This window comes from Diceros bicornis, chromosome 26 (genome assembly GCF_020826845.1).
Source record: "Diceros bicornis minor isolate mBicDic1 chromosome 26, mDicBic1.mat.cur, whole genome shotgun sequence".
Taxonomy (NCBI): domain Eukaryota; kingdom Metazoa; phylum Chordata; class Mammalia; order Perissodactyla; family Rhinocerotidae; genus Diceros; species Diceros bicornis.
The window spans coordinates 20,856,381-20,978,276 of NC_080765.1; the positions used below are offsets into that span (position 1 = coordinate 20,856,381).

General features: G+C 52.1%; 11 protein-coding genes across 28 annotated transcripts in view; 6 read left to right on the top strand and 5 right to left on the bottom strand.

Annotated features, from left to right (window-relative positions):
• TRIM72 (tripartite motif containing 72) overlaps positions 1–7,119 on the bottom strand; it is a 7,399-nt gene extending 280 nt beyond the window's left edge. The window contains exons 1-7 of one of the 4 annotated variants that reach the window (XM_058569545.1): positions 6,907–7,119; positions 6,083–6,479; positions 3,186–3,281; positions 2,867–3,097; positions 2,391–2,413; positions 1,237–1,355; positions 1–314 (exon numbers count right to left, since the gene is read on the bottom strand). The exon at positions 1–314 is cut by the window's left edge and continues 280 nt beyond it. In XM_058569545.1, the coding sequence (XP_058425528.1) occupies positions 1–314; positions 1,237–1,355; positions 2,391–2,413; positions 2,867–3,097; positions 3,186–3,281; positions 6,083–6,472 (1,173 nt within the window). In that variant the 5' untranslated portion in view covers positions 6,473–6,479; positions 6,907–7,119. Of the gene's footprint in view, positions 315–1,236; positions 1,356–2,390; positions 2,414–2,866; positions 3,098–3,185; positions 3,282–4,015; positions 4,616–6,082; positions 6,520–6,906 lie in introns of those variants that run through there. The other 3 variants (XM_058569546.1, XM_058569544.1, XM_058569543.1) reach the window with 3 other exon arrangements.
• Positions 7,120–15,818: 8,699 nt separating this feature from the next.
• LOC131422373 (apoptosis-associated speck-like protein containing a CARD) lies at positions 15,819–17,220 on the top strand. Of its 3 annotated transcripts, none has more exons than XM_058569548.1 (3): positions 15,819–16,143; positions 16,425–16,481; positions 16,841–17,220. In XM_058569548.1, the coding sequence occupies exons 1-3, from the start codon at positions 15,885–15,887 to the stop codon at positions 17,095–17,097; spliced, it is 573 nt and encodes a 190-aa protein (XP_058425531.1). In that variant the 5' UTR covers positions 15,819–15,884; the 3' UTR covers positions 17,098–17,220. The 3 variants fall into 3 exon arrangements, with proteins under 3 accessions (XP_058425531.1, XP_058425532.1, XP_058425530.1); XM_058569547.1 differs by having other exon boundaries at positions 15,820–16,155; XM_058569549.1 differs by lacking the exon at positions 16,425–16,481 and having other exon boundaries at positions 15,819–16,155.
• Positions 17,221–23,775: 6,555 nt separating this feature from the next.
• On the bottom strand, positions 23,776–34,737 carry FUS (FUS RNA binding protein). Of its 4 annotated transcripts, none has more exons than XM_058569553.1 (15): positions 34,658–34,737; positions 33,015–33,039; positions 32,771–32,925; positions 31,873–32,014; positions 31,489–31,676; positions 30,803–31,019; positions 29,160–29,194; positions 27,623–27,655; positions 26,669–26,772; positions 25,826–25,955; positions 25,461–25,562; positions 25,204–25,327; positions 24,741–24,841; positions 24,470–24,617; positions 23,776–24,137 (listed from the first exon to the last, which is right to left on the bottom strand). In XM_058569553.1, the coding sequence occupies exons 1-15, from the start codon at positions 34,668–34,670 to the stop codon at positions 24,098–24,100; spliced, it is 1,557 nt and encodes a 518-aa protein (XP_058425536.1). In that variant the 5' UTR covers positions 34,671–34,737; the 3' UTR covers positions 23,776–24,097. The 4 variants fall into 4 exon arrangements, with proteins under 4 accessions (XP_058425536.1, XP_058425534.1, XP_058425535.1 ...); XM_058569551.1 differs by having other exon boundaries at positions 31,456–31,676; XM_058569552.1 differs by having other exon boundaries at positions 31,873–32,017.
• Positions 34,738–54,122: 19,385 nt separating this feature from the next.
• PRSS36 (serine protease 36) lies at positions 54,123–63,582 on the top strand. Its single transcript, XM_058570546.1, has 12 exons — positions 54,123–54,243; positions 54,400–54,948; positions 57,126–57,292; positions 59,112–59,361; positions 59,470–59,599; positions 59,925–60,181; positions 60,268–60,434; positions 60,797–61,034; positions 61,143–61,284; positions 61,545–61,810; positions 61,888–62,009; positions 62,274–63,582. The coding sequence occupies exons 1-12, from the start codon at positions 54,123–54,125 to the stop codon at positions 62,547–62,549; spliced, it is 2,685 nt and encodes an 894-aa protein (XP_058426529.1). The 3' UTR covers positions 62,550–63,582.
• A 1,377-nt stretch (positions 63,583–64,959) lies between these two features.
• Positions 64,960–69,113, top strand: PRSS8 (serine protease 8). The gene is made up of 6 exons (XM_058569557.1): positions 64,960–65,283; positions 65,544–65,561; positions 67,039–67,201; positions 67,472–67,743; positions 67,830–67,996; positions 68,129–69,113. The coding sequence occupies exons 1-6, from the start codon at positions 65,199–65,201 to the stop codon at positions 68,450–68,452; spliced, it is 1,029 nt and encodes a 342-aa protein (XP_058425540.1). The 5' UTR covers positions 64,960–65,198; the 3' UTR covers positions 68,453–69,113.
• Positions 69,114–69,427: 314 nt separating this feature from the next.
• On the bottom strand, positions 69,428–80,090 carry KAT8 (lysine acetyltransferase 8). Of its 2 annotated transcripts, none has more exons than XM_058569555.1 (11): positions 78,849–80,090; positions 77,437–77,511; positions 77,184–77,359; positions 73,668–73,721; positions 73,402–73,566; positions 72,541–72,630; positions 70,644–70,784; positions 70,453–70,546; positions 70,208–70,358; positions 69,856–70,010; positions 69,428–69,596 (listed from the first exon to the last, which is right to left on the bottom strand). In XM_058569555.1, exons 1-11 carry the CDS (start codon positions 79,057–79,059, stop codon positions 69,532–69,534), a joined length of 1,377 nt encoding a protein of 458 aa, XP_058425538.1. In that variant the 5' UTR covers positions 79,060–80,090; the 3' UTR covers positions 69,428–69,531. The 2 variants fall into 2 exon arrangements, with proteins under 2 accessions (XP_058425538.1, XP_058425539.1); XM_058569556.1 differs by lacking the exon at positions 78,849–80,090 and adding an exon at positions 77,627–78,760.
• Positions 80,091–81,624: 1,534 nt separating this feature from the next.
• On the bottom strand, positions 81,625–86,110 carry BCKDK (branched chain keto acid dehydrogenase kinase). Its single transcript, XM_058569554.1, has 12 exons — positions 86,005–86,110; positions 85,070–85,437; positions 84,878–84,946; positions 84,672–84,782; positions 84,309–84,356; positions 84,109–84,228; positions 83,926–84,024; positions 83,659–83,732; positions 83,195–83,323; positions 83,013–83,102; positions 82,173–82,331; positions 81,625–82,080 (listed from the first exon to the last, which is right to left on the bottom strand). The coding sequence occupies exons 2-12, from the start codon at positions 85,262–85,264 to the stop codon at positions 81,936–81,938; spliced, it is 1,239 nt and encodes a 412-aa protein (XP_058425537.1). The 5' UTR covers positions 85,265–85,437; positions 86,005–86,110; the 3' UTR covers positions 81,625–81,935.
• Positions 86,111–92,522: 6,412 nt separating this feature from the next.
• On the top strand, positions 92,523–94,911 carry VKORC1 (vitamin K epoxide reductase complex subunit 1). Of its 2 annotated transcripts, XM_058569568.1 has the most exons (3): positions 92,621–92,857; positions 93,623–93,732; positions 94,442–94,911. In XM_058569568.1, exons 1-3 carry the CDS (start codon positions 92,685–92,687, stop codon positions 94,648–94,650), a joined length of 492 nt encoding a protein of 163 aa, XP_058425551.1. In that variant the 5' UTR covers positions 92,621–92,684; the 3' UTR covers positions 94,651–94,911. The 2 variants fall into 2 exon arrangements, with proteins under 2 accessions (XP_058425552.1, XP_058425551.1); XM_058569569.1 differs by lacking the exon at positions 93,623–93,732 and having other exon boundaries at positions 92,523–92,857; positions 94,442–94,547.
• A 1,424-nt stretch (positions 94,912–96,335) lies between these two features.
• Positions 96,336–101,101, top strand: PRSS53 (serine protease 53). Its single transcript, XM_058569570.1, has 10 exons — positions 96,336–96,393; positions 97,316–97,336; positions 97,443–97,605; positions 97,901–98,166; positions 98,310–98,464; positions 98,625–98,844; positions 99,621–99,771; positions 99,857–100,098; positions 100,180–100,325; positions 100,562–101,101. The coding sequence occupies exons 1-10, from the start codon at positions 96,336–96,338 to the stop codon at positions 100,856–100,858; spliced, it is 1,719 nt and encodes a 572-aa protein (XP_058425553.1). The 3' UTR covers positions 100,859–101,101.
• Positions 96,370–110,855, bottom strand: ZNF646 (zinc finger protein 646). 7 transcript variants are annotated; one of them, XM_058569565.1, is made up of 3 exons: positions 109,888–110,467; positions 103,321–108,734; positions 96,370–97,386 (listed from the first exon to the last, which is right to left on the bottom strand). In XM_058569565.1, exons 2-3 carry the CDS (start codon positions 108,650–108,652, stop codon positions 97,292–97,294), a joined length of 5,427 nt encoding a protein of 1,808 aa, XP_058425548.1. In that variant the 5' UTR covers positions 108,653–108,734; positions 109,888–110,467; the 3' UTR covers positions 96,370–97,291. The 7 variants fall into 7 exon arrangements, with proteins under 7 accessions (XP_058425548.1, XP_058425544.1, XP_058425545.1 ...); XM_058569561.1 differs by lacking the exons at positions 96,370–97,386; positions 109,888–110,467 and adding exons at positions 101,390–101,988; positions 110,772–110,855; XM_058569562.1 differs by lacking the exons at positions 96,370–97,386; positions 109,888–110,467 and adding exons at positions 101,390–101,988; positions 110,721–110,791.
• Positions 110,406–119,193, top strand: ZNF668 (zinc finger protein 668). 2 transcript variants are annotated; one of them, XM_058569566.1, is made up of 3 exons: positions 110,406–111,043; positions 116,535–117,203; positions 117,763–119,193. In XM_058569566.1, the coding sequence occupies exons 2-3, from the start codon at positions 116,557–116,559 to the stop codon at positions 118,973–118,975; spliced, it is 1,860 nt and encodes a 619-aa protein (XP_058425549.1). In that variant the 5' UTR covers positions 110,406–111,043; positions 116,535–116,556; the 3' UTR covers positions 118,976–119,193. The 2 variants fall into 2 exon arrangements, with proteins under 2 accessions (XP_058425549.1, XP_058425550.1); XM_058569567.1 differs by lacking the exon at positions 110,406–111,043 and adding an exon at positions 111,202–111,953.
• Positions 119,194–121,896: the final 2,703 nt, after the last annotated feature.

The window sequence follows — 121,896 nt, forward strand, 5'->3', positions numbered from 1 at the left end:
CAGGATCTTGCCGTCGCGCAGCCCGAGCAGCCAGAGGCCCTGCGAGGGCACTGCGTGCAGCCGGCCGCGGCGGCTGGCCTGGGCCGCGATCACGCCCAGGGCCCAGCGCGGCTTGTCGCCCACCTCCACCTCCCAGTAGTGCTCCCCGTCCGAGAGCAGCTGGCGCGTCACCACCGCCACGGCCTTGTCGAACTGGCACGGGTCCTCTCCGGCCGGCGGCGCCTTCTGCTCAGAGCACTCCACGCGGCGGCCCGAGGGAGACACCACCAGGCTCGGGTGGGCCGAGCACGGGTCAAAGGTCAGCTCCTTCAGCGCTGCCGGATGGGAGACCCGTCAGGCCCTGGCGTGTTTGCCTCCTGCCAGCCTGCTCCCAACCAATTATGGGCCAACCTTGTGTCCTCTAATTCTCCCAACATGTCTGGGAGTGAGCCCCTCTCTGCTTGCTGGCTTGGGCTGAAGACTAGCTCTCTGAGCTTCAGTCTGCTCAGCTGTAAAAAGAGGCCATAATTGCCTCCTTCCAGCGTTGTGGAGAGGACTAAGTTGCTATAAGTCATGCAATTCATCATCCGAGGCCCAGAAAAGGCCCCAGGTCACAGAGCAGGAGACAGTCAGGAAGCCTGGTTCTACGCCAGCCTCCACCTCACCTGGCTGCGTGACCTCTCTCAGTCTTGACCCAGTCTCTGGGCCTCAGCCTTCTCTTGAATAAAACAGAGGTCCCTCCATTCCCACCATGTGTAGCCCTGTGAACCTGTAGCACCCAATGAGCTCTAGTTCTTAAAGAAGGGAGGCTGAGCCCTTGGGCCTCCCCAGCCACAGGCCACCAGAGTCGGTGTCTGACCCAGGCCAGTCCCCAGAGTTCCAGCTCTGCAGATCCTCAGCCCCCAGTGAGCAGGGATTATCATCTCCACTGTCCAGAAGGGGCAGGGACTGGCCAAGGGTCACACGGGGAGTCAGCGGCTAGAACTCAGGCCTCAGCCTCCCCTGCCGGCAGCAGGAGCACCCTGTCAGTAAGCAGTGTCCTCTCCATGTCAGTCACCCACCTGTAAACCCCATGCCCTCAAAGGTCCTTCTCCTCTGAGCCCAGGTTACAAGGGTACAGGGGGAACCCCAGAGGAAAAGGGGCAATGGGCACCTTCTCCAATGACCTCTCCAGTTGGGAGGACTCTCTGTGTGTGGCTGGAGCCTCCCATCAACCACAGTTACAAACACAAACCTGGAGTCGGCCCCTCCCAGTACCTGGCATCAGAGCCCGGAACATCTTCTTCCACACCTGGAATTTGAAGTCATCTGAGATGACCGGAAGCTGGATGTCCAGACGGGCAGGGGGTGGTGACTCTGCCAGGATCTTCTGCAGCCTGCGAGTGGGGATGTGGGGAAGGTGTCTGTGAAGGGACTTCCTGGAGGAAGCATGGGGTGGGAGGAGGGCAAGAGGAAGTACCAGAGGAGAGGAGGACAGTTCCAGGATCTCCCCCACATCACACCCTAGCTAAAACTCTTCTGCTGGAATTTTAGTTTGGAAAGATGAAAAAGTTGTGGAGAGGGTTGGTGGTGATGGGTGCACAACAACGTGAATGTACTTAATGCCACTGAACTTAAAATGTACACTAAAACAATGGTTAAAATGGTAAATTTTGTTATGTATATTTTATCACAATTAAAAAAAAAAAACCTTCTTTTGGATAAGGTCCAAGTCATCAGCCCTCCACTATTTGCTCGCACCTGCCACCACAGTTTCATCTTCTCTCCTCTTACCAGTCTTTGCACTTGCTGTTCCCTCTGCCTACAATGCTCTTCCCCCAACTCTTTATCTAGCCAACTCCTGTTCATTCCTCCAGCATCCAACTCAAATGTGCACTCCTCTGGGAAACCTGCCCTGGCCACCGCCTTCCCTCCACAGCAGCACTGAGCACACAGTGACGCCCGTGTCCCTGCCCAAGTCTGTCCTCAGCGCCAGTTTGGGAGGCCCCTGAGGAGAAGGACCAGGTCAGGTTCATTTCTTTTTTTTTTTTTTTCTGAGGAAGATCAGCCCTGAGCTAACATCTGCCAGTCCTCCTCTTTTTGCTGAGGAAGACTGGCCCTGCGCTAACATCCTTGCCCATCTTCCTCTGGTTTATGTGGGATGCCGCCACAGCATGGCCTGACAAGCGGTGCGTCAGTGCACGCCTGGGATCCGAACCCAGGCCGCCAGCAGCGGAGCACGCGCACTTAACCGCTACGCCACAGGGCAGGCCCAAAGGTCAGGTTCATTTCTGTGTTCAACACCAAGCGCAGGGCAGTCGCAGTGGACTGAACAGGAGTCCTCAGGCAGATTGTGAGTAGAGGGTGAGCCAGCCAGTGCCCCTGGAAGACTAGGGAAAGTTAGGGAAAGGGCGGGGCCAAGTCGATCTCACCTGCTGGTCACCAGGCAGTATTTCTGCAGAGAGAGCGAGAAAGAGAACAGAGGTGAGGCAGGCGGGGCATGAGGTGGACCACCAGGAAAGCTGAGTGTGGGGTCAGGAAGAATCAGAAAAGCCAAAAGAGATCCAGAACTCAAGGCCACCCACAGCCCTTTACCTCTGTGTGAATTAGAAAAAGGTACCCCCTTCCTCAAAAAACTAATTCTGCCTGCTAGAAGAGTGTCCTAATAAATATACAAAACTACAACGTCTATGATATGAATGGTGCCCACTTAGCTATAGTGTCCTTGTGCAGTGCCCGACCTAAACAACCATAACAGCAGTCCTGGGGCCCATCCCTGCTCGATGTGTGACCCTGGCTTGTCCCTGCCCCTCTCTTGGCATCAGGGTCCCTGTTTGACAATGAGATGAGGTCTCTGGAGCTTGAACCCTGGCTGAGGGCCAGAGAGGAAAGTTCATCCCCTGCTCACCATGAGGAACTCAGTCTGCGGCTTGTCTGCCACCTCCTCCAGCACCTTCTCCATCTGCCGCAGCTGCTCCAGGTAAGAGTTCAGGCTCCCCAGCTCCCGCCGCAAGGCAATCCCTGCCTCACCCCGCACACGCTCTGCCTCACGGTCCAAGGAGCCCTCCAAGGCAGCCAAGAACAACCGCATCTTGCCCAGCTGCTCCCCCACGGCCCCCCGGAACTGACGCACCGTCTCCTGTGGGGCCAGACAGGCAAAAGCACTTGGCTGGGGACCCCCAGCCTGGACATCCAGTCCCCAGGCTCTGCCATGCTGAGCCCCTCACCTCCACCTCCACCAGCTGATGCTCCAGCACAGCCACGCTTTTCTCCTTGCGCATACAGGCCTCCTGCAGCTGTATCTTCTGCTGTGGGAGCTGTGTCTGGGGGTGGGACATAAAGAAGTGATGATGCTGCCCCTCAACCCACCCCTCCCACCCCTAAACCTGCCGTTTCCAGCTCGGCCTCAATGCCAGCTCCTCCTCCAGCCACCTGGCATCTCACCGTTCCTCAAACCCACTCGCATGTCTCCAGGCCCTTGCAACTACTGGTCCTGCCGTCTTCGATGCCTTGCCCTCTCATCGTCTATTTTGGTAATTCCTCCCTAGCCTTGTCTTCCCTGATGCCACTCACTCTGCAGTCAGCCCCCAGCACAGGTCTTTGTAAGGCTGACAAACACAAATATGGATTGGTCTCCACAGACAGGTACAGGGCTTGGCACACAGCAGCCTTCAGGGGGTGGGTGTACGATGTGTGAAGAAGAAATGCAAACTCCTCCTATTCCTGGGCTTCACCCCATATTTAAAAGCAGAACATTAGCAAAACACCCCAATCAGCCTCCCTGCACACCCATGGGCTCTAAGGGCAGGCAATTTAATAAAAGTGTCCAGTGCATTGAGCAACCAAACACAACCAAACACATCTGTGGGTGGGATCCCACCCTAGGCCTGTCAGCTTGTGACTCCTGCAACACAGGTTTAGGGGAGCTCCTAACACCTCCTGCCAAGTCACTCTTTGCTGGGAGGTGCATGGTCCTGTAATCAGACGGTTCCAGTCCTGCCTCCTTCCAACCTCAGTTTCCTCTCCAGAAGAATGGGAACATCCATCCCCACCTCACCCGTGGTTGTGACAAATTGGCGCCCCCCACCCCCATTCCTCCTTCGGGAAACTGGGAGACCCTCCAGGCGCAGTTTGCCAGCGAGTCCCCGCCCGGCAGGAGCCACAGGATTGGACCACGGCCTCTCCTGGCCAGCTGCCAGGTCAGTCTCCTCCCCAGGACGTCCTCTGGGGCAATGGCCCTGCCTGCTGCAGACCGACGGGGCCGTCGGAGGTTCAGAAGCGGCAGCGCTGAGCCATGGGGAAGATTCGAGACGCCATCCTGGAGGCTCTGGAAAACCTGACAGCAGATGAGCTCAAGAAGTTCAAGCTGAAGCTGGGGGCGGCGCAGCTGCGCGAAGGCTTTCGCAACATCCCGCGGGGGGCGCTCGGGCCGCTCGACGCAGTGGACCTCACCGACAGGCTGGTCTCCTTCTACTGCGAAGAGTACGGCGCCGAGCTCACGGCAGGCGTGCTGCGCGACATGGGCATGCAGGAAGAGGCAACACGGCTTCAGGGGGTCCGCGGTGGGTCCCCAAGGCCGGGCGGATCCCATTCATCCTTGAGTCTGGCGCATGGTCTCTGGACCCAGCCCCCTTCCTCGCCAAGGACCCAGTCCCGCCCCAGCCTTCCTGTCCCCCTCCTCCTTCAGGCTCCTTCCTGGAGCCCCTCCTTCAGACCTCTGGCCAGCCCCTCCCTGCAGCTTAGGGCTGGGAGGATGAGGAGCCTAGCAGACTGTATCCCGCCCCACCTGCCCCCTTGAGGCTCCTGGGCAGCCTGGGTTCCTGTCCCATTTCACGGACTCTGTTCTTTCTTCGCAGATGCAGTTGGGCGAGGTTAGGAGTTCTGGGTTATCAGCAGAGGTGAGCCTGGGTTGGGAGGGCTCCTGGGAGGAGGAAGCTCCTGCACTGGGCTAGGAGACCACCAGCCAGCACTTGGCTGGAATGGGCAAGACAGGGGCGGGAGGGACGGTGAGGCTGGCCCCAGGGGGTGTCTGGGGACCTCAAATAGCCTGAGAACCAGGGTCTATTCCCTCTAGGAGTCTAGGGGCCAAGGAGCAGCGCAACGCTGATGTTTGTGGGCAAAGATAACCTGCAGAAGCTCACCCCGAGAACCGGTCGCGAGAAGACGGCGGCAGCTTCTTCACCGCGGGGACCGAGGACCGCTCCATGCCTCCAGACCCCGCCTCCTCCCGCCCCTGCACCTGTCGTTTATTCTTCCACAGCCCAATAAATGCTTCATGACAGACCTTCCTGGGCCTGTGTGGACACATACCCTCTCGCAGCTACATGCGTGTGATTTGCCACACCTAGGACACGTGCGAGCCAGTGTGTGCCTGCATTTCCATTTACCAATGTCTGGGTATCTTTGCTGGGCACCCGTGAGGATCGCAAACCTTGGGGGACACACAGCTGTGTGTGGGCTCTGGAAGTGTTCAGGACTTCCAGCTCCAACCAGAAAAACAGCCTGGACTTGGGTCTCGGTGCCAACCTGGGCCTGCGCACAGAGGTGCGTGCCCAGGCGTGCCTTGCCCTCCCCGTCTCCCCTTCGGTTAGGCCCAATCTCCTGACGGTCAGGCCAGCACAAGTGTTACAGCTCCAGGGGCGCGTGGGCCACTCCCGAGCAGCTGTGCGGCGCCGCCCAGCCACGCCCCAAGCCCCGCGTCTCTAGTCTTCCCGGAACCTACGCCCCGCAGCCGCGCCAGCGCCGGTGGGCCGGAGGCACCGACTTAGCCTTCCGCTCCGCCCCCAGCTTATCAGACTTTACTCTGTGGCTGCGCCCCCGGCATCTCCGGGCGCGCTCCAGCGCGAGCCCGGGAAATCTAGATTTATGCCGCGTCCGTCCCGCCAGAACCCGCCCCAGCGCGCCTCTTCAAGGGTCCCCTCTCTGCCCGGCTCCGCCTTCAGCTCGTCAGCCCCGGATTCCTTAGCCGCCTCACCCCACCCATGTCCCCCGCAACTCTGGGTGCCTTGGGCCCTGAAGCTCAGAGTCCAAGTCAATGCAGCCACCTCCTGATCGGCCAGGCCCCACCCCGTCCAACAGTCCCATCTGACTCCGCCCCCGGCGGGAGGCCGCCGGGGTCCCACACCTTGAGGCGCGCGTGGGCTTCTGCGGCGGGCAGCAGGCGGTGGCCGCGGTGCGAACCGAGCGAGGCGCACACGCCGCACACGAGTGCGCGGTCCTGCTCGCAGTAGATGCTGAGCGGGTCTAGGTGCTCCTCGCAGTGGCCCTGGGGCACCTGAGCCAGCCCCTCCACCAGGCGCGCCAGCTGCAGGTTGGTGCTGAGCGCCTGCGGCCGCGTGGGTGCCTGGCAGCACGGGCAGAGCACCGTGCCGTCCTCCGCGGGCTCCCCTGCCACGCGGCTCAAGCAGGCGCGGCAGTAGCTGTGGCCGCACTCGGCGGTCACGGGCGCGTCGAACAGCTGCAGGCACAGCGGGCAGGACAGCTCCTGGTGCAAGAGGCCGGGCGCAGCCGACATGGCGGACCTGGGTAGAGGAGGAGTCAGTTAGGGAGGCTCAGCCGGGCCGCAAACCCGGCCTAACCTCAGCCCCCAGCCCAGTCTGCAGCCCCACAGGGAGGAGCCTCAGCCTATAAAGATCTCACATCCCATACAAAAAGGAACTCTGGTCCCCGCCAAGGGGGAAGAGGGACTAGGTCTCAGCTGCTGTTCTCAGCCCCAACCCTGAGAATAGCCCCTATCAGAGACCTTATCTCAATCCCAGTTCCTAAACATGATCCTGGGTTGCAAACACAGTCTTACCTACTGTCCTTCCCCTTTGTTAGCCCCAGGCCTCAGCCCCAGCTCCAAATTCTCCAGAACCCCCACCCCCTACCTTCCTCTCACTCAGCCCTCCAGGATCCCCAGCCCTCCTCTCCCTCATATCTCCAGGCCAAGTGGACCCAAGGACTCACAGGTCTGGTTGGAGATCTTGGGCAAAAAGAGACTCCCAGGAGGCCCAGTCAAGGTCAGGCCTAACCTTAGGGGGTTCAGAGCTGTGTTGGAAGACAGGCAAGGGGCAAGCACCAAGCTCAGAGCAAGGGCAGGGGACTCACAGGGGCAGCTAGCAGTGGACACCACGGGTGATGGGCATGCAGTGAAGAGCAGACAGACCCTCCCAGACTGAGCCCTGGCCCCAGGACTATATTTAGCTTCCCTGCCCACCCCCTCCGCCACTTCTGGAAACCGTTCTAAAAGTAAGGACTGAGTAGTCAGCGGACAAGCATCACATGTCAAGCCACCTGTCCTGGCCCATCCCACTGTCTCCTTTCTGCCCAGCCTGGAGCCAGAGCTCAGTGCCAGCAGGGAGACAGGGCCTCTCATACCACAGAAAAGACAGAAACATGGTTGGGGGTAGTCTCCCCTTTCTCCTTGACCCCCACCTCCACACTCTCCAGCCTCCGGCTTCCCTACCTGTGGCCCCTCCCCAGCTTGTCACCCACGTAGTCCCCAAGCTTATGGCTCTCCAAGGTCACTGACAGTATTATCTCCACCTGCAGGAGGCCAGGACCTCACCCCACCCTGAAAGGGTTTCTTCCTCCAGAACTGAGGGCAGAGTCTTTTCCCTGTACCCAGCACAAGCCCTGGGGCAAAGTGGCCCTCCCTAAATGCTTGGAAAGTGAATGAGAGAAGGACAGTTGAACAAATGAATGAACTGAATCCAGAGCATGCAGCCCACAAGTGGATTCTGTCTGCCCTGGGAACCTCAGGCCTTCCTATATGCTTATCCTGCAAATCTCAAATTTAAACTTCATTCAGAATAAAAGCCACAGTCCTCACTGTGGCCTACAAGTCCCTACCAATTCGACCCCATTCATCTCTCACCCTTCCCCCTCTGCTTACTCCAGCCTCAGCCTTTGCACTTGCCATCCCCTCTGCCTAGAACACTCTTTCAAACCCAGTATTCCACGGTTTCCTTCCTCAGACCTTTCCCAATGTCCTCTTTTCTCTGATGCTTTTCCTAACTCCCTGATTTTAAATCTCACATCTCCCTTCCCTGCTTTCGTTTTCTCCATAACACATTTATCACCATCCGACATGCAATATATTTTACTTGGTTTTTCATCTGTCTCCTCCTACTAGAATATAAATTTCGTTCACTGCTTGTCTCCAACTTAGAATAAAGTGTGTGGCACACAGCAGGTGCTCAATAAATACTCCACGAACGAATAAACACACAAATTCACTCGATCCTTCTCTTTTGGCCTCTCAGTCACTTTCTCTCATCTTTACCTGGATTTACTCATTTCTCCCTCGACCGTTCTCGTCTCTCTTAGTCTGAGTTTCGGTTTCTATTTTGGTGTCTTAATCTCTTCTTTGGACTTTCACTTTGCTGCTCTCTTGGTTTTTTTTTTTTTTTTTTTTTTTTTTTTTTTTGGTGAGGAGATCAGCCCTGAGCTAACATCCGCCAATCCTCCTCTTTTTTTTTTTTTTTTTTGCTGAGGAAGACGGCCCTGGGCTAACATCGGTGCCCATCTTCCTCCACTTTATATGGGACGCCGCCACAGCATGGCTTACCAAGCAGTGCGTCGGTGCGCGCCCGGGATCCAAACCAGCGAACCCCGGGCCGCCGCAGCGGAGCGCGCGCACTTAACCGCTTGCGCCACCGGGCCGGCCCCTGCTCTCTTGGTTTTTAATGTTCATTTTTATTAATTTTATCCCAGATGTGCACATGAGGTGTTCTGGATCAGAGACAGATTTCTTATTAAATACCTCACAGTAAATAGTAAATGTTTTGGGCCCCCTTGTGCCTTATGATGATGTGATGAGAGCCAGGTCAATCGTTCTGAGAGTAGCCAGACACCGCATAGGTGAGCGACAAGGAAGAGTTATTTTTCCTGCTTATAAAGGGGAAGGAGGCAGCTGTCCCGCTCCCCTCCTTAAAGGTCTTCTTACTCCAACTCTTTGGCAGGTAAATGAATCTCCCCTGGAGCCCGATCGCTCCTTGCACGTCTCCGCTTTTATGACAAGTCTTTGGACTTGTCTCCAAGTTCTGGGGCTCATTCCTTCTTGAACGCTTGAAGCTCCTGTATGTTGCATGCTGACCCTCTTAGGAAGCTACTCCGGGCTTCCTGGCCCCTTGGAGGTTTAACCTAGGAACCTTGTTCAGGCTCTAATCATTTGGGCCTCTCAGGAAGCGATAAGAGAAATTTTATTATTCTTTTGGATCAGAGCAATTAACTATACAAATGACTACAGATTTTTTTGTGTGTGTGTGTGAGGAGGATCGGCCCTGAGCTAACATCTGCCGATCCTCCTCTTTTTTGCTGAGGAAGACTGGCCCTGGGCTAACATCCATGTCCATCCTCCACCACCTTACATGGGATGCCGCCACAGCATGGCTTGCCAAGTGGTGCATTGGTGCGCACCCGGGAGCCGAACTGGCGAACCCTGGGCAGCCGCAGCGGAGCACGCGCACCCCACCGCTTGTGCCACTGGGCCGGCCCCATGACTACGGATTTAATTCTCACAGTACGTAAGGAAGCTCGGGCTTTTTAACCCTGAGAAATCCAGGGAAGTTCAATTTCCCCATTCTCTTTACCTCTAAGTCTCTGATTTCCTCTCAGCCATTTTGATGGCTCACACTTGGCCTTGGGTTATCAAACAGGAGGGGTGGGGGGATGACAGCATATCTGGAGCCGGTCTCTGAAGCTACAAGCCACTTCACTTCAGCGCAGAATGCCACTATCCCAAACGTAGCTCTAACCTGGAGTTTCCATCACTGCCAGGCTGGGGCTGAAGGTTTTGGTCAATAGGAAAGGGTGCCCAGGACAGGGCGGTGACAGTCAACTAAATCCATCTCAGTAAATGGGGTCAGGTCTGACCTCTGACCCGTGGAAGAGACACTGATTATCTACAGCAGATTGGAGGACAAGATGGGGCTAGAAACTATGTCCAAGGGAGGAGGAGGTAAGGACTAGTGTTGCCCACCCTAAGATGGAACTCGGTGAGGTCCTTGGGGCCCACAGAGATCAAAGGGGTCAAATTTCAGCTTGTCCTAAGGGAGAGCTTCCCAACAGCTAGAGTGATCAATGCCATGGGAGATGAGAGCTCCTTGTATTGGATAAATGTAGAAAGGAACCAGAAATCTCCCAATCAGGGCCACTGCAGAAGCGGGTCCTGAATGCTGGCATCACAAGCTCATGCTGAGTGCCCGCAGGAAGATCACCTACCTTTCTGGACTTCAGCATCTGCAGCTACAATATAAGAATAGGTAGGATAATAATACCATGCCTATAGGGTTGTTGTGAGGATTAAACTAGATAACATTCTAAATGAACACAGGGATGGTGTGCTGGCGCCTGAGGGTTTAGGAAGTGGTGACAGCCACTCCTAGGTTCAAGTCTTAACTCCACTCTTTCCTCGTTGTCTGGGCAAGTCACTTAACCTGATTTTCTCATCGGTAAAATGAGGATCATTTAAGGATTATCATCAAGACTATTGGATTTGTTATGAAAATTCAACAAACTAATTCATGTAAAGCTCTTAGCATAATGCCAGGCCCATAGAAAATGTTCAATAAATGTCGGCTATTGTTATTATTACAATTATTATTACTAATTGTTCTAATGAATCTTCCCTACAACCCTATAAGGTCAATAATATCATCGCCACTTTCAGACTGGGAAAACGAGACTCAGAGACTTTAACATGACAAAAGCACCTAGTATGTGCCAGGCCTGTTCCAAGCACTTCACAATTCTTTTTTTTGGGGGGGGAGGGGTGGTGAGGAAGATCAGCCCTGAGCTAACATCTGCCAGCCCTCTTCTTTTTGCTGAGGAAGACTGGCCCTGGGCTAACATCCGTGCCCATCTTCCTCAACTTTATGTGGGACACCGCCACAGCGTGGCCTGACAAGAGGTGCGTCAGTGCGCTCCTGGGATCCGAACCCGGGCCGCCAGCAGCAGAGCGCGCGCACTTAACCACTACACCACGGGACCAGCCCCAGCACTTCACAATTCTTAATCCATTTATAGCTTCATAACCTCATTTATAACCTCACAACAACCCTATCATTGTTCCTATCTTACAGGGAGGCCATGAGGCACAAAGAGATTAAATGACTTGACTCATGTCCTGGCAGTCTATGGTCCTTTTGGCCCCAGGAGGAGCAATCTGGCTCCAGCAATCAAAGGGAAGACCTGGAGGTTCTTCCATACCAGGGGTCAAAGCTCAGAGCTCTGAGCACTTTTCCCAGAAAAGGGGGGTCAAGGGAGAAGGGATTACCAGGCCTTCCCAGAGAGCTGCCCAAGGCTCCCATTCCCCACCTCCCCAGGTGGAAACCACCCTGGCAGTCTCCAGGAATGAGCAGGCTCTGCCTCTACCTCACTGGGGAACTCTGGGCAAGTCACTGCCCTTCTCAGAGCACTCATTCCCTACAGGCTGGTGAAGCGAGCGCATTAATGAGAAAGGATGCAGACCCCAGAGAGGGGCTATGACCTCCCTAAGTCACACAGCTAAGAGGTAGAGGGTCTGGGAATCAAATCTGAGTGGGTCTGACACCCCTCATCTCCTATTTTTCCCACTATTCCACAATCTTCTGAATGTGCTTTGTAAGTTCTAGAGCATTCTGCAAAAAGGAGGCAGTTAATGGTGTCATTAATATTATTGCAACATCTGCCCTCCCAAAGGTATTTGGGAACGGTCTGGAGGAGGTGTAAATTTCCATATACATAATCTCTCTAAGCAATTTGTCAATTTTTGAGGACAGAGAGTGGGACTTTTAGGATATTGGTTGGAATTTGGGCCTAGGGGTCACATGGATATGGGTTCAGTGTTTCCTCATTTACTACCAGTGTAGGCTTCCAGAGGAACTTCTTTTTTTTTTTTTTTATAATTTTATTTATTTATTTATTTTTCCCCCCAAAGCCCCAGTAGATAGTTGTATGTCAGAGTTGCACATCCTTCTAGTTGCTGTATGTGGGACGCGGCCTCAGCACAGCCGGAGAAGCGGTAGGTCAGTGCACGCCCGGGATCCGAACCCGGGCCACCAGCAGCGGAGCGCACACACTTAACTGCTAAGCCACCGGGCCGGCCCCCAGAGGAACTTCTGAGAGCCTGAGTTTTCTCCTCTGTAAGGTGGGATAAATACACATACCTCATGGGGTTGTTGGGAGAACTGAATGAGAAGATGCATGTTACATATTCAGCACATGTCTGGAACACAGTAAATTCAAAAACTGGGATCTGTTGTGACTACTAGGACTGTCTTGCACCAGCATTTATCACAGGGTTGGGCATCTAGTAGATCCTTAATACATCTTTTTAGAATAAGATAAACTCTCCAAAAACTTTGTTCTCTTCTGAATTCAGAATCTACAAGGTGCCAAAAGGTGCCACTCGTTCTCACTGAGCTCCAGCCTGAAACCACTGCAGGAGCAAGGCTTCCAGTTCAATGGGAGGATGGCTGTATTTCCCCAGCCCCACATCCCTTGCCTCCCCGCGATATCACACCACAGGTGTGATCTGAGGCCGTGTCAGATGAAAGTCACAGCCAAGATCTTCCGTGCCTCAGTCTGAATGTGTATGAGCAGGAATGCGACTGGGGTCAGATGCCAAGAGCAAGCTGGGCCCAAAAGGAAGGGTCCAGGGTGGTGATATGCAGGAATAAAGGAAGTTCAAACAACACCATGACACATGTCCTCAGCTCCCTCACCCCAGGAAGCCAGTTTTGAGGAGAAGCCCACCTTCTCCTCCTGGTCATGACACACCCTCCCCAGGTGCAATTTCCTGCAGCCCCAAAGGTTCAGCTGAAATGTGTTACATCGGGGGCCGGCCCCGTGGCTTGGCGGATAAGTGCGCGAGCTCCGCTGCTGGCAGCCCGGGTTCGGATCCCGGGCGCACACGGACGCACCGCTTCTCCGGCCATGCTGGGGCCGCGTCCCACATACAGTAACTGGAAGGATGTGCAGCTATGACATACAATTATCTACTGGGGCTTTGGGGGGAAAAGTAAATAAAATCTTTAAAAAAAAAAAAAAAAGAAATGTGTTACATCGGTTCTACTTAGAGCGAAGGCCACTCCATTCAAACAAGGGTTCAAGAGATGCTGTCAGATGGCCACGTGGCCAAAGGGATCCCTGCTGTGTGTGGGGGTTGAATCAGGCAATTGTTTTTTAAATTCCGTGGCTCAAACACCCAAAGCTTCTAAGATCTGCCAAATGTGAAAAGAGCAGGTTTCTATGATTCTAGATTCTAGGATTCTTTTGTCATTCCAGAAAGGCTTATCAAGGCTGGATCTGCACCAAGCCCTGTGCTGGGCACTGTGGACCAGAGAAGGTCCTCAAGGAGCTGTCAGTGTGGTGAGGAAAACAGAGCAGACAGACACATTGTATGATAAACACTGTGGTAGAGGCATCAAAGGGACATCCTGTGGACATGGACAAGGAATAATTCATTTTGCACAGACAGGACAGAAAAGTCAACAGAGAAGAGTAGACAGAGGACATACTCAGAAGCTAAACAGACAAGTTATACGATCTCCTCAGCTATCTGACCTTGGGCAAGCCTTCAACCTCTCTCTGCCTCAGTCTTCTCATTTTTAAAAGGAGGCTACCATTCCCTATCCCATGTGGATTGTTATAAGGCTTAGAAATAATGCATGTGAAGGATCATAGCCTAAAAAGGGGCTCAAATTTTCATTATTTCTTAGAAAAAGTGACACCCAATGAATGTTGGAGGTCAGGCAGGAACTCACTAAACACACCAGAAGGGAAAAGAGGCCAAGCAGAGAGCAGGTGCCACATGTGCAGAGGTCCAGAGGCCAACAGGGTAGAAGGTATTGCTGAGGAGGTTGGCAAGGGCCTTGAAGGCCAAGCCAAGGAGCTTGGACTTGATTCTGAGGGCCCTGGGGAGTCATGGGAGGCTTCTGAGCAGGGGAGGGACAGGATCAATGTGTAGGCTAGGAAGATGTTGACTTCTGGCCACAGCGCACAAAATGAGTTGGAGATTCTGAAAGGACAAAGACCAGTGAAGAGGCACAATAATAAATAGCCATGAGCCAGGAAACACTGGCTGTTGGACCACAAGTGCCACCCATGGTGAGGATGTTGGCACACAGCACTACCCAGCCCACGTAGGGCAACAAGCGTGAGGACAGGGAGCAGGGCCCTGCTACCCTGCCTCAAGTTCTTGAATACAACATGCTGCAAGTAACACAGCCTCACTCATTCCTTCATTCAGCAAATCTTCATTGAGCACCTACTATGTACCAGGCACTCTCTTGATGGGATTCAGCAATGAACAAGATAGACAAGGTCCCTGCCCTCATGAAGCTCACATTCTGGTGGGGAGATGGATGCCCGATAAACGAATAAGCATATAATATGTCAGGATCACATCACTAGAAGGAATGGTGATTGTTACCACCCAGCTGAAAGGAAAAAATGAAGGATTCCCAATACCCACCTAGGAAGGAGAGCCAGCATTCAAACCAGGGACTGTATGGCTTCAAGTCCGTGGTCTTCAGCTCCTGGAAGCCACCTCTCTTTGAAGAGCTTATCTGTAAGGCACCCCTTCCAGTACTGATACCCTCCCAATTGAGCCACAAGGCCTGTTCCTTCATTACTGATTCCACAAAGGGCTACTGAGCACCTACTATAGGTCAAGCACTGCTCTGGCTGCTGTGGACAGAACAATGAGCCAGACAGACGTGATTTACAGACTGGTGGGGAAGACTAAATCCAAACAAATACACAGAGTTAGTTACAATTGAGTCACAATTGCTATGAGAGCCACAAGTAAGTAGCAGGTGTTATGAACTAGTCTGGGAGAGATTCTAAACCTGGTCTCCAGAAGGAAGTGACATTTAACTTCAGACCTAAACTCTCAAGAGTTTGTCAGGCAGAGTGAGGGAAGAGATTTCCAAGGTGAGGGAAGAACATGTGCAAAGGCTTGGAGAAGCAAAGGAGCCTGGCACATTTGAAGAACTGAGAGGTCCTTGTGGTTGGAACTTGGAGATGAAGAGAGAGCAGGGTGTGGTGCAAGACAAGGCTGGTGAGGTCCACAGGGGCCAGACCAGCAGGGCCTTCCCAGCCATATTAAGGGCAAGTTAAGGATTCTGGGCACAGCTTGGGCTCCAATGCTGACCTGCACCACCTTTCACCTGCTTTTCTGGGTCAAGTCCCCTTGGCCCAAAGTGGCTCTCCACCCATGACTTTCCCTCCAGTCAAGAATTTTCTCAACCATTACGAGTGTCTCTTGTCATCACTTTCCAAGAAATTCAGCATCTAGAACCAAATCCTGGCTCTGCCAGGAAGCATTTGGCAAGGTTTCAGGAGCCATCAGGTAGCCCATGTTATGCTGGAATATTTACTAAGTGGATGAGTATTATTCTCCCCATTTTACAGATAAGGAACCTGAGGCTCAAAGAGAAAGCACAGCTATTCTCTACCCTTTTTTTACACCTCATTTCTCCCCAGTATGCGGAATTTGGGAAGCTACATGGTTCCAGTTGTTAGAATTCTATGATTCTATGATTCTGAGACATGTGAGAGAGAATGCTAAGGTTCAGGGAAACCTGGAGATTTCAGGGTTCTAGAATTCCAAGATTCTAAGCCATGGAGCTCCAATAAACCAAGTTCCTGGTCTGTGCTAGCTAACGCAAGCCTGGACACCCAGGCGCCACCCATAAGCCCGTCTCCGCTGGGTCTCCCAGCGCGCGGACCAGCCGGAGGACGAGATGCTGGCGCCCTCCGATGGTCAGGGGACCGAGTCCACAGACCTCGGTGGGTGGGTACCAACAAGGTAGGCGGGAGTACCCTACGCTCGAGGGCAATATGGGCTGGAGCAGAGACGGCAGAAGGCGGGGAGTTCCAGGTCCCGCCCCGGAGCGGACTTCCTGGTCGACGGACACCCCGAGTGAGCGGCAGCGGCGGCAGCGGACCCCGGAGCCATGGGGCGCACGCGCGACGCCATCCTGGAGGCGCTGGAAAACCTGACTGCCGACGAGCTCAAAAAGTTCAAGCTGAAGCTGCTTTCAGTGCCGCTGCGCGACGGCTACGGGCGCATCCCACGGGGAACGCTGCTGCCCATGGATGCCATGGACCTCACTGACAAGCTCGTCAGCTTCTATCTGGAGGCGTACGGCGCCGAGCTCACGGCGTCCGTGCTGCGCGACATAGGCATGCAGGAGACGGCGGAGCAGCTGCAGAGTACGTGCAAAGGTGAGCACGCCCCCTCCACGCCCGACAGGTGCCCAGACCCCCGGGCCTCCTCCCGTATCCCCTCATCCACACACCCCCATCTGAACGTTTGCCCCTTGGGCTCTTTCGCTTCCTGTTTCTCCTACCCTCTAATAAAAGCTCCTCTTGCGGGTAAGGGAAGCTTCCTACTCTTGGTCCTGACTTTGGCTTCCGGACGAAAGGGCCCCTGACCCCAGAGAGACTGGAGATATGCTAGGAAGAAGGGGACCACTTGACTTATTTCCGTACAGATCCTGGAGCCAGGCCAGCCCTGATGAAGGCCCCTCCCCAGATGGCAGCCAAGCCAGGTGAGACCTTCACACCCAAGCCCACCTGCCTGGACACCTCTCCAGCCCCACCCCACCACCCCCCCCCGCGCAGCCTGTTATCCGAAGCCAAAAGCACTGGGAGAGAGCAGACTGGGCCAACCCTTCCCACTCACCTACTCACACACCTCCTTAGGGCGAGCCTGGTTGGGGGAAGAAAGGGAGACAAAGTTATACTCATCTCACTATATCCCAAGTCCTGGTGGGCTGCCACCTTGAGCCCCACCCCTTAGGGTTGCATTCAGAGCAATTTCTGAAGAAAGCAAAGTGTTCAGCAAGGACAGGCCCCAGCACCCACTCTGGGCACCCAGCTCATCTGCTCTCCTCCCTTCTGCCCCTAGCACCGCACTTTATGGATCAGCACCGGGCAGCCCTCATCACACGGGTAACAGACGTGGATGGGGTACTAGATGCCCTGTATGGGAGTGTCCTGACAGAGGAACAGTACCAGGCAGTGCGGGCGGAGACCACCAATCCAAGGAAGATGAGGAAGCTCTTCAGCTTTGTTCCAGCCTGGAACCTGACCTGCAAGGATCTGTTCCTTCAGGCCCTGAAGGAAACCCAGCCCTTCCTGGTGGCCGACCTGGAGCAGAGCTGAGGCAATTTCCCCAGCAGCAGCCCCACACATAACCGCTGGCAGTTCCAGCCAACTCATCCTGATTCTGATGTTTATACACAATATATGTGAAAAAACAGCTTGTACTTGTGTGTGTGTTCTCTACTTCCAGCCTGAAAGCACATGCAGGATACATATACAAATGCCACAGAAGCTCAGGTGAAGCTCCACTTCACTTCCTAGGGCAGCAGGCTCCCCTAACACTTCATCCTTTCTGCCTCAGTCACCATGGAATATTCCCTCATTCACCATTTGGTGGTTCCTCCAGTGCTACCTAGAGGGTCTGCCCTTGAGACTATAGGTAGCCCTGTGGCCAAGGTCTACAAGTTAAAAGTACAGGTACGTACAAAGTGTCTGTAACTTTAGGGGGCCAGATTTGTCAGAGGCATTTAGAAACAAACTACATAGCTTCTCTTTTTTATTCCCTAGGGAAAAAAAAAAGTAATTGTAAAATTAGAGCAATTTTCAGAGGGAGAGACAGAGTACCATCTAAATGTAGGACAGAAGAGCACAAGCCAAGTATAATTCTAGGATTCCTTCTGGCACTGGCACTGACACCAGCAGGCTTAATTGCTCCCTCTGCTCCCTCCCACCTCCTGGAAGAAGGGGTTATAAGTTACACTTTGCTCAGAAAACATGCAGCCACAAAAACATTTAGGAAATGAGTCCTAGTAGCTGTTTCTTCTCTTCATGGAATTTTTGCCTACAACAGGAAATATGAGTATTTCTCTCCAGGAAACAGCACTTAAGGAGCCTTTTTGTGTGTGTGTGTGAGGAAGATCGGCCCTGAGCTAACATCTACCAATCCTCTTTTTTGCTGAGGACTGGCCCTGAGCTAACATCCATGCCCATCTTCCTCCACTTTATATGGGACGCTGCCACAGCACGGCTTGACAAGGGTGCCTCGGTGCGCGCCCAGGATCCGAACCGACGAACCCCGGGCCGCCGCAGTGGAGCGCGCGCACTTAACCTCTCGCACCACTGGGCCGGCCCCATTAAGGAGCCCTTCAGGAGGCTGCTAGGGAACCAGGATCCTAGGGCTACATCCTGAGTATACCTTGTACCCAAATTTTGGCCTGGGGGAAAGGGAATATGCAAAGCAACAGGCAGGGCCCAAGGAAGCCCAGTATCCTTAGCAGTTAGATCATCAGATACGGTGGGGGGGGGGGGATTGGAGGGGATCCAGGTGTGAGGGTACAAGGGTGAGGGTACACGGGTGACTGGTTCTCTGTGTCATTCACAATGATACACCAGCCCACAATGAACAGAGCTGTGTGAAGACTTCACTTTGAATACTCTCACCTAGATGACACAAGAATTAGCAAATGCAGTGTGTTTATTCCCCCCCACATACACTCCTTCAAGGGTATATGTACAATCTCATTCTGACAGTCTGTGTAACACTTCCCTATTCTGATCTACTGGATCACCAAAACAACAGGAGAAAACAAGTGGTTTGCTACAGGAGGAGGCTACCAAGAAGCTAAGCTGTGGCTACTGTCAAGGCTACACGGTCACATGAGCCTGCTCCTAACGCTACTCCGGACTCCAGGAGGAAAGCTGAGCTTCCCCGAAAGAGGGAATCAGCCCTAACACTCAGTACCCTGTGGCCTCATCTTTCTTTAGCCAGCCATCCCATAAAATAAATGCTGATGCTTCCCATTCCATCCTCAACCCTCTTCTACCAAGTCTTCTTGAGTCTTATAATTCAAGCCTTGTTCAATCCAAGATGTGTTCACTTATACATTCTGCAAGGACCTTACCATTTCCAAAACTGAATGTCTTCATTTTACCATCTCTGTTATCTCGACACACGGCAACAGCACAGCAGCCTAATCAGAGAACAAGAAATCCTAGTGTGTTCCATAAAACCCAGATTTAGTCAGTCTTGCTGATGCTAGCTATCCCAACTTATATCCAACAGCCTTCCTTTTCAACTTCACTGCCTCCATCTGGCTTACACATGTCTTACCTGCAACAGACCTCCCCCTGCCTCTAGCCTACCACCTTCAAGGGCCTGAGTGACCAATACTGATCATGGAAATGGACTGTCTCACTTCTAACATTACACCTAAACTCTCCTTCCAGCCTGGCCCTTAAGGACCCCATCAGCCAACCTCTCCTAATTTCTTCTTCATATACCCCACGATCCCAACAACACTACTTGCTCACACCCCATGCCCCAGCACATGCTGGTCTCTCAACTTGGGACACCTTGAAATCTTCTACCTGTCCTAGCGTGCTTCCTCTGGGCTCCAGTGGCACTTCCTGTGCAGTGTCTCTGTGGTAAACTGAACCATACTGTCATGGTCTATTTTCACATAGGACTCTTCCATTAGACTAAACCCCATAAAAAACATCTTTTCAACCTCCGTACAAGTGCCTTGCACGTAAAAAGTAATCAAAAAAATGGCAGTTACTGTGTAACTTGAGTGTCTAAGAGGATTTTTTAAAACCTTCACAGGAACCTAATGATTCTTATAAGATAGGGCCATAGCTAACATTTCCTTGCACAACAAACATCCTTTAAAAAAGCAGCTACAAAAACCACTGCAGGCCTGAGGCAAAAGAAATGGTTCTAAGAAGCTCCCTTTAGTTAAAAAATTTCTTGAGGGCTTCCGTTTTCCTTTTTATTGCAGCTGGGGGGAGAGCTCAGAGTTCTACCAGAAGTCTTTAACACAGTACAGTATAGTGGTTAACAGGACACAAATTCTACAGCCAAAGGATATAGATTCCAATCCCTGCTCCACCTCTCTCACCAGCTATGAGACTTGGGGCCAGTTTGTACTTCAGCTTCCCCATCTATAAAATAGGGATACAGGACATAGCTCAACCCTAACAGCAACCGACCCAGAACAAGTTAGCAGCATCTCCACACTAGGATCTTTGTTCCTAGCTCCCCAAAGGTTTAGAATAGCATCTGAAGCAATCAACAATTTTTGCGCAAACCTTCCAGCATCATAAGACTGAAAAGGAACCAGCAGAACAAAGGCCAGTGTTGGCTAAGCCTGTGCTAATTGGAACAAAAACCCAGGGGGCGGCCCCGCGGTGTAGCGGTTAAGTGTGCGCGCTCCGCGGCTGGCAGCCCAGGGCCAGATCCTGGGCGCGCACCGGCGCACCCATCAGGCCATGCTGTGGCGGCGTCCCATATAAAGTGAAGATGGGCACAGATGTTAGCCCAAGGCCAGTCTTTCTCAGCAAAAAAAAAAAGGATTGGCATGGATGTTAGCTCAGGGCCGATCTTCCTCATACCAAGAAAAAAAAAAAAGGAACAAAAACCCATATGCAGGACCCAGCCTTCCGTGAATGATCTTTTTCTTAGCTCCTAGCTAGCATGGCATACGTAGAAACTTTTGTACAAAGTCAAGATTCCCTCACAGGGAGGGTAGAGGGAATTAGCAGAAAAGGAGTCTCCGCAAAACTTGAGAGCAGGGCTCTAAAAGTGTGCTGTTGACGGCTAGCCCCGTGGCTTGGCAGTTGGGTGCGCGCGCTCCGCTGCTGGCGACCCGGGTTCGGATTCCGGGTGGACACCGACGCGCCGCTTCTCCGGCCATGCTGAGGTCGCGTCCCACATGCAGCAACTAGAAGGACGTGCAGCTGTGACATGCAACTATCTACTGGGGCTTTGGGGGAAAAAATAAATCAATAAAATTATTAAAAAAAAAAAAAAATCTACCCATCAGCAACTTAACTTCAACCCTATATCCAAGTTACGGAAACCCAGGCAGGCCCAGTAAGTGAAGGTAAAAACCTGAAAAGACTGAGAACTACTTCAGAGAGGGAGGCAAAAAGACCTACAGCACACTTCTCCCCACCCACAACCTACTCTCCTCACTTCTTCCTAGTTACCTGTCCCAACCCCAATCCCAGTTTTAAAAAGCCAGGCACCTAGTGATTCAAGATTGCAGACCATCTCCAATACTCACTAAGAATAATGTATTCTTGGGCCGGCCCGTGGCTTAGCGGTTAAGTGCGCGCGCTCCGCTGCTGGCGGCCCAGGTTCTGATCCCGGGCACGCACCCACGCACCGCTTCTCCAGCCATGCTCAGGCCGCGTCCCACATACAGCAACTAGAAGGATGTGCGGCTATGACATACAACTATCTACTGGGGCTTTGGGGGGGAAAAAAGGAGGAGGATTGGCAACAGATGTTAGCTCAGAGCCGGTCTTCCTCAGCAAAAAGAGGAGGATTAGCACGGATGTTAGCTCAGGGCTGATCTTCCTCACACACACAAAAAATAATAATAATGTATTCTTTAGAATACAAAGGGCTCGGGCCGACCCCGTGGCTTAGCGGTTAAGTGCGTGCGCTCCGATGCTGGCAGCCCGGGTTCGGATCCCGGGCGCGCACCGACGCACCGCTTCTCCGGCCATGCTGAGGCCGCGTCCCACATACAGCACTAGAAGGATGTGCAGCTATGACATACAACTATCTACTGGGGCTTTGGGGGAAAAATAAATAAATAAAAATTAAAAAAAAAAAAAAGAATACAAAGGGCTAGTCTAAGATCCTCACCAGAAAAACAGGTTAATACTGGTCTATTACACGGGAATGCAGCAAAGAGCGGCGAGTCCAAAACCCAAACCCCATAGGCCTCACTCCTTTCTCACCAATAATGAGCTGGAACTGGAAGGAGATTCTCAGAAGCAGCATTCCCTCTGCTACTGCCATCTTCACCCATTCTCCCAGAAAAGCCCCCCAAACTGGATTTACCCACTAATCAGACACCTGGGACCCTATTTCCTTATATTTAAAGGAAAGGCCAATCACTGAAGGCCTTCAAAGGACGTGAAAACTTTAGTACTAACAGGCAGTCAGTAATCAGGTCTCACAAGCTTCAATCTCTTTCAACCCTAGCAGCAGGGATCAAGGAACCACAACGGGACCGAAACACCAGAACCCTACTAGGTGAGGCAGAAACAAACTTCTCAGAGACATGGATCAGGCCATTCAAAGCAAACATTTTTTAAGAAAGCAAACCAAAGACAGCAGAGGCAGCCTGACCACACTGGGGAGAGAACTACTGCCATATCCTTGGGTCTAAATCTGAGGGCTTCTCACATGTACCACGTTCAGTAAGGCAAAAAGCCAAAGCAAAGCGCTGCCTGGGAGAACCTCAGCCATTCTCAACCTACCGTTACTGATACTGAGCACCCCAACTCAGTAGGAAGAGGAAAGCACTTTTCCTTTTGGCAAAGCCATAGCTTCCCTGTCTCAAACAACCAGATTTGAGGATGAACCAACTCTTCTCTAGAAAACACCTTCAGCATACTTAATGTTCAACAGAGGAAAGCACTTCCCAATGGGGGCTGTCTCCAGCACTCTACAAGCTATGCTTCTGATAGTGAAGTATCATTTTTGCTGTTGGCTATAATTTTCAGTTCTGTATAACTAAAATGCATGCTCAACAACTAATTGGCAAGTACGGGCAAGTTTTTTGTTTTTTTTTTCCCCCCAAAGCCCCAGTAGACAGTTGTATGCCATAGCTGCACATCCTTCTAGTTGCTGTATGTGGGACTCGGCCACAGCATGGCCGGAGAAGCGGTGCGTGGGTGCACACCCGGGATCCGAACCCAGGCCGCCAGCGGCAGAGCTCACGCACTTTAACCGCTAAGCCACAGGGCCGGCCCCAGGGGCGAGTTTTTTAAACTCAATTTGAGAGTTGGAAAAAAAAATTCTCTGGAGGTCAGGAAAGGCATATGGTCTTCAAGTTGAGCGGCACTACTCCCGAGATTTCAACTCTTTGGCCTCACCCTTTCCCCATCCATCTCCCACACTCCCCCCTTGAGAGGGGAAGGCTTTCCACCCCCAATCATTAAGGTTCAAGCCTGAACTCTCAAAATATAAATGACCTCAGCCCTCTGCGTATAGGCAGAATGTAAGTGACCCAACTAAACCTCTGTCTCCCTACAGCAGGTTGTCTATCTACCCAAGCCCTACCTTCAGGAAAACGGGGGGGGGGGGGGGGGGGGGGGGGTCACTCACCTTGAAATACAAGAAACTGCTTCTACCTTCCTTTCCCAGCTACCCTTCCCCGTCTTCTTACTATCTCTTTTTATTCCCGAGCCTCTTCCCTCAAATTTACCATCCTCTTAAGGCCTAAACAACAAAATGTTTGGGAAAGCAGTTTGTCCCCTTCAGAAAAATGGTTTCAGAATGAAAATGCTAAGAAATGAAAATGAAGTCAGAAGACTAAGACTCAGTCCTGGCTCCACCATTTTCTGGCTCTGAGAGCCACATAATCCATGCACTTCATTTTCTGCCTGTTGAGTAAGCAAGGCCACAAAACCTCTGCCATGAAGTAGGTGCTTCAGTTACTCTCCTTCTGGAAAAGACTCAATTTGGCTAGCTACGTGCTCAGCATCATGGTCAAGTTTGAATACTGCCCCAAAGGCAAACTTCGTTTGGTTGAGCATCCCCCTTAGAAAAGTGTCAAAAGAGCCAAGAGTCCTTAAAAAGGGTAAAACAGCTATAAATAGTAAACTAAGACAAGCATGTGAATAAATGTGGTAAAACTCCCACAAAGCTGCATAAATTTAGGGCACTACTCAATCACATGTGTTCTTCATTTACCCCATTCATATACATCCAATTTTTGTCATGACAGAAAAGTTTAATCTCTACTTTCAAGGATACCACTTGACCTTTTCTCCCCTGGACCAAGTATCAAACACTTTATTCCAGTTTCTGCTAAGCAGGAACAAACAGATTATTCCAGTTCCTGCTAGGCAGGATGAATCTGAAAGAGGAAAACTCCCCACAATCCTGATTCAGACATCAATCCTCCAGGAGAGTGAAGAGGGGGAAGAGGAAGAAAATTTAACTAAAACGATGGTTTTTAATGGGAACCAGAGGTATGGTTACAATTACAGAGTCCGACACAAAAAACCCGTGGGTATATCAGGAGTTGGAAGGTTACAAAATAATGAGGGTAACGCTGGGTACAGGAAGAAAAGCTGTTCCAGAACCTCATGAACCAGGCTAATACGGCCTCTCCCTGCGATCCTGTCTGTGCTCACCCCTGCAAGAAAGAGTATCCATTAGGTCTGATTTACCAACCTCTCCACCCACCCCACCCCCAAACTCCAATCTGCCCATCTGCCCCTGCTACCCAACCCCAAGAATTGTCTCATCTCTTTAAGCACACAGTATAGACTATTTAAGTGTGGGTATACAGATTAGTTCCCTGAGGTAACTTTCCTTCCTTCCTTCCCTACCCATTAGGGTTACAATCTCAGCTTTCCAATCTAGTCCTCAAAATTAAACCACTTTCTCAACAGAACCTTGTCATCTGCTATCCCATGACTTCTGTTCAATTGCTCTACTTTTATCTCAATTTAGAGTCTTACTTACCTGGAGTCCATCTTGCCAGGGCCAAAGCCACCTCTGTCCCCACCACCCCGGCCCCCTCGGAAGCCCCCACGGTCCCCGCCTCGGCCTCGGTAGCCACCCCGATCATAGCCTCCTCTGCCACCACGACGATCATCTCCATAGTTACCGCCTAGAACAAAAGAAATATATATCATACCCCCTAAAGCCCTCCTACCTTCCCTCCAGGCTCCCTGCTTAAAATTTAGGGCTTTTTGATCCCAACTCCTTATTACCAGCTCTGCCTCTTCCTTACCCATATGAGAGCCTCCTGGTCCCCCTCCTGGGCCATCGGGTTTAGGGGCCTTACACTGGTTGCATTCATTCCTCCAAGAGAAGTTCATGTTTTCACATGTACTGAGAAAAAGGAAGAGAATTAGTCTGGAGGAGTGGGAAGTAGGCAAGACTTAGAATTAGGAAGACTCTAGGGAACTTACAGATACAGTAAGGAAACCAAGGCCTCACAAAGGCAAAAAAAAAAAAAAAAAAAAAAAAAGGCTTGCTTCTCAGGAGTAGAGCCAGGAACAAAAACTGCAGATTACTGAACCCAGTCCAATACTTGTCCCACTATGGTGACCTTACATAGGTAAGCTCTCGGGCCAATCTGTTCCCATCAGTAGGGCCTTGACGTTTATTAGTTTGGAAAAGACAAAACTCCACTATGGTATCAAAGGCATGTGTAAGATGACTGAGGAAATAATTAAACAAATTTCACTCACGGATTCGGACACTTCCAGTCCCCAGCTCGCTGCTGTCCTCCACCACCACCACCTCCACTGGGGAATCCTCCCCGGCCACCGCCACCACTGCCACCACCTCCATAGCCTCCACGGCCCATGGGTCCTAATGTAGATACAAGTATGGGTCTGCTTCCCTTCCAAGTTTGGTTAACCTAATCTTCTTTTCTATGCAAGCCTTACCATCCTCCCCCCTCCTCATCACCTCTTCATACCAGCAGCAGTAAGTAACTCCTCACCTCCTCGCCCTCGGCCTCCACGACCATTGCCACCACCCCGATTGAAATCTGCTCGCCGAGTAGCAAATGAGACCTTGATAGGATTCCCAGAGAATTCTTTACCTGAAAAAATAAAGGAGATATAAAAAGAGACTTTTTACTAAGATCTGTGGGTTCAAAAGTACACATGGTACAATCAAGGTAAGGAAAGACAACGTCTTCCTGAAAAGGTTTATAATCTAATGAGACATAAGCAAAATGAGAGTATAATGAAATCACAGAGAAAGTAAAATGTTGGAAAACTCAAAGGAACCCTCAAAATGTAGCCTGCGTTTCCCAAGGCTAGTTGCCTTATGCCCTACCCCCACCAGCCTCCTCATACATACCATCAAACCAGTCAATAGCTGCTTTAGCAGAGGGTGGGTCATCAAATGATACCGTTGCCTCTCCTTTCAGCTTTCCTGTTTCCCTGTCTGTGTACAGATTTATCATGGGCTGTCCGGTTTTCTTATTTGTCTAAAAAAAAACCAACATGAGATAAAAACAGTCTTACAATATATAGCACTACCCACTTTCCAACTTCCTCCGCCAGAGCACCTGGCTCCTCTCTTTTGCTCCTCTCTTCCCACTTACTATTTATCTCCCATGTAACTTGAATTAAAGCCATTGACTACAATGGTTTCTCACTTCAATATTAAAAGATAAAGATTACAGCCTACGAATTCAAGTTTAGGACACTCCTTTTATCAACTGTGCCTTGTTGCATTATTTTTGTGTGTGTGTGAGGAAGATCAGCCCTGAGCTAACATCCATGCTAATCCTCCTCTTTTTGCTGAGGAAGACCGGCTCTGAGCCAACATCTATTGCTAATCCTCCTCCCTTTTTTTTTTTTTCCCCAAAGCCCCAGTAGATAGTTGTATGTCATAGTTGCACGTCCTTATAGTTGCTGTATGTGTGACGCGGTCTCAGCAGGCCAGAGAAGCGGTGCATCGGTATGCGCCCGGGGTCCGAACCCGGGCCGCCAGTAGCAGAGCACATGCACTTAACCACTAAGCCACAGGGCCCGCCCGCCTTGTTAAGATGTGATTTCTTCTAGAAAATGGCAGCAGCTAATGTTCTTTCCTCAACCAATTAAGCTGGCAACCATTAAGAATTTTTTTTTTTTTACTAAGGTGTGAAATCCAAAATCCTCCAACTGATAGAAAGCACCCACTCTGCTCCACAAGTACCTTAATAATACCAATCTGCTTGAAGTAATCAGCCACAGACTCAATCGTAACATTCTCGCCCAGGCCTTGCACGAAGATGGTGTTGTTGTCTGAATTATCCTGTTCTGCTTGTTGAACACAGGAGGAAATGTGAATTTGAAGAGAGAAAACAAGCAGAAGTAAAACCAATCAGTGACCCTTATAATAATCTAACTTGCAGAAATACTTGATATTAAGCTTTCTTGATTTAATCAAATCAAGCTTTCTTTCTTAAATCAAATACTTGATTTAACCTTTTTAGAAAAAAAATTCTAAAGCAACCAATAATCTGGCTTAGGTCAGACAAATGGAAGAAATCCACATCCCTTCTATTTCATTATTTGAGTGCCTGTATGCTAGCCATTTCACAAATTTAAATTTAGTTTTACAACTACCTTTTGAAACCCGTTGATACCCATTAAAGAAACCACCACAGCTCAGGAGTTAATTGTCCAAGATCACACAGTAAGTACACCAGTGTTGTTTCGATTGAAGACCCCAAGGTTAAGAAACCTATTTTACACTAAAGTCCAGTATACAAACATAACCAAAACAAAATATATACTAAATGCTTCTTTTATTTGTCTTTTTATTCACTAATTTGGGCATGATCCACATTTTAAAAAACTACTGCTTTAAAAAACAAGCAGTTCTGTAGTATGGTCCACACAGATGAATCAGCATCTCTTGAGACTTGTTAGAAAGCAGATTATAGGGCTCCTCCCAGACCTACTAAATTGCTGGAGGAGGAAACCCTTCATCTGATATATGTTCCTTTATAACTCACTGCTATAGCTACATCTAAATTCCCTTCTCTTCATTTTCCTTCCTCTCTACCCCTGCTCTTCTTTTTCAGATTCCTTTAAGTTTCAAAGAACATCCAGGGGAAGTCCTGATAGCATTTTAGCCATTCTTTCATGCCAACTGGGGACTCACCAGAGTCATGACGTGATCCTTGGTCACGAGGGCCTTAAGTGACATGAGAGAAAAAAAAAAAAAAACAAGGAAAGAGGAGCCATTAGTCAACAAGTAGAGACAGACAAGGAAAAAAATTAACACCAAATCCAAACTCTTGCAAAATATCAGGTTAAGTGCTCAAAGCCTCACTCCAAACCCTGTCCTCAGTTGCCTGCCCAGAGAAAATCCTAGGCAGGGCTGGGGAAGACACAGGCCCCTTTTCTTAAGTTCTGTATGCAACCTGAGTCCGCACAGGGACAACTCCACACTTCAGAAAGTGCTGCCTCCCCCAGCTCAGGCTGGGAAATGTCCTCAGCACAGATTGGGGGCGCCAGGAGGGAGACCCATTGAAGTTAACAAACCAACTCATAGCGTGGCCCTGTTCTCTCAACCCAGAGAGAAATGGGCTCACCAGCAGCAATGTGATATGCATCCATCCAGTTTCTCCAAACTTTAACACCAAAGACACTTATCCCTTGTGGAACAATTTTTCAGAACAATTTTTACTTTCATCTTTAGAAACCATTCTTAAAACCATGTTAAGTTTCCCCAAAACCACATGAAAATAAAAAACATACATAAAAGCTATTGTATTTTTAAATCATGTCCCAGGGAACAGACCAGAAATCTTATTTCCATAATGCAGCCTCTATTTTTTTTTCCAGAGACCATCTTTGACCAAAGTTTATCTGAATTCACCATATACATATATATATATATATTGTACCCACACTCAATGACACCTAAATTATGAACCCGAGCCTTTGGCTTTAAATGTTGAGACAAATCAAGAAACCTTTTGTTAGTTAACCAACCAGAAAAGTTCCAGCTTACTGGGAGACTTCTCAAATTTGCCATTTTTCCATGAATTCAGTTTGTGCTGTTTAAGACCTGGTTATTTCCCATGAGCCACACATGCTCCCAACCTTTCTTGAAGCAGTCCACACCTTCCTTCCCAGAGCTAGTTTCTATTTGCCCTTCTGAGTAGCATTTAAGTACATATATACGTAGAATTGCATTGACACCATTCAGTATTTAATATGTAAATATATACCAACTTCACCATCCTCAGGGCAAGGCAATATTTCACATCCCTCTTCCAGAATTAAAACATTTGGAGGTTGTAATACACACACACTAGCCTTGGACACACTGATCAAAAGGATCCTAAAGCCAAGTTGGCAACACGTGTTCCAGTACACACTCGCCAGTTTCTCGTAACGGTGGTCACTAAGTGCCAGGTGTGGCAACACTCCTGTCAGAGGCCTACTAAAACACCTCTTATTAACCTGGGTCAAACCAATTTGGTACCAGACGACTGCTGAGTCTTACCCCTGCCTGCCTTCAGGTTAGCACACATCTGGCAGCAGGTGGCATTCTATCCCACCCCTTTCTAGAGGTGGTTCTGGACACTTTAAAACCTTTTGACACTTAAAACACGCTAAGACATCTGCAAATGAACAATCAGACAAAGCATTGCTGGGAGTTGGGAATTTTGGAAACTCTGTTCACTTACCACCAAATTTATTGAAGCCACCACGGTCACTTCCGCTGGAGAAGACAAGTTAGAAGAAAGGACATGAAGCTTCCAACGGCTACAAAAGGGTGTTTTTTGATTTTGTTTAACATTCCCCAAACATGGGTAGGTGTTTTGGGAAAAAGATACAAGTGGCTACTACAATACATTCCCCTTCCTGACCACCCCTTGTCTGACCTTTGAGCATGTCACACACACGTGTGCAATTTCTCAGACACAGTTTTTAAGGATTTTGCTTTAAAAGGTTATATATCTATTTCCTCTGGAAAAAAAAAAAAAGTGACCTATTTTCCTTGGTCGTTCTTCCGATGTAGCAGATGTTTTTTCCTCTTGTCGTGAGTGGTTGACAACCCAGTACTTGGTTTAAAAACCCTACCGCCAATTTACCCAGAAGACATTTCACACCAGGCTGGGGTAGCCCTGAACACATTTTTGTGGTTTTTGCTATGAAAGCAGCAAGCAGACCCAACCCAGTTCCATAAAAAGTCAAAACCAAAGGCAATCTCCCCTTAAAGCAAGACAAACTTAGCTAAGCCCTATCCTAACTACTGAGCTGTTTTTGATTTCCCCCCACCCCCGGGGTCACCCCTTCTACACTGCGAGAGGAGCGGAGTATTTTGCAATGTCACCTTTCATACCTGTGGCACATAAAATGCAGAGCAAGTTAACAGTCACATAACAGTTGTTTTTCTTTTTAAAGTTTTGCATTAAACACACGCACACAACAGAGTTTTCCTTATTTTTGTACCGTTTTTGAAATGCCCCCACCCACCTCTGAATACTTACCATATGCGAACTCTCATTTAAATAACCTACTTTTCCCAAAAGCAATAACGCACTGACATTCCTCCCCTTTTCAAGGGAGACAGAGTAGGGTCCTTCAAATCATATTTACCAACAGATTTGACAAGTGCTTTACCATCAAATCTAGGGTTTTACTTCAAATCAACTACAGCAGGGAGGGAAGAAGGTCCAGTTGGACAAATAACCAGGGGAAGAGGGACAGTGGAGCGAATAGGTGGGATACCACTGTCAAGCGTATCTTGTTCAAAAGGTCTGCACATTTCAGGTAGGCCCATACACCAAGTGACACACAAAATCATTACTGTCAGTCAAATTAGTGCAAATCAAGCTCATGGATTCAAATGACTACAGAATACGGGAAAAGTAGCCAATTCCTGGAAGCTGAAGTCAGGTTAACCATTAATAACTCCCTTAAAGGACACACGGGAATACAAGTAATAAGTTTCCCTATTCCCAGGAGTAGGATCATCGGTTCCCCTTGCAGAGAAAGAAGACTTTACTTCCATGTTTCCTGCCTAGGATATCAATGACTCCAACCTATACACACTCATGTATTTTCTCTTTTTCTTTGGAAATAGAAATGTCAGTACTCAAATCTCTATCCAGAGCTGTGGGTAAGAGGAGTTCAGGCTCCCAAGTTCTCACAAAAATAAAATGGGGATGTACGAAGAAAGAGTCAATGCCTCCAAATCAAAGCCCTCACAAATCCCTAGAATAAAACTAACCATGCACTAAGGGACTGGGCTTCAAGGGAGATTATTCATGCAGCCCCTCACATTTCCCAACTGATGTTACTCCCTGGCTCACAAGACACCTACCCCATGCCGCCTCTGCCTCCACGGCCACCTCCACGACCTCTTGGTTCATAGCCACCACCGCTGCGGTTGTAACCACCACCACCGCCCCGGCCACGGCCCCCACGGTCCTGCTGGCCTCCCCCGTAGCCACTGCTGCCGCCACCACCACTCTGGTCCTGATTTCCATAACCGCCGCCACTGCCACCACTCATGGAGGACTGATCTTGGCCATAGCTACCTGTCAGGAAAGAAAAGCTGTGTTTTTTTGTGTGTGTGAGGAGATCAGCCCTGTGCTAACATCTGCCAATCCTTCTCTTTTTTTGCCGAGGAAGACTGGCCCTGGGCTAACATCCGTGCCCATCTTCCTCCACTTCATATGGGATGCCGCCACAGCATGGCTTGCCAAGCAGTGCGTCAGTGGGCGCCCGGGATCCGAACCAGCGAACCCCGGGCAGCCACAGCAGAGCGCACGCATTTAACTGCTTGCGCCACCAGGCGGGCCCAGAAACAGTGCTTTAAAAAGAGAAAAAAGCCTTGTGAACTGGCATACAACAGTTCAACAGTGCCAAAGGATAAAAAACAACAGAAATAAGAAAACGGCTATGGAACAAGAAAGCAAGATTTTTAAGAAACCTTTTACGGTAAGGTCCAAGCTATGGAATATAAATCCTTACAGAAAAGAGACGAAACTGAAGACACCTTCTCACCTCCACCACCCCCTCCGCCACCTCCACTGCCACTGTTGTACTGGTTCTGCTGTCCATAGCCCTGAGGGGGATTATAGGAGCTTGGCTGCTGTCCATAGCTTGGCTGCTGTCCACCATAGCCAGACTGCTGGCCATAGCCACCACTCTGGGGCTGCCCATAGCTGCTGCTCTGGGAACTGCTGCCGTAACTAAAGAAAAGGAAAAAGAATCATAACGACAGCATGTCCAAAACTTCCTTTCGCTTTTGGTACGTCCCATTGTCTGTACCCAAGAAAGACCACCCCCCTCCCCATTACTCCTCATGATTGCTCCTATTGCTGGTCACATTATCATTCCTTATCAATTCACCCTTAATCTTTCAGGCCTCTCCCCACAACTCCTTACCTTCCCGAGGTGCTGCTAGGAGCCGGTTGCTGGCCATAGCCAGGGTAGGAGGACTGCTGCCCGTAAGACGACTGAGAACTCTGGCTACTACCATAGCCACCAGCTGAGCCATATCCTTGGGGAGCTGACTGAGTTCCATAGCCTGCTATAAGGAAAAGAGAAAGGAAACCACAAAAGCTATGTAGAAAGAGAAAAGGCAGGGAATGGGTTGAAGAAAATATTATTTACTATCTAATGCTACCCATACTTGAAAAGTTCGCCTCTCAGAAGCTGCTTAGAATCTTGCAATTCATAAAGTTACCCTTCTCTTCTACCTAAGGCTAATGTTCCAACTTCTATCAACTTTGGACTTCCGATCTCACCATACCCACCCCAAAGCGAGTCTCCAGGACCACGCACGACTAATCACAGCCCAAAAGATCCCTACTCATTAACAGCATTTTAACCTGCTCAGATGTGTGCAGTACACATAGAACCCACATTATTTACACTGCAAGACCTCAGGGCAAATTCCACCTCCTTGTGTATCACATGATATTTGGTAGTGTGACTTCAAACATCTTCAAGCAAATCATTTTCTCCCTGTAAGCACCAAAAATCTAAAACTTTCTCCCCTTAGGGAATACTCTCCCCCACGTTTCACTTTCACGCTAAAGGGAAATGGGGAAAAGGGCAGCATTAAAAGAAAAATAAGGACTCAAGAAAATAAAGAGAATTACAAACCAGTATGCATTTTTGTTTGAAAGGACTCAGACTCCAAAGAGTTTTAAGAGTTACAGACCAGTTAAGGGAAAAGAAACACAGGACAGTTCCAACATTTCAGCATTGCTCAGGTTTAAGAAAAGCAACATTCAGGAGGAGAAGGAAGGGGGGGGGTGACCCACTAAAAGAGACTCACTGTTCTGGGTCTGTCCATAAGAAGAACCATAGCTGCTCTGGCCATAGCCTGAAGTGTCTGCTGACTGACCGTAACCACTGTAACTCTGCTGTCCATAGGGCTGACTGCTCTGCTGGGAGTAGCCTTGCCCAGGCTGGGTGGGGTAGGCCCCATAGCTGAAGAAACAGAAACAGTGTAATTAGGAAAAGATACCCTAGCCACCCTTGACCTCTACAAACCCCGAAAGCCCAGAAATGACTCTCACCTTTGGGTTGCTTGTTGGGTATAATCTGCAAAAAGAAAAATACAATTATTTTTTTCAAAAAAAGAAAGCAACAATAATACAATTACATTACCTTCAGCCATCCCTGAAAAAACAATAGGGCAAAATTCCTCAATTTAAGCCCTGGGGCCTCCAGGTAAGAAATCAACCAACAAGACCATGTTGCAAGAAGGGCAGAAATTCTCTCCTGAAACACTAGTTGAGAGGAGGGGCAAGCTGGCAGATCAGAGTCAAGTTTTCGTACTTGACTCTGAAAAAGAGTCAAAGAAAAAGCAAATTTCTGCAGACACCAAGAGGCCTTAACTACTACTGGAAAAAAACAAGAATCTTGGTGGACATCTACAATTTTCTGCAAACTCAACTGATGTCAGGAATGGCACAAATTCACACACATTTCAGTTTCACACCCACTCTATGAAGAAAGTATCACCAAGAATCAAGCTAAAGTCCCAGAGCTACTTAAGTGGGACAGGTTTTAACTCAAGCTGGAGGCAGCAGTGTTCGAAATGTGGCCTCCACTCTCGCAATCGAGACCCAAAGAACAGAATGTCTCAAACTTCTTCACCCTCTGCCTAATCTTGAAAAGCGGCAAAGTGGGCTTTCAGTGCAAAGCCAGGTAACCAAGAGAAAAGAGCCCTCGGACCACAAATGACAAATCATCAAAGTGCTCGCCCCAGGAGGCAGCAGTTAACTGGTCCTCGAGTCCTCAGCCCTGCGGCTCCAATCCCCTCTCCTCATCTACCCTGCCTTCCTCGGAGCTGTGAGGAGACAGCAAACCAAATGCAGCGGGAGTGCTTTTAAAACGCCACACTGAGGACGCACTAACCAGATCAACGCATCCCCTGAGTACAGGAAACCAGGCGCTTCCCCCGCAGGAAAGGGCCAGAGGACCGGGAGAGGGTGTGGCCTCGGGCAGCCGTTCTTTCGGTTCCCACCTCAGAAAGAGGAAATTTAGGCGGGAAAATCCTCGGGCCGAGTCCCCAACCCCGTTAGACGCCCCCACAGCCGTTAAGCGGGCGCGCGGCCCCGATCCCGAGCCTCCGCCCGCGGCCGCGTGGCAACCGAGGCGGGAACCCGGCGGTCCCGCCCCTTCCCGAGGGACCCCGGCGGGCGAGGCCCACACCGGACGCGCAGCGCAGAGTCGCCAGCGGAGGGTCTCGCGACAAAAAGCAGCGCCAACACGAGGCGGGAGGGAGTTCGGGCCGCGAGAAAGGGGGGAGGGGCCAGCAGAGCGCGTGCGCGCACCGAGTGCCCGGATGCAGCACTGCGACAAAGCGGGCCCGAACGCCGGGCTAGGACCGAAGGGAAAAAACGGCTACGGGGACGGAGCATTTCCGTCCGTGTCTCACGTATCAAATCACCCAGAAGCGTCCCTCTCGACCCTCACCTCCAGTAAAGGCACTGCGAAGGCAAGACCTCCTGCCCCGCGCAAGGCGCCGGAGGAGCGAAACAAAATGGCGACATCAGCCTCCCCTTTCCACCCCTCTCTGTTGCTTCCCGCCACCGTGGTGCGAGAAGACCCTACACGCGATCACTGCCCGGGTCCCACCGAAAAACAAAAGCCCAGCTGGGAGAGAACGAGGCCCCGGGCCGGCGCGCCACCGCCGCCTCGTGCCTTTACATACCGTTTGAGGCCATGTCCGCGCACGCGCGCACAGGCCAACAAGCAACAAGATTCCAACACCACGGAGCACCGACGCCTCGAGGACTGACCAGCCCCGCCTCCTGCGTCGAGGTTTATGTACGCCTCCCGCCTACGTACCGCGGAGGAATGCACCAAGTGCGGCTAGGAAAAGGGGGAAGCATGGCTGGAGTCCTACCACTCTTCAGGGAGTATACAGGGTCTGAGCAGGCAGAAGGGAAACATATTAACTGAGAATCATGAAAATAATATATAAAATCATGTTTTCTCTGATAAAGAACTGGGATTCACTCTGCAGGACTAGCCTGCTATTCACCTCTACCCCTATAAAGGCATAATGGTACGGTCTCATTACCCTCTGGGGGCGGGGCGAGGGGCCCAGGGCGTCTGCGGACCCAACTGTAGTCAAAGCTGGGAGGCGCCAGGCGGGAACCGAAATTCCTCTGGCTGGACCCTTTCACTGGGCCCCACTTTCACTCCGGATGGCGAGATCCTGCGCTCCGTTGCCCTCGCAGTACACAGGACGTGTCGTCCTTCCGGCCGCCAAGCTCCCTTTCTGGCTCTAAAGTTCCTCCCCCGACAACACACACCGACCCTCTCTCTCTCTCTCTCTCCCTGGGCCTTGGTTTTCACTTCATAGTCTTTCAGGGTCTCATTTCCTTAGTCCATACCAGGGTTTGTAAATCGTGACGTCTGACCTGAAAGAAAGCATGGAGTTTAGCCCAGATCCCTGGATCCTCGTCTGGCCCAGCACTGATCGCCCTCCCAAACCCTCGTGACTTTGACCCTGACTGGCGATGGAAGGGGAAAGCCCAGGCCCTCTGGACCTCAGAGAGCGTTGAGATTAGGTTAGGGGTCTCCTAGCCTTTTACAGATAAGGAGCTACTTTTTATTGTTCTAAAGCACTACCAAGGAACCAATATGGAGATCCAGTAATAACTATTTGCATATGGCTTAAGTGGTTTCAAAATGCATAATTAATTGCTTTCCCATCACAATCTTTTAAGGAAAGGAAATGTATCTCTTTTATAGATAAGAGAAGTGAGACTCAGAGAGGCCAAGTGCAACCCATGATTATAGAGCAGCTGAGGGTCAGATCTGATTCGAATCCAGGTCTGTGTGGCTGCAAAACACTCCTTTTGTTGGTTATATGAACACCTGGCAGTGTTCTGAAGCCTGTTCACTCCCTGTGAGAGCGAGGACAAAAAGTGGAGTTCAAATTAACTTGCAACTTGCAGTCTAATCAGCCTTGCCTGGAGAAGGCAATTTGAGAGTATTGAATAAAACAAGACAAAGGAGGTTATTCCTGGTACACATGCCATGCAGATTTTCTTTCCCAACTTAACTTTGACCTCGGTTCCAGTAGTTCCTTTGTAGGTTTGACATGTTTTCCTAGAGAAACAATTAAGGTCTAGGCCCTAGGCCTGCCCACAAACTTCTACTAAACCCCTGATGGCCCTTGAATACCCTGTCACTCGCCCCACCCTCATTGGGAGGGCAGTGTGACTGTGGAGTGAGGGCAAAGGGAAGTCCATCATTCCTTCATTCATTCATTCTACAAATATTTATTAAGCACCTGTAGTGTACCAGGCACTGTTCTGGGCACTGAGGATGCATTAGTGTGCAAAACAGACATCTGAAGGAACTTAATAACAAAGCTAACTTTTTGTGTGTGTGTGTGAGGAAGATTACCCCTGAGCTAACATCCGATGCCAATCCTCCTCTTTTTGTGCTGAGGAAGACTGGCCCTGGGCCAACATTCGTGCCCATCTTCGTCTACTTTATATGGGACGCCGCCACAGCATGGTTTGACAAGCAGTGCGTCGGTGCATGCCCGGAATCCGAACCTGGGAACCCCGGGCCGCCAAAGCAGATCACGTGCACTTAACCACTGCGCCACCGGGCCGGCCCCCAAAACTAACACTTAATAATGATATTTATATGTTATATATAACACATTTATAATAGCTTAACACTTTGATAAGGCTTACTAAGTATAAAGCAGTGTTCTGAGTCTTTGATCATAACTTACAATAGGCACAGAAAGATCATAAGCTATCCCCAGGGCTACACAGAAAGCAGCAAAGCCAGAGTCCCAACCCAGGCAGCCTGGCTCAGAGTTCCTGCTCTTGACCCCTGTGCTTCAGCAAACATTGCTTGAGCACTGCATAGTGTGTGCCAAGCATGGGGCAGACGTAGAGAGAGGAGGATAAAAAAGATCCAGTCCCTGAACCGCAGGACCTTATAGCCAGTGGATGAGATGTGAGTGAGACACACGGACCCCAAAGTATGTTTGAATCAAATGTGGTGAGTGCTGTGACATGGAATCAAGGAATCTGGGAACTCTGTGAGGAGAGCAAGTCATCCATTAAGTAGACAACCACAGAAGAGGAAGGAGAGATGGTGACACTGAAGCAGCCCTTGCAGGATAAGTAATAGTTCACCAAGTGGTGAGAGAGGGAAGGTGTAACAGGTGGAAGGAATGGCAAAGACAAAGGCAGGGGTAGGGAAAGGCACTCATGGGCAGAGTGCAGGGAGTGACAGGTTTATACTGTGACCTCATCAAGTGACCGTTTCTCCAGGCTTATCTCTCTCAGTGGACCTCTCCTGAGTCACATCACACAGGGACCTCTCACTTCACCTTAAAAGTCTCCTTACTTGACATCCCTGCTCCCAGCCCTCGCACCTTTCCCACTGTCCCTCTGTCTCCTTCCCCTGCAGTGTCCTCCTCTGCTCACCCTACAGACAGCAGGGCCCTCCAGAGTTCTGTCTTCAGCCTTCTTCGCTTCTCCCTCAAGACCCAAAGCCCCAACTATGACCTGGTGTAAGATGCAGCCTGCAGACAGGTTTTGTGTAGCCAGCACGTTGTTTTTAATTAACTAGTTGCCAATACTAAATATAGGGGAAAAATCCAAACTTCTGGCTTTTCTTGAAAATTAGAGGCTCTGGCCACCCTGGGCCTACTTTTCCAGAGGGCAGGGGTCAGCTGGAGCAGGAGGCTGCTGGGGCATGTGCTTGCAGCTTGCCACAGTCTCCCTCACTCCCTAATGTTTCTCTAGTGGGAGAGTGTCGATTGTCATTTATATCAGGAGTTGAATGCAGTTTTTCTTCGAGTTAAAAGCAAGAGAAAATATTTCTTGTCTTCAAATGTAGGAAAACAAAGCAGGCCCTGGTTTTCAGGCCTCCAGCTGGCCCTTGAAGGCATTCAGATTTGTGATCTGTTCCCAGATCATGGATCCTTAACCTCTTTTTGTATCAGAGTTTAATGATAATGTGGACCCCTTCTTAGAATAATATTTGTAAATGCATAAAACAAACTTTGTAAGAATACAAAGAAATCCAATGGAAATAGTTATCAACTATTTCTTAAAAAGATCTTTGTGATCCAGTACACAGATCTGATAGTGTAATAACTATCTTAATTTTTTTCTGTTTTCTAATAGTTTTTTTTTTCCTTTTTTCCATAGCTATCTTAATTTTGAAGTAGAGTGGAATAAAAAAATGTTTTCAGGTACCTACAACAAGTGCAATGTGGTACAATTTCTAAGATTTCTGTCAGTGACCAAGACCCAGAAACTGTTGTGATTTATTGCCTACAGTCATCATATTGAGAAAAATGCTAGATGTCAATTGGCAGTTAGTGAAAATTGCCATGTAATGTTTCCCTGTCCAAATCTGTGACCCCCTGACTGCTATCCTCAGACCCCTAGTGGGGACTCCAGGTTAAAGACTCTAGACAGTCTAATCTCATCCACATCATGCCTTCAGCTCCTGGATGCGTACACCCAGCCATGACCCTCCTGAGTTCCAGGCCTGTCTCTGGATCATCTCCAGCCCAATTTTGTCAAGCAGATGCATTACATGAGATTGGAGGCAGCAACTATTGGTGGAAAATTCACATGTTCTGGCCAGCATAGCAGCCCAAGCCTTTGGTTCTTCATGGGTAACTTTGGTGGAGGTTATAACATCCTTAGTATCATTAACATCAATGGACTGAGGCAACAGCACTGGAATTTCCATTAGAAAAGTACCAAGGGCCCGCCCCATGGCTTGGTGGTTAAGTGCGCGCGCTCCGCTACCGAACCCGGGCGCGCGCCGACGCACTGCTTGTCCGGCCATGCTGGGGCTGCATCCCACATACAGCAGCTGGAGGGATGTGCAACTGTGACATGCAGCTGTCTACTGGGGCTTCGGGGAAAAAAAGGAGGAGGATTGGCAATAGATGTTAGCTCAGAGCCAGTCTTCCTCAGCAAAAAGAGGAGGATTGGCATGGATGTTGGCTCCAGGCTGGTCTTCATCACAAAAAAACAAAGAAAGAAAGAAAGTACCAAGGTGTTGTTGGACCCTTGGCCTGGTATGTATTACTGGCTGGGAAGCATCCAAGCTTGACTCTTGACCATCTCAGAAATTTGGTAACCACCTATCATAATCCCTTTCTGCTTAAACTATCTAAAGTGGATCATTGCCATTGCAGCACTGCCTATATATCAAAACATTAGAAACTGCCTAAGTGCCCATCAAGAGAGGGTCTGGTTGACTTAATTATTATACAGCAAGGTTTCTCAATCTCAGCACTTTTGGCATTTGGGGCCAGTTAATTCCTTTTTTTTTTTTTTTTTGGTGAGGAAGATTAGCCCTGAGCTAACATCCATTGCTAATCCTCTTTTTCCTGAGGAAGATTGGCCCTGAGCTAACATCTGTGCCCATCTTCCTCTATTTTATATGTGGGACGCCTGGCACAGCATGGCTTGATAAGTGGTGTGTAGGTCTGTGCCTGGGATCTGAACCTGTGAACTCCAGGCCACCAAAGCAGAGCATGCGAACTTAACCACTACACCACCGGGCCAGCCCCTGGGCCAGTTAATTCTTTATTTTGAGGGAATGTCCTGTGTATTCTAGGATATTTAGCAGCATTCCTGGCCTCTACCCATTAGATGTTAGCAATAACCCCCAGTCGTGATAACCAAATTGTCTCCAGGCATTGCCAAATGTCCCTGGCGGGAGTAGGGGGGCCCAAATCATCCCAGATTGAGAACCACTGTAATACGGATATACCATGAGATTTGAAAAATGAAGTGGATCTAAATGTACAGATATAAAGACTATCCAACTTCTGTTATTAATGGGAGGTGGGAGCAAGGTGCTAGACAATGTGTATAATATGCTACTATTTGGGTTTAAAAGCGGGGGAGGAGAGTTACTGACAAATATGTTTGTTTATACGTAAAATATCTCTGCAAGAAGAGAAAATCAGTAACAGTGCTTATTTCTGGCAAAGAAATCTGGGAAATTTGGGGTCAAGTGTATGAAGTAAACTCACTTTTCCCTGGGTCCCCTTTTATATTTTAATTTTTTACCCTGAATGCATATTGACCAATTCAAAAAACACATTGACTCTTACAGCACAGAGGGAAGTGTTCAGGGTGGGACCACAGAGGAGGGGTGATTAGTTTTGCAGTGGGTAGGGTGGGATAGGTCAGCCTTCCCTGAGGTGATGACATTTCAACAGGCACTTGACCAGGGAGATAAGGCATTTGTCAGCCCAAGAATAGGTGAACAGGGGACAAAGGGAGGAGCCAGCTTGACGGAGGGCCTGTCCTGCTCAGGCACTTTGGCTTGGTCCCTGTCTACAGGGCGCAGGAGGAAGATCAGGCAAAGTCCTTCTTCTCAGGAGCCTTCACTGGGACTGAGGAACAGTGTGGAGGGATGGAGTGAGGGCTTTGGGCCAGACCCGGGCCACCTCTAGCCTGCAGTGCGTCTTTTTGCAAATTAGAGAAAGGGATCCCTTCCTCCAGGCCAAAGCAGCCCATGCAGGGCCCAAGAAGAGAAGAGAGGAGGAGCTGGATTTCACTCAGCCCAAATTCGCCCCTCAGCAGACGACTTTTCTGCAGGACAAAACCCACACCATCCTAAGCAGAGGCCCTGAGGTGTAAGACGACTCTGCTACTTCATATCACTCAAAACAGGAATAAAAGAAAGCAACCTAGTAGGTCTATTGTGGATATCAAATGATATTTCCATCTGGGTCTGGAACGTAGACAGCATGAATAAATGTCCTTTTCTCGCTCACCCGTCTTTCAAGATGTATGGCTTCAAGCAAGAAATAATTGCTTTATTATTTCCTTGGGCAGCACCCAGGACAGGCAGTGCCCCGTGTAGGGGGGCCCACTCAGGTTTTGTGTCTCTATGAGACGTTGTCATGGTAAACAGAACTGGGAAGGTAAAGACCAGGCAGATAATTGGGCTGCGCTAAGAGAAAACCTGCTTGGACCAGCCGGAAGAGGGCCACACAGGTCGCTGGGTCTGAGTGACAAGGACAGAAAGCCTCCCAGGAGGCAGGGCCAGGAGACAGAAAGGGTAGGGACAAGGAGTTTGGTGGTCATGGTGACAGAGTAGGAAATTGTTCCTCATAGCTGTCCGCTTCCAAATGGGTTAGAGGTCCCAGGGGAACAAATTGGGCATCCCAAAGTACTGCAACCTGAAATGTAACGTAAAGGCTCTGGTGGCACTTCCGCATCATTGCCTCTAGGGTCTCTAGCTCTAAAGAAAAAGGAGACTGGAGAAGGGCTAAGAAAAGGTGGCAGTACAGGGGCTTCCTGACAAATACAAACAAATCTGAAGAAACTTGTTTATGCTTGACTTGTTTATGCAAAGATTTGAACTCTAACATGCCAAATATATATATTTTTCCAGATTCGTTTGCATATTTTGACAGGAAGATACACGTAAGAAAAGAGTTCTGATTTTCACTGTGGGGCAACTAAAATGAAAATTACACGTATAAAAAAATGTTTTTTAATGGATGTCTCAAGGGAACTATCTGAGCTGTAAGATCCGCTATATACTTTTGTTTTGTTTTGTTTTGAGGAAGATTGGCCCTGCACTAACATCTGTTGCCAATCTTACTCTTTTTCTTTTTTCTCCCCAAAGCCCCAGTATAGTTGTGTATCATAGTTGTAGAGTTGTAGCTCTTCTTTGTGGGACGCCGCCTCAGCATGGGTTGATGAGCGGTGAATAGGAGCGCGCCCAGGATCTGAACCAACGAACCCCTCGCCGCCGAAGTGGAACGGTGGAACTTAACTGCCACACCTTGGGGCCGGCCCCTCCACTTATGTACTTTTAAATTTTCTAGGAGCAACGTTTTAAAAAGTAAAATGTATCAGTGAGATATTTTACACCGTTTTTTTCATACTAAGTCTTTGAAATCTGGTGGGTCACCAAGATGAGTTTGTCCAGGCTGCACACAACAAGAATGCACAGACAGACAGACACACGCATACACCTAGAAAGGCATCTCTTGTAATTTCCACGATAGACTTTTCTGTTTCCAACTAAACCATTTTTTTTTGTTTTTTTTCCTTTTAAGAATTTTGCCCTAAGGCTCCTGCCTGTTAGCTGATTAGAAACCAGAGAATTTAGCCACTCCTTTCTATAGTGAAAGCTTCGTATGAAATAACTTAGGAAAGTTTTGCTTTAAAAAATAAAAAGCATGAAAAGCAGGCATGATAAAATTGGGAGATTTGCTTCTCATTTCAGGAGTTTTCTTACCTGCTGATACTTATTGAAATAAGGATTTTTGTGGGTAATTTGGCTTTAGTAATTTTTAGGTGAAGACATGTTGGTTCGCAAACTGGCCCCCATACACAGAGGGCAAGGAGAGACTGAAGAAAGAGGCAGACCACTGCAGGTCTAGTTGGCAGGTTTAACTGGCAAGAAACTTACAGAAGAGGCTTGAGGCTTGTCTTAGGTGGGCACAAGACAGTGGATCACCGCACACGCCTTCCAGAATCTTAAAAGTGTATGTAGAGGCCTTGATGGGGTTCAGTCACGCATCACGAATACCGTCCAGATGGTCTCAACAACACATTACCTTCTCAAAGCTTCGTCAAGGAAACGGCTCCAGCTGTGGGAACGGGGGGCAGAATGTACGTTCCCAGGACAGGAGAGGGGATGAGGAACCTCTGATTGCCCGGCTCCCACTCAAGGGACAACAGTTGGTCACATCCTCTCGATGACCTCCTCCAACAAGATGTGTTTCTTCTCCTTGGTAGGAGAAGAAACACATCACCCCGTCACCCAAAAACTAACTACCACTGAGTGTAAAACCGGAGATATAGGCCTGATTTATTTTAGTCCACAGGAAAAATAACATAGCTCTGCTCAACATAATTATCTGCTACTTTTTCTATGACAGTAGGCAAAAACCTCTGGACCACTACCAAAACTGTGTGAAAATTTGCTGATAATCATATCAAAATGTATCTAAATGTAGTGGAATTATGAGGTCATAATTCACCAGGGTTTGCATACTTCAGAACTTCCTTTTACTTCTCCAAGACAAGTAGTATTCACATTGAAATGGTTCAAATAAACTCTCTGGGTGAGAGATTTCCTGAATCTTGAATTCATTTCTATAGCTCTTATCCAGTGGTGTTATCTAAGGAATATAATAAGCATTTGAATATACGCAAGTACCACAAAGTAACTGGAATTTATCAGGAAAACTCAGGATGGTCTTTGATGTCTTTGTTCCAGCTTAGGTAAAGCAGGTCCTGCACACCTATTTGCTTTTGGTAATAATTAAAGAACTAAGACCAAATAATTCAGACTTTTACTTTAGCCTCTAAAATTCCTGAGGAATAAGACCTTTAATTTTTAATCTCCGTACCCTGGAAACACTGTGTCTCTCAAAAAGAGGCCAGAGGGCAGATGGGCACAGGCCTAAGGAGAAAACATGTCCTGATGCTGAAAAGTCAGTGAAACCTGGAGGATTTTTACGTAGAGATGTTAAAATATGATACAATGACGTAAGTTTTTTCCCCCAACACAGGGAAAGCAACAACAAGGAAACGGCCTGTAACAGAGAGCGCCTATGATTCTATAAATGGGATAATATAAAAATAGGTTCCAACAGCAGGGATTCCAGTTGGCACGCTGGGGGACCTTATGGCCGTAGCGTCTGATGTGCTGGCTGGGAACACCACTGGGCCGTGTGCACCGCAGAGGCTGTTTCAGGAGGAATGGCCCGCAGGATAGGGTGAAGAGCAGAAGAAATGAGAAGGGAACAGCAGAGCCAAACCGCTGCACTGCTTCAACAGGTGTGCTGGCCACCTACTCTGTAAATTATATTAGTACTCCCAAAGCCCAAAATGGAATGGGCAATGATGCTCCCCTATGGGGAAAATATAAAGCTCTGGATAGCACTGTAATTTATTTATTTATTTATTTTTTTACTAATTTTATTTATTTGTTTATTTTTCCCCCAAAGCCCGTAGATAGTTGTATGTCATAGCTGCACATCCTTCTAGTTGCTGTATATGGGATGCAGCCTCAGCATGGCGGGAGAAGCGGTGCATCGGTGCGCGCCCGGGATCCGAACCCAGGCCGCCAGCAGCGGAGCACGCGCACTTAACCGCTAAGCCACGGGGCCGGCCTGATAGCACTGTAATTTAAACATACACTTTTGTGTGATAATACGTATCATAAAACAAATATTTTGGGGCTAGCCCCGTGGCTTAGTGGTTAAGAGCCCACGCCCTGCTGCGGCGGAACGGGGTTCGCAGATTTGGATCCTGGGCGCACACCGACACACCGCTTGTCAAGCCATGCTGAGGCCACGTCCCACATGCAGCAACTAAAAGGATGTGCAGCTATGACATACAACTATCTACTGGGGCTTTGGGGGAAAAATAAATAAATAAATAAAATTATAAAAAAATAAAGAAAACAAATATTTTGTGGAAATGTACATATGTATGAAAAGAAGGAAGAAGAAAGGAACCCAAAAAAACTTTTCTTTAGATAGGTTATATCTATCTATAGATATATATTAAAAATTAAAACTAATAATTTTAGGGGGCTGGCCCAGTGGTGTAGTGGTTAAGAGCGCATGCCCCGCTGCGGCGGCCCGGGGTTCGCAGATTTGGATCCTGGGCGCACACCGACACACCGCTTGTCAAGCCATGCTGTGGCAGCATCCCATATAAAGTAGAGGAAGATGGGTACAGGTGTTAGCCCAGGGCCAGTCTTCCTCAGCAAAAAGAGGAGGATTGGTGACAGACGTTAGCTCAGGGCTAATCTTCCTCACACACACAAAAAAAAAACTAATAATTTTTTAAAACACAAGAACACACAGCACACATTTCATTAGCCATCAGAGCGATAATGTCATCTCATGTTATGTAGTCCCTGGAAAACTCCAGAGAGTGAAAAAGGCAAATATCCTCTTAGGATTATTATGAAAATAGTTTTGACCTTGCAGACCCTCTAAAAGGGTTTGGGAACCCACAGAGGTCCCCAGACTTCACTTTGAGAACCGCTAAGCTAGATTCTTATGCTGTGGTAATACACAACCCCAGAATCTCAGTAGCTTAACACACAGGTTTACTTCTTGATTCTTGTCCGCTGAGGGCTGACTGAGAGCTCTGCTCTGCATCATCCTCATTCTGGGGCCAGGCCGGAACATTGCTGGTTACTGAGGAAGGGGAAAATCAGAGTTAGAAGGGCTCAGAATTCAAGCTTCGGCCTGGTAGTTGTCCATGTGTTGGAGGAGGTCAGCAAGAGGACGGCTGGTTGACCCGAGAGCTGGATCCGGGCAATCAGAGGCTCCTCAACCACTCCCCTGTCCTTGGAATGTATGCTCTGACCACTGTTCCCACAGTGGGAGCCGTTTCAAAGACACAGCCTTGAGACAGTAAGGTGTTGATGAGACCATTTGGACAGTATATGTGTCTGAACCCAGTTAAGGCCTCCATATAAACTTTTAAGATTCTGGCGGTGGGTGTGGAGATCTACTTGTCCTGCAGCTGCCCAAGACAAGCCTTGTCTGTAAGTTCCCTTGCTCATTAAACCTGCCACCTACCAATCTGCAGTGGTCTGCCTCTTTCTTCAGTCACTCCTTGCCCTCTGTGTATGGGGGCCAATTTGTGAAGCAACATGTCATTTCCACTCACAGCTCATTGGCCAGAACTAGTCACATGGCTCTTCCTGACTACAAGGCTTGCCTTGTGAAAACGATCCTTTCGAGATTTTTCTTTTGTGAGGAAGATCAGCCCTGAGCTAACATCCATGCCAATCCTCCTCTTTTTGCTGAGGAAGACTGGCCCTGAGCTAACATCTATTGCTAATCCTCCTCCTTTTTTTGTTTTTTCCCTTTTTTCTCTCCAAAGCCCCAGTAGATAGTTGTACGTTATAGTTGCACATCCTGCTAGTTGCTGTATGTGGGAAGCCGCCTCAGCACGGCCCGACAAGTTTTGGGTTGGTGCTCACCCGGGATCCGAACCAGGACTGCCGGTGCGCAGTGGAGCGCGCCCACCTAACTGCTAAGCCATGGGACCGGCCCCGAGATTTTTCTTTTTAGTAGGGGAAGAAAGTCTTTTTCAGAAGCAGCAGCAGACTTCCCCTGGGTCAGAATTGGACCAATCACTGGTAGAGAGGAATAGTGTTACCCCAAGAGGCTGAGACCCACCATTGTGCCCCCCTGGGCAGGAGGTAGGGGAACTACATCTCTGAACAAATTGCTGCCTGCCCAATGGCTGAAGAAAATTGGGGTCTGGTTAGCAAGAAAGAAGGAGAGGGGGGCTGGCCCGATGGCGTGGCGGTTAAGTTCGCGCACTCCGCTTCAGCAGCCCGGGGTTCAGGGGTTCAGATCCCAGGCACGGACCTATGCACCACTCACCAAGCCATGCTGTAGTCGCATCCCATGTACAAAGTAGAGGAAGGCTGGCACAGATGTTAGCTCGGGGCCACTCTTCCTCAAGCAAAAAGAGGAAGATTGGCAACAGATGTTAGCTCAGAGCCAACCTTCTTTACCAAAAAAAATAGGAGAGGAACAGCTACCACAATCTTCTTCTCTCATTTTTCTTTTGGTCTGCTCTCACACTAGCAATCACAAATAGTATACTGAAATAGGCAGGAAACATACCTAGGGTGTATTTCTTAAAAAGGAAGATTTCTGTTTACAGCAACAGTTGCCTAAGAGATATCAAAACTGAATATTATGTTTCATCACACTGATTCGAACCAGCTGAAGCTAAAAACAGGTATGGACTTTGAGTGACTCCTGGATGCCAGACCCTTATTGGACCTAACTGAAGACTCCTTCCTTCCCAATGAGCAATGGGACTTGTTTTAACCCGTTGGGTCAGACCTATGGATTCATTCCATTCTATCCAAAGTGTTAGTTTTTAATTCTTAATTAGCATATTACCATGAAAACCCCTTCCTAATACTTAAAACTCTCCTGACTTCCCCCTCTTGGCAACCCCATCCGTGAATTTCTTCTTTACTGATGAGTTCCCTCACCTGTCAAGTACATTCAGCCTTTTTCTTTTTTAAACTTTGGTGATCTTTGTTTTATTCATTGATGATCTTTAGAAATGATATAATTTTAGCTTTTTAAAATAGTTTTAAATGGGAATTTGGTCCACAAGTTCACCATCTAGAACAAGGGTCATTAAGCTTTATCTGTAAAGGGCAGATCGTAAATATTTTAGGATTCATAAAGGTCTCTGTCACAAGTACTCAACTCTGCCTTTGTAGAAAAAAGCAGCCATAGGCAATACGTAAATGAGTGGGAGTGACAGTGTTCCAATAAAATTTTATTTGAAAACAGGCTGATGGCTGGACTTGGCCTGAGGGCCACAGTTTGCCAATTCCTGAACTAGAATTAAAGCCACTAAACTACGGGGGCCAGCCGGGTGGCATAGCGGCTAAGTGCGAGTGCTCCGCTGCAGCAGCCCGGGGTTCAGATCCCGGGCTCGCACCGACGCACTACTGGTCAAGCCACACTGTGGCGGCGTCCCATATAAAGTGGAGGAAGACGGGCATGGATATTAGCCCAGGGCCAGTCTTCCTCAGCAAAAAAAAAAAAAAAAAAAAAGAGGAGGATTGGCATGGATGTTAGCTCAGGGCTGATCTTCCTCACACACACAAAAAAGCCACTAAACTACGGTGTATTATAAAAATCAACCTGAAAGCAGGGTACAAATCAAATTGGAAATCCCTGGCTGTACCCAAATCTCCTAAGATATAGCCCTCTGCAGAATCATCCCTAGCAAAAAGAGATCAGGAAACCACATGGCTGCTTCTAAGAGCCGACTGGGGCTAAGTATAAATTGGCCTGTCATACCCTAGACATTTCATGTACTAACCTAACCAAGGCAGTGGCCTTTGGTGATCAGAAGTTTAAGACCATTTACAGGAAAGGTCAACTATCAAGGGAGCCAACCCAATTCCAAAACCAAGATAAAAGTGAGTGCCCCTCTGTATATAACTATGAGAAATACCAATCCATCAGAGGGCAGGGCCAGTCACAGTCACCAGCAGGCCACCATCGTTCCCAGTATCCTGATCGGCCTAGCTTGAGTCAATGGTCCTGGACCAAGAACTGACCAGGGAGGTGAGGTTGTGTCTTTCAAAATGGCTGATAATATGAGATCGTATGAGATTGGGACCTGTTTCTTCAGGGCATTGTAGGCCCTAGTGAGGAGTTTAGTTTTATTGTAAGAGCCCTGAGCAGCCACAGAAGATTTTTAAGCAGCGGCAAATAATTGTTAAATTTGATTTAATAGCAGCTAAGGCCCCACTCCTCTGGATCAAGGGAGCAGATAGGAGGAATGGTTATTGTAAGCTAGACAAATAACCTAGAACAGTGGCTGCCCAACAAGACTTTCTGCGATGATAGAAATGTGCTATATCTGTGCTGTCCAGTACGGCAGCCACTAGTCAGCCACATGTGGTATTGAGCATTTGAAATGGCGTTAGTGTGACTAAGGAACCGAATTTTAATTAATTTTAATTTTAGTAGCCACACGTGGTTAGGGACCTCTGTGGTGGACAGTACAGGTCTAGAAGTCCAGCACAGGTAGCTCTCCTTTGAGAACTCTGGGGATTCAATGAGAAACCCTCAATATCCTTATAATAATGTGCCTGTTTTTGAGTAAGATAGTCTGAATGAGTTTCTACTACCTACAGCTTCCCTCCTCATACACACTCTCATTTTAGATATTTAGAATTCAGGAAACACAAAGAACGTACAGGAGAAATATCCGCTATGTCATGAGTACCCAAGGTCCCACCATGCCCCATCCCCCACGTTTACCACGGGGTCCAGAAAGCTTCCAGAGCACAGGCCTTCAAGTCAGGGCCATGTTGCCTCTAGCTGCTTCTCAAAAGTCTTGCCCTCACCCCCATCCTCTCCTGGCCTCCTCTCTCATCCCCAGTGGCTACACCGGGCTCAGCCACACGCGTCCAGTTTGTGCAGGAGAACCCCAAAGCTGCTCTTCTCAGAGGCAGAGGGTCTCTATCCCAGACCCCAACCCAGATCATTTCCTCTTTCTGTCAGGAACCACCTTCCAAACGGCATATAGTGCATCTCACTAAAGTGAGGTACTCTTGAAGTAGGGCTGCTCATTTAAGACAGAAGTGCTGAGTCCTGGGGCAGTTTCTGGCTCCAGTAGGCCTCAGCCGCTTGGGATCCGTACTGGGGGAAAGGATGGGAGGTGCAGGAGAGGACCTGGTGCCAGCGTGGTCCCTGGAGACCAAGTGACCGAGGCAGGGGGTGGGGGTGCCCGGCAGAGAGAAATAGAAGAAGGAGCAGTTACTCTTCCTGCCACAAGGGGGAGCTCCAGGAGGGCAAGTCTTGATCATACCGGTCAACTTGGCTTCTGGTACAGAGTAGAGTCAAATGTTAACTTTTATCAATGGTCTCTCAAATACTCCCACGCAGAAGGTCACTCCATTGAGTAAGATAGAGTGTGCATTTTAGGCCCCATCTCATGTTATTTTGGAGCACACTTCAGAAAGTCTCATTCTTCCATGCAGAGAGGCAACAACACAGTAACTTAGCGAGAAAATGTTATGGCCAAGGGAATAAGGTTGCCAGATTTAGCAAATAAAAATACAGGACACCCAATTAAATCTGAATTTCAGATAAATACAAATAATTTATTAGTATAAGTATATCCCAAATATTGCATGGGACATAGTTATACAAAACAATTATTCCTTGATTATCTGAAATTCAGATTTAACTGAACATCCTCTATTTTATCTGGTAACCTTACCATGGGTTACATTTGCTTTAACAGTTTTCCAAACTAAAATGTTTGCAGCCTTGCTCTGTGATGGCACCCATTCCAGTGTGCATTAGAGCAGACACCCCAGATTATTTTCTGAGGAGACATACAGCCCTGCCTGCAAGATCTTCACAGAACAACCCTGACCAGAAGTGGAATGACTTCCAATTTCTGCGCATCCTCTTTTCCCAAGGAGATGAGGCACTGCCCAGCTTGGCTGATGTGGAGCGTATGTGGCTCTGCCCTTAACCTATGGAACAGTCTCCTGCTCCCTCCGTTCAGTACTTTTCAAAAGCTTGGCTGAGAGAAACAAAAATTTTTAAGGATTATCTGAAGAATGTCTTTTTTTCTAGGTCAGTGATAATCTTTTTAGGGAGAAGGCCAATTTAGAAAAATGAAACCTGTTACCAAATTTTTTTTAAAGAAATTATCTTTTTTATCAGGAATGTAATATCAACAACTTTGCTTAAGCATGCTTTTATTGTTTCTCCAATTGCTAAAGGGTTTCATTATTTTTCTCTTTCAGAAACTACATAACATGCACGTCCTGGTGTATCTGATGTAATGCTTCACATTTTACCAAAGTTTGTGGTCTAGGAAAGCATTTTTGGAGCTGGTTCAGTTCGTTTTTCCTTAACCGACCCTGGAATTTACTTAATTGCAAAATGTGTTTGTCTCTTTTTATTCAGACATAACAACCATACAGTAAAGTGCATAAAGTGTACTAATCTTAAGGGTACAGCTCAATGAAATTTTGCATTTGTATACACCTATGAAGCCAACACCTAGATCAAGATATAGACTTTCCTGCATTCCAGCAAGTTCTTTGTGCTCCTTCTTGTGTTGCCTGTTAGGAAGCTTACAGCAGTGCTTCTGAAGCAAGGGCATCTTGGGATGGAGGAACAATCAGAATCACCTGGGCAGCTTTTGCAACCTGCGTTTGCACCCACCAGAAATTCCAATCTGTCTTCCTAAAGGGAAGTGTTCCCCCTTCCTACCACAAGATCCATTGCTTTGGCGAACCACTGTGCTATTTAGAGAAGCAAGTCCTATTCCTCAGATCTGTTGGCTGGGGAAAGGGTTAAGAATTATTGTCTTAGGGCCAGCCCCGTGGCTTAGCGGTTAAGTGTGCGGGCTCCGCTACTGGCAGCCGGGGTTCGGATCCCGGGCGCGCACCGACGCACCGCTTCTCCGGCCATGCTGAGGCCGCGTCCCACATACAGCAACTAGAAGGATGTGCAACTACAACATACAACTATCTACTGGGGCTTTGGGGGAAAAATAAATAAATAAAAAATTAAAAAAAAAGAATTATTGTCTTAGAGCAGCAGTTCTCAAATATGGTCTGCGAACTCCTAGAGGGGTCCCCAAGACACTTTCAACGGGTCCCCAAGGCCAAAACTATTTTCATGATGCCCAGTGTACAGCCTAGGTTTCCAAAGGCTACTTGACATGTGATATCCCAACATGCTCGATGCAGAAGCAGATATGAGAATCCAGCTGTATTCTCTTAATCCAGACACTAAAGAGGTTTGCAGAAATGTAAAATAATACCACTCTTCTCATTACTTTTTTTTTTGTTTTGGAAAATGTAGTTCTTTTTCATAAAAATGTTATTTACATTAACATATAAAGGACTTATTTTTTTTTAATGAATTTAGTATTTTAAGTATTTCTCAGTTTTAATTTCAAATGCAGTAAATATTGACAGCTATAACCCACATAAGCACACACTCTTTGGATTCCTCAATAATTGTTAAGAGTGTAAGGAGGTCCTGAGAACTACCGGGCTGGCGCGAGCAGTTGGTAGGTGAGGGTCTTCACGGCAGTCAAGTTTTGCTTTAACCACCGTGCACATTCTCTCTTCTTTCCTACATTTTTTTGCCCATTGCCTCATTTTTCTGAGCGTTTCTTGAATAAATGACTGGTTCTTTATCTTTGGAGGGGCAAATGCCTACAAATGAGTGCCCGAGGAGACCTAGAACCTCCAGGATTTGTTAACAAGTCTGAAGTTGTTACCACCACGTTCGCCTTCACTGTCTGCCGTGGACCAGCTGAGGTTAGCAAGATTGTCACTCAATCCAGTCAATTGTTGGGTCCCTGGATTTGCATTTCCTCCCTCCCTGATCACTTCTCATTTTCCCTTGCTCTTGCTGCCCTGGATTGTACCTCGCAATAAAGCACAAGCCTGTAGGCTTAGCCTAGGCCTCTGTTTTCTAGGGAAACTGGACTAATAGAGTAATACCATTATTATTAGCTTATACTATTGGTTAGAAAATAGATATATGTATGTGGATACTCTTTGTCTGACCCTCCATTTCCACTCTCCACCCTTCTCCATCCTGATCTGTTCCCCTGGAGAGCACCCTTTATGGGCCACATCATGGGCTCCCTTGCACTCTGGCTTCTGGTAGGTTTCAGACGATGGGAGGAGCTGGCAGGTGATCAGAGGGTAGAAGGACAGTGAGATGGGGACTTCTGTTGCCCAGCTCCCTCTCTGCTGAGCCACAGATTGATGAAGGTTGCATTCCTCCACTGAAGGCGCTGGCTGGCCTCTCCTACAGCTGTAGCTCTGTCACTTTCTTGGTTCCAGTATCGGCTCCCTCTCTTTGCCTCTCAGGCAGGGCTCCCCATTACTGATAGCCCTGGGGTGCTTTACTAGCCCCTGCTGGTTTCCCTTAACCCTCCCTACACCTCTGTAAATAGTTCCTTCATCAAACTCTCCTCAATTCCTCTTTGGGGTGCCATATGTTTCCTAAGTGGACTCCTATGGATATACACTGAGAGGTTGAGTGACTTTCCCAAGGTCACACAAAGACTAAGTGAAAGTACTCACTCTAACACAGAGAAGGGTAGAGTCTTTTTTGGCCTTGCCAGCCTGCCCAGCCCCCTCCCAGAATCCTATGCCCTGCCCAACCTGCCGGAATCTGTGATCCTTTTGTTGGGATGGGATTGAATTCCCTAGGGCCCCTGTTCCGGACCTGGCCAGCAACTCCAGTAACCAGAGCTGTGTGAGAAGAAAAGGCGAAGCCATTGGGGTAGCCGCACCCCAAGCAGAAGTGAGGTCTCAGGTGAGTCATGCCAATGAGGGGCCACCTCTTCTGTCCCAAGGGCCACTGCTCACCTGCAGTCCTGCCTCACCAAGGACCCAGAACATTGGCCTCCCAGCCCCTGGCTATCTTCTCCTTCTACCTTTGCCCACAGGGTTCTCCATTCCTTCCTCCCCCCACCAACAGGTGTCCTGGAACTAGGACATCTGCCTTCCACCCCCACCCTGGGCCTCCAGAGATGTGAGATGTGCACAGGGATCTGGGTGGGGCCTTCAGGCTCCCTACTTCCCCCTTCCAGCCCCAGATCCTCTCAGATTCCCAGAGATGGGCTCCAGCCAGGGAGGGTGGGGCTGCTCCTGGGGCCATCAGGAGTCACGGGCTCTTAGGCAGTGACAGAGCCGTGGAAGGGAGCAGACCTTCACCCATCTCTGCACCTCCAGCTGACTCAAATGTGCCATGTCCCAGCACTTGCTCCTCCCGCTTCTGATCCTTGGTAACCTCAAGGGATAGAGGATGGCTGCAAGGGGACTGGGTCCTAGCATTTGGGGAGCTGGAAGGCAGAACTTTTGGGTTCTGTGTGCAGAGTGGGGTGTCAGAGGAGGAAGGGTACTGGGACATCAGTAGAAGGAGGCGGGGGGAGTCGGGAGGGAGAGGAATAGTGCCTGAGAGGAGGAGAAAGGAGGCCTGGGGGCCATGGAGAGATGCAGTAGCTGTAAAGCTTGTGGGGAAGGAGCCAGGGTGGGCACATTGTAAGCACAGGTCTCCAGCTTCTCCCTGACTCCCTCTTTCCAGCCACCAGCCCCATCCCAGGAGCCTTCCAGGACTCAGGTAAGGCAGCTGGACTGGGGGAAAGTCAGAAAAAATAGAAGGGGTAGCACAGGTGCTGGTGGCGGGGCTGGAAGGGCAGGGAACTGGAGAAGAGAAAGGTAGGGGGTGGAGGATGGAGATCAGGAAGATGGGGGCTGGGCAGTGTCAGGGGCTGGAAGTCACCAGAATCTTCCTCTCTTTACCCTCTGACTCACAGCTCTTAGTCCTACCCAAGAAGAACCTGACGATCTGGGTAAGGAATGGCGAGGGGAGGTCCTCAGATCTTAAAGGAGGTTAAGGCTGGCTGAAGGGGATGAGTGAGGTGAAAGTGACCAGAAACTTAGAAGTGCCTATGTCCTCTCTGTTATTTGTTCAGGGGGCAAGGTGAAGCGGGGTCAGGGAGGGGGCTTTCTCCTGAGTTACCCGTGCATCTGGCATGGGGGACAGGAGCGAACCATGACCTCCTCGGTACGCCGTTGTAGACTGCGGTCGCCCTGAGCCCTCTGCCCGCATCATGGGGGGCTCAGACGCGCAGCTGGGCACCTGGCCGTGGCAGGTGAGCCTGCATCAGAGGGGGGGCCACATCTGCGGGGGCTCCCTCATCGCCCCCTCCTGGGTCCTCTCGGCTGCTCACTGTTTCGTGAAGTGAGTATTCGCCCTTGTCCAGCCCCTCTCCTTCAAAAGCCAAGCACAGCCCAAAGCCTGACCCCTGCGTACTCAAGGCTAACTTGGAGCCGAGCCCGCCTCCTCGCTCTCCCCCAAGGTGCTCTACGGGGTATCCTGGTTCTGAGCGTGGTGGTGCCGCCAGCAGACCTGTCCCACCGCTCTCCAGACATCCGAGTCTGAATTTCATCTTTCCAATGCCCCTAATCAACCACCTCCAAATCAGATTCGCTCCTCCCCTTTTAAGAGTGTATCTCAACCTCGATCGCCCCAGCACCAAATCTGGGTCCGACTCCGCCCCTCCTGGGTTCCTGCTGACCCCACCTTCTCCCCGGCTCTGAGCCCCCACCCTCCAGAGGGTCAAGCTAATCCCCTCCCGCCTCGCCCTCGGCGCAGGAACGGGACCTTGGAGCCCGCGGCCGATTGGTCAGTACTGCTGGGCGTGCACTCCCAGGACGGGCCCCTGGACGGCGGGCAGGTCCGCGCAGTGGCCGCCATCCTGGTGCCGGACAACTACAGCAGCGTGGAACTGGGCTCCGACTTGGCCCTGCTGCGCCTGGCCTCGCCCGCCAGCCTGGGCCCCGCCGTGCGGCCCGTCTGCCTGCCCCGCGCCTCGCACCGCTTCGCTCATGGCACAGCCTGCTGGGCCACGGGCTGGGGCGACGTGCAGGAGGCGGGTGAGCAAGGCTTAGGGTGTCCGGGGAGGGAGGTTATCGCAGAGGTGGAGCCTACTGAGCGGTCCTCAGGGCGGGACCTTGGGGGCGTGTCCTAAAAGCGGTGGCCCCGGCAGGGCGGGCCCACGGGGCGGGGCCTCGGGCGGAACCTGGAGGGCGGGTTTCTGCTGGGCCACGGTAAGTGCCGTGCCTATCTGCATCTACCCTCCGCCCCAAGGGCTCTCAAACTAAGACCACTGAATCATCCCTCCATTCCCTCCTCCTCACCTTTCCTTCTAGTTTTTTTTTTCCTGGATTTAGGATTCGACTAGGGTTCCCATCCCAGCTCTGCTGTTTCAGACAAAGCACTTCACTTAAGTCCATTTCCTCCCCTGAAAATTGAGGAAAATAGTGCCCAGTTCATGGGGTTGTTGTGTGGGTTAAATGAGAAAACCCACGTGAAGTTTATAGCACAGTGCCTAGCATAGCGGTAATTAATGCATTTTAGATATTTGTACCCTAGGTGCCCCGGGCACTGCAGCACAGCCCCTGGCATATTACTATATGCATGTTCTGCCATTCTTTCCTCCCGTCCCTCCTCCTCCCATCCTAACCTCCCCCACTCATCTCTTTGCTTCCCAACCTCCTGTCTTCTCCCTACTCACCCTGGTTCGTTCAGTCCGTCTTTCATTCATTCAACACACATTTCTTGAGCACCTCCTTGTGCTGGGCACCGTTAGGCTTTAGAGATCCGCCAGTGAACATAAGCCAGAATCCCTGCCTTCTCAGAGCTTACACTCTAGCAGGGAGACAAACAATAAATTGAATAAATAAGCAAACACCTATGTAAGCGGGCGGGGGGTGGGGTGAAATAGACCACTTTTCCATCCCCCATCATCCTCATTATCCAGTGCTACCTTTCCATGTCAGCAAGGCCCCACAATTATTCCACATCTGCTGCAATCAGACTTGTGCAGTGCCCGGGGCTTTGGCGAGGGGGCTTCAGGAGGAGATGCCACAGCCTCTGCTTGCAGGGGCCCCTCAGGGCAGGAAGTGACAAGGAAGGGTCATTCTGAGCACCTAAGAAGTCTGTGCAGAGGGGGCCAGGCCATCCTGACAAAGGGCACCCAGAGCAGGAGATTTCTGGGGAGGTTTTGTGAAGAGAACACATTAGTTGGCATTATAGGAATGTGGACTGGGGGGAAATGGACGCCATCCTGGGGACCCAGGTGAGGCATAGTGGATGGAGAAGGGCCAGGTTGCCAGGCTGGAGTGGAGGGGATGGAGGAAACAGAGGCTGCAAAAGCTGCTGGGGCTGGACCACCAAGGCCTTCAGGTCAGACTAAGGGCCTGAGTACCCCTCAGCTCCAGAAAGCCCTGGGACAATCAATCCCAAACCTCCCTGGATGACCCTTGAGTACAGCCTCAGCCATCACCTGACCTCTCAGGATTCCCGGTGGGGAGGGAAGTAGCTCCCCCACCCCTTTCTGGATCCTGAGACTTTGTTTCCATCAAAACTACGTTCACCTCAGGACAGGGCTGAGGCCTCAGGTTTAGACAGTGGAATCCATTGCTTGTTCCTGGTAAGACCAGAGCTGAGCTTTGAAAAAATTCCGCCGGCAGCAACAAGTGAAGGGTGGGTTGGGGAACAGACCAGTGAGGAGGCTGAGCCAATCGTCTAGGCTCAAAGTTGTGGCTCCTGAACTCGGGCAGTTGCAGTGAAAATGCCAAGAAGTCACAAATGAGAGGTTTTCTGGACTTGGGAAGTGATTGGGGAGGGAAAGTTGAGATGGGTCAAGGATGACACCCAGATTCCAGGCTTGGTAATTCAGTCTGTATGATGTCTTTGTTGAAAAGCGTGCCCCCTCAGGACCGACACAGCCCACGTCAGGGCTCAGAGCTTAGTGATTTTAACCCCCGCCTGCATCCTTTGTTGGCTGGGGACCTTTGTGCAGTGCACAACCATCCATGGCAGCTCTCCATGGATGCCTGATGGGGCCATGCTGGGATGAGAATGTAGGAAGAAGAACAGAGAGGAGCAGGAGGAGGTGATGATTGGTTTTGGATGTGGGGCGCTGAGGTGCCATGGGGCATCTAGAAAGAGATTTCCAGGAGGCAGCTGGAGGGGACAAAGCTGAGCCCTGGGGAGCAGGGCACTCCCTACCTGCCTCACAGCATTTGCTCTCTGGTTCTGCCTGCAGACCCCCTGCCTCTCCCCTGGGTGCTACAAGAAGTAGAGCTCAGGCTGCTGGGAGAGACTGCCTGTCAGTGTCTCTACAGCCGGCCCGGGCCCTTCAACCTCACTTTCCAGCTATTGCCAGGGATGCTGTGTGCTGGCTACCGGGAGGGCCGCAAGGACACCTGCCAGGTGAGAGGAGGTCCCTGCACCTGCCCAACAGGGCCAGGCAGAGCCCTAACCAATAGGAAGTGGTGTTAGAAATAGATCTCTTCTCTCTCATATCTCTGAGCCTCATCTGCAAAAAGAGGGCAAGACTGCCAATGGATAGGATTGATGTGAAGATTATAAATGGACAGAATTTGGGTCTCAACAAGTGGGCACTGTTATTTATGGCAGTATAGTGCAGTGGTCACTCTGGAGTGAGTTGGCCTGGTTGGAAGCCCAGCACCACCACTCATTAGCTGTGTGACCTTGGCCAAGTTATTTAACCACTCCATGTCCAGACTTTCTCATCTGGAAGATGGAGATGATAGTGTTACCCACCTCACAGGGTAGTTACGACGATTAAATGAATTTGTATACATGAAAGCACTTAGAACAGTGCTTGGTCCTTAATAAGAGCTAAATAAGTATTAGCTATTATTATCATTATTATTATTATTATAATCCCACATTCCAGCTCAGAGCACAGCACCTGTTACTTAGTAGACACTCGATAAATAGTTATTTAAAAAAATGAATTAATTCTTCACAGAAGGAAATCTTCCAGATAACCTGCTGAAGGCCAAAACATAGTATATTTTAACCCAGAAACTTTCCTCAAATGACACACATTTTTGAGGGCACTCAAGCATGCCTGGTGGTGATGGGAATTCAAGCTAGATGGTCTTCAGGGTCCCTCTCAATTATGAGGTTCCAGGACCTGTGGACATAATCCCCTGCCTTCTTGAACAGGATTGCAAACAATTCAAATTCCTCTAGACCAGCACTGTCCAGTATAACTTCCTATGATGATAGAAATGTTCTTTGTGCTGTCCAGTATGGTAGTTACTAGCCACATTGGCTATTGAACATTTGAAATGTGGCTAGGGTGACTGAGAAATGAATTTTTAATTTTATTTCATTTTAATTAATTTTAATTTAAATAGCCATATGTGGCTAGTGTCTACCATATTGGACAGCACAGTTCTAGATGATTCTGAACCTTCTTTGTGACTCTCGTCAGGTCACAGAGATGCCCGACCTGGATTACAGAAATGTCTTAGGGACAATGCCCCAGCATTAAATGGCCCCAGAGGCATTGGTTTAGTGTCTGTTCATTGTAGTTCTTCCTCCTTACTTGCTTTCAAACTGTCCCTTCTTGCTGCTTTTAGATTGCCTATGTCTTTTTCTTTTTTTTAAATTTTTATTTATTTATTTTCCCCCCAAAGCCCCAGTAGATAGTTGTATGTCATAGTTGCACGTCCTTCTAGTTGCTGTATGTGGGACGCGGCCTCAGCATGGCCAGAGAAGCGGTGCGTCGGTGCGCGCTGGGGATCCGAACCCGGGCTGCCAGTAGCGGAGCACGCGCACTTAACCGCTAAGCCACGGGGCCAGCCCCTAGATTGCCTATTTCTAACAGCCTCTTCCTCCTGCATGATGGCATCTCTGATTTACTTTATCAATTGGGTGAACTCAGAAACCCAAGACAGGGTTTATTTGAACTATTTAATGAACAAGAATCATTTGGCTCTGAATGAGACCTGCAGGCCTCTCTGGCATGGCCTTTAATACATTAGCTTGGTGCTCCCGGCTTTGGCCGCTCATAAACCTTTCTGCTTTACAAGGCTTTCTTCTGTTTAGAGTTGTAGGGAATACAGAGAACAAGGCACAGCCAAGGCAGGTTTCTAGGAGAAGGTGGCTGTATGTTGAGCCATCAAGAAGAGGTGTAGAAACTCTGTGAGGTGCTGGTGGGTATAAGTGCTGGGTCCCTGAGCTGATCTCCTGACACTGAGTCATCTATCATCAGGGAGACTCTGGGGGACCCCTGGTCTGTGAGGAAGGTGGCCGATGGTTCCAGGCAGGAATCACCAGCTTTGGCTTTGGCTGTGGGCGGAGGAACCGGCCTGGAGTCTTCACTGCTGTGGCTCCCTATGAGGCATGGATACAGGAACAGGTGATAGGGTCAGAGCCGGGGCCTGCCTTTCCCCCCCAGTCCCGGGAGCCCCAGTCAGGACCTTTGGAGGCCACGGATGAGAACTGCACCATCGCCCTGCCAGGTGAGGGGGCAAGACTCCTGGATGTCAGCTGGACATGAGAGATTTGAGTTGGAGTGGAAAGGGCTGGGGGTTCAGGAGGCCCCCTGACCCAGGCCTCTCACCCCTCAGAGTGTGGGAAGGCCCCGCGGCCAGGGTCCTGGCCCTGGGAAGCCCAGGTGATGGTGCCAGGATCCAAACCCTGCCATGGGGCGCTGGTGTCTGAAAGCTGGGTCTTGGCACCTGCCAGCTGCTTCCTGGAGTGAGTAAAAACACAGATTCTTGCCCCCCCCATCAGCCTGAGACACTGTCTACACGGCCCCAGCTCTTTCCCTGGGCGGGGTCAGGATGTGGGGTCCCCTTGGGAGATGTAGGATCCAACTCGCAAAGCGGGGTCCTAGTCTATTGGGGGCAAGTAGAAGGGTAGTATAAGTTCCATCCAGGATGCAGGGGTCTGAGTACGCAGTTCTCAGGCCTCAGGCCAGGGATGCAGGATCCTCGCCTAGGCTAGAGCCTAAGCCGGAGTGCGAGGTTTCGAGCTGAGTGTGCAGGATCCGGCCCACGTCCCCAGTCTCCCTATCCCACAGCCTCATCAACTCAGACCGCCAGCCCCGCGACCTGGACAACTGGCGCGTGCTGCTGCCCTCGCGCCCACGCGCGGAGCAGGTGGCGCACCTCGTGCCGCATGAGAACGCCTCGTGGGACGACGCCTCGGACCTGGCGCTGCTGCAGCTGCGCGCGCCCGTGAATCTGAGCGCAGCCCCGCGGCCAGTATGCTTACCGCACCCAGAACACTATTTCCTGCCCGGGAGCCGCTGCCGCCTGGGTCGCTGGGGCCGCGGGGGTGAGCAGGGGCCCGGCGCTGGGCGAGGTGGGCGGCGCGGGGCCCGACTGGGCCGCAGCGCGGCCTCGCTCCCTTTTCCCTCCCAGAGCCCGCGTCTGGCCCCAGCACGCTGCTTGAGGCGGAGCTGCTGGGCGGCTGGTGGTGTCACTGCCTGTACGGCCGCCAGGGGGCGTCAGTGCCGCTACCGGGAGACCCGCCCCACGCGCTCTGCCCCGCCTACCAGGAGGAGGAGGAGGAGGCGGGCCGCTGCTGGGTGAGCGGCGGGGGCGGAGCCTGCTGGTCTGAGGAGGACCCAGAGGGGCCGAGGGGGCTCGGAATGAGGCTGAGCGCTCTGGGGGCGGAGCCGGGTCCTGGAGGACTTTCGGGAGGGGCCTGAGGCGGGCCCAGGGCGATGTTGGGCCTTCTTGCTACCCTTCGGTTTAAAGAGAATCCTAAAGCAAGGGCTGACTTTTTATATAGATTAGTATTGGAGCCTGGCTTGGAGGAGGTGGGACCTGTTATGTCCGAGTACAGGAGATTGTGGAGTCCAGGAAAGCCCCAGGATCTTTGATACACTCTCACCAACTTGCGCACACTCACACAGAGGCTGGCAACGCACATGCTCTCTTGCAACAGAACGACTCGAGTTGGAGCCTTCTGTGCCGGGAGGAGGGGACCTGGTTCCTGGCTGGAATCAGAGACTTCTCCAGTGGCTGCCTACGTCCCAGAGCCTTCTTCCCCCTGCAAACCCATGGCCCGTGGATCAGCCATGTGACTCGGGGAGCCTACCTAGAGGACCAGCTGGCCTGGGACTGGGGCCCTGAGGGGGAGGAGACTGAGATACAGACTTGTCCCCCACACACAGAGCATGGTGGTGAGGAGGACCATTGGGGCTTAGTTCCTGGTGATGCTTAGACCCATGGTAGGGGCTTCAGGGGTCAGCTGTGGGGTCCCCACTGAGGTGGTCACCTCCTCTCCCTAGCCTGTGGCCTGCGGCCAGAGCCCGCTCTGATGGGGGTCCTGTGGCCCTGGCTGGCAGAGGTGCATGTGGCTGGAGATCGAGTCTGCACTGGGATCCTCGTGGCCCCAGGCTGGGTCCTGGCAGCCACTCACTGTGTCCTCAGGTGGGTCTCACTTATCTCCTGGGCAAGAGGGAAGAATTGGAGATGGACCAAAGGACTCTTGCCATTGAGGGCTCTTACAGCGCAGGGAAATTGCTGTGAAGTGTTTTGAGACAGAAGAGAGATTCAGAGGGAGGAATAATGAGAGAGTTGGTGGAATGACCCTGGAGATTCATTCCACACTTTCCCCTGGGCTGGGAAGAATTTTAGTAGCAATCAGGAGCAGGGGGGACAGGAGGTGACACTGGGCCTTGTTCCAACAGGCTGGGCTCTACAACAGTGCCTTATATTGAAGTGTACCTGGGCCGGGCAGGGGCCAGCCCCCTCCCACAGGGCCACCAGGTATCCCGTTTGGTCATCAGCATCCGCCTGCCCCGGCACCTGGGACTTCGGCCCCCCCTGGCCCTTCTGGAGCTGAGCTCCCGGGTGAAGCCCTCCCCATCAGCCTTGCCCATCTGCCTTCACCCAGGAGGTATCCCCCTGGGGGCCAGCTGCTGGGTGCTGGGCTGGAAGGACCCCCAAGACCGAGGTGAGAGCCCTGGGTCCTGGAGGTGAGAGGTGACTGGAGGCCAGAATCCCTGGGACAACCCTCTTTCTTCTCTCTAGTCCCTGTGGCTGCTGCTGTCTCCATCTTGACACCACGACTCTGTCACTGCCTCTATCAGGGCATTCTGCCCCCTGGGACTCTCTGTGTCCTGTATGCAGAGGGGCAGGAGGACAGGTGTGAGGTACAAGGGCCTGGGCATCCTGGTCCAGGGAGGGGAGAGGCAGTGTTGGGCAGCTGGACCCTAGAGAGAGAGCAGGATTGGAATTCTTGGGTACTGGGCCCCAAATGGGAAGAAGCACTGCTTTCTGGCCGGACCTTGGAGAGAGACCAGGGGCCAGGATGCCTAAGGATGGAGACAAGCAGTGCTTTGTGGCTGGACTTTAGGAGAAGGTGCAGAGGACCAGGAGGGTGAGAGACGATTTTGGCCTTGGCTCTGACACTGCAGGTGACCTCAGCACCTCCGCTCCTGTGCCAGACTGAGGGGGGCTCCTGGGTCCTTGTGGGCTTGGCTGTTCGCGGGAGCAGGGAGCTGTTCGCTGCCATTGGCCCTGAAGAAGTCTGGATCTCTCAGACAGTGGGGGAGGCCCATTTCCTGCCCCCCAGTGGCTCCTATTGGCCCCCTGAAGGCAGCGATCTCTGCCCCCCAGACATGGCCAGGGCCTCAGGATCCCCTCAGGCTGCTCTGTTCCTGCTGCTACTGATGCCCCTGATCCAGGGCTGAGGGGGCCTGGGTCCCTGGGCTACCTCTCCTTGTCCCCCGCCAGCCCCCTCCAGCCTTCCACTTCCCGCCCAGTGGGGCTGGAATGTGACCCAACCGGCTCTGTTCCTTTGTCAAAATCTCCACAACGCCCCACCCACCTAGAGTGCAGCGGCTTCAGATCATTGGGCCTCAGTGCCCCGCCATTTCAGGCCCTGGAATCCTTGGGGGCAGTGGAGCAGACAATAAAGGTGTAACCACAGACACGTGGCCTGGTGACATTGCTGGGGGCAGCCTGAGGGGCTGGGGGAAGCCCCAGGGATAGGGACGCTCCCTCCTGGGTCTCTGTGAGTCAAGCCTTGGGCTCCCAGGAAATGTGTCCCTGATAACGTGGCAGCTGTCCCTCATTCTTGCCCCAGGGTGTTGGAGGTTGGGTGGCCAGCTGAGTGTGTGTCACCTCTCCAATGGAATCAGCATCCCCAGCACCTGCTGGACACCTCAGCCCTAGCTCAGACCCTGCTGCCCCTCCCCCCAGAACAAGAAAGACTGAGAGTGAGGGTCAGAGGAAGGGTCCAGCACTCTGAGATTCCAGGGTCTGTCTACCATATCTTATATCCACAGGGAGCCGCCCCCCATAACACACCCTGATGAATGATGCCCCAAAGTGTACACCTCCAGTGTCCCCAGTACACACACATGACACTTGAACCCTTCAAGGGTCCACCACTTTCAGGCCCTGCCCAGAGCCCCCAGGTTTGGGCCCCATCATGCTTGTGTGTGTGTACATCCCACTCCCTCCCCTCCCCCAACCAGTGCTGCTCCCTGCATTAACTCGAGCACATTTCTTGCTGACTACTAAGTCAGGGCACAGCTGAGGTTTGATAGATAAGCCCACGAAGTGCTCCCAGTGTAGTGGGGGACACACATGGACACCCTTGGCTGAGGGTCAGGAAAGGGTCATAGAGGAGGTGATGTTTGAGCACAGAAAAAGGGCAAATGAGGAAAGGGGGGTGCTTGGGGTGGAAGCCAGCTGATGAGGGTGCAGAGGGGTCACCCCGGGCTGCAGTCAAATCTCTGGGTTGAATAGGCAGAGGATGGGGGAGGGGAGACCTAGAGGGAAGTTGGAAGTTCTGCTTGGGAGACTGAGGAGATGGGCAGAGGTTGTTGAAGGGCCAGGCTTATCTTTAGCTACCAGGTCCCAAAAAGAATAGTCCCCCGAATCTGCACAGGGACAGACATCACCCCCTGCTCCCCATACCCAGCCCATCACTCATATGCCATCCCCCACAAACATTTAATATACCTCATCCACTACCTAAACCCACCCACAATGCCATATCTTGCCCCCTCTTCCCCAGCTTAGACGCCTTCCGGAGTCAGCCTCTGTCCCCTCACTCCAGTAATTCCCCACCCTCTGGTTTGGGTCCTGAACTTCTGGCTCGGCGGTCTAGTCTTATGGAAGGTAGGCGGGGAAGCAGGGGTCTGTGTTTCTGAAGCTTGAAGCCAACACACATTCCCAGTGCCCACAGACTCATACACTGACAGAGGGTGCACCTGGCCCCCAACCCGGTCACTCGGGCCTCCTTCCCCCAAACCTGTGCCACCTGCGCCCTCCACATGAGAACGCTTCACCTGAAACACCCTTCCCCCAGCTCTGCCTTGTTAACACCTTTTCATAACCCCTTTAGGTCTCAGTTCTAAAGGCACTTCCTCGAGGATCCCTTCTTGATGCCAGCCATGTCAAGCACCTGTGAATGGCTCCCAGAGCCCCCATTCTTCTTTCTCCATCACAGTTTCTACTTTGAAATTATTCTGTAATTGCTTGTGTGACTATCTGATTCAAGTCTGTCATCCTTACTTCAGGGTGAGCTCAGGGAAGGCAGGGACGGTGTCTGCTTTGTCTCCCATGCCTGGAACACAGTGGGTGCTCAGTAAATATTTGTGGGATGATTGGCACTGCCAGACACGCTCACCACACCTCACCACAAGCGGATGAGGCTGCCGGCTTCACAGAAGCCTGAAATGGCCCTAGCCCCGGGCAGACCCGGGTGTCCTGGGTTCAGACACCAGGCCTAAGGAGAGAAGGAGGCAGGAGTGGCTGTGGCCCGATGATAACAAAGGCTGGGCCAGGCCCTGGGGGGACATAACTGTCTGGGAGACCTGAAAAACCTGGGGCAAACAGCAATTGGGTAGCACTCCAGGGAGTCAGGCCCTCAGGGTTCCCAGTCCTGCCCGGGGCTGCTCTCTGGCTGATCTCTCTCTCTGTCTCTCTGTCTGTCAGACAGACACAGACACACACACACGAAGAGTCTAGGGGTCTGAGAGGACTCAGCACTTTGGTGGCAAATGAAGCCAACAGAGCTGAGCAGGAGGGCGGGGCCAGGGGAGGGGCCGGCAGGTAGGTGCCTTTCTCCAAAGAGCCGCCACTCTGGAAGGTCTCTGCGTAGCCAGGCTGTGCTAGAGACGTGTCCTCACTGCTGGCTGTGGAGACAGTCTCCTCTTGTGCCTGCTCCGTGCCTTCAAAGCCAGCCTTGGACACCTGCTCCCCGTTCCCGGTGTGGATTCCGGGATCCCTTCCGTCTGGACCTAACATCTGGATCTTGCCTTTGAAACCAGCCCTAGGTCCCTTCCTGTGGGTGCCTGGTGTCTCCCCAGGGGCCCTCATCCTGGGCCATGGCCCAGAGGGCGGGCCTAGGGTCTGGGCATCTGGAGGCTGTGGCCATTCTGCTTTTGCTCGGATTATTCCAGTCCGGGATGGGTGAGTATGTGCAGGCGGGGAGCGCGGGACGCGGGGAGGGGTGGTGCACAGGGGCCGAGGGTAGTATAACCCTTTTATGGGGCACGTCCCTTATTCTGGGCTCAAGAACCCTGGGCTGGGCCTCCCTCGCGCTTGACTTCTCCCTCTCCCTTCAGCTTTGGCTTCCTGGGGGGGCCGGCACTCCCAAGAAGCGGCAGGTGCTAAGGGGTCTGGCACCTCGTCTTCTCTGCTTACCTCTCCCTCTTTCTCTTTCCCTCCAGGAGCTGACGGGGCCGAAGGTGAGGCTTGCCGGGACGGTAGGGGAGGGGAAGAGGAGGGGACATGGACTCAGATTCCCATGGAGTGTTTAATGAGTGCCTGACCCTCTCTCTGCAGGGCTGTCTCGCCCACCCATATTGTCTAATTTAAGTCCCTTATTTAAGTCTCACAATAGCTCTGTGAGATAGGATTATAAGCCCTCGTTCTATGGATAAAGAAACTGAGGCACACAGAAGTGACTTGCCCAAGGGTACACAGCCCTAAGCAGCAGAGCTAGGATTTAAACCCAGGTCTGACTCCAAAGGTGGGTCCTTTGGAGAGAAACAAACCAAGGGTCTCCTTTCTTGGAAGGCACACCACCGGACTCCAAATCAGGTTTTCAATCCGGGCTTCACCACTTACTAGCCAGTCCTCTCACCTCTAAAATGAAGTTGATTATGTCTATCTCCTGGGGCTGTATGAGGAGTCAAGAAAATAAAGGAAGTGAAAGCCCCTTTGGGGCCTGGCATTGTTTAAACAGTCACTAAATAGTAGCTATTGTCATTATTATCAGGAGGAGGGGCCTGGCTGGGCAGTTTTCTATGCTCTTGGGAAGGTGACTTTGTGAAGAGCAGTTAGGTCCTGCTTCAAACAGTGGCCTCAGTGGGGGTGGGGCTGTCCTGGAAACTAGACATTCACACCATGGGAGCCCGGCTGTTCTGTATATCTGTTCAACACACAGCCACAACTCCCTCTGTGTGCCCAGCCCTGTGCTGGGCGCTGGGCACCTGGGATCTGCTCTAGTCCCTGCCGCTAGGGAACGCCCAGGTTGGTGTGTTGAAGCAGACACAGTCATAGACACGGGAACAATTGTGTGATCGGGCAGTGCTGGGGAAGCACGGGGCCCTGGGAGCTCTGAGGCATTGCCTAACTCAGCCAGCAGAGTCAGGGCAGGTTCCGGAGAGGCTGACATTTGCACAGTTTCCATAGGCAAAGAGAAGTTTGCTGAGCACAGTAGGGATGAGGAAAGGTGTTCTAGGCAGAGTGACCTGGATAAGTAAAGATCTAGAGGCGAACAGGTATGTGACCCCATGTATGCGACAGGAAGTGTCCAGAGAGATGGCTGGAGTAGATGTCAATGTCATGGAAGGGCTGGAATGTATCTTAAAGGCAGTGTGGAGCCGGGGAAGGATTTAGGCAGGGGTGTGACCTGGCCAGATTTGTGGTTTATAAAGATCTTCAGACTTATAAGGAGTGGATGGGATGGAAGGCAGGAAGGCCTGAGAGGAAGGAAGCCGGGTGAGACCTGAATTAGGTAGTGGGTCTAGGATGGCAAGGGGGCAGAACTGACCATGACTGGTGAGCAGTGGGATGGGGACAGAGGGTTGGCTGGCTTCTGTGAATTCACTTCCCAAGCTCCAAACCAGATCTCCTGGGCTATATGGGGAGTGGCAGGGCTAAGGACCTGGTGTGGGGGCCCCAGAAGGGCCTGACTTGCTCTCCTTCCTCCCTGAGCAGCCTTGTGCGGCATGGCCTCCCAAGCACGCGTCACAGGTGGTGGCAGTGCAGCCCCTGGCCAGTGGCCCTGGCAGGTCAGCATCACCTATGATGGCACCCATGTGTGTGGCGGTTCTCTTGTGTCTGAGGAGTGGGTGCTGTCGGCTGCTCACTGCTTCCCAAGGTACCAACTGGATGGGGGGCAGGGAAGTCAAAAGTGGGCTGGAGGCCCAAAGTTTAGAGATCAGTCTAGGTCAGAGGTTGGGGTTCTGCATTGTGTCTAGGGGTATCAGGAGTGAAGGCCAGGGGTGACAGGATAAAACCAGGGCGCTGTTTGGGGCCTGAAAGGTCCTTCGCCTGGCATGAGAATCTGGGGTGGGATGCTACAAGGCAACAGGGATCAGGGAGCTAGGACAGGTTTCCTGGGTCCCAGCCTTTGCCCTTCTGCCTACAGGGAGCACCGCAAGGAAGACTATGAGGTAAAGCTGGGGGCCGACAAGCTGGACTCCTACTCCACTGAGGCCCAGGTCCGTACCGTGGCGCAGATCATTTCCCACACCAGCTACCGCCAGGAGGGCTCCCAGGGCGACATTGCGCTCCTCCGTCTCAGCAGCCCCATCACCTTCTCCCGCTACATCCGGCCCATCTGCCTCCCTGCAGCCAACGCCTCCTTCCCCAATGGCCTCCAATGTACTGTCACCGGATGGGGCCATGTGGCCCCCTCAGGTGAGGTGGGCGCTGACATCTAGAGGCATGGAGGGGAGCCGGACTCAGGGTAGAAGGCCCTGGGTAAGCATCTTTTGCCCCCACAGTGAGCCTCCAGGCCCCCAGGCCACTGCAGCAACTTGAGGTGCCACTGATTAGTCGCGAGACATGTAACTGCCTGTACAACATCAACGCCAAGCCCGATGAGCCCCATTTTATTCAGGAGGACATGGTGTGTGCTGGCCATGTAAAGGGGGGCAAGGATGCCTGCCAGGTAAATTCAGGGGGTCCAGGGGAATGGCTGAGACAAGCGCATCTTGGAAGATGAGGGCTGGATGGGGCTGGCATGGATGATTGAAGGCCTGGGTCCTGGTCCTAACAGCCGTGATATGGCTTTTCTCCTCAGGGTGACTCTGGGGGCCCACTCTCCTGTCCTGTGGGGGGCCTCTGGTACCTGGCAGGCATTGTGAGCTGGGGCGATGCCTGTGGGGCCCCCAACAGGCCTGGTGTGTACACTCTGACCTCCAGCTATGCCTCCTGGATTAACCACCATGTTGCAAAGCTCCAGCCTCGTGTGGTGCCCCAAATCCACGAGTCCCAGCCCGACAGCAACCTCTGCAGCAACCATCTGGCCTTCAACTCTGCTGCAGCCCAGGGCTTCTTGGGGCCCATCTTGCTGCTGCCACTAGGCCTGACCCTGGGCTTCCTCGGTGCATGGCACGAGCACTGAGCTACTCACCCTAGGAGCTGACTCTGCTTCCAGAACTTCCACGTTGCACCCAAGGATAGACACCTGTTCCTCTGAATGGACCTGCCGCTCCCTGACATTCTGTGGGCCTGGGCCTGGCTTGAGCCACTCCTTCCTCCCAGGACCCTGTGGGAGTTCAGGGCACCATCCTGAATTTTGAGTCCACTCTTCTGGGTCTGTTCTTTGGGACTAAATCCAGAGTTAGGAGTTTTACTGCCTGTGGTACTGGCTAGAACCTCTGGCCACCTACACCTGCTATCCACAAGCCTATTGGTTGGGCTCCTATGGAGCCCCCAAGGACCCTTAGCTATGAAAAGAGGCCCTGGCTCCTCACTCTCTTTCTAGAAGACTGGGCAGCTGCCTAGCTGATTGCTGCTGAAGGGCTGGCTCCAGCACCCCACCTGCTCTGCTTGATGAGCCCCATCACTTCACCCTCTTCCTGTCTTCTGGGCTGGGGCTGCCTCTGGGCAGCATGTTTTCAAAGACAGAAAAGGCCTCAATCTTGCCTCATTGGCTGCCATGCCCCCCTTCAGCCCTGACTCCTGGACTCCGGAGGACTGAGCCCCCACCGGAACTGAGCTCGGGCTTGGATCTGGGATGGGGGGTAAAAGGAGCAAGAAGGAATAAAATGTTTTGAGCATAACTGGCTGTGTCTGTGATGTGAAATGAAGAACATCAGGGGCCGGCCCTGTGGCCTAGTGGTTAAGCTTGGCACACTCTGCTTTGTTGGCCCAGGTTCAGTTCCCAGGCAGGGACCTACACGGCTCAGTGGCCATGCTATGGCAGTGACCCACATACAAAATAGAGGAAGATTGGCACAGATGTTAGCTCAGGGCGAATCTTCTTCAAGCAAAAAGAGGAAGATTGGCCACAGATGTTAGCTCAGGGCCAATCGCCCTCAGAAAAAAAAAAAAAAAATCAGCTCTTGGCCTCCCACTCACCTCCGAAGTCCAGAGCCACCAGCAGAACTTACTTTATTAAAAAAATGATGAAACAGGTCTGTACATATTTACAGGCTAGGGGGCAAGGAGGCATGGTCCAGCAGCAGGGGCAGAGGCCACTCACTTCTTGGAGAGTTTGACTTGCTTGTGCTTGGGGGGTGCCCACTTGAGGCAGACAGAGTCCACTGTGGGGAGAAGAGGCATGAGAGGCAGAGCTAGGCCTCTGGGCCCAGGCCAGGTTTCACCTCTAGGTGAGAACAGGGGCACACTGAGTCCTAAGGAGGGGGCAGGGAAGCCCAGGAATGAGTAGCCTGCCCCAGGCTTCAGGTCGGAGAGCTGGTCAGACTGGTTTGGGATCAAGTGACAGCAGAAAGGAGGCTCTGGCTCCCAGCAGGCCTTACACCTACCCTCCACCACACACACCCTGGGAAGCCCCCGACCCACCTGTGATGGGTGGTTTCTTATACTGGGCACTTTTGAGGTGTTCCTCTACCAGCTTGGGTGTGACACAGATCACGTGCTGGCCCTTCCAGTACTTGACCATGTTGAGGGACTGTAGGGTGCTGATGATGTCATTCTGGGTGATGCTGGTCATCTGGCTGCAGAAAGAATTAGAGCAGATGCTGGAGAGAGTTCCCTTGTGGCATCTGGCTGGGACAACAAAAGGGGACAAGGAGACAGGATCATGGCCAATCTTAGAAGAGTCCTTCCCTCTTTGAGGGTTCCAGGAAGCCTCCCTCATGAGGTCCTTGATGGACAGCATGCCCTGGACAGGGCTGGGGATCAGGGCCCTAACCTAAGGTCCTTGATGGACAGTGTGCCCCGGAAGTCTCGCAGGATCTCCAGCAGGACCCAAGACCAGTAGCTGCGGTAGCTGAGCTTGCCCAGGTCAGACAGCGGCTTCTCAGGTGAGCCTACCGTGCTCTCAAGCTTGGATAGCTCATAACCTGGCAGTGGTGGAAATAAGGATCTTGAGGACCCAGCCTGCCCTGGATCCCCCACCACAGTCGCCCCTTCCTGGACAGACCAGGAGCCACTCACTGAAAGCAATGAGGAACTTTCCGTATCCACGGCGCTGGTAGGGAGGCAGGGTCAGGATGCAGGCCACATTGTTCCCATCTGGAGACTCCTTCTCCTGCAGGGATGGGGGATCAGGACCTCTGCGGAGGCTCAGCCCCATCTCCCATTCGCACTCCCCACATTCCCTCAACCTGGGCTTCCTGACCCAGCACCTTAGAGAAGTAGCCGACGATGTGGGCCCCCTGCCTGTCCACCTCAGTCAAGATGTAAAAGACGAAGGGCTCCACATCAAAGTACAATGTCTTGTGGTCCAGGAAGAGCTTGGCCAGCAGACACAGGTTCTGACAGTAAATCTGAGGGGTGAGGGAGGTGGAAGCAGGCTCAGGCAGCAAGTACAACCCCCCCAACTGGCCCATCAAGGCCTGGGCAGGAGCTGCCACCCTGCTCTGCAAGTGCCAGGCTCCAGAGAGCAGGCAGTGCCAGGCAGGTCAGGAGTGGGCTCCTCACCCGAACAGTAGTATTTAGAATTGGAAAGCGTCTTGGAGTCATTTTCTGATGGACAGGGAAACTGAAAACCAGAGAGCTATTAGCAATGGAGGAGGTAATGGCAGAGCTGGACTAATCCTGGCTACCACTTTTGAGTGCTAAATATGAGTTCAATCTTCACAGACCTTAACTCTTATGTTTCAGATCAGGAAATAGGCTCAGAGGAGATAAGTGGCTTGCTGAAGGCCCCACAGCTGGCAAGAGCTAGGGCAGGATTCAAACTGGTATATGAGTTTTGTCTGGTTCATAGCTGTGTCCCTGCACTCAGCACAAGGCTGAGCATGAAGCTGGGTGGCTGGTAAACGTCTGCTGAATGGACGAGCCTCAAGCCTGACTCTGAAGCCTGAGCTGCCTGTCCACTTGGCCGTGCTCCTCTGCTGGGCTTCACTAGCCTCCTTGCTGCAGGGCCAGACACCCACCCAGGCCAGAGACCAAAGTCAGGAGGGCCAATGGGACCCTGAGGTTGGCTTCACAGCACAGATCAAGGGGCCCTCTGGTTTATGACACCTTTTACATCCACTCTCATCTGACCCAACAATTGTGTGAGCTCAGCATTGCTAGTCTCATTTTTTTAGGAGTAAAATGAGGCTCTGGGAGGGGAAGTGCTTGCCTGAGGCCTCAAAGCCAGCAGAGGGTAGAGGTGGAAGGAACCCCCACGTCTCCTCCCACTCCCCGTTTATGCTCAGGAAGGCAGAGCAGCAGGCAAGCGCCAGACTAAGAGCAGATATTCCCCAAACTTATATATTACAAGGCTGGTTTAGCTCCAAGAGGTCACCGAAAATAACAAAGGCCATGTTTACTAAGCACCTACTCGACGCCAGGCCCTGTGCTAAGTATTTGACATTGTTGTCTCATCTACTCCATTAAGAATCCTATTAGGTAAATATTATCATGACTCCTGCCTTATGCATGAGGAAACAGGAACAAACAACATTAAGTAACTCGTCTAAGGTCAGCTAGGAAGTGACGGGCGATCTGAAGCCAGGGGCCACTCAGAAGCCTGCCCTGTTCATCTGACACTATACTGCCCTTCCACAGGAAAGTGTCTCACTTGGGGAGACCTTCCCAGACTGACCAAGCAAAGGCCAGGTTCTCAATGACAACAAAGCAGGCCCCAAAGGCCCCACCCTGCCTGTCTTTCGGACAGGAACAAGGAACTCAGCCCTCAGAGCCACCGAGCTCTCAGGCAGGAAATCTTACACAAAGCGGTTCCCTCCCAGGAAAGACAAACATCTTTCCTTCAGGCAGAAAGAGAAAGTGCTTCTAGAAGTGGCCTCAGGCACAACAATCTCCACTCTGGGTTCCAGAACTGCCCAAACCTAAACTACCCCATCAGGAGAAAGGTCCTCAGGGACAGACGGAAACCCAGTCCCCGAGGCTGGCACCACAGGGCCACGTGATTACTATGCACCAGCCACAGGCCAAGTGCCAGGCTAAGCATGATCCACACGCCTTTTCCCGGTGGAGGCTCATCCTAAGGCTGGCCCTATCCTTTGGTGACAATGAGGATGGTCACGAGGTGCCCAGTGCTTGCCCCCCACCCCACAGCGCCACCCAGCTCACCTTGTGGTCCTTGCCGTCTACCTCATACACAGAGATGTTGCTCTTGCGATAGATTTCCTTCCCTGGGGGCTGCCGCCACTGACACTGGCCCTGGGGGTGGGCACAGGGAGATACAGGCTTGAGACCCTGAGGTTCTCTGCTAGGTGCCCCCATCTCACCCTGTGTGGCTTGCAGCAAGGCTCTGCTTCTCTTGGTTTCCCCATCTGTATACCCTGGGCTCAACACTTCACCTAGGTGGAGTAACCCTCCCAACCACCTGAGGAAACAGAGCCTATTTTACAGATGAAGAAACCAAGGCACAGAGAGGCTAAGTAACTGGCTTGCACATCGCGCAGCTAGATGGTTCAAGTCCAGGTCGGCCTGGCTCTAGAGGACCCTGGAGGGCTCTCATCTATGACAACGGTGTTTCCTAAGCGGCGTTCATTTGCTGCAGGTTGCACTCTTGGGGAAACACCCTGCTGCGCTAGTGATGAAAGCCCCTCGCCCCTGGCAGCTGTGTACCACTGCTTCCCATCTGTCACACGTTATGGTCCCATGGCTCAGGGGCCATGCTTGCTTCCTCTCTTGCACTGAGGAACCTGGCCCTGGGATAGCCTTGATAAAGGTGGTGAAAGGCAAGGGACCCGAGGAGGGGTAAAGACAGGGATTACTGTCCCCATTCCACAGGAGAGGAAACTGAGGTCTGCAGAGGGGCAGCAAGTTGGCCAACACCACTCCAGCAAAGACAAAGCCAGGCCTGGAATCCAGGTCTTTCAGCCCGTGGCAGCTTTTCCTTGGGCTCAACCCCTCTGGACCTGTCTCCCTTCCCTTCAGGCGCCCTCAGCCTCCACGCCCCTCTCTCACCAGGCAGCCCAGCCTCACCAAGTGGAAGCGGTAGCTCTTCTCGTATTTCATGTACTTGAGGCAGTACTCGCAGAGCCAGAGCTTGGGCTGCTTCCCATAGTCTTCGGGGAATGGTGAGAAGTACCAGGCATCGATTTCGTAGTTCCCGATGTGGATCTTGTCCACGTACTTCACCTTGGTGATCTGTGGGCAAGGCGGGAGTGCAGGGCAGTGGATGGCTCAGTTGGGGCAAGGAAAGCGGGAGGGAGGGAGAGCCCACAGGCAGGACCCCCGCTCCTGCTTACCGCCTCATGCTCCTTCTCCAAGGCTGCTGTCGTGGGGTCCATCTCTGCATAGGTCTGGGCAAGGAAAGAGCAGCGGACAGAGGTGAACAGAAGTTGTGGTCAGGCCGTCCCTCCCCTGCCCTAGAACTCAGTGCTTCCCTTCTGTCTTCCAGACCTCATCCCCTGAATGACAGTAAGAACCACACAAATAGCTAACTTGTTTTACCTGGTTTTGAAGCTGGCTGGTCTAAGCTCCTCTCCCGTCTGCCTGCCCACCCATACATCCCAGATGCCCCAGATGCCCGAGTTTGGACCTTTTGCCAGATGAACAGGACTAGGATCAGGAGGGCTGGGTCCAGTCCTTGGGTTGATAAGAGCTCCAGCTGTACAATGATCACTCCAGCTCTGCCAAACTTGTTGTGAGACAGATGAAATAATGGATCTTGTCCTCCACGCCCATAGCTGGAACTGGTGCCGACTCCCCAACGCACCTGGACCTCTTTCCTGAGCACCAGACCCAAGGAGCGGCCTGCCTGTGAGACTGCTCCCAGAGTTCCTTCCACAGGCACATCAGACTCGAGTGTCTGGAAAGGAACTCAATCCTTCCTCCCTGCAAACCTGTTCATCCTCCTGGGTTCCCCACATCACTAGGAGCATCAATCTCAGTCCAACTTCCCAAGAGCAATAACAGGCCTGCTCTTAAGACTCTTCCCTCTTTCTCAGCCTGGCATTCAGTTAACAGCCAAGTCCTGGACTCCCTGACACCTCTGGAATCAGTCCCTCTCTGGAATTCTCCTCTCTGTCCCACTCCAAATAGTCACTGCAACCATCTTAGGTCTGGACAATTGACTAGGCCTCCTTAGATTCCCAGCCTCCAGTCTCAGCCCCTTCAAATCTACACTGCTATCAACACCCCTCTTTTTCCAGCGTTCGTGCCTTTGCACATGCAGTTCCTCCCTCCTTGAATGTCCTTCCCTCTCCTATTGCCGCCAGAACATGTTTACTCCACCCAGTACAGAGCGTGAGCTAGGTGAGTGTGTGATGAGGCAGAGCTTTGTGAGCTAGCATGTGTAATTGTTCTCACTGTGCTCCTTCCTGTCCTTCAAGGCCCACCTCCTCCAGGAGGCCTGACTGGATTGTTCAGATGCAGAATACACCCTCTCCTTTCCAAGTCAGGAACACAGTGGTTAATAATAATACCCTCTGACTGCCCCCACTTGGTTTCCCCTATTTTCCAAGTCCTTAGAAAGCAGAGACTAAAAATCATGTCACACTCACAGCACATCCTGTTCCTAGGCCTGACTCTGTAGGAGGAACCAAGTACAGACAGACAATGGAGGGGGGACCCAAGGCCTATGACCTACAGCAGAGTAGACGGTGGCAGCCTTGTCCTGTAGTTGAGAAGGGAGAAAGGAGCCACTGTTTTACCCAGAACCCCCTTCCACAGAGCACTTTGCCTATATGGCCTCATTTAACCCTTTCAGCAACCCTGAGATACAACATTCTTCTTTCTATTTTACACAAAAGAAACAGGAGGGAGAGGGGAGGTCACCTGCCCTTGGGAACTAGCTGCCAAGCACTCCACAGGCGTTATTTCATTTGGTCCTCACAGTGAGCCTGAGACAAGAGTGTTCATTATCCGCGCTGCACAAAAGAGGAAACTGAGGCACAAAGAGGTGAGATCACTTGCCCTAGGTTAGCACAGTTGGGCATGGGCCCCCACTCTGTCCAACTCCGAGCCTAACCCCCGCAAAGATGAGGGAAGAAAGATTTTCCTGCTCATAGGCCTCTTTAAAATGCATTTCCCAGACTCTCACAAGACACAATCCTCTTCTGTAAATGCATTAAAGAACTACAAAAACACTACTTTTCTTAAATGCTGCAATTTATTTAGAACGAAACATTAATTAGGCTCTGAAGAACCTTGCTGATCGTTACCTCGCTGATTATCCACCCTTTATCACCATTGGCCCATTGTCATTCACCCTGCTGATTGCCAGCTTGGAGGTACATCTTTGAGACTTAATTTGCCAGTGCAACCTGGTTGGGGAACTAAGAGAACCTTAGAAGCTGTCCAATCGAGTAGCAACTAGCCACGTGTGGCTTTTTAAATTCATTAAGTTTAAATAAAATTTAATTCTTAGTCACACTAAACACCTTTTAAGCGCTCAGTAGCCACATGTGGCTAGAGGCTACTCCACCGGACAGTACAGATATAGAACGCTTGACATTTATCACAGGAAGTCCAACTGGACAGTGCTGCCTTAGACCTGGAGAGGACTTTCTAGTTCAGGGTATTTCAAATTATCTTTTAATCACAACCCACAGTAGAAAGTGCAATTAGCACTATAAACTAGTTGACATGTTTGTGTACATACATATGTGTATTTGTACGTTAAATAAAAGTTTCTCAAAGAAATACTTACCTTTAATAAAATTCAATGCACTCTAATATTTTCTGTCTTATCCTATTTCTTTCTTCCATTTAAAAAATATAAATGCTGGTCACAATGCACTGAACTAATCTGGCAATGTACTAACAGCTGCACCCCACAGTTTGAAAAACATGCCGCAGAGCACACAAGCGATCAGAAGGATAAAAGCACACTGGCTGGAACTAATGAATGTCCGATGCTTTGAGAGCTCAACAAACCCTGTTCTCGTCTGCACTCCCCACTTTACAAATCAAGACACCGAGGCTCAGGGTGGCAGGAAACTAACCCCCCAGGGGCTGGCTGGCTTGGTGAAAAGAACTCAGGTTTTAGAAACAAATGGCCTGAGTTTCTAGGATGTGTCAAAGCCACAGTTAATGGTTTGTGCCCCAAAGTAGAACAATCTAGTTGGCAAATCTAATTCCTGACTGGGTTCCTAAACCTGTTTGTTCCTTCCCTGTAAACTGAGAATAATAATAATGCTTACCTCACAGGGTTGCTGTGAAACTTCAGTGAGGACATGTAGTAAAACACTTAGCCTAAAATTCTGGCTCACGAGCCAATTAATGTTTGCTATTATTGTTCTAACTCCAGCCCACCTTTTTACTAGCTGTGTGACCTTAAGCATGTCACCTAACCTCTCTGAGCCTGCATCCTCATTCACAAAAGGAAACAATTATCTTTGTGGTGTTGAATTGTTAGGGAGAATATGATGAGCTTACACATGTACAGTACTCAGCATGATGCCTGGCAATAGCAAGTGCCCAACGTCATTCATTTTCTTCTTTCCCCTTGGACTTCAAGTCATTTTGTCTAATGTGGCACAGCCAACGGGAGACAAAAGAGGCTATCAGTACAGGAGGCCTGAGTTCCAGTCCCAGCTGTACCATTTCTTTGCTGTGAGACTACAGCCAAGCCCCGGCCCTCTCTAAGCCTCAGTTTTCTTATCTCTTCAAAGAGTACATAAAAAGAGGTAGGTGAAGTCCCTGTCGCACTGCAGGAGCTTAAGAAATGGGAGCTGCTGTGGTTTTTGCACTGGGACCCAAAGGAGTCGGCAGAGGTAGCTGAACCTCCTGGGGCCCCAGGGAAGGGGAGGGGCCCGGACCTTCTGCACGTGGTTGATTTCGTCATGCTTGCGCTTCTGGTTGCGAGTGATCTTGCGCTCAGGCTGCTCAGCCAGCTCACTCAGGTACTTCTCTGAGTTCTTCTGCACAGCATCCTTCACTGTCTTGGTCAGCGCCAGCCGGTTCTTGTCCACCCATTCGTCTAGCCGCCGGTTAACTGTGAGGATGGGCCATGAGGGTGCTGCCCTTCCACCCCTCTCCCCCACCCAGGCCCGGATACCCCAAGTCACTCACAGCCCACATAGTGTACATAGAATTCCTCTCGGCCCTCCTGATCATTCACTCGAGACTGGATCACTTCAGCAGAATCTGTGAAGGAAGAAGGCTAGGATCATCAGGAAGGAAGGCAAGGCTGGAACAAGAGGAATCTTTTACACTGAGGAGCAGTTTCCAGATTCCAGAGCCACACATAAGCTAACCTCACCTGTCCACATCTGCCATTCCATTCAATCATCGCCTGTGAGGTGGGCCAGGATGGAGCTGTTATTCTTATTTTACAGATAAGAAAACTGAGGCTTACCCAGGCTCACAAAGTTGAAATGTGATAAGAGCTAATACTTAACTGGGTATAAGTCTGGCTCCAAATTCAATGCTTGTTTCACTATACCCAATCATTCATTTGTTCAGGGGTCATGAGGGCTGGCTCTGGAGTCAGACAACCTAGGTTTATATAGAATTCTAGCTCTCAACTTCCTAGCTATGTTTAACTAAGCAAGTTATTTCAGCTTTCTGAGCCTCAGTTTCTTCATCTGTAAAATAGGGATACTAGTGCCCACCTCAGAGGGTCAGTTAATGCCTTTAAAGCTTTAGTAGTATAGCACCTGACAACTAGCATACCATTCAACAAATGAGTAAGACAACCATTGCATGTCTGGCCCTATGCTATGCTATTGCTGGGTACAGAGGACACAGCAATGAATCACAAGCAGACCTACCCTCCAGAAGTTCCCACTTTGATAGGAAAAGACAGAGAGAGACAATGAAAACATAACGTTACATATTCCATAGCTGAGGTATGAAGAAAATGCTGCAGGAACATACAGAAGGGAATGACTCACTTTGCCTGAAGGGAGTCAGGAATGGCATCGCAGGGAATATGGTGTTAAAGAGATCAGTAGGAGCTAGCCAGGTGAACAAGAAGGGGAAGAAAGGGCAGAGGGCACAGGTGGTAAAAGACATATGGTCTTCGGGAAGGTACAGAGTGGTCTGGTCTGGAAATGGCCTTTGCTAGGGGTGGCTAGACACCAGAGAGGTCACAAAGATGAATGCCATCCTAAGGGGTTTACTTTGAAGATGAGGCAACGCAATGGAAGGGAAGGGAAAGCTCGTTTTTGTGTTCTGGAAGGTCCTCTCCGCTGGCAGCTGTAGGGGACGGATGGAAGCAGAAGTCGCAGAGACAAGAGAGACCAGCGAGGAAGCAAGGTTAACAAGAAAAGGGAACGAAGCCTAACAGTGGGCAAGAAGGTGGAAAGGAAGCTCTATATACAAGAAGAATTCTGCGATAGCCTGACAGGTGGGGTTTGTAGGCGGCGCCCGGGATAGCCTGAAACTTCGCCTTCTCTTTCCTCCAGCCCCGCCCTCCACGACTCCCAGCCCCTCAGAGAACCCGTCCCCAGGCCCCGCCCCTGCCCCTGCTCCGCCCTCACGCCAGGTGCTATCCGGACGCCGGCACAGGTACGTTTCTCCGATCTCCACGGTGACTTCCGGCTCGCCGCGCGCCGGGGTCGGCGGAGAGACCCGGCCCGGTGACGGGGCGGTCCCCTCGACCGCCGCACTCTCCCCGGGCCCGGGCTCGCCCTCCCCCGCGACCCCTGCAGTTGCCGCCGCAATCGCCGCAGACGCTCCCTGTGCCGCCATCGCTGTGGTGGAAGTGACGCCAGATTCCGGCGCCGCGCAGCGCTTTCAGCTCCGGGTCAGCGACGCGTGGCGGAGGCAGCAGCAGGCTGGAGGGTGGGGTCTGTGACGTGTCAGGAGGTGATTGGTTAGTGTGGCCATGTGGGCGGCGCCGAAGACAAGCTTGACGTTTACTGTGCCGAGTGCCCTGGGGTTCCTTTCTTTCGGTGTGAGAATATGGCTGCACCCTAGAGTTGAAAAGAGGAGAAAGACTTTCTTGATCTGATGACTCAGCTCGATCTTTTTAAAGGCCCTGGTGCCTGAGGAAGCCAAGACGTGCCAATTATCAGGCCTCGAGCCAGGAATCAACACCCACTCCTGCGCCGCCCACTTCGCCAGCCTAGTACCGATCACCCCTTTTTTTAAACATTGAGGAAACTGCCTTCCTTGTTCAGGGTGGGAAAAGGATACGGTTGGGGTGGGGGAAGCAGGACGGGTGTGTCTAGGGACAGCCAATAAATTATTCTCACAGAATCAAGCCTTTCTAAAGAAATGATTAGGCCCCCAAACCAGACGACCCCTGAACAGACACTAGCCAAAGGCAGTGGACATAATGGAGAGTGTCTTGGGCTTAATGAGTGAGGAATCCTGGGTTCTGACTCTACTCTGGGTAAGTTGTACAAGTGTGTCCATTCTCCGAGTGTAGGTGAAGGTAAAACTATATATAACTGTATAAGCCATGTAACTATATGAAGGTTAAACCACATATTTATCTAGCTCTTATGTATATAAAACAAGTGTATTGCACAGTGCCAGACAGGGTAGGTGCTCAGTAAACATTCCCTTTGGCCACTCGCTGAACCTTCTCTGACTTATAATTTGGTTATTGGACTTCGAAACAATTCTAAGACGGGTGGAATGCTCAAGGCCTGAGGTTACAGATCAAGAAGTAACTGAGTCAGATATTTGGGGGGGATGGCAGTGGGAAGTGCTGATAACTTGGCTTTGGGGAAATGAGGAGTTGTGGGGGGCAGTGAATGCAGCTGTCTGGCAGCATGAGAAACAGAAGACAAACAACAGTCAGGAAAGAAAAAATTAAAATTGTAATGCCTTTTCCCACTCCCCACCCCACCCCTCATCTTCAAGATTGTTATTCTATCCACCCAGGGTTCTGGTGCCTCACCTTTGACTTCACCCAACATCTTCAGTTACAAATACTGTCCTTCTAGTTAAGGATTAGCCTAGGTTTTATAAATCCCTGATCAAGGTCACCGCACCAACCTCCTCACTACTGTCCCTCCACCAGTGATTCTTCTGATGTGCGAAACACTGTTCCTCCTAGAACTACATAGATCCCCTGGAATCTCTCTTTGTTGCTTCTCTGTGCCCAGATTACCTTTGATGTGCTTTCAGAAACCAGCACCAGAGGCTCTTCTTTGTCAAACTGCCTCTCGGCTAATAGAGCTGTTTTGCCTGAAAGAGCTGAAAACTCAATTTTTCGGCCTGGAAGTTCAAGTACCTCCCCACTCACACTTCCCAACACAGACATTAACCAATGATTGTCAGATGGAAGAGTTCATCAGTGACGGTGGAGCTTAGTTAGCAATCTGGCCTCCAGCTCTGAGGCAGAACTTTGGCTCGGAACTTTTGCCTGAGACCACATCCTTGTCTGGCCTCCTGCCCTTCCCTTTCCGGCTTCCCCTACTCACTTCCGGGACTGCTTTCTCAACAAATCACATGGACACAAATCCTCCGCTTGGGGTCTGCTTCTAGAGAATCCAACCTGAAACATCCCTTCCTAGCTTAAAACCCATCCTCCTGCAGGATAAAGCCCATGCTTCTTGGCTGTACATTCAAGGCCCTTCACCCTGACTGCCACCTACCTCTTTAGCCTCACCCCACTGCTGCAGCCAACAGGATTTTCAGCCTGGCAAGTCACTGTGGTTTCCCACCCCCTGGCATTTGCCCTCCAGATACAATCCCTGTCTTCGCTCAAAACCTCCACTTCCATCGCCAGTCCCACCAAGCAGGCCCTCAGGCCTGTCTTCTCCTTCCCTAGCAAGATAGGGGTCCCCACCTGCTCTCCAGAGCCTTTTCCTTTTGCCCTCCCCACCAGGGCCCCACTGTCCTCGGGGGCCTGCCACGGCACAATCGTGTGTGTTCCTTTCCTTGGCAGCAGCAGGCACAGCTGGCAAGCAGTATTTTTAACCTTACTCAGGTTCAGCAATCAGGTGGTTCAGGAGGTTGCCAAATCTGGTGACCTTCACCTCCAGAACCTGTGACTGCCAGGAAGGGAAGAGTCAGAACTGAGGTCTGAAGCTGGGCCCACTTGGACCCTCAATGTTGTCTGGGACCCAGAAACATTTGTAACATGAAATGAATGAAAGGTCTTTGTATAAACTGCCAGACCGCCCCTCACCCCCACTCCCACCAAACAAAATGCGCAAGAGACTTGGGGCCAATTCTACTCCTGGCTGTCAGGACAGTTAGAGACTGGGACATGAACTAGTTTAACCCAAGGGCCCAGGGAACTTGAATGTGGGCAGAAACAAAAGCTCACCTGCCCTCCCCACACACGGGGCCCAAGAGGGCATTCCAAATGTGAACTTTAATAACAGACAGCAGGTCAAAGTGGGGGTTCCCCAGGAACGAGAATGACGGAGCTGGTGCTGGAAGCCTCAAGGGTCCCCACTTCCTCCCCTCCAAGGCCTGGAGGCAGGGAAGCAGTGGATCCTGTCAAGGAGGGGTGGCTCCCGGCTCCATGGAAGTCCATCTGTTTGGGGCCCTAAGACCCAAGATGCAGCAGCATGTGGAGCAGGGTAGCACCCTGCCTGGCCCAGAAGGTGTGGGCAGGGTGGGTGGCCCAGGCTGGGCAGGCGAGCAGGCCAAGGGCTGCGGGGTCAGATGCGGAAGCTTTCCTCCCGGCCATCGATGTGACGGAGCCGCAGGTAGACATCCGTGCCAATGCCCTGCAGGGACTGCAGCTGGAGGGAACCACCAAGGTACTCCGCGTAGGCCCGTGATGTGGGCAGCCCGAAGCCAAAGCTGGGAGTGGGCAGGGGGATAGGACAGGGGCTTCAGAGGCTTGAGTCTCCTAGAGCCCCCCACCCCTCCATCCTGGCCAGGTGGGGTCTCACCCATGCATGGGTCCTGACTGGCCACCACTGTGCATGTCCAGGTGGCCAAAGAGGGGACTGATCCGGGGGTCCTGGGTGCTGGCCTCAGCTGTAGTGAAGTGGTAGTCCATAACCCGATCCAGGTCTTTGTGAGCGATTCCCCCGCCCCGGTCTGAAATCCTGGCAGGATGTCGATATCATGAGTTTGGCTCAGCTTCGATGGGGAGCTCACTACCTCCCAAGCAGACAGTGCTAAGTCTGCCTTCCTGTCCCTTCCACCCAAAGATGGAATGTGGTCTACCTAGACCCTTGGGCCTTGTTTTTTATAAGCTGCATTCCTCCATCTTCAGTTCTGCCTGGGCCACTGACTGCTCATACCTTCTCTCTCCAGCTCATGGCAATCTCAGGACCAGAGAACATCTTGTCTGATCAGGGACCAGGTCTCAGAATGGGGCAGGTACTGGCTTGAGGTCATACAGCAAGTCAGAAACAGTGCCTGAGGGCCGGTCCCGTGGCTTAGCGGTTAAGTGCGCATGCTCCGTTACTGGCAGCCCGGGTTCGGATCCCGGGTGCGCAACGACGCACTGCTTGTTCGGCCATGCTGAGGCCGTGTCCCACATACAGCAACTAGAAGAATGTGCAACTATGACATACAACTATCTACTGGGGCTTTGGGGGAAAAAAGGAGGAGGATTGGCAATAGATGTTAGCTCAGAGCCGGTCTTCCTCAGCAAAAAAAGAGGAGGATTAGCATGGATGTTAGCTCAGGGCTGATCTTCCTCACCAAAAAAAAAAAAAAGAAAAAAGAAACAGTGCCTGGAACCTCCACCCACCCCAGCCCCACTCCCACTCAGAGCAAACCTGATGACAAGATCGATATCATTGTTGGCAATGGTGATGACCACATCTGGGACATTGTAGGGAGTGTCCAAGTGACTCTCCATCGTGGCTCTATGCAAGGGGGAAAGACCAGTAGGTAGTGGTACCTCAGCCTCACCCCAGAGTTCATGTCTGCCCCCTTCCCACATATGCAGCCAGCCCACCTCATGGCATTCTTGAGCAGCTCGGGCAGGATGTAGTCCAGCGGCATGGGGATGAAGGGGAAACGGGCGGCCACATGTCCATTGATGCGGACACGGGGGGCACTGCCATACTTGTGCTCACACAGGCGTCTGTGGATAGGGGCAAGGGTTCAGACCTAGACCAGCGGTTCTCAACTGGAGGCGATTCTGCCCCCACTCCCCGCCAGAGAAATTTTGCAATTTCTAGAGACATTTTTGCTTGTCACGACTGGGGAGTACTACTGGCATCAAGTGAGTAGAGGCCAGGGATCCTTCTAAACACCCTAACACGCACAGGACAGCCCCTCACAAAAAAGAATTATCTGGCCCAAAATGTTAATAGTGCCACGGTTGAGAAACCCTGCCCTAGACTGCTCTGGGTAAGGGTTCAGACCCAAGCTTTCCCTGCCCAAAGACATCCACCCCCTTAGCCGTTCCAGCCTTACCTGGCAAAATCCACCCACTTTTCGATAATCTTCTTTGGCGAGAGGCGAGTGCAGATGATGCCAACAAAGTCAGGCTGGCAGGAGAAATAAAGTCAGGAGTAGGCAGCACCTCTACCCACACCTCGGCCACCAAATGCTTGCAACCTCTGGACTGCTGAAGCAGCCTCAAGCCTCTCCCAGGCCCTCGGCCCAGTCCCCAGTCCCCTCGCTCAGTCCCCTCTGTCCCACTTGACATTCCCAGGTGGGTCTCAGGTCCCAACACCCCACCTTGTCCTCATGCAGTGCCAGATGATGTGTGGCCAACATGCGGATCCCAAGCCTTGAAGTCAACGTCTTGTCCAAGAAGTAGCGGACTAGCTTCTCATCCTGTATAAAGAGTGGGGCCTCAGAAACCCTCTGCCCTTCCCAGGCCCCCCCAACAGGCCTGGGCCCCACTGCACTGCCCCTGACCTCTATGTGCTTCCGGCTCTCACGTAGTCCCTCAGCTAAGAGGGTCACCACATCCTTGTGGTCGTCCAACAGCTGTCGCACCAGCTGGCAGTATCGGGCCTCGTCCGTCTGGTCCTTGATCTGCAGGCCACGGAGTCATGAGTATGGATGGTCCAGCCCTGACCTCTCAGCCCCTCACCCTGCCCTGGCCCAGCCCTTACCGGAGGGAAGTCTGTCAGCTTCTGGAAGGCACGGATGTACAGCTCGTGCTGCAAGGAAGAGGTGTGGGAATTCACAGGGATGCTGTGGCCACCAGGCAGAGAATAGCCACCCATGCCTACCCATGGGGATTGCCATCCACCCCAATTCCCTTGGTTCAAACCCCCATCCCCGTCTTTCAATCTTCCATGAGTATGCAGCTTTGGCCTCTGAAGGCTTGGGTGAGTCCTCCATGGCCCTGAAACCTTTTGGCAGGCAAGTCTCTGCCACTCTGGTCCCGTCTCCCTATTTGCCCCCTGGGCAGTGGGGCATTGATCTAAGGTCCCCTCTACTAGGGAAACCCATGCCCCTGGAGGCCACCTTACCACGTGCAGTATGGTGGGGTTGCAGCCAATGATGAAGGGAAGGCTGCGGAAGCCCTTAATGCGGTGAGCGATCCTCACTGGCAACTCTTGCTGCAAGTACCGGCCACTTTTCTAGATGAAAAACAGGAGGGAAGGCAGGGCCAGGGCCTGAGTGGCTAGGCTAGAGCTCCAGGGACCAAGAGAAAAACAAGAGGTAGGAATCTTACCAGAAGGTGGCTGCCATCCTGAGAGCGACCTGAATAGAGCATCATGGTCGGAGTGAGGCGGACTGAGGGCTGGAGGGGCAGATGGGCTTTGAGCATTGGATCTCCAACTCCCTACCACACCACATTAGCTCCACCCTTTCCTGGACACCCTCTCTAGCCCCGGCCCCGGGCCTTGTTGCCCCAGCTGCGCACCTTCTCCGCTGCCACATCGATGGCTGACTGGTTGTAAAAGGAGGTCACGGTCTTGGAGCGCTCCCGCGCCATCTCCACGTGGTGTGTATCGGTGGCTGATGTGGAGCCTGCCCGGAGCAAGAGTGCGGGCCCCAGGAGGGGCCGGAGTGGAGGCCCACCCCGGGGGCCACTCCCCAGCACCGACGCCAGTATCATCGTCCTGCTCCTCTGTCGGACTCGGCGGCCCCTAGGGTTGAGGACCAGACAGACGGAGGCGACCCCAAAACGGGGCAAGAGGGGTATGGGTGGGCAGAGGCTCTTCTCCGACTTCAAGGGCGAGGGCCAGGCGAGGATGCTGACGAGCTCAGCCCCACGGGAGCAGCTCCCATCTACCGGGGTGGGGGAAGGGGAAGTTGTAAGGACCCGAATCCAGACAATCCGCACCACCTCTCCACATGGGCACTGGTAACCTCAGGCCTGGGCAATCTCTGCCCACCCCTTCCACCATCTCCCCAAACACACACAGGCCGAGCATGGACAACTTTGCTGTCCGTAGCTCCTATTCTTCAACCTGAGGCTCCATCTGGTGCTCTGGAAGAGAGGAGACCCTCAGCCAGAAAACCTTGCCCCCGCTCTCTCTGGTCCTGGGCATCCTCGTTCAGGGGGCGGGGCTGACCCCTATCCAGCGCCTTCAGACCGGAGCCCCAAGCCTGGCTTGCGTACGTGCGGCACACAGTATTGTGCGCCCGAGGGCCGGCTGCATGGAAGCCTCGGGCCAGGAGGCCCCGTCTGGGTTCTCGCTCCGCAGGGTCACCTGGTTCTGCCCGGATCCCCACCATACGGTAGACGCCAGCCCCCGTCCACGCACACTCCCGCGGTCCAGCGCGATGGCGAAGGCTGCAGGCACGCGCTGCGAAGCCCGCGCAGGCAGGGTCCGCGCGGGTTACTCCACTTACCGCGGGGCCAGAGCCAGGGCCGGGATCCGAGATGAACCGCCCAACAGTCGACAGGCCAGGCGAGCCGAGCCGCCTGCGCCTTCTGCCGCCCTCTCTGCCGCCGTGACGTCAAGTGGGCTGGGGGCGCCCGGTGTCTCCTGGGAATTGTAGTTTGGAGCAGAGAACCTTGGCGCCAGCCCATCCTGGCTATGCCCCTGCTCCCGAACCCCCAAATAAATACCACGGCTCTCTCCACAGGGCTCCCAGAGTTATCTGTGGTCTCTCTGGGCCTCTGTCTCCTCCTCTCTAAAATGGGATCCCTAGGAGCGAAACGGGAGATGGCGCGAAGACCCTTAGATGTAAACCGCACAGACCAAACCCTACCTGGACTCCTTCCCTGAGGTCCCGTCCTTCTCCTTCCAGCTCTTGACTCACTTACGGGAAACCAGACTGCCCGGTTCAAACCTCAGCTCAGCCATTTACCATCTGGGGCAAGATACTTATACTGCTCAATGCTTTAATTTCCGTACTGGTAAAATAAGGATGTATCAACCTTGAGGTCGTGTGGTTACATGAATGTATATATGTAAAGTGCCTAGAACCGTGCCAGGGGTGGAATTAGCACTATGTAAGTGTTAGGTATTATTATTATTCGTTCGTTTATGCCTGCAACAAACACTGATTGGGTCACTTTTCTGTGCCAGGAGAGGAGATTGGGTGTTAAATCAAATAAATGGATCTTTTCCCTGCCCTGAAGAGGAAAACAGACAGTTTCAGTGTCATCAGCTGTGATGAGGGCTCCACAGGAGGCTGTGGGAGCATCAGATAGGGACTGGGACATTGGTACAGGTGCAGCATGAATAGGACTTGGCCAGGCAGGGGAGCTGGAGTGGGAAGGATGGCAGGATAGAGAATAGCCTGGATAATCTGAGGATATGGCTGGAGCCATGTAGAGTCTGGGAAGGAGAGGGGCCAAATGGGGTGACCAGAGCCAGATCATGAAAAATAAGGAGTCTGCATTCATCTTGAGGTAGTAAGAAGTCACCCAAGGGTTTTAACTCTTAGAACATTCTGGCTATAATGATTGGGAGAGTGCGGGTCAGTGAGACCAAATGCAGAGTGACCAGTGAAAACAGAATTACTGGGGCCGGCCCGGTGGCGCAGGCGGTTAAGTGCGCGCACTTCGCTGCGGCGGCCTGGGGTTCGCTGGCCCGGATCCCAGGCGCGCACCGACACACTGCTTGTCAGGCCATGCTGTGGTGGCATCCCATATAAAGTGGAGGAAGATGGGCATGGATGTTAGCCCAGGGCCAGTCTTCCTCGGCAAAAAAAAAAAAAAAAAAGAGGAGGATTGGCAGGTGTTAGCTCAGGGCCGATCTTCCTCACACACAAAAAAAGAAAATAGAATTACTTTTTCCAAGAGATAAATGGGAGAGAGACTTTTCAGTGTGTCTGTGTGTGTGTACTTGTACTGATTGGATTTTTCTTCACCGCAGTTATGTATTTTCTAAATATTTAAAAAATTTTAAATATAAAAAGGGTAGGGGCCGGCCCCGTGGCTTAGTGGTTAAGTGCCCGCGCTCCGCTACTGGCGCCCGGGTTCGGATCCCCGGGCGCGCACCGACCCACCGCTTCTCCAGCCATGCTGAGGCCGTGTCCCACATACAGCAACTAGAAGGATGTGCAACTATGACATACAACTATCTACTGGGGCTTTGGGGGGAAAAATAAATAAATAAAAATTATTAAAAAAATAAAAAGGGTAAAGCGAAGCAGGGGACATCTTTGGAGCCCAAAGGCTTTCCTTAAACTTCAGCAAAGGTGCAACCCTTCACCAAAGGGGCTCCCTGAGTCTGGATTTCCTCTTCGCCCCCCATCCCCACACCATTCCCACCCTTTCTTTTTCAGCGTCTTGGCACTATCTTGGGCTGAAGCCAGGAGGCCACTCAGCTCTAGAGGCGGGCATGGCTTGAGCCTGCAGAAGGCAGAGGGAAGGGTGCTCCCGGCGGGGAGGACATCTTGCGCAGACAAGCAAAGGACTCACGGTGCTTGTGATGTGCCAGAACTCGTCACTCACGTGGCCACGGCGTGGACAAGAGGGCGCGAGACTGCTGCGGTGGTTGCCACAGAGGCGGGCGGTGTCCGGGAATGGCCTCACTTCTTTTGACCCGGCGCGTTGACCAGCGCTCGGCCTGAACTCGCTGCTGCCCCCCGGCGGCGGAGGTCGAACATGCACCCCACGAGCTAGCACTCTTCTAAAAGCTTCATAGCGACCCTCCAGAGGCAGGTACTATTATTATCCTCATTTTACAGATGAGGGAACTGAGGCGCAGGAAGATTAAAAGATTCGTCCCCCTTTCCCCTCTCCATCGTCACTCCCCCACACTCACTGTCTCCAGTCACACTGGCCTCCCTGTTGTTCCCCAAGCACACCAGGCACCTTCCACCTCAGAGCCTCTCGCTGGCTGTTCCCTCTGCGTGGAACACCCTTCCCCTAGATAGCCACATAGCTTACTCCCTCACCTCCTTCAAGCTTTTACCCAAATGTCAATTGAATGAAGCCTACTCAGACCATGCTATTTAAAATTGCAATCATCTCCATTCCCCTCACTCTGCTCCACCTTTTATTTTATCCAAAGCCTTTATCACCAACAACATACCATATACTTTATGTATTTATTATATTAATTGCTCATTTTTTCTCCTCTTCTAAAATATAAGACGAGAGCATGAATATTTGTCTGCTTTACTGATTTATCCGAAGCCCCTAACACAATCTCTGGCACGTTGCAGTACTCAATAAACATTTGTTAAATAAATGAAAGAGATATTGGGCTTTATTCTCCCATTTATTGAAATGGGATGTTATTGAAAGGCAGCGAGCGACAAAACTGCAACTTTATTTTATAAAGCATCACTTTGATTGCTGAGTGTGGAGAATGGATCTTGGGGTGGGAGACAAGAATATCTGGGAAGCCAGCGAGGAGGCTACTGCATTTATCTAGGTGGGAGGTGATGATGGCTTGGGTCAAGGTGTGGTCTGCCTAGATTATGGGGAGTGAGAGAGTAGTCCAGGAGGAGCGGCTTAGGTGGATGGATGGGCCATGGTTAAAATGGGAAACCCCAGAAGAGGAACAGGTTTGGGGAAGGTAAGGGGTTCAGTTTTGGGTGCATTGCATTGCATCTGATTGGCCTGTGAGACATCTAGATGGTGACATCCAAGAGGTGTTTCTGCTATGGGGTCTAGAGCCCAGGAGAGAGATCTGGGCTCAAGTCAGAGCTTGGAAACTGTCACCTATCGGGAGTAAGAGAAGACAGGGGAGGAAATAATGTTACTCCCTGTGACAGTTTGTATTTTCCAAAGATGGCCCACCCCACATGAGCTTCTTAGAATATGCCTATGACACTTCTCTCATCAAGAGGTAGCATTCTATGTTCCTTCCACTCGGGACTGAGCAGGTTTATGATTACAGTGGAATACTATACGACTTCTGAAGCTAGATCATAAAAGATGATGCACTTTGAAACTATTCTTAAAACATTTTAACATTAAAAAATAAAAAAATAATAATAGGTGATGCAGCTTCCACCTGGCTACAAGTCAGGAGCACTGGAGCCCTGTGGGAGCCAAGTACAAGGAGCACTTGTACTGGAGCCCTGAGCTGCTGTATAAGCAGTCTGACTGCCCTGTATTAATCATCTATTGCTGTGTAACAAATTACCCCCAAAATATAGCAGCTCAAGGGCCGGCCCTTGAGCTAAGCAGTTAAGTGCGCGTGCTCCGCTGCTGGTGGCCTGGGTTCGATCCCGGGCACGCACGACGCACCGCTTGTCAGGCCATGCTGTGGCAGCGTCCCCTATAAAGTGGAGGAAGATCAGCATGGACGTTAGCTCAGGGCCAGTCTTCCTCAGCAAAAAGAGGAGGAATGGCAGATGTTAGCTCAGGGCTGATCTTCCTCACCAAAAAAACCCAACAACATAGCAGCTCAAAACAAAAACATTTATTATCTTACGCAGTTTCTTTGGGTCAGGAATCTGGGAGCAGCTTAGCTAGGTGGTTCTGGCTCAGGTCTCTCATGAGGTTGCAGTCAAGATGTTGGCCAAAACTGCAGTCATCTGAAGGCTTGACTGGTGCTAGAGAATTCACTTCCAGGGTGCCTCTCTCACATGCCCAGCAAGTAAGTGCTGGTTGTTGGCAGGAGGCCTCAGTTCCTCACTAAGTGGACCTCTCCCTAGGGCTGCTTAAGTGTCCTCATCACCTGGCAGCTGGCTTCCCCCAGGGTGAGTGATCTGATTCGACAGAGAGATAGATGGAAGCCACAATATTTTTATGACTTAGCCTTGAAAATCACACACCATCATTTCTGCATTATCCTATTGGGTCAGGTTAGCACTATTCAGTGTGAGAAGAGACTACACAATGGTAAAAGCACCAGGAGACGGAAATCATTGAGGAAAGTTTTGGAAGCCGGCTGCTGTAGCTTAGAGGCTGCCATGCTGTGAGGACGCCCAAACTAGCCCCTTCAGAGAGACCACACAGATACATGGATAGCCCCTGGGACTACAAGAAGAAAGAGAGAGAGCTGCTAGGTTAGCCCTCAGCGGCGTCAATCTCCCATCGTTCCAGGGTTAGCCATCATCTGACTGCAATTATGTTAGCCGGGACTGCCCAGCCAAAATTCTCTTCCCAAATTCCTAATCCATAAAAAGTGTGAGAGAAAATACAATGATTGTTATTGTTTTAAGCCATTATTTTTTGCAGTGGTTTTTGTTGAACAGCAATAAATCCTCAATGATTCCCACCTCCTGGTATTCATACCACTCTGTAGTCTCTTCCCACACTGAACAGGGCTGACATGACCCAATAAGATAATGCAGAAATGACAGTGTGTGACTTTCAAGGCTAAGTCATAGAGATATTGTGGTTTCCATCTTTCTCCCTCTTAGATCACTCATTCTGGGGGAAACCAGCCACAGATAACAGAAACACTCCAGGAGACTGTGGAAAGAGATGAGAAACAGGCGTAAGTCCTAGTCCTCTGTATTAGTTTCCTATTGCTGCTGTAACAAATTACCACAAATTTAGTGGCTTAAAACAGCATGAATTTGTTATCTTACAGTTCTGTAGTTCAGAAATCTGACATGGGTCTTGCTGGGCTAAAGTCAAGATCTCAACAGTTCCTTTCTGGAGACTTTAGAGGAGATTCCGTTTGTTTGCCCTTTCCTGCTTCTAAAGGCCACCCACACTCCTTAGCTCATGGCCCCCTTCCTCCATCTTCAAAGCTAGCAACATTGGATCTCTCTGTGCCTTTCTTTCATAGTCATATATACCTCTGACTCTCTTCTTCTGCCTCCCCTTTTCACTTTTAAGGACCTTTGTGATTACATTGGACCCACGGGATAATCTCTCTGTTTTAAAATCAGCAGATTAGTAACCTTAATTCCATCTGCAACCTTAATTCCCGTTTGCCATGTAACCTAACATATTCACAGGTCCCAGGAATTAGGACATGGACATCTTTGGGGGCTGTCATTCTGCTGACCACACTGTCTGGAAGAAGAGCAGTGGGTCTGAGAAGGAGCAGCCAGAGAGGGAGGAGGGCCAGCAGAAGAGTGAAATATCACAGAAGCCAGAGGAAGACCGAGTTCCCAGGAAGGAGTGCTCAACGTGACTGATACTCTTGGGAGGTCAAGCATGATAAGAGCTGAAAAATATCCATTGGATTTAGCGTCCTGGTGATACCAGCCATTAGTTGTTAGAGGAGTGTTGGGGGCAGGAGCCAGTTTGTGGTGTGCTGGGCAGCAAAGAAGAAGTGAGGAAGTAGAGACTGGGATTGTAAAATCTTTTCCAAAACTGGATTGTGAAGGGAAATGTGTTGCTGTTTCTGAAATGGGAAAGAGAAGCAAGTTTCAGCGCAGACGGGAAGGAAGGAGAGGTATAGGAGAGATGGGTCATCAATAGATGCGATGTCTGTGAAGGGGAGAGCTCAGCTAGCTCACCAAAGGCTTGGAAAAGAGAGACTGTTGGGTTGACCCAGGCTCGGGTTTTGCCAGGCGGGCACCACAATAGAACATAGGTTAGGATACTGGAAAGAGGGTGGGCGGGGTGATGGAGCTGGGAATTCGAGAGGGGAGAGACCGGCCGCAGGAGGCGCTGGTGAGGCAGGAGGAAATGGCTGAGCAAGCTAGGAGGATTGGAGGTTATAGTCCTAATGATGCTGAAGTAATAGTTTCAGGGAAAATGCTTTGTTCTTGATCGGATCGCAGTATTCACTGGATTCCCTGATCCGTTGGTCTCTAAGTCCTGGATGTTCCAATGCTTAGAACGGGGCTTGGCATAGATTAAGCGCCACACTATACTGTTAGCCATATTAATATAATTTTTAAAGTCCGGAGACTCCATTTCCCTTGAGGCATTGCGGCCACTCCGACTACAACTCCCATCCTGCCTAGCAGGCCGCCTGGTCCGTAATTGCCCACGTTCCCTATCCGGTTTTCCAGTTCCAGCTTTCCTCACTGTTTTCCTACCTCGCCAGCATGCCTATCAAGTCTTAGGAACAACCAATTGGGTCAGGGAGTGCGAGACCAGACAGGCCAATCGCCCAGGCAGAGGGGCGGGAAAGGGCGTGGCCATATCCTGCTCTGCTTCTGCTCCGTGGCGGGTCCCCTTAGAGCTGGCGCCTCGGGCGGGGCCGGAAGACATGGGCGCTACCTGGAGGAGCCCGGGTTGGGTGCGGCTCGCCCTCTGCCTCGCGGGCTTAATACTCTCTCTCTACGCGCTGCACGTGAAGGCGGCGCGCGCCCGGGACAAAGATTACCGCGCGCTCTGCGATGTGGGCACGGCCATCAGCTGTTCGCGCGTTTTCTCCTCCAGGTGCGCGCGCAAGTGGAAGGCTTCGGGGACCGGGCTGCTCGTGGGAGCAGTGCATGGAGGCCAGATTGTCAGATGATTCTGGAGTCTGGGATCGGGGTTCCCGTGGAGCGGACACTTGGGGGCCGGGCTCGAGGGGGCGTTGCCTGGCGAAACGGGTGTGTCCGAGATGGGTGGGGGGCAGATAGTGCTGGGGACTGGGGTTATTCAGGAGTGTAACACGTGGATCCTGATGCCAAGTAATAATGGTCACTGGGCAGGAGGGGGAGGTGGGGTAGCGTGTAGGGACTGCTGAAAAGGCCGTGCTAGGGGATAAGGTGGCCAACTCTGGCTATGCATGAGAGCCCGAGGTTAGTGGGATGAAAGATTACAGAGGAGGGGAGTGGGCGGCCAAGGAGCTGGAGATTTAGGGGTGCAGGGCAGAGAGATTCTGTCTTGGATTCCCAGTTTCTAGTAACTCTGTAAAGCAAGGTGAACTGTTATACCCACTTTGCCATCTTAAGAATTATTGAAGGTCTAAGATGAAAAGAGAGGCCTGTGGGGGAGCCATGGCCAGGCCTGACGTCGGATAGGGGCAGTGACATGGAATCCTGACCTGGCCAAAGGGTGGCTATGCTGGGAGGTCACCGACCCTTGGACTCACGAGGGGGTTGGGAGAAAGGGGAGAAAGGGAAGGACAGCCCAGGTGGCTTCTTGGAAATCACCCTTCCAGCACATGGCCCAAGGCACTGAGTTGACACTCCTAACCTGGGGCCTCCCCTCCACCAGGTGGGGCCGGGGCTTTGGACTGGTAGAACACTTGCTGGGCCCGGACAGCATCTTCAATCAATCCAACAGCATATTTGGTTGCATCTTCTACACACTACAGCTATTGTTAGGTGAGTGGCCCTGCCCCTTCATGACAGGCCCCTTTCCCCCTTGGCCAGCCCAGCCCCATCCCTTGCAATCTTGGTGACCCAAACAGCAGCCAGCCAGCTGCTTATCACAGAGCACCCTGGGGGCGGGAACTAACCGGAGTCTCAATTGGTTTAGGTACTGTCAGAGCTAGAACGGCCCTTTTTCTTTTTTTTTTTTAATAATTTTATTTATTTATTTATTTTCCCCCCAAAACCCCAGTAGATAGTTGTATGTCATAGCTGCACATCCTTCTAGTTGCTGTATGTGGGACGTGGCCTCAGCATGGCCGGACAAGCGGTGTGTTGGTGCGCGCCCAGGATCCAAACCCTGGCCGCCAGCAGCGGAGCACGCGCACTTAACCGCTAAGCCATGGGGCCGGCCCTAGAACGGCCCTTAAAGACTTCCTAGGACCCCAGTTTTGTGGAAAAGACTCAGAAGTTCCTTTCTGTGGGAAATCCAAGGATTGCTTGCCTTTCTTCTCATGTAGAGCTCAGCAAGAAAATTCCCTATTTGGGTTCCAGGGGTCACTGAACAGATAGGAGAACCAAGGCCTTGATGTGGCCTGTCAGGCTCATTTTAGAGCCTCTTCCCCAGCAGCCCCTGATGTCTGGGTGGCACCATGAAGTCATGGCAGTGTTCTAGAGGTGGCCAGTCCCTAAAGCCCATGCCTGATCCTTTTCTACCTTGCAGGTTGCCTACGGGCCCGCTGGGCATCTATCCTGCTGGTGCTGAGTTCCCTGGTGTCTCTCGCTGGTTCTGTCTACCTGGCCTGGATCCTATTCTTCGTGCTCTATGATTTCTGCATTGTTTGCATCACTACCTATGCCATCAATGTGGGCCTGATGATGCTCAGCTTCCGCGAGGTCCAGGGACCCCAGGGCAAGGTCAAGGGGCACTGAGCCGTCATGCCAGGCTGACCTCATCTGCTCTGCTTTGGCATGTGAGCCTTGCCAAGGGGGCCACGTCTGGGTCCTTAGAAGAGTCTGCAACCCACCCCCACCCCCACCCCCACCATCCTCGCACACAGGACAATGAACCAAATGTGCCACGCTCTTTCCTCCACCCTAGTGCCTCTGGCTCTGTCTCCAAGGGCTGGTTTCCAAAGCTCCTGCTGTTACCCAAGGAGGGAAGGTTCTGAGCAATAAAATTTCTTAAATAAATTGGCCAAGTCTGAGCATCTGTCTCCTAGGGACCCTAGTGTTGGGGCTTCCCCCATCTTGCCTCCTCTGGGACTGGAAGGATATGAGTCAGAGCGAGAGTAGAGGGCCTGCCTGGGAAGGGTAGTTAGTCCCTTCTCCAGTGTGTGGAGTGAGCAAGACCCTGGGGCACCATCAGCCCCCACCCCCAGGAAACAGGCCAGCAGCTTGTCCCTGCTGCCCACAGGAGCCAGGCTTCTTCTCCTGGGAGGACCAAGCACACACTTGCAAGGGCAAGCTGCCCTTCTGGTTCTGTGCATGCTTGCTGTGAAGTTCTTCCTATAGTCTAACCTTAACCCCTCTGGCTGCCTTATCTACCACCCCGGGCCAATCTTGGCAGCCACGGAGAGCCAAGAACAGGTTGTGTTTTTGTATTGTTTTTTCCTAATATGTATTGAGCACTTACCCACATGCCAAGCACTGTTTAAGAACATGACATGTGTTAATTCATAATCCTCATAGCAAGTGTGTGAGGTTGGTACTGTTATTATCCCTATCTTGATGAGGAAACTGAGGTACAGAAAGGCTAAGCAATTTGCCTAAGATCACACAGCTAGTGCTGGGGAGGGTATTAGGGAGTCCTGAGGATTGGAGTCCCCTGGGGCCAGTTGGCTCCAGTGTCTATGGTTTTAACCCTAGCCACAGCTGCTTCTGTGTTGGGGTCAGGGTTCCTGCACAGGCTGGACTGGCCTGAGTTAGAAGTCAGGAAGAGAAAAAGGACGCACCTTGAGCATTCTTCCTTCCTGATTGAGTCTTCCAACACCGGCAAGAAAGGCGGGCACCACTGTAACCCTGTTTCCCAAGGAGGCGGCAGAGACGTGATGAGATTTGCCAGTCTCATAGCCAGCAAGCAGCAGCCCCGGCCCTTCGACACCCAGCTCTGCACACACTGCCTCTGTAGCAAGGTGGGAGAAGGTATGTGAAACTCACTTGGACCTGGGCCTAGCGGAGAGGCAGGGAAGCTGAAATGAAGTTAGAACTGGGAGGGCCTGCCCACCATGCCCTTCACAGTTCCAGGAGGAGAGCTTCCATGCCCGGAGTAAGTTCATTCTATGCCAGGCTCTGGAATAACATTTTTACATTCAACATTTCTGAGTTTTTCACACAAGGCACAGACAGGCTAACTGTCCAAGGTCACTCAAGTAGTGAGGGAAATGGGATTTGAACCCAGGCAGTCTGGCCATGGCTGAGGCCCCGAGAGGAGTGGTGAATAGCCCAGGGTCATGCAGTCACAGCTCCAGAGCTAGGAGCTGCTGGCTCCCTTCCAACCCAGGAAAAGCAGTAACACCTCACTCCTAGCCAACTGGGGGCGGAGCAGAGGTGGAGCCAGGGAGACCCAGGTGGCCTCTCAGAACCAGAGCACAGGCGGCAGAGTGGCCTGGAGCAGCATGAAGCAGAGCTGGGGACCAGGGCTGCTCATTCTGGGAGCGGTGGTCCTCACAGAGGGTGAGCCATCTGTGTTTGAGCGGGTGGGAGTGGTATGGTGGGAGTTTAGGGGCCACCCTCTGCCCGAGCAGCCCCTGCAGCTTGGTGTCTGTGAGGGGACAGTCTGCCTGTGGCAATATAACTGAGTGTGGCTGTGTGTGTGGGGAGGTGTATGCAGCCACCTGTGTCAAAATGGGTGTGATTTTCTTAGGCTAGATTACAGTCTACGTCTACAGAAACTGTCATTGTGTCTGTGTGTGTACCCTCTGCCCTGTCTGCCTCTCTACCTCCAGAATGACTCTAGGCAAGTTGTGGGGCCCTTTGGCCTCACTCTCCCCATCTTTACACATGTCCCATCTTTCCTGGCTCAGATGTACAATGGGTGTGTTTGTGTGCCCGTGATGGGGAAGAGGCAGGGCAGGAGACCCTCCAGTAGAGTTTCTGGAAAGGTGGGGGAGTCTGAGTCGCCAGAACAGAGGTGGGGTGCGTCTCAGTCTCTTGGAGCCCTCCCCTACTTGGACATGACGCAGGCTTCTAATCCTTCTTCTTAGGCCTCCATGGCTGAGGGCACAATTAAGCTAATACTCTCCACATACACAGGCCGCCCCCCCGACTCAGGGCAGGGGCAGAAGTTGGGGGTTCTGAAGCCTGGAGGAGGGTTGGCCTGGTCCCAAGCTGAACCCCAGGCCGTGCTCCTCAGGCCCAGGAGTGCTGAGTACAGTTGAGGGAGAATTAATTACTGAGTGTATGCTGTGAATAGTTTCCAATAAAAGCTGTTTCTTAATCTCATATAAATATTTTCATTCTGGGAGGGGCTGGTGAGGTAGCCACAGAGTCATAGGCAAGGACCCAGAGCCCGTCCCCCCAAACCTGTCCCCTCCACCAACGCTGGGCCAGGCAGGTAAGGCTCGCCCAGGTCTCACCCGAGTCTCTCTCTTCCTAGGTCTTCAAGCAGCTCAGCCTGGTAAGCTCTGGGCACGTGGGGCCTGGGTATTCCTTGGGTCTGGGTCAGGCCTGGGGTGAGAGCAGGACAGGGGCCTGCTGTCAGCCTGACCCACCCCTCTCCACAGCGTGTGGGCAGCGCGGCCCTGGCCCCCCTGAGCCCCAGGAAGGCAACACGGTGCCTGGCGAGTGGCCATGGCAGGCCAGTGTGAGGAGGCAGGGGGTCCACATCTGCAGTGGGTCCCTGGTGGCAGACACCTGGGTCCTCACCGCTGCCCACTGCTTTGAAAAGTGAGTTATGGCTGGGGTCAAACAGGGTTTCTGGCTTTGGGGGGTGGGTGATTTGTCCCCAGACCCCGCAAAATTGATCCCTGCTGTTAGAATAACAAAGTACCACTTACTGAGAATATGCTGTAACAACTTTCATGGTAGAAGCCTTATAGGTGAGAAAACTGAGACGGGGAGAAGGAAAGACCTTGCCTAAAGCCATGGGCTGACACTTGTCCACCTTTCACCTACCGTGTGCTGTCTCCCATGGTGTCACTGTTCCCTTTGCACTCAACGCCTGGCCTTGTCCCTCTTCCAGGGAAGCAGTGACAGAACTGAACTCCTGGTCAGTTGTCGTGGGTTCTCTGCAGCGTGAGGGCCTGAGCCCAGGGGCTGAAGAGGTGGGGGTGACTGCTCTGCAGTTGCCCAGGGCCTATAACCACTACAGCCAGGGCTCAGACCTGGCCCTGCTGCGGCTCGCCCAACCCACGGCCCACACACCTCTCTGCTTGCCCCAACCTGCCCATCGCTTCCCTTTTGGGATCTCTTGCTGGGCCACTGGCTGGGACCAGGACACCAGCGATGGTAAGTGCTGTCCCAGACTGAAGCCCAAAGAGGCACTCCACTTGCCAAAGGTCACACAGCCTCAGTTGTCAACTGTCCCTGCCCCCAGTCTCCCTTGCTTCCCCGAGCCCAGACTCCGGTCCCAACCCCCTCTCTTTTGCCAGCTCCCACAACTCTACGGAATCTGCGCCTGCGTCTTATCAGCCGCCCCACGTGTAACTGTCTCTACAACCGGCTGCACCAGCGGCTGTTGGCCAGCCCAGCCCGGCCTGGGATGCTGTGTGGGGGTCCCCAGCCTGGGGTGCAGGGGCCCTGTCAGGTCTGAGAGGGAGGACAGGGGAAGGGAGCAGCAAGGGAGGAGGCCTAGCCTTTGGCTGGGCGCTCAATCCACAGGGATGGGTGGGAGGGCCGCTGTGGAAGGGACTTAGCCTAAGGCTGGGGCTCAGGTGTCTGTCCTTGCTTCCGTTGCCCGGCTCCAGGGAGATTCCGGGGGCCCCGTGATGTGCCGCGAGCCTGAGGGACAGTGGGTTCAGGCTGGGATCATCAGCTTTGCATCAAACTGTGCCCAGGAAGACACTCCTGTGCTGCTAACCAACATGGCTGCTCACAGCTCCTGGCTGCAGGCTCGAGCTCAGGGGGCAGCCTTCCTGGCCCAAAACCCAGAGACCCTAGAGATCAGTGATGAGGACAGCTGTGTAGGTATGAGCAAGGGGTGTTAGGAGTGGGACATGTGGGGACACCCAGGTCTGCATGAGGACTTCTGGGCAGCAGGTGGAAGCTACAGTGAAACAAATTTCAGCTCAGAATACAGAATTGATACAGGGCATCCACATACTGCCAGGGGCTAACTATGGGGCTTTTAAGGCCACTTTCAGCCCCCAGGATGAGAACAGCCCCATTTAGGGCTAAGAGGCATAGACGCTTCGGAACTTTATGGGTTTGGAGTTTAGGTAAGAGGGGTATCTGAGGTCTGGCTGAAGGTTTTTGGGGTAAGCTCCAAGTTTCCAAGTGGGGACCCAGCGAGATTAGACAGGGCAGGGCTCCCACTTAGAATGCTGGCATTAAGTGACTAACATGCAAATTGCATGCAAAGTAATTCCTGAGACGGAAGCTATGTCTTGATGGTAAGAGGAGCACTAGTGAGCCAGGAATTCTGGGGTGAGTCCCAGCCCAGAGGGATGCAGACAGGTGGGGTAGGGGAGTGATGAGCAGGCCACTCCCATGAGGCTGGACCATCAGTTTAAACCTTAAACCCTGGCTTTTGAATCCCAAGTCTGCTACCTGCTTGTGGTTACTGAGCTAGAAAGTCACTTAACCTCTCTGGGACTTTGGTTACCTTCGGTAACAAGAGTAACAAAATTCAACTTAAAAGGATATTGTGAGGATTTGACAGTGCGTGGGAAACACTTAGCACAGGGCCTGGCATGCAGTGAGCACTTAGCAAGAAGGCAGATGATGTAATCGGTCTGTTTCAGCCTGTGGCTCCTTGAGGAGAGAAGGTCCCCAGGCAGGAGCCCCCTCCGCATGGCCCTGGGATGCCAAGCTGAAGCACCAAGGGAGGCTCGCCTGTGGCGGAGCCCTGGTATCAGAGGAGGTGGTGCTGACTGCTGCCCACTGCTTCATTGGGTGAGCCCCGTCTCCCTCGCCTTTGTGCCCCCTGCCGTTGCTGGCGGCCCTGCCACCCAATGCTGTCAATGCTGCTTCTGCACAGGCGCCAGACCCCAGAGGAATGGAGTGTAGTGCTGGGGGCCGGACCAGAGGAGCGGGGCCTGAAGCAACTCATCCTGCATGGGGCTTATACCCATCCGGAGGGGGGCTACGATGTCGCCCTGCTGCTGCTGGCGCAGCCTGTGACACTGGGCCCCAGCCTGCGGCCCCTCTGCCTGCCTTATGCTGACCACCGCCTACCTGATGGGGAACGTGGCTGGGTCCTGGGGCTGGCCCAAGGAGCAGGTACATAGGACAGGGCCACCAGCAGCTGTCCATCTCACCTAGAGGCCACCGGGGCAACTGGGTCTTTTCCCTTCCCTACAGGCACCAGCTCCCTTCAGACAGTGCCTGTGACCCTCTTGGGCCCCAGGGCCTGCAGCCGGCTGCATGCAGCCCTTGGGAGCGATGGCATCACCATTCTGCCAGGGATGGTGTGTACCAGTGTTGTGGGTGAGCTACCCCGCTGTGAGGTGAGCCCCAGTCCCCCAAACTTCACCCCATAGACTCCTGGTGTCCTCACCCTGCAACTTATGAATAGACCTTCTGCCAGGCTTGGCCTCCAAACCTGCCTCTCACCTGAAACTCAGCCTTTCTGCCTACTGGCTCCCAAAGAGCCAGAGCCTCAGCCCAGTCCCTAGCCCCTTCTGTCCCCCACAGCTGCCTAGGGGGAAGAGGAAGTCACCCAGTGTCATCTGACCCCTAACAGGGCCTGTCTGGGGCACCACTGGTGCACGAGGTGAGGGGCACATGGTTCCTGGCTGGGCTACACAGCTTTGGAGATGCCTGCCAAGGCCCTGCAAGGCCTGCGGTCTTCGCAGCACTCCCCACCTATGAGAACTGGGTCAACAGTTTGGACTGGCAGGTCTACTTCGCCAAGGAGCCGGAGCCAGAGGCTGAGACTGGAAGCTGCCCGGCCAACATGAGTATGTGCCCTGGGGCCTCCCTGCCAACACTTCCCTCTCTAGACCCCTTCTCTCTCAGTCTAGGAAAAGACCTGTTCTGACCCACCTGCAGCTGCCCTCGTTGGGGTGGAGCAGTGGACAGACCCATCTGGATTCGAATTCTCGTTCTTTGTCACTGTGTGACACAGACCAGGCCTCTCAACCTCTTCGAACATCAATTTTCTCATCTGTCATGGGGGATAAGTAGCACCTCCTTCCTCTTCCTTCAAGGAAGGGAGGAAAGTTGTGAGAATGAGGCCAACCCCATACCTCCTTCCTCTCCCTGACAGGGCAACCACCCGGCTGTTGACAAGTGGCTCTGGGATGCTGCAAACACAGTGAGGCAATTCCTGCGTCACTGCCCCTGCCCCTCTCCCATTCCCTCCACCCACACGATTCCAGGCACTTGGGCAGGCCCAATAGCCCAGGAAGCTCTGGGAAGGAGCCTGCCTGGACCAGCACCTGCCCCCACGCCCCACCCTGCAGGACAGGGAGATGTCACCTGTGGAAGCTCCCCCACACCCAACTCTGCTGTCTGACGCAGGCGTCCCCAGCTATTCTTCATCCCCTCGGATACAGTCACACCAGCCACGTACTTCGAAAATTTCTTTTTTTGGGGGGAGCAATTTTCCTTTTTTTTAAAACTTAAATAAATTGTTACAAAATAGACTTTAGAAAATAAGTTACAAATTGTAGCAAAAGGCTCCCCTTCCACAGGCAACATTCCCACCTGTGGCTCTCTAAATCTGCCTCTCCCTGGTGTTGGAATCTGGCTGGTGAGGGTGGTCCAGCATCATGGCAGAGCCTGGCACCAGGTTTCTTGCAGAGCTGGTCATACGGAAGAGCATGGTAACAAAGGCTGGAGGAAGGACGTCCTTCAAGGACACAGGAACATGAGGAACACCTTACCCCCTCCTTGGGAAAGCAGCCAGATCTGGGTCCTCTTGGCAGGGGGAGAGGAGAAAAGAGATGGGGATGCCCAAACTACTCCTGAGCAAAACATGGAGATCAAGCCTTTCCCTGCAACCCGCCCCCCCCACCCCATATTCTGATCTTTGGAGACTTGAAGTTCAGAGGGAGAAGCTGAGGTCTGCAGGCCACTGGGGTGAAGGGTCCAGGAGTGGGGTGGTGGGGGTGGGTGGAAGAGGCAATGACAAGTCCCCTCCTCCCACTGCTGGTGCCTTTGGGGCTCCTGGGGAGAGAGAGAGGAGGTCACTGACTGGGGCAGCAAACTCCACACAGCTTGTACCCCCCTCCCTAGCCCTGCAGGCCATTCCCCCGACCCATGGCTCCAGAGGCCTGTAGGAGAACTCCCAATTACCTCCCCAGACCTGGCCAACTAGCTCCTCGCTCATTCCCTTGAGGTCACAAGAAATCTTTGATCCTGAAAGCCATCTCATCAGCCCTCTCAGGGGACTCTCACCCACTATTTCCTCCTTCCCTGACAATCAATCTCTGGTCAAGGGAACACCATCTCAGGGACACCCACTCTTGGTGGCCACTAAATGGAATGGGTCCTGAGAGAAAGGCTACAGATCTCTAGAGGAGGTGGAGAGCTCAAGCCCAGGGCCTGCTGAGGAAACAGGCTGTCCTACTACTCCACAGCCTCATCCTCCAGCAGGGCTGGGTGGAGGTGACTTTCCAAGGAGATTCTTCCTGATAGAGGACAGGAGATAGGAGCTAATGACTGCTGTTGCTACCGCTGGGCCTGGCTTCAAAGAAACAATTATCTGTGACTCAGTCCTCCAGTTAAAGCTGTGTTGGTGGAGAGGGTGATGTGTAGGTGGAAAGGATGGTTTGGTTGGATCCTAAAAAGGAGATACGCAGCAGAGAGAGAGGAAAAGGATTGAATAATGGGAAGGGAAGAGACATGGGCAATACTGGTAGGAAAGGACCAAAAGTCTAGTTTCCAAGAAAAGAAAAGGGGGAGCAGAGACAAGATGCAGGGAAGGAGGGCCAGGGAGCTAGGTGCCAACCAGTGACCCAGTCTCCCTGGCCAAGTCAGCACAGTGAAGCCACAAAGCAGTCCAGTCTGGGGTGCCTCCCATGCCCTCTTCCTCATTCCCTGGCTCCCTACCTACCCTAGGAAAGAGCAGAACCTAGATGATCTTTTTCTCTGGAAATCATTACTTTACTGGCTGGATCAGGAAGATTTCCAGATGTAGTAGCCACATGGTACCCAGCTACCTCCCCTCCTAAAACAAAAAGACCATTCCTCTTTGGCTGCAGCACAGCAGAGGAGCCCAGAAAGCTGCCTCTGCCCCGACCACTCTCTACCCCACCTCACTGTGCTCTCTCTTTACCTGACCCAGGGGTTCACACCTCAGCCACTCAAAAGGCAGCATCCTCAAACTTGTTTTCTCACTCCGTATCCAAGCCCCCAACCACCTTTTGGAATCCACGTGACCCTCTCCTCTCACTCCTTGCTCCTCCACCCACCTTGGGACAAGATTTTGACCTCCACTGTGTGCCTACCTCCTGAGACCCTTTGATCCTCTCCCCAAGCCCATTCATGCCCCCGTACCAGAGCTAGCCACTGTCCATTCCTCCTGGTGCTGCTGCCGGTGCTGCAGGAAGCTGATGCGGCGGCGGAAGTGGCGGGGACAATGGGGGCAGGTGAAGGGCCCTTCCCGGGGTGCATGGACTCGCCCATGGCCCTCCAGCCGGGCAGCTGTCCGGAAGGCCTTGCCACAGATGCTGCAGCGGTGGCGCTTGGGGTCCGTGTGGGTCCTGCCATGGTTCTTAAGGGACAGCAGGTTAGGCAGAAGCTTGGGGCAGAGGGAGCAGGGATAGAGTCCAGTGGTGTGAGCCTTCTGGTGGTTCAGCAGGCTACCAGCATGGCGGTAGGCACGTCCACACTGGGCACAGCGGAAGGGCCGCTCTTCGTCTTCAGCCACTGTGGACTTTACTCCTTGCCCTCTATTAGGTCTCTCTCTTGGGGCCCTGGGGTGTTCTGATGGGGTCTTCTGGGCTTTCCCTTGGACAGGGAGATCCACCTCATCCTCCACAATCCCAGCTTTGGGATCTCTGGCCTCCTCTATCTGGGGTGGCACCTGTCTGAGGCCTCTGGCATGAGTCTGTAGGTGGCTGGTTAGTTCATGGTGGGACTGAAAGGCCTTGCCACAGTCAGGGCAGGCAAAGGTCTGGGCAGCTATGTGGTTGCGGCTGTGGTTCTTGGTGGCCACAGGATTCAAGAAATCCTTGGAGCAGAGCAGGCAATAGTGGTGGTCTGTCTTGTGGGTGTTGTGGTGGTTCAAGGGACCTTCCGATTGGCAGGTCTTGCCACAACGGCTACAGGAAAAGGGATGGATCTCTGATTGGAGCTGAGGTCTGCTGTCTCCATTGTCCCAGCTATCCACATGACTCAGACTAGGTCCATTGGGCTGGCTGTTGCCAAGGGGGTAAGGACCCCGGGAGACACTGTCCCCTGACTCGTCTTCCGGCTTGGTCAGTACACGACCCTGAGGAACCCAATCTCCATCATGATTCACCTGTCCCCTGGCTCCTTGCCACCCACCTGCTTTCCCCATGCCCCAGGACACTGGTTCTGTGGCTTCTGAACCTGCTGCCCTCATGGGGCTCTGACTCTGCTCCCCTGGCCTCATGGCTCCATCCTCCAGCTGGGGTACCGACTCAGTACCACCCAATCTGTCCTGTAGTCCCTGGTCATCAGCCAGGTTCCCCTCACTACCCTCTGTGCCATTTGGGCCTCCCTCACCACTTTTGGTCTCCTCCTCATGCTCTCGCAGGTGCCGCTCCAGAGATCCCCGGCCAGGGAAGGCCCGACCACAGAGGGCGCAGCGCACAGCTGCCCGCCGGGATCGCCCTGCACGCCGCCGCCGGCTCTCTGAGTGCAGTCTCTGGTGGTCCTTTAGGGCCATGCGGTTGGAGTAGGTCTTGGGGCAGGTGGGACAGCTATACTGGCCTGTCTCATGGCTCCGCCGGTGGTTTAGGAGGCTACCAGCATGGCGGTAGGTCCGTCCACACTGCCCACACCGGAAGGGCCGATCTTCCCGAGTCAGCTTTCGGGTGGCCCCACCCCCACCCCGCTCAATGTGGACCCGCTGGTGGCTGGCCAGCTGTTTCCGCAGGCGGAAGGCCTTCCCACACTCGCTGCAACGGAAACGCCGGGGATCTGCATGGATGCGCCGGTGGTTCTTGAGGGACATTAGGTTTGAGAAGCCTTTGGAGCAGGCCTGGCAGCCAAAGTGGCCAGTCTGGTGGCTCTGCCGGTGATTGATGAGGCTGCCAGCGTGCTTGTATGACCGGCCGCACACCTCACAGCTGAAGGGCCGCTCAGAGCTGACCTCGGTCTGGCAGCCCTTCTCTGCAGTCTCCAACCTCGGCTCCATCTCTTCCCCCTTCACAGTGGTCTCCTCCCATGCCTCTTCTTTCACCATCGCCAACTCCTCCGAGGGCTCCACTTTAAGTTCTTCCTGGAACTTCCCCACTTCTGCCTGCCCCAGCCCCTCCTCTGCCATGTTCTGGGGCTCACTGCTACCTCCTGCCTCTGCAATGGGCCCCACCTGGGGCTCAGAGCCTTTGCAGCGCGGGTGGTTTCGCAGATGATTACGGTAGGCAGCCAGGTTGGGGTAGCAGCGGGAGCAGACAGGGCAGATGAAGTCTCCGGTCTGGTGGATCTTGCGGTGGTTCACCAGACTGCCCCCATGGCGATAGGTCTTGCCACACTGGTTGCAGCGGAAGGGGCGGGGCTGGTCTTCCAGAGAACTTTCCTCACCCTGCATGCAAAGGCTGTCTGCAACAGTGGCACCTACACCCTCTCCAGACTTTGTGTCTCCATCCTCCCCAGAGAGAGAGATCACTGTGCCCTCAAAGACACTGTCTGCAACCATTCCCGGGGCATCAGCACCTGACTCTCCCAAGTGGTTGGGAGCCTTGTCTGTGGTGTTCCCAGAACTCTGACTTTGGTGGTGACGCTCTAGGCTCCCCAGGTCATCATAGGTCTGACCACAGCAGCCACAGATGTGCCCATAACCAGCTCCATCCAGCGCCTCCACCTCCCGCTGCAGCTGATTCAACAGCTCTGCTTCTGAGAGTTGCAGTGGGGGGCTACGAGTGGATGCCTCTGCGGCTCCTTCCTCTTCCGCCTCCTCCTCCGAGCCCTCAGTCATGCCAGAAGAGTCATGAGCCTGGCGCTGGTGAAGCCGGTAGCCAGCCCGCCCGGGGAAGATCATGCCGCAGAGGCAGCAGAGGAAAGGCTGTGCTGAGGCTGCTTCTCCGGGCCCGTGGTTCTGGAAGTGGCTGCGCAGGGCAGGCAGAGAGTCAAACTCCTTTGGGCAGAGGGAGCACTGATAGATGCCTGGTGGATGGCAGGGCCTGTGGCTCAGCAGGCCGGTGGCATGGGGGAAAGAATGCCCACAATCAGAACATGTGTGGGACACCCCAGCCTCCCAGCTAGTGACAGCTTCGGAAGAGTGGGAAGGGGAGCTGGGCTGGCTGGTGGCTGGTTTCTGGTCTTCATCCATCCCAGTGAGGCCATCACAGAAGCGAGTCCCATTTCTTTCCTCATCACCTGGGATGTCCAAGTTGTCAAGGAAACAGGCCTCCTGCTTTTCCAGTCCTTCCTCAGTGCCTCTTCTCTCTCTATCACCCTGGAAACAGGCCTCATCCCTCTCAAGCCCACACTTGTCTCTTTCAGCTTCAGCCTGCAAACAGCCCCCATCACTTTCCACGTTGCCTTCAGCTCCACTAGGACTTTCCCCTAAAGGGTCTTGGGGACAGTCTAGGCCGTCATCGTCTCCCACCAACTCCTGGGCCCAGTTCCCACCTGACAGGAGTTTGGCTTCTCCCCCACCACCAGCACTACCAGCCCGCCTCCGGTGCCGCCTGCTCCGCCGTCGACTGTGGCGTCGCAAGTGATTCTTCATGGCAGCCATGGTATGGAAATGCTTGGCACAGGCCCCACAACTGAAGTCTCCTGTCTGGTGGGTCTGCCTGTGGTTGATAAGGCTGCCTGAGTGGCGATAGCTCTTTCCACAGTCTCGGCAGGCAAAAGCCCGAGGTGGTGATACCCTCATCTCTGTCCTGATGTTTTCCCCTTCCCCATGGGTCCGCACATGATGTTCAAGGCTCTCAGTGTCTTCAAAGAGCATCCCACACTTGCTACATATCTGTGCTGCTGTCTTATCTGCTGCTGGGGGGACATCAGTGGCCTCTTCTTCACGTTTCCACCCATGCCCCTGATCTGTATGTGGGGCTCCCTCTGCTCCCACTGGGTCAGGCGGGAGCTCCACCTTGAGGTGGCTGGGGGCACCCTCAGTTCCTGGGCCTGCGCTGCAGCGAGCAGCCTTGCAATGGACCCGCACGTGGTTACGCAGGGCCATAAGGTTGGGATACTTGCGGGGACAGAGTGAGCACTGGTACTCTCCTGTCCGATGGCTGTGGCGGTGGTTCACCAGGCTTCCCCGATGGCGGTAAGCCCGACCACACTCATTGCACTTATAGGGGCGGTGGTCCAGGGTGGTGGTGGGGACCTCTTTCTCTTTGTAGGTGGTCCCAGCCAGAGGCAGAGAAGCTAGTGGCACTGATGGTTGCCCATCCTCCCCAGCTCCTTGCCGGGGTCTGTGATGAGCCCGCACGTGGTTTTTGAGGGCAGCTGCATTAAACAGCTGCTTGGAACAGATGGAACAGGGGTAGACACCTGTCTGGTGGCTCTTGCGATGGTTGATGAGGCTCCCAGCATGGCGGTAAGTACGGCCACAGTCACCACAGCGGAAAGGCCGGTACTCCTCCAGGCCATTGTCCTCCAGCTCCCCAGAGGTGCTGAGCTTCCCAGAGCCATTCAGCATCTGTGTACTAGGGAGTTGGTCCTGGCTGCTCCCGTCTGTGTGCCCATTGGTGGTAGGCATCCCTTTCTCTTCCCACAGCCGCTCTTGCCTTTCACCCTCATGGGACTGCTGGTGTTCCAGCAGCTCTCGGGGGAGCCGGAAGGCGCGGGGGCAGTGGGGGCATTGGTAAGGCCGATACTGGGCATGGAGTCGGGAGTGGTTCTTCAGAGCCATGAGGTTAGAGAACTCCTTGAAGCAGACGGCACAAGGGTAGACGCCCAGGGTGTGGCTCTGGCGGTGGTTGGTGAGGCTCCCAGCATGCTTGTAGGTCTTGCCACACTGACTGCACTTGTACCGACGTTCCTCCTCAGCAGGAGGGGACTGGGTAGGCTCCTGGCCCCCAGTGAAATTCACTACTGATTCAGCCAAATACTGTTCCAAATTGCTCAGGAGGCTGCTGGCTGGGGTGGGGAGAGGTGGGGCTCTGGCAGAGTTGGTGGTGGGCCCCCAGCCCTCTGCACCCTCCTCAGGATCTGGCTGGCTTTCCCAGCCTTCTCTTTGTCTGGTGGGTGGATCTTCCCAAGTGCCCAGAGCTGCCCTGGGATCAGGCCCAGACTCACAACCAGATGTCTCTTCAGTACGTTTTTTCTGGTTTTCCCAGCCTTCCCCAGGGCCAAGCCTCTGGCTCCAGGAGTCAGGGGACACTGTCTCCCCCTGGAGGTGTGCAGGGGCTTCCTTGGGGCGAGGGGGCCTGCGTCTGCGGCGGCCCTCAGGTGCATGAGTCCTCATGTGGCTCTTGAGGGCCATGGGATTGGTAAAGTCCTTGCCACAGGTGGTACAGGGGAAAAGGCCAGTCTCGTGAGTCCGGCGATGGTTGACCAGGCTTCCTGGGTGACGGTAGCCCCGCCCACACTGCTGACAGCGGTAGGGCCGAGGGATGCTGTCAGCCTCCTCACTGTCCTGGCTGGAAGATGGATGGAGCAGTTCACGGTGCCGTGACAGTTCCGGGAGGCTAGGAAAGTGGCGCTGACAGTCAGAGCAGTTGAGTGAGGTGGGCAAGTCCTCCATGGGGCAATGTGGCAGAAACCTGGCGGTTCAGGAAGAGCAGGCAGATGGCAGCAGCATCTTTCTCTGGTGGAGAGGCCAAGGCCTAGGAAGAGGGGGCAGTGGTCAGAAGGAAGGCCTGAATTAACTTGGTCTCTTGGCTCTATGAGCAACAAGTTCACCAGTGGTCACAGAGAGGTTCCGCAAGCAGCAACGCCCAGAGACTTGCTTTCTACTGGATCTAATCTGGAAGCACCACCATTTAAGGCTTCCCTACACACAAGCTCCCCAAATATGGGAGCTCCCCTAAGCCTAATGCATCCCTAGAGGTATAGATAAGGAAGCTAAAGTCTAGAGGGATGACACCTACCTCTGATCACAGACCCATTATCTTGTTTTTCAGACCAAATCCGAAAGTCTTACTGTCCCTAACCTTCTGCTCTCTATAATTCTGAAACAAACAAACCTACCTCCTGTGACATCTTTTTTTTTTAATTGCAGTAACATTGGTTTATAATGTTATATTCCTGTAACATCTTGAAAGGAAACCTGAGCCTTTTCTAGGACCTTCAATAAAATAAGTCCAATCATCTCTCCTTCACTCCTCAGCTAAACAGCCTTTAGTAATCTAAAGGCACTGAAAAAGCAGCCTCTTTCTCCAGTTGACAGCTGAGGGTCTGAGAGGTGAGGTTAGGGGCCCCCTTCACAGAAAGAGCTGGCTTGTTCCCCCACCACCCCTATTGCTTTCAGGGTCACTAGGTCGCCTTCCTAAAGACTCTCTTGGCCACTTCCTTCACCTACTTCCCCTGAACGCAAACTATCTTCCATCTTGGGAATTCCATCCCATTCCAGGTTGTTCTTCGCCCCCTACCTTTTTCCTCCCCACGCCTCCTCACTTTATCCTCCCCATCCGTTCTCACTTGTTCTTCTACTTCCTCTCATAATACTGGTGATGCCAGCAACACATGCTAACTGAGCATTACCATATGCCAGGCACTGAGCTAAGTAAAGAATAATCACTGTATCACTTAACCCTCACAACACACTGCAAGATCTGTCATCCCATTTCACACACGGGCAAACCCACTGACTCAGCCAGTCTTCTTTCCAGAGTCGTTGTTCTCTCCACAGCAGGCCCCCGTGCCTCCTACATCACCTTGGCCTTCTCTGACTCTGATTCTTCACTCCCACGGGACCCCAATACAACTCCTATCTCCGACTCTAAACCCCCTCATTGAAACTGCTCCCCGAATTCTCACCTCACACAGCCCTTAGCTCAAGAGTCCTGTCTCCTAATCAACTCCCAATGAGGTCCTCTCGCCTCAGTCATCTCCTCGGCCGATTTGCTCTTAGGACCCCTACCTCATACGGGTGGCCCCTTCTCGTTCCCGCCGCGGGTGCGTCCGTTGGGGACCGCGAACGGGAGCGCGCCTGCGCACTGGGACCCTCACCCTAACCGCAGCCGCGCGCCTCAAGGAGTGGCTGTGGGGGGCTCTCGCGCTCGCACGCACGCACACTCAGCTAGGGCTCCTGGGAGGTGGGAGGAGAGGGAAAAAGGAAAAGGAGAAGCGGGAGAAGGAAGGAGGTAGAGGAAAGAGGACGCAGCTAGCACGACCCAGGAGTCTACCCCGAGCTCCGCGGACACTTCCTATTGTTACTAGGAAACAGGAAGTGTCCTAGCCGCAAAAGCTTCCCCGCGAAACCTGCGCCCTGAGAACACTTCCCGTCCCTCCTCCAAGCAGCCTTTCTACACAGACACACTTCCGGCGCTGGGGGAGAAGTAGCTCAAACGCGACTCTGACCCCGCCCACGTAGGTCAAAGCGCGGCGTTGTTTAGCATTAACCTTAGCCACACTTCCGGCAAGAGCCGCTAAAACCTTTCCGGTGCATATTAGCTGAGCGCAGAAGAGGAAAAAGAGTTATGCAGCACCGGCCTCAGTACTCTGGCGACATTTTTCGTGGGTCTCCCTGAAAAACTTCCCAAGACAGATTGAGGGAGCTTCATTCACTCCTCGCTCGTAAGGGAAATGTTGTGGAATATAAGCGAATTTAGGTACTACAGATCTTGAATATGGCCTTTCTGTCCTCCCACCTTCTAGTTCTTGGTGATCTGGCCCCAAGCTAGCAATAGCCCGGTGTATACCGTAGACCCGTCCGGCATCCCCTGTCATTAGCACGCACACAGACCCCGTGCAAGATGCTTCTCCGCCACTTTCGGCTGGGGGTGCTTCGGTGATCTTTGCCTTCCTCCCTAGCCGGGAAAGCTCCCGTCCACTTCCGCTCGTAAGCCCCGCCTCCCCTCCTCCCCCTCCCCCCCGCTGGGTCCTAGCGCCTGCCCCTCCCTGGCCGCGTCTGGGGCTCCGTCGGCGAGAGGAGCTGCCGCTGACGCCACGGAGCCAGCCCAAGTCCGTTCAGGTAGGAGACGCCGGCGGGAAGCCGCGGGACCCCCGGGCGGCCCCAGCGCGGACGCAATCCGAGCGGGCCTCAGTTTCTCTGTGGGTGCCGAGGGCGGATGGGGTTGGCCTGGCGCTAGCAGCGCGGGCGGGGCGGGAGGAGTGCGGCCCCGAGAGGGCGCGGGCGGGCTCCGGGCCCAGTGGGTCCTAGAACCCGCCGGCTGTCCTTGCGGGTCGGCTGCTGCAGAGGCTCGGGCTCGGCCGGCGCGGCCGCCCGCTTTGCACGGTGCGGGCCCGGGGGGTCCTAAAGCCCGCCATGTTGCGGGCTTTTGTCCCAGGTGTGCGGCCCGCCTTGCAAGGTCCCCAATGCCTGCGGCCCCCTCCCCGGCCGAGGTGCTGGCCGCCGCTCGTGCGGTCCTAGAGAACGCCATCTTGCAGGCCTTTGTGCAGCGTCCGGCCTTCGGTCCATTCATTTGTTCATTCTCTTATTCTTCGTTCACTCCTTCTTGCCACGTTCTCGGAGGCCACGTTTTCCCAGGGCTTATTCTGAGACGAGTCAGCCCAGGGCCCTGCCTTGCAGGGCTGTCTGCCGGGGGGGCGCCGACCCATAGACGGTTGCAGGAAGCGAAAAGCGCAGAGTTTCTGCAGCTCTCGGCCCCTCCTCAGTCCATCTGGTAGGCCCTGATGCCCTTCAAACTGCCACCTGCCTCAGAGACCCCATTTTACTGCTGAGAAAACTGAGGGCTAGAGCGCCTTGGCGCCCTTACCTTTACTGCCTATTAACTGTACCTGAAGGCACTGGGGAAGCTGGTATTTGAAGGATGCAAGAGAAGTCAAGGGAAGGATGCAAGAGAAGTCAAGGGAGAAATCCATGGGAGAAGTCAAGCAAGGGCTCCTGACGCAGAGGGAACTGCATATGGAGATGCATTAAGGTGGGGAACTTTGAGAATGGTGAATTGTGCCTAGAGCTTAGGTCGTGGTCAGGAGGGGGACACTGCTACTGGAGCTGAGGCTGGAAAAGTAGGTTGAGATTAGGCTGTGAACTGACCACATTGGAGGTCTAGGGGATCAGTAGCTCTCACCTCTGCACGTTCAGTTTCCCATCTGCCTTCTCATCAGATCTCTCACAGCCTCTGAGGCCTATCCGTGACTACTTGTTTAGACACGGGGAGACTGAGGTGCAGAGAAGATAAAAAGTAGCTCCTTTTCACCTCATACCTGCTCGCAGGGTCCTAGCCTACGTTCTCTGGGAATGAAACCTCTGCATCCCTGGTGTTTAGAGCCTGTTCAGGCAGTGGGACTTCATCCCCCTCCTAAGCCAGTAGTGAAGCAGACAAGCCTCCCTCAAGAGAGCAGTGAACCCACTGTGGGGTACTGGGGCAATATTTGGACCTTGTGAACTTGAAAAGGCAGAGAAATTCGGTTAATAAATAGTTGGTGATGGACATTCTCACAAACACCTACTATGGAGGTGGCAGAGGCTAGAGACCTGGGTTCGAATTCTGTCTCAGAGGTTGATTCATTCAGTTTGTTCTGGGGCACCAATCAGTTCCAGATTTGGCTATACAGAATAATAAAGCTTCCTGGCTCTTTGCCAGCTGAGACATGCTGGAGACAGAGAATTACCAACCAAGCCATAAAACATGTAAGGACCAAAGCAAGAATCGGGACAGAGCACAAGTTTGGGAGACAGACCACCTGGCTTTGAATACAGCCTGTAACCATGACTAGTTACTTCATTTCTATGTGCCTCAATATCCTTGTCTGTAAAATGGAGGAAATAATACTGTTTAACTTAGTCTGTTCAGGCTACCATAACCAAAAAACAGACTGGGGGGCTTAAACAACAGAAATTTATTTCTCACAGTTCTGGAGGCTGGCAAGTCCAAGATCAAGGTCTGGCCGATTCAGTTCCTGGTGAGGACTCTCTTCCTGGCTTGTAGATGTGCACCTCTCTCTATGTCCTCATATGGCCTGTCCTCCGGCCATGTGTGCATTTGGTCCATAACAGACCCTAGGCAGTGGTGAGGCTTAGCCTGATTAGTACACATAAAATGCTTAGAATGATACCTGGCCCATGGTAAGCTTGCAATGAATGTTCTCCAGATGAGCACCATAAGGGAAACTAAAGAGGGAGGGTAGGGAGTGATTAGCAGAGGTGCAGATAGCATAAGAAAGGTGGTCAGGAGAGCCCTCTCTGAGGAGGTGACAGCAAGCTGAGACTAAAATGAAATCAGAGGTAGCTACACAAAGATCCTCCGGGAAATACTGGTTCTGGCAGAGGGAGCTACTAGTGCAAAGGCCCTGAGGTGGGAAGGCGTTTAGCTCTTTGAGGAATAAAAAGGGAGCCTGTGTGGGTGGAGCCTAGTGAGCCAGGGAAGAGGAGTGGCAGGTGAGGTAAGCAGGAGTGAGATAGTTCAGGGCCTTGCTGGCCACAGAAAAGATATTGGTCTTTGTCCTAGGGGCAGTGGAAAGTCTCATGATTTGGCTAATAAACCTTAAGTAAATGAAGACTGATAGAGAAAGAGCCCAGCTCAGGCGTTTGAGTCTGTGCTCCTTGACTAGCTGTGTGTGCTTGTGCAAGTTTTTTCCCTTATGGGGGCCTTAATCTCCATATCTGAAAAAGAGATGTAGTAAAAATGTCTCTCCTAGAAGCCTGTGAAGACCTAAGGATGTGTTTTTGGTTCTTAAGTGTTGAGTGTTGGTTGGAATGACCCAGAGAGTGTGTTTAAAGTACAGGTTTCTGAGTCCTACCCCGTGCTCCCTGGATGACTGTTGTCATGCAGGGGGTTCACAGACCTGACTTGGAGAAACATCACTCTAGGGAGGGGTGGGTGGAAGAGTCCTCAGTGAACAGTGAAGTGAGGAGCTAATGGGGCCATTGGAGACAGGGGCCTAGCCTACCTGGCCCTCGCTCTTCATGGAGCTGGGTGCCTGCCGGTACCAACCTGGCGCTTCCCTACCTTTTCCCCTGGGAAGTGCCTTAGGAGGAGAGATTTACCCCTCCAGCTATCTCCTTTCTGGTTCAGAGATAGGAAAGCCTGAGGCCCAGAGCTCACACCCCATGTGTCCAGCCCTCTGAGAGGGAAAAAGATACATAAAGGATGCTGGCTCTGGTCTCAAGGCAGTTCTACAGGGATGAGAGAAGATGAACGTGCGACCTGAGCTCAGAGTTCTGGTCACTGTGGGGCTGGCCCAGGCAGCAGACAAGTCTAGGGGGCCCAGATGACTGAGCAAGGGCCCAGCAACTCAAGGCAAGTTAAACCCCTGGATTCAAGTCCCAACGGCAAATTAGAATTACTAGCTCTGCGACCGTGGGCTAGTCACTAAACCTCTTGGAACCTCAGTTCATTCATCTGTAAAATGAGGACAATAATCCCTATCTCAGGAAGCTATGAGAGAATTAAATATGGTAGTATGCTCAGCAAAATGTCTGGCTCTGAGAAGATTCCCAATAATTGAGGGCAGTAATTATTCTTATCTCATTCAGTCTTCACCCAACCCTGTGAGGTAAGTACTGTTATTACCTCCATTTTTCAGATGAGAAAACAGGTCCCACGGCATGAAGTAAATTGTACAAGGTCACAGCTAGGAAGTGAGGGAGGCAAGACTCAAAGCCAAGCAGTTTGGCTTCAGAGATGGTGCACTTAACTACAGTGCTATATTGTTTCTCTGGGCCTACATTCCTTATCTGTGAAAAGGGAATAATAATAGAACTTTTCTCGTGGTATTGACATGAAGTTTAAGTGAGTTAATACGTGTAAAGCGCTTACGATACTGCCTGTTGTTTAGCAAGTGCTCAGTAAATGTGAGCTATCATTTTTATTAAAGAGAAACTGTATCAGTCAGACTGTCCAGAGATGGTCTGGAAGGGAGGTAGTGAGTGCCTCATCCAGAGATAGGGAGGGATCCCCTGGAAACTGTAGGGGAAATCAAGCCATGGGGAAGTCTGGACCTCAAGCCCTTTAACTCACCTTCCCGCTCCAGGATTTAGTGGGAAACCAGGCTAAGGATGGAACAGAGTTGTGTGGCATTGGGGCCAAAAACCAAAGGAGAGATGCAGGAAGAGCTTCCTGGGGGAAGTAAGGCTCAAAGGAAGGATTGGTGGGATTTGTAACAGCCAGGAAGGACCTGGGAACTTGTATGCTGTGATGGAAGCCATGGAAAGTTCTTGAGCAGGGGACAGAGCATCATATGGTACTTTAGGGAGAAGACTCCAGCTGCTGTGCAGACTAGATTATGTATGTAGGGGTGGGGGACTGAGGCAGAGCCACCAGGCAGAAGGGTGCTGACTCTAAAGATGCAGCCCTTGCCACTCACCCCAGGGGCTCCTGTGTTCTCCCTGGGTCATAACTTAAGCCACCAACCCCTGAGATGTACAGATAAGGAAAGGGGCCTAGAAGGGAGCACTAGAACTCAGGCCTCCTACCTCCCAGCCTGGCTTCTGGGCACACCTGGCTCCCCTCCCCTCCTATAGCAGTTATCCTTCCCTGCTACCTCAGCTGCGCCCAGCAGCTGCTGCTGAGCACTCCTTAAGTGGATCTGCCATAATCCTCTTCCCTTCATCCCCCAGGGAGGATGAGCTGGTGTTAAGACTAATGCAGCCGATAATCCTATTTCCTCCCAGCCATGATCCCCAGGAGCAGCTGGGTGGAGGGTGTCTGGGCTCTGAACTGAGAAAGAAGAGGCCTTAGCTAGAGCTGCTGTCCCAGGAGGCCAGGCTAGATCAGATACATTGATTATGACTCAGAGGCTTCTAAGGGCTACCAGTGGCTCAAGCTGCCTTGAGAGTAACTAAGCTCCCCATTACCAGAGCTGTGAGAGCAGGAGCCCAACAGCGATTCCAGAGCAGAGGGTGGGCCCGGATTCCTGGCTGGGGTGGAGTCCCTTACAGCTGTGCAAGGCCAGAATTTTGTGTGAACAGTTGCTGCCTCTAAAAGCTAACCAACCAGAGGGGAATAACAAAATATCTATGCTGGGGACTTATCACTTCCAGACAGACAGTGCCAATCACCACATTTAGCCTATTGGTTCTGCCCTCTTCTGAACCTACCTCTGTCTTCCCTGGGCACTTGGAGATCTTCAGGCCAGACCCATATCTGCATAGCCTCTGTGTCTTCAGTCTTGCACAGGCCCCTGCGTTCTGGCACAGGCCTTGTACTCTGAGCTTAAGAAGGAAGATGGTGAGATGGATGAAACCTGGGCCTTCTGGGAATGCCACAGGGTTTGGAAAAGCCCGAAGGGAAGTGCAGGTGAACATTTTGATGACCCCAGCCTCCTCTCTTAGCCCCTCTGAGGTCCAACTCCTTTCATCAATGAACAGACCAGAGAGGAAACTTGAGTGCAGAGTGTCAGACCCAGGAATGTTTGGAAGGAAGGATGTGGCTGTCCTGAGCGGGAAATGCAGATAAGATAGGGTTCCCTCCGAGGCCTCGCAAGGGCTTCGGTGAGGAGAGAGGCCTTGGAGAATGGCAAAAGGATGTCGCTTCTGTGTAACTTTGCTTCTCTCGCAGAGAAGCTCGGTCCACCGAGGCCATGGAAGTGGAGTCCGCGGAGGCCCGGTCCCCAGCCCCCGGCTACAAGCGCTCCGGCCGCCGCTACAAGTGCCTGTCCTGTACCAAGACGTTTCCAAATGCCCCCCGGGCAGCGCGCCATGCTGCTACACATGGGCCTGCAGACTGCGCAGAGGAAGTGGCCGAGGTGAAGCTGAAGCCAGAGACAGAACCCAAAGCGGAGGATGCCGGTGGGGACAAGGTGTCAGGTATAGCGGCTAAGCCTCGGCCTTATGCATGCCCGCTGTGCCCCAAGGCCTATAAAACGGCGCCCGAGCTGCGCAGTCACGGGCGCAGCCACACGGGCGAGAAGCCCTTCCCTTGCCCCGAGTGCGGCCGCCGCTTCATGCAGCCCGTGTGCCTGCGAGTGCACCTAGCCTCGCACGCCGGCGAGCTGCCCTTCCGCTGTGCACACTGCCCCAAAGCCTACGGCGCGCTCTCCAAGCTCAAGATCCACCAGCGCGGTCACACCGGCGAGCGGCCCTATGCCTGCGCCGACTGCGGCAAGAGCTTCGCCGACCCTTCGGTGTTCCGCAAGCACCGGCGCACGCACGCCGGCCTGCGGCCCTACGGCTGCGAGCGCTGCGGCAAGGCCTACGCCGAGCTCAAGGACCTGCGCAACCACGAGCGGTGAGGGCTCGGTGCTGGTTCAGTGGGTGGGAAGAAGCGGGCCATTGGGGCAGAGGTGGGACCACAGCGGCTGCCTTGTGACCAGTGGGGCCTGGGGTTGAGTCGCAAAGAGCGGAATGAGCCAATTGGGAAGGTGAGTGGGGCGGTGCTGTGCAGAGGGGCTGAGCACGTGGGAGAAGTTGGTGCCAGGGGTTGGTCCAGAGCCGGCCAGCTGCCTTGTGATGGAGCCTGGAAGAGGGGACTGGGGTCTGATTGGCCTAGGTTCCTGGACAGCAGGAAAGGGAGCAGAGCTGGGGCCCCTCAGAGGGTCTCTGGTGGAGCCCAGGAGGTGTGAGTGGGGCCTGAGCTGTCGAGGTCTTTGGTTTGCAGAGAGGAGTCTTTTCTGGCATCTAGACACTCAGCCTGAAGGTTTTTTACTCTGGGGTGTAGCCCTGTGGCCCTTAGGGATTTGGGCCAAGGCCCCAGGGATGTTAGGGGCGCCTGACTTGCAGTGCAGACTGGCAGCGGGGTCAGGTGATGGGCCTGCCACCTTCACGCCAGGTCCTCCACACTCCCACAGGTCCCACACCGGTGAGCGGCCCTTCCTCTGCTCAGAGTGCGGGAAGAGCTTCTCTCGCTCGTCCTCGCTCACGTGCCACCAGCGCATCCACGCGGCGCAGAAGCCCTACCGCTGCCCAGCCTGTGGCAAGGGCTTCACGCAGCTCAGCTCCTACCAGAGCCACGAGCGCACGCACTCCGGCGAGAAGCCCTTCCTGTGCCCGCGCTGTGGCCGCATGTTCTCCGACCCCTCGAGCTTCCGGCGCCACCAGCGGGCGCACGAGGGCGTGAAGCCTTACCGCTGCGAGAAGTGCGGCAAGGACTTCCGGCAGCCGGCGGACCTGGCCATGCACCGGCGGGTGCACACCGGCGACCGGCCGTTCAAGTGCCTGCAGTGTGACAAGACGTTCGTGGCCTCCTGGGACCTCAAGCGGCATGCATTGGTGCACTCAGGCCAGCGGCCCTTCCGCTGTGAGGAGTGTGGGCGAGCCTTCGCTGAGAGAGCCAGTCTCACGAAACACAGCCGGGTGCACTCGGGGGAGCGCCCCTTCCACTGCAACGCTTGCGGAAAGTCCTTTGTGGTATCGTCAAGCCTGAGGAAGCATGAGCGGACCCATCGAAGCAGTGAGGCCGCAGGGGCTCCCCCGCAACAGGAGCTAGTAGTGGGGTTGGCACTGCCTGTGAGCATGGCAGGCGAGGGCTCAGCGGCCCCGGCAGCAGGTGCAGGGTTAGGGGACCCTCCAGCAGGGCTGCTAGGGCTACCCCCGGAATCGAGTGGTGTGATGGCCACCCAGTGGCAAGTGGTGGGCATGACAGTGGAGCATGTGGAGTGCCAAGATGCGGGGGTTGGGGAGGCTCCTGGTCCTTTGGGGGGGGCAGGCGAGGTGGGGGGTGAGGAGGTTGATGAGAAGCCACCACAGTTTGTGTGCCGGGAGTGCAAGGAGACGTTCTCCACGCTGACGTTGCTGCGACGGCACGAGCGCTCACACCCAGAGCTCCGGCCCTTTCCCTGCACCCAGTGCGGCAAGAGCTTCTCAGACCGGGCTGGGCTGCGCAAGCATAGCCGCACCCACAGCTCTGTGCGCCCCTACACCTGCCCCCACTGCCCCAAGGCCTTCTTGAGTGCCAGTGACCTGCGTAAGCACGAACGCACCCACCCTGTGCCCATTGGGACCCCCACACCCCTGGAGCCCCTTGTGGCTTTGCTAGGAATGCCTGAAGAGGGGCCAGCCTGAGGCCCATGCCCCCTTGCCACACTCCTAGGATCCCAGCCCCACAGGGTGCCTCCTAAACCTCCCTTTGCCCCAGCTCACTCTTTAGACTCCAGATCCCTGCCCCTCTGGCAGCTAACTCACCTTCCCAACAAAGAGAGCTGGGACAGTGGAGGCTGGCAGCAGCTGTTGAGAGACATGGTTCTCTTTGAGCAACACTCATTAAAGGATTCACTTTGACACTGGGCTGTCTTCTGTGTTCTGGTGGGGGTAAGGGAGTGGGAGTTTGGGCATCAGATAAGGTATAGTGGACACCACTGGACTGACAGATTAGAAACTTGAAGGGTCTTTGGGTGCATTGTTTCCCAAAGTATGTTTCAGAATGTCTTGTGACAAAAGGTTCCATGATCAAGTAAGTACAAGAAATTCCCTGTGCCCCTCTTGGGGGTTCTTGGGGATTGATCAGAAGTTTATTAAAGTCATTGATAAGTTCTATGATGAATAAATCTACTTGGCTTTGTTTAGCCCATACTTATGTGACCATGGAAACATTTTACTGAGTAGTTCTACTTCTATCCATTTACAGATAATAAACTGAGGCTCCAAATTAGTATATTTCCTATATACTGCAATAACAAATTAGAAAATATACTTGGGGGGAAAATGGGTCCCATCCACAATAACAAAACCCATAAACTACAAAGGAATAAACCTCACAAGAAACATGCAAAACCTATATGAAGAAAATGATATCTCTGTCCTGAAGGATATAAGACCTAACTAAATGGAGACATGCCATGGACCTGAATGGAAAGACATTAAAAGATGTTGACTCTCTCTAGTTTAATCCTTAAATTCATTGCCATCCAAAAGGACTTTTTAACAGAACTCGAAAACCCGAAGTTCCCATGCAATACATTTTTAAAAACAGTGGAGGTGATGTATTTTCATACTAGATAATCAAACACCAAAGCACTGAAGTAAAAACAGGGTATTATTGGCACAAGAAAGAGATTAACCGATGAAGTCAGGGAGAGGTTTGGAAACAGCCCTGACTGATTGTGGGAATTTAGTTTATGATAAATATGATTATTCAAACCAGTAGGAAAAGGGATAGGTTGTTAAATAACTTTACAGTTATACCCATATTCTGGAAGGCTACACAACTTAGAGTAATTTTTCAAAGACCAAAAATGGAAAAACAAAATGAGGCCCCCCATTTAGTGTAAATTGGTACAGCCTCTTGGGAAGATGATTTGATCATATTTATGAAAAAGTTAAATGCATGTACCCTATGACTCGGAAGTACACCTCAAAGAATTAATGCCACAGATTTCTTTTTCTACTTTCGTGGTGAAATTGCAGATAAAAGAATGTTCAGTGCAGCAAAATTTGTGATAACTAGGAACACTCTAAATGTCCATTAGCAAAGGACTAATTAAATAAGGCTAGCCACTATAAAATATATTTTGTAGATGTTTAAAAAAATGAGGCTTATCAATCTGTCGTTGAATGATATCCAAAAAATACCTTACGTGAAAAAAGTGCAAAGCCGTGTGGTTAGTATGCTCCCATTTGGGTCCAATTACACATAAGTGATCAAACTCCTATAGAACATTTCTAGAAGGATACTCAAGAACTGATTCTGAACTATAAATTCCAGCCACTAGGGCCTTCCCCATTTATAAGCTGAAACAGCCAAAGGTCAGAGTGAACCAGATCCTCCTTTCCACGCTACTATCATCTCTAGACTTGAGGGCCACCAAGTTGGCATCTCATGAAATGACTGCTGTGCAGCCCATCTCCAGGCCCACGTGCCAGTCATGGGGGACTTTGCAGCTGCTGGCCATAGCCCAGGACTGGTACACCAAGTAGCGCCAGGAACAGAAGTAGCGGGTATCCCCTTGATGTTCGCCTCATTCAGCATTGCCATGCCCAGGCCCTCAGACACTAGCTTTAGAAGGGGCCCTCATTCCTGTTTCCATTGGAGAACAAGGGGGGACACATGGCAATAGCAGGGGTCAGGGTATCATGGCTGCAGGAAGAGGGCGCTGTTTGGCCAAGGACACTCACTGCCCATCCCCATACCCAGAGCAGGACAACCACTGACCCCAGGCCTCCTGCCTGTCCAGGCTGGGACCAAAGTCTGAAGGAAGGGGTCCAGGAAAGGAACTGACGGGACTAGGGGGGGTTGGAAGCAGGGAGACTTTTGTTACTACCGACTTGATTTGTGACCTTGAGCAAGATGATTATTCTTGGGGGTGAGGAGGCATCTTTTAAAAATTGGTACAAAGATACCGTATACACTAATCAACAAATATCCCTGGGTATCCATCTACAATGAAGGATGAAGTGGGTCCCATGGATATTCAGAAGGGATCCACAACTCCTGCTCCCTTTCTGAGCCCAGGCAACCCACTCATCCCTTGGTTCCTCTTCTCTGACACCCCTGGCATCCCATACCCTAGTTCCTGCTCCCTGAGGATTCAAACGGGCTGACTTTTTAAAAATTAACAGCTTTATTAAAATATAATTCACATACCATACAATTAACCCATATCAAGTGTACAATTCAGTGTTTTATAGTATATTCACAGGGTTATGGAACATCACAATCTAATTTTAGAATATTTCCTTCCCCCTAAAAGAAACTCCATACCCATCAACTGTCACTCCTCCACCTGAACTCCTTTCCCTCAGCCCTAGTCAGTCACTAATCTAATTTCTGTCTCTGTGGATTTGCCTCTTGTGGACAATTCATGTAAATGGAATCATACAATATGTAGTCTTTTGTGACTGGCTTCTTTCACTTAGCATAATGTTCTCAAGGTTCATCCATGTTGTAGCTTGATCAGTACTTCATTCTTTTTTATTGTCAAATAATATTACATTGTATAGATATACCCCTTTGTTTATCCATCCATCAGCTGATGGACATTTGGGTT

Coding starts and splice junctions, on each gene's coding strand:
- LOC131422373 (XM_058569547.1), top strand. CDS start 15,885: ATGGGGCGCACGCGCGACGCCATCCTGGAGGCGCTGGAAAACCTGACT. Junction 16,156..16,424: donor GCTGCAGAGTACGTGCAAAG/GTGAGCACGCCC, acceptor ATTTCCGTACAG/ATCCTGGAGCCAGGCCAGCC. Junction 16,482..16,840: donor CCAGATGGCAGCCAAGCCAG/GTGAGACCTTCA, acceptor TTCTGCCCCTAG/CACCGCACTTTATGGATCAG.
- FUS (XM_058569550.1), bottom strand. Junction 32,926..33,014: donor ACCCAACAAGCAACCCAAAG/GTGAGAGTCATT, acceptor CTGTTTCTTCAG/CTATGGGGCCTACCCCACCC. Junction 26,773..27,622: donor AGGATCACGTCATGACTCTG/GTGAGTCCCCAG, acceptor TTCAACAAGCAG/AACAGGATAATTCAGACAAC.
- PRSS36 (XM_058570546.1), top strand. CDS start 54,123: ATGGGGGGCTCAGACGCGCAGCTGGGCACCTGGCCGTGGCAGGTGAGC. Junction 59,600..59,924: donor CCTGCCAGCTGCTTCCTGGA/GTGAGTAAAAAC, acceptor CCTATCCCACAG/CCTCATCAACTCAGACCGCC. Junction 61,285..61,544: donor GCCACTCACTGTGTCCTCAG/GTGGGTCTCACT, acceptor TTGTTCCAACAG/GCTGGGCTCTACAACAGTGC.
- PRSS8 (XM_058569557.1), top strand. CDS start 65,199: ATGGCCCAGAGGGCGGGCCTAGGGTCTGGGCATCTGGAGGCTGTGGCC. Junction 67,202..67,471: donor GCTGCTCACTGCTTCCCAAG/GTACCAACTGGA, acceptor TTCTGCCTACAG/GGAGCACCGCAAGGAAGACT. Junction 67,744..67,829: donor GGGCCATGTGGCCCCCTCAG/GTGAGGTGGGCG, acceptor TTGCCCCCACAG/TGAGCCTCCAGGCCCCCAGG.
- KAT8 (XM_058569555.1), bottom strand. CDS start 79,059: ATGGCGGCACAGGGAGCGTCTGCGGCGATTGCGGCGGCAACTGCAGGG. Junction 73,567..73,667: donor TGGAGAAGGAGCATGAGGCG/GTAAGCAGGAGC, acceptor CCTTGCCCACAG/ATCACCAAGGTGAAGTACGT. Junction 70,547..70,643: donor TCGTCGGCTACTTCTCTAAG/GTGCTGGGTCAG, acceptor CCATCCCTGCAG/GAGAAGGAGTCTCCAGATGG.
- BCKDK (XM_058569554.1), bottom strand. CDS start 85,264: ATGATACTGGCGTCGGTGCTGGGGAGTGGCCCCCGGGGTGGGCCTCCA. Junction 84,783..84,877: donor AGGATGGCAGCCACCTTCTG/GTAAGATTCCTA, acceptor TTTTTCATCTAG/AAAAGTGGCCGGTACTTGCA. Junction 84,357..84,671: donor ACCCCACCATACTGCACGTG/GTAAGGTGGCCT, acceptor TCTTCCTTGCAG/CACGAGCTGTACATCCGTGC.
- VKORC1 (XM_058569568.1), top strand. CDS start 92,685: ATGGGCGCTACCTGGAGGAGCCCGGGTTGGGTGCGGCTCGCCCTCTGC. Junction 92,858..93,622: donor TCGCGCGTTTTCTCCTCCAG/GTGCGCGCGCAA, acceptor CCCCTCCACCAG/GTGGGGCCGGGGCTTTGGAC. Junction 93,733..94,441: donor CACACTACAGCTATTGTTAG/GTGAGTGGCCCT, acceptor TCTACCTTGCAG/GTTGCCTACGGGCCCGCTGG.
- PRSS53 (XM_058569570.1), top strand. CDS start 96,336: ATGAAGCAGAGCTGGGGACCAGGGCTGCTCATTCTGGGAGCGGTGGTC. Junction 98,845..99,620: donor TGATGAGGACAGCTGTGTAG/GTATGAGCAAGG, acceptor GGTCTGTTTCAG/CCTGTGGCTCCTTGAGGAGA. Junction 100,326..100,561: donor GTGAGCTACCCCGCTGTGAG/GTGAGCCCCAGT, acceptor GACCCCTAACAG/GGCCTGTCTGGGGCACCACT.
- ZNF646 (XM_058569561.1), bottom strand. CDS start 108,652: ATGGAGGACTTGCCCACCTCACTCAACTGCTCTGACTGTCAGCGCCAC. Junction 101,989..103,320: donor ATGGACAGTGGCTAGCTCTG/GTACGGGGGCAT, acceptor CTCTCTCCCCAG/GAGCCCCAAAGGCACCAGCA.
- ZNF668 (XM_058569566.1), top strand. CDS start 116,557: ATGGAAGTGGAGTCCGCGGAGGCCCGGTCCCCAGCCCCCGGCTACAAG. Junction 117,204..117,762: donor GACCTGCGCAACCACGAGCG/GTGAGGGCTCGG, acceptor ACACTCCCACAG/GTCCCACACCGGTGAGCGGC.